Genomic DNA, 115664 nt, shown 5'->3' with positions numbered 1-115664 from the left:
TAAACTTCAGATTTAAGAGGACACTCTAAACCTCAAACATTAGGTTTAAGAATCATAGATAGCAATGTAGTGCTCTTCCTTACCAGACATTTAACTTCACACTGCATGCACAAACTTATCCAGTGAGGGTGTCAGACTTTGTTCATCTGTGTGTTATCCTGATTTCAACATCAGCTCACTCTGCATTTCCTAAGCAGTCTTTACCTTGGAAAAGTTGCACTGCAGCACCATTTCATGGCTTCTCTTGCATGTTAACTCTCTGCTGTTGCTTCCAAACAACTTACTGAATCAAATGTGCTAGTGACTCACCAGAGGAAGGAGCAGGATGAATATTGGATGGGGAGAACAGACTTGAATGCACACTGCTGGATCATGCAATTAAATCTTCTGCAACTGGAGGCCGAAAGTTTGCAGAATTATGAATTGCTTCTAAAAACTAATGAGGCTGTCCACTTCTGCATCATCCTGCCTGCTTTAAGTAAAAGTTACACTGTATTGAGGGCTTGGAATAAAGCTTGGAGTGCAGGGGTAAATATGTGAGAGAGGCATGAGCATGAGAACCAGACTAACTTATATTTTACTGATTATGTGAAAAATTTAAAGCTGATTCTGCTTGTGGTCCTATACAGTTTTTCTCTGGTTGGATAGTATAATACCATGCTATTTGGTTGTTTTCTGTGCTTGAATCTGTTTAATGCAACTTGTGAACAACAGCAAAGCATGGGATATCTGTAGAGGCTTGGGATATCACTGATGTTAGTCCAGGGAAACAAAGCAGATGGGCCAAGGAGAGGAGCTGATTGGAGCTGGACTCAGCTCAGGGAAACATTTGAACGGTGTCAGGGAGAATGGGTTGGATATAATGCAATCACATGTGGGATCAGGCTTATCATGTATTAGGACCAGTTACTCATTGGGAAAGAAGGGTAAAACAAAGGAGCAGAACACCAAGTAGGCTTTACTAGCTAGTAGGCTTTTGAGAGGTATTCAAGCCTGGTTTAACTCCACATTTTTAACGATCAACCTCATTTTCAATTCTAGATCCAGATCCTGGTTTGCCTCTCTCCTGCTCTATAACCCCTGACTCCCTGGCTACAAACAGCATCTGCTCACCAATCTCTGCTTCCTTCCCATCAGATATTATGACACAGTTGGTCTTTTCCTTACTCCAGTGCAAAATTGCTTTTCTGCTGAGCCCTGCCCTCTCCAGCATCTTTGATACCTTCCCCATTTTCCTGTATTTCCCATTTCCACTGAGGTAGTCAGTGGGTTACTGTGCTATGGTGCACATCTGGTGGTAAAAGTCTAAGAAAAGAAACTGTGTAAGTGGGTAAGTGCATTTGTTTCTGCTGCATGGAGAGGTTTGAAAGGCTGTGAGTCTTAACTGAGTTTGTAAAACTCATCAATAAACACAATGTGTTAGAGATTTAAATCAGATTAGATTTTCCTACTGGTTTTCAAAACCAAAGAAGCTAAATGTGGTACCCAAAGGTTTGTTACCACAAGTCTAGGAGAGTTTGGGAAAATCTCCATGCATCAGGTCAGCAAACTCTTTTGCAATCTTTCCTCATGTTAAAAGTCTATATATACTCCTTCACAATATGCCTAGCTGTTGCCAGTTCTAGGCTTGGCTCTGATTCTTCTCTCAATCTCATTGTCTCAAGTCTGATTAAAATGGACCTACATTGGTGTGAGTGCTCTGAAGAAAGCAAAGAACACTCATTGCCATTTCATTCAATGCAGATTTGAAGAAATCTTATTAATCTCTGTCTAAATTAATCTGATCCTGGAAAACTGGACTTGAGGATACTGTTAGCAATTGCTCCTGGTACAAAAACAGCCATTCTGTATGTTTTGCACAAGAAAATGACAAAACAGAGGTGTCTTTTATCTGCCACACTGGCATTCCTCACTGTTGTCTTGTGACAAGGATGTGACTTGTCAAGGCATTATGTTTGACAGGATCCTTGTAAACTGCTGATTTATCCTTTTGTGTCTTTCCTTCTTTCCTCTTTCCCCTCATAGATTCACACAGTATCTAAATCTCTCTCCAGTTCTAATCTTGTGGTGTTTGTTCTCATTTATTTGATCACTGTGAGGATCACCCATAGGTGGAAGTTTATCAGATCTTATTTCAGAGTCAGGGTACACTGGTTAGCACAATGGTTAAAATATAAACAGTAGGAGGCTTTTTAAATAGAAGTTGACCCTTGAAATTGGGTTTACTGTAAGTTCAGAAAAATACCCCCCAAAAGTAATTGCAAAAAATGTCAGAACACAGAGCACATTTTTAAAAAATAAATTCCCTTAAACATAAATTCTCTAGATTTCAAAATCAGGAAACGTCAGAAAACAGACACTGAGATATCACTTACTTGCTAGGAGGAAAGAATCAAAGGAAAAATTTCATTATCTTTAAATATCTTCAAAGGAAGGGAAAATTTCAAAAGGCATCTCTAAGGTACTGCACATCCACAAGACTGGGATGAACATGAAGTAAAGGAGTTCATGTAATTGCTCCAAATAGTAAAGCCATGGCATAGAGCCATGAGCAGCTGGGAAATAAGGAAGGTACTTCTACTTTCTTTTCAAATGCCAACAGAAAAAGTAACAAAAGTAAGACTTATATAGCCCAGATCCACAGAGCCAGAGGGGTCTTCGGGCAGCAACCCCAGATGGATAATGTGGATGGCTTCTAACAGCAGGTGCTGCTGAACGTAAGGTAGGGAGGGGTTCTAGAGGAGGAAAGGTAGCCAAGTTAAAAATAAATTCTGTACTTGCTCTGCCCATGAAAGAACACAGAGGGTAGAACATCTGGTAGATAAACTCATTTCTGGCCACAGATGCTAATGGATCTAAGGTAAGGAAAATGACAACAAGGAGATACAGAGAAGATGTTTCTCCACTAGTGAAAGCTTCTGTCTCTAAAACATTAATTTGTTCTGGCTGCTGCCAAACGTAAGAAACCAGAAGAATAAAGTCAGACAAATGAGAAGCAAGAAGTGAGCCGAGTGTCACCTTTATAGCAGAAAGATCTAAAAAATTAATTAGTACAATTTCTGTATTGCTGAAAAAGTATCTGGAAATACAGGGACTGTGCATTTACCTTCAACAGAGGTGTGCAGAGCATTAAAGCCATAGAGAATCTAACAGCCAGAACTTAGCACACAGTGTGCTCTAAGTCTTTGCACGTGAGGGACAACTGCATCATACTGCTGCTAGACAAGAGAGTAAAATCATTCTTCATTTCCTAGACAGAGAACATCAGAGAAACCACAGCTAAGCTAAAGAATTACGGACAGCAGAGGGATTGTGCAGCTTTGAGTCCTGCTTGATTATCCCAGCCCATAACATCCAGCACTAGCACTGCTTTGGAAAGTGGTTCAGCAAAAATGCTATGGTGATCTGCTGTAGCCTGCTACATGTTTCTGTCAGGGGGAGCACATGTCCTGCACCCAAACTTGTCCTTCCTTGATTTTGTTATTCTCCTGCTGTACTGCTGTCACCACCCTGCCTAAAGAGTGCTACCCACTCTTTACACGTGGAGCTGCAAAACACAAACAGAGAAGCAGCACGTAATAGGGCCTGAAATGCAATACATATGTCTGATTTTCTTTTTAGTTCTGCTCTTCTTGGGACAGTCTGTAAGAAAGTGAGAATCCTTTTGTATTCAGGCTCCTCAAAGACTGGGGCACACCGGGTCATTGCTGCAGTTCCTTGTGATTAGCAGGCAAGCAGTTCCTGTCCCTGCTGTTCCAAGTCACAGGACTCAGCTGTGAGCTGTGCTCTGGAGCCCATGCAGAGGGAGGGTTGTTGAACTCTTATCAGTCCTTCCTCTGACACCTAATGGTGCAACTTAACTCTTTCACCACTCTGCTCAAAATGTTTAGAGTCACTGGGGAATCCTTGGATGAGGGTAAGGACAATTTGGCAGCAGAATGTGGAAGAGAAAATGAAGAAAAGAAGCATAACTATCATTCCATTTCTGGTTAGAAAAGCAGACAACAGACTGTGTGGAGAAATTTTGCATTTTACCCAACAGTTGTTCAAGCGCTTCCAAAGACCCCTGCAAATACCTACTATTTTCAAGGTGCTATTCTGGTCTTTTTCTACACACTTGGGCAGTTTTATACAATGATCAATGCTGCAGTGTTTTGCTAACTGATGATTCCAGTTAGTGATGAAATCAGCTGTCTAGAAACATCACTGAAATAAGATGAATGTTTATAGTTCTTTACTTTTCTGACAGTTTCAGAAAAGAGGGACAAGCCACCTCCAATTTCCACACAAAGTGTATAATGAAATTTCCAAGTGCATTTTCTGCTTGTCACTTACATATAGGTTTATTTCCATGCTTATTCTTAGGTCATTAACTTGCATAAAGGAAGGATGTTCGAACCAATTTAATCTTATTTAAAGTAAGTGTTAAAAGGGTACGGCAAAAAATGATGTTAGTGCTCCATTCAGGGCTGTTTGGAACAGGATCAGTTCAAGACACTTGAGACACAGAGATTTTCAACAATATGTCAGCAAGGTGAGAATATTACCTTCAGTTTTAGTTTAATATTTTACAAATTGCATGTGTGTGTGTGGGCATGCATATGTGTGAGTGTATTTATGTGTGTGAATATAACCTACTATAACATCTTTGTTTACAACCAGTTAATAAAAATGTTAATACAAGTTCTAGCTTAATAGATTTTGTATAAAATTCCTCTATTCTTTAATGATTTTTATGTTCCTATGCAAAAAGACCTTGTCATTATTTTCCACTGCCTGCATTTGCTGAAGACAACATTAGAAAAATTGATTGGTTCTTTTTTTCTGACTCCTATGTAAACTCCCAAGTTGAAATTTTGTATTAGAAATAATGGAAATTTGCTGATCAGCTTTATTATTTGCTCCTGTTATATTTTAATTCAAAGCAAACTACTGAAAGATATGCCATTTACATGTGCTGTGTGTCCCAAAGACTGTAGCATAACATGTTCTATTTTTGGCATAGAAAATGCAGAAATATGAATCATCACAAACAGTGGGGTGGAAGGTGGATGAAAGTGGGGTAAAAATTTAAACAGCTGCTGTCACCAACTGGATTATCTTAATAAATTTTTCCAAGCTTGTTTTTCAAACTCCACAAGACCTTCCCTAGTTGCAGAGTATCCATTAGTCTTCTGATATTTTTTTAAGGTACCTTCTTGAAAAAAAAAAGCTTTTCTAGCACTCAGAAAGCTCTGAAGTGTTGCAGTTAGTTGTCTACAGGGTTAAGATACAGGAAAACAAAGAAATCTAGTGGAACTACATTTGAAAATGTGACAGAATAAGGACATACAGATCACCAAAGCAGACCCAGACAGATGAAATGAGAAGGACAGTACCTGTGTGCCAAGGATTCAGAGTCCCAGCTGATGACAAAGTGCTGTATGGTCCAAATTCCTACATTCTATGACAATATATTGACACAGTCCTAGTATTAAACTGTAAATATGATAAAAAGACTTATTCTTTAGGCACATCAAAGACTGAAAAATGCAGGAAATCTTGCCAGAAGTATCACCTGAATAGGTGCCTGAATTAGGACATATGACTGACAGTAAATCAAGAATTCCCAGACTGCTAGAGAACAGATAAAACTGCAACTATTTTCTCAGATGGAGAAAATAATGCAAGATATCCAGACTGTATTCTTACAAAAGCCAAAAAAAATATCCCAAGTCACAAAACGACACACAGAAAAGACTTAGATAACTGTGGAATCAAGTCAAAGAAGATTCACAGAATATTGCAAAGTGAAGGCCTGACAGTCTTTAGCTCCTGAGAACATCCTATAGCAAGAGTATGGGCTGTTAATGGGTCACACAGATTTCTAGGCAAGAAAACTAATTTCCAAATATGACGCCTAATAACATGAAAATTGTTATTCTGACAGTAACCCCAAAGTGCACTGAGGTACAGTGACAAAAGTGTCTGAAAAAAGTAGCCTGTTTTAAACTACAAAATCAATAGCCTTTGGTTTACATGAAACAGCAGCAGCATTTCAGTGACACAATGCTGTTCTGTCCATGGGGAGCTCACTGCACATCTGTCCTGCTGTGAGCTCTGCCCTACAGGCAGACTGTGCAAGGCCTCTGCAGGCAACAGCATCATCCGGGGGGGTAGATCCCCAGCAGGCACAGTTCAGCATCTGCTGGCAAAAGACAGTATCCAAAACAGAAATTTCCATCAGACTGTGCCTACAGGACCTGCAGAATGTCTCACAGGAACCAAAAGAAATAGGAACAATTTTTGGGCCTGGCCAGTTATTCCAGAGCATTGGTGCCAATGTTTTTTTAAAGAAGAGCACTTCTGGCAGAACTTTCAAAGACAACAGTGCAGAAAGCAGTAGGGGATAGAAAGCAAGTGCCAGATGGCAACAAGCCTTGTGTGTGCTCTGGGAAATGGTGTGCCCAACAGGTTATGAAAGCACCCAAATTTACTGAGCATGAAGCTTAAGAAAAGCCCTTGGGGCTGTAGTAGAACAGGAGGACTAGGCAGAGACAAACTAGTACTGTACCTGAGCAAGGGGAGCTGGTTTTGAATACACATTTCAGGCTTTTCTCTGACCTTGTCCCACTGTACAGTGAGAAACTCCACACTAAGGGCCACATGCTTGGAAAAGGTAGCCTGTTCTTATGGCCGTGGTGGGGATACAGAACTAAGGGGAGACTGAATGGGAGAGCAGGAGCTTGGAGAGTGGAACAATATTCAGGACTTGGAAAAAATCCAAGGAAAAGGTGCTGTCAAGGAAGACTGTTACAGAAGAGCTATTCAAAAGAAATTGATGAATGGGTCAGAATGGAAGGCATAAATAATTGATGAAGATTATTAAGGAGTAAGCAGAGAGTCTGCACATATTTTTTTTTAGCTGTAGCTTTTTAAAAAATCCCAAAATGAGTTTTCACAGAGCCTGATCTCCATAGGATTCTTTATAACAATAATAAAATACCTAAATACTAGATATAGATTTATAATATACTTTATATCAGGTGTTCAACAAGAAGACTTAAAAAATATAGATATCCTTGTTCAGACTTAGAGGTCCATTTCTATTGGGCAGGTGTAAACCTTTTTCATATGTAAGTCAATACATATTCTGTTTGGAAGTGGTATGTTTTTAAATTATACAGAGAAAACTAGAACAACAGTTAAACATTCTGGAATTAGCTTTGGTTACTGACTGGTAGTCTATGGGTCAGGTGTGTTTCTTTTGATTTTTGTTGCTGGTGGAACATGCCTCACTCAATTTCCTTTGGTCACCACAGTACTGCCTGAAATATGCTGGACTTTCCTGACACTTCCAGTGGTAATTATTTTCCATTGCTCTGGGCACCATCCAGGCCCGATTCCATGGCTCTGGGAGGCTTGACTAACCTTTGGTTGCTTCTTTCTCCATTTCCCTGCAGGTGAGTTAGCCTAGATTTGCATCGATTTGAACTCTTTCAAACTTAAGGTGTTTTCCAGACAAGCAAGATTTTGTGAAACCAAGGTTGAATTTTCCCAAAATATAGTTTATTTAGATGTAGGATTCTGTTTCTGCTCCCCCTCCATGCTAATTTTGTGACCAAGCTGCATGACATAGCAGGACTCTCCTTCCCACTGTTTAAATGCAAAAATGGTGTGTTGATTTTCCCATCCTAATAAACTTCAGAAGAAATCAAGCCTGTAGCATTTTTTTTGCTGTGATCATCAGAAGATAGGGAGTAGCTGCCACTATGTGGCAAGCTGAACAAAAAAGAGAAAAAAAGGAAAAAGTGCAATAAGAGAGAAGAAAAAGGTGAGATTTTATTTATAATTACTGTCTATGCTAGAGAAAAACACTTCTTAATAATGCTGATGATTTACACTAATATTCTTATATTTATTTTATAACATCAATTTTGTCACTAATGACATGAGAAGGGGAAGAAAGTACAGCAACAGTAAGATTTATGGTGAAACTCAGAAATAGGAAGAGGTTTTGTTCTTTTTTTTTTTTTTTCATATTCTATGGACGCACATACAAAGAAGAATCTTTGGCTTTGCCAAGAATATTCCAATGTGGAATATTAAAAAGGTGGGTAAGGCAAATGGGGTGGGAAGGGCATCCCTTGCATATAGCTCAGCAAAGCCAAGTGTGCTTGTGGGAGTTGGGACTGAATGAGGAGAGATAGAGTTATCTCCCTGGAAGCTGCAGGGATGAGGAATTGCCTCCTGCTGCAGCAAAGGCCAGTCAAAGACAACTGGGTATTCTCAACCCTCAGCACAGGTGGAGTGAGAGCTGGGCACCAGGACACCACTGGGTTGATTTTAAATGCTAGACTGTGAACAAGATTTGTGAGCAACAGAGCTATTAAATTATTTCCCAAGTTAAAAAATGGCCACTGTTTGCTGACAATAGTGATTCTCACTCAATATGTCAGTGGAAGCAGGGAAATAAATGAACCTTAATAAAATACTGGAGAATAAAATATCCCAGTGAGATAAACAGTAATGTTTAAAAAGATAGGCTTGAAGACTTTAAAAAAAAAAGAGTTATAAGAACATGTTGAAGGACTACAAACTAAAGTCTCCAAACAGACTTGATTAAAAAACCAAGCCTTTAGAAGAAAGAAAAGATATCTGATGAACCTCATCAACAATTACATTCTGAAACAAAACAAGTACATTTCAAAGAATAAATACCTTTCTGAAAAAAAGAGATTTTGGAAATTAGTCTACAAATAAATATTGTTAAACACAGGATATGATAGGTATATTCAGGGGATCTGTTGCTGTTTATTAAAGCTTATTGCATAGTTAATAAACAACACGAAAGGAAAATAATTAAAACATATGCAAAGATGCACTAACCGTACAAGGGGAACAATTGTATTTTGAAAAGTTAAAAAAGCAACAATGCTACACTTAGTTACAGACAAATTCTAGCTCCAATATCCAATGCTTTCAGAACACTTCACAAAAACTAGACTTAATGCCATGTGCTGTTACACTACCACCCTGTGGAAAAGTACCTGAAGTGTCCTGAGAGCACAAAGGTTTTCCAAATGATAAAATGCTTTCAAAAAGACTTAGAATTCTTGTTCTGACGACAGAAAAACTGAGATTTATAGAGATAATAGATACTTAGCTATACCTCAGGAGACGCTGTTCAAGAAACACTCATAGAGAAGACAATGAAATTTGTCTTCCGAGGGTTTGTGACCTCATTGTCTGGACACACAATTTGAACCTATGGCTTCTGAAACCTAGTTTTCTGTCAGTGAAATAAAATGAGGTTACCTTCTTTTCCTCCTGTTGCAAAGTAAATAGACATTCTAGTACGTTAAACATATTGAAATATGAGGGACTGTTCACGTGACACTCCTAATAACTTCAGCCAATTTAAAATGGAAAATAAAATTAGTTTTTAAAAATTTAGGAGTGTTACATTCCCTGTTAATACCAGATCCCTAGGATTGTGCCACTTCATAATTCCAGCCTTGCTTCAAGTCTCTGCACTAATATGATGACTAAGACTTGATTTCCTTAAAACATTTTAAAGTCTTAAACTGAAAACATGATCAAAAAAGGAAGAAGAAACCAGGTTTCTTTAAATGTTTTGCTGAATTTTAATGTAAGATTTTTTTTGCTTTGGGCCTATAAATAAAAACTGTAGTAGGCTGTGAAAAAACTTTTCTGTATTACAGAATTATAGCTTTGGGAGAACTGCCACTCACAAGAAGTTGATAATACACAACCAAAATAAAATCCGTGGTCACAATTGGTTTTGTATCTACCCTGGAGAGAACTTTGTGAAGGTAAATGTGGCTCAACAAAGTCAGTGAGGATAAAGAACATTCTTCTGAGAACTCTTTTCTGAGAAAGGACTGCTTACTTGCCCCCATGAACTAAGGGCACCCACTTCAGGACTAGGAGACAAGTCAAGGACAGAACTAAGAACTAACAGGGAAAGCTTTTCAGTTCAAAGACTTGCAGATCTCTGAGAAGCAGCCACAGAAATTTAGACTGCCAAATAAACACCTACAGGCATTTCTACTGCCAGTATTGAGGCACACCAACTTTCCAGCATAGTTATTTCTTATGACTTGCATTTAAACCACTAGAAATTTAGCATGCAAAATGCAATCATCTCAGGATGCAGAACATATTGCAGAATTGTTTTCTATTAAAGAAATTGATTATTGGCTTTAAAGTTTTGACCCTTCTTTTTTTTTACCAATGTAATATATGTAAATTTCTTCTTTCTGTTGTCCCAACTCAAGCTTCACCTTATGTCAAATTAGATTGTTTGCTCAGAATACCAAATAGCAGAAACCCTATTATGTTTTGCTATCAAGAGAAAATAACCCACTGATGAGTTAAACAATTAACTTCTGCCAACATATCACTGCACAGTTAGCATTCTCTGAGTTATCCAGCCCCAGATCGTTTCCATTTTGTACACTCGAGTGACACCTCGAGGCTGTCCCTGCATGTGACAGATTTTACCTTTTGCTGAAAGGTGGGCTCTGACAAGAACCTTGATCCATTCTTCATCGTCCTGGAATTCCTGCGAGAGTTTCAGAATGCATCTGGTATCTTCAAACTGTTCACCTGTAACCCACAATGTCACTTTAGTTCGTGTCCCTTTCTACTTCCCACACATCCCAAATGTAAGATAATGGAAAGCTTTCTCTGTACAAGCCCCTGCAACTGAAATACCAGGTGAACACAGGGAACACATGCTTTTGAAGCCATTGAAAAACTCCATGCACACATGTTCAATTTTTTTCAAAAGTCTTGGTTTTCTGCTTCTAGCAGCATAGGAATTGCACACTTGTCTCTGCTTATGAACAGGATATGTTGTGTTTGGAGTATGCTTTCTTTCCTTTGGTGTCTGTTCCACAGGCCATCGAAGTACAGACAAAACTCATCCTGTTATTTTAGGGGCTGTACAGGTTCCCCTGCATTCTTTAGGTGCTCCTGACTTGCATTGCTTTTGCAATAATGAGCAAAGTCCAAATATTTTTTTTAAATTTCACAGTCAGGAAATGGAAAAAAAATATTTGTGACACTGACACAGGAATACACATTGCAACATCTTTAGCTGTAATGAAAGTGTGATCAGCAGCCTCAGGAACTGCTTAGCATCAGCAGGTCATGTTTTGCACTATGCAAAGTACATCAGAAGAACTGTAAGACATAGGACATTGTAAGAAGTAACATGAGGTGAAAAAGTCTTCTTTACATCAGCATGTCAATCCTTGGCTTACAGTAGCTTTCTATATGGAACATTCTTAACTCCAGAATAGTAATTTTTAACTAGTCCAGGATGAAAGGAACAAATTTAACATAGACTTGTTCTATCTATTATTTATGAGTAAGAACTGCAGCATTGTCATCTGCCTCTACCCCCCAAAAACCCAACTAAAAAAGTCAGCTAAAGAGGTTAGATTTATTCTCCCCTGGCACGGAAACTGGCCTTGACCACTACTTGCTTATAGATCTCAGATGGCACAAATACCTCATGTTTGTCAAAGGTGTAATGATCACAGAAATCTTAAAGACATTCTTTTGAAGCAACTGCTCCTGGAAACTTGGCACAAACTTTTGGTAGTAATAGAAAACCTGTGGATGTCTCCTGCCAGGCTTACTTAGAAGGCTTTATAGCTTTATTACTGCTGGTCAAATTAGACAATATCAAATCCGCTTTCCATGTCAATGATTAAAAATGACTGGTTTTGAGTTTGCCACAACTGAGCCTCTCAGATGCCAGGAAGTTAGTTAGAAAGGAAACATCTATCTGGATTTCTGATCCAATCTCTTGTTCAATGCAAGGCCAACCTGAAAGCGAGTCCAGGTTGTTCAAGGCCATTATTTCATGGACTTTGGGGCACTACGAAGGACAGGGAGATAAAGAATGGAGATTCACTAAGGATAAAGGGAAGCACACGAATGCTGAGGAGTTGGTTTATGTTTGTTATGCCAAGGCAACCCAGGAGACCTGCCTAACAAAACCAGAAATATCCCTACCTATCAGTTGAGTGCACGTAAGCTTTTGAGAAAGCAGAGGACAGGTAAGTACAAAAAGAGACATTAGTGACTGTCAATAACAACACATAAGGAAAGAACAGGCAAGCCAGGTTTCAGAAGGTCATTCTTTAGGAAGCCAGTGTAATTCATTGACAGAATTTGAGGGATGCAATGCTTGGGAACTATGTCACAAACTCAGCATCACAAGCATTTGCTCACCTCTAGTTTCTGAAAATTGCTATCAAACGAAGGCTAATTTTATTCAACTTTACTTCTGAAAAAAAACTAACCATGTTCATGGAAAACCTTGCACTGATTTCTCAAATCTTCCAGTGCAGGAGGAACCTTTGACATCTATAGTTTTAATCATTTTTTACACAGAATAATTGAATATACAGGCTTTCAATGACAAAAATGCTCAAGTTTATTAGGTAATTATCCCTGAGAGGGAAGAAAAATATCCCCCAAAGAACTGCTTAAATCAACTATTAAATCAGGCAACAAACAGAAGTTCTCCAGTATCTGCATAGCTGGAGGACATAAATTTGTGCTACTATTTGCAGAAAGCTTATGTGCATTCCAAACGCTTGTCACTCGCCCTCCTGAGCCCAACAGAGCCCATTACCCAGGGACTTTATTCTTCGCCAAGCTACTTTTGTTAGTCTGAACTCCGAGAGCTAATACGTAGTTTCGACAGTTTTGTTTTTTTTTTAATGGACGATGAAATACCCGTGCGAGGGCTCCCGTTTCTAATGCTTTTCATAGCTGTTTGTTTGTTTTTGGTTTGGTTTGTTTTTCCCCGTTCCCCGCGCCCCCAGCGCGCCGTTTCCCTGGCAGCCGGGATTGTTTTGGGCGGAACCACCCGCGCGGCGCTGCGGAGGGGGAGCGGGGCCAAGGAAGAGCGCACTGGCGGAGGGAAGGGGGAGGCGGGGCGGCCGCCGCCGGGCCACGTCGCGGCCGCGGCGGGAGCGGACGGGGCCGGGTGAGTGCTGCCCTCGGCGGGCAGCGGGGCCGCGCCCCGGGCCGGGCCCCGCCGCTCGTCGCAGCGCACGGCCCCGGGGGCGGGTAGCGCTGGGTAACGCCTCCCCGCCGCTGCTCCCTCCCCCGGCTCCCCTGCCCGCCCCGGGGCGGGGGGCTCAGCCTGGGGCTGGGCACGGCCGCGGCCGTTGGCGCGCGCGGGCGGGGAGCGGGAGCGGGATCGGGATCTGGGCCGGGGCCGGGCTGGGAGCGGGATAGGGGCGGGATCGGGATCGGGGCTGGGCTGGGAGCGGGAGCAGGGGCGGGAGCGGGATCGGGCTGGGAGCGGGATAGGGGCGGGAGCGGGATCGGGCTGGGAGCGGGATCGGGGCTGGGAGCGGGATCGGGCCGGGCGGCGGCCAGCGCGGGCCGGGTGCGCGGGCGCGCTGCGGGAGGGAGCGGGAGCGGCTGGCGCAGCCGGCGAGCGTGCCCGGAGCGGCCCCGCAGTGCCGCTGTCGCCGGGCGGCACCGGCGGCCTAGAGCCGCCTCAGTGCTGTCGCTGTCCGCTCCCGGCGCGGAGGCACGGGCAGTGCCGCGGGATGCCCTAAGCCCGGATGGGTGTTCTTTCGCCTCCGCCACCCCACCCCCGCCTTTCCCGGGCTCTGTGGTTCACTGGGGTGACGTCCGTGGGCAGCTGCAGTGAACATACACAGTGCTTCTCCATGCCTGACACCCGGCTCCGAGGCGGGGATGCCTCCCTCGCATGCGGGGCGCGCATCTGGATGCGCATCACATCCTCGTTAAATAATTCCGTCGGTTAGTCCAGTTGTGGTGTGGGGCCGGAAAGTCCCTTTATATCTTTTAAATCTTCTTTCAGGCAAAGCAGAATGTCACATTGGAAATTCAAATACTTAATGCGGTCTCTTGTTAAGAACAGTTTTTAATAATTAGCATCTAAGATAAAGCAGAAAGTTAGCAAACAATAAAAGTCGTCTGTATTTCCTTACATAGAACTGAAGTCAGTAATTTTGCCATCAGAGTCTATTTGCAACTTTCTCTGCACCGAAGGTGCCAAATTTCTGGGGTAAAAACCGCAACCTAACAGTTCCTACGAAGCAAAAACTTTCTGGTATGTTACTATTAAAAAACTGAGGGCTGCACCAGCTTTTTAAAACATCTTTTCTTATTAGTATAAGGTTTTTACAGGCACATCTAAACTGGTAGAAAACTACTGCACTTTTACTAGGTTTTACATAGGTGTTTATTTCGTCTGTTGGTTTTCTGGACTTAAACACTGAATTTTCATTAATAAAACTAGATTGGTTTTTGATGTCAGATTTTTTCAATAGTGAGCAGGAACACATTCATCTCTGTAATTTTGCTGTATAATTCTGAGCTGAAGTTCTTTCACATCTCAGGAGTAATGGTCACTGCATGTTGCTTAATTAGATGCCTACTAGTAAAACCCAAGATTTCCCTCTGTGATATAAAAGATGAGAAATAAACAAGACCTGATGTTCTACTTGTTTACAGACACTGAAGTTTATGCTCACTTACTGCGACAAAAGAAAAACAAGGAATTTAGTTCAGGAAAATCCTAAGTGTGCAATTATATTTTGTCAGCTCAGTTTACTAAATAGTTATAATTGGGTAGGAAATTTTTTCACTTCCCATTGTTTAGTGCAAATTCTGTATGTGCTGCTCATAGTAATGTGAGTTTGATTTATATCTTTTATTAGTGGTCAGTAAAAGTGGGTTTTGTGTATGGTGACTATCGTGGCATGTTTAGCATAAAATCCCTGTATTACAGATGTAGAGTATAGCAACTCAATGAATATTGTAAAATACTGTGAAAAGAGCAAGAGGTTAATGTAGAATCACTTTATAAATAGAATATTGGAGAAGAACAAGCTAGGTTATTTTCAGGAAAGTATAGTAATTGTAAGTTTAGACTTTATGAATTTGTTTTGCTATTTTGTCATGCTGGCTGGAATGTCACTTTCCAGGTATGTGTTTTTGTCAGTCTTGGATTGTCTTATATTTACTAACATGGAAAAGATCCAATTTGATCAGGCAAAAATGCATTTTACAAAATTAATGATGGCTGAGCTTACTCAGACTGGGGCACAGTGGTTGCTGAACTTTGATATACAATTAAATCTCTCCTAAGGTGAGATTACACTAAGTAAACAGCCTTGTTCTTATCCTTGTTGATTAATGATCTATATTTACACAAGCCTGATAGTTGCTTTAAAGAAGCATGTCAAAGACTATGAAGCACTAAATTGGAAATGCCTATTAAACAATAGCACTGTCATGAGAGGACTTTATCGCTTAGTTTTATTGCCACAACAGGGTAGACACTGATTAAGTAAACAAACAGTTATGCATTCATTGGTGAATTTTGATAATTCTTCATTTTACAGGGCATGCTTGTAAACATGAGGCGACCCTAGCCTTTGGTAAGATGTTTGTTCCATTATAATAAAAAAATATGTAAGACTAGTATTTTAACCAACCTATGGGTTATTTAACCTTTGACCAGAAACTTATTACTTAGACTACTTAAATAGAATAGTACTATTCTAGAATAGAATAGTACTTAGACTAGATATGCACTTATTCCATTTTGCTTTTGTGTACTATATTGTCTCATATTTTTTGCTTTAAGAGCCCTTCAGTATTTAATTTCTTATTTCTAATTAGTTTTAGAGGGCTTGTTGAAATTATTCAGCTAATTATAAGATACTTTTCCATGTTTCTGTGGTCTTTAGTCAGTGATTAAAGTGATAGAATCTGTTGTATTTTTTAAATTTATTTAGTTTTCTGCTCTTCTAAATTATGTGCTTTCTAGCCAATTGTGAATTGACTATTTGGAAAGCAGCACTTAGTAACTGTAGTACTTTTGAAATGGCCATTAAATTTAACCAGGTATAAATTGCAAAAGCAGTTTTGTTTTTCAATGGTATTTTCTCTTTTAATTTATTGTAAGAAGTGTTATTTTTAACAGTTACTGGTTTAGGTGAGACAGTAGAGCTTTGCTGTCAGGAGTCAGAACATGTTTTAGATAGTGAAAATATTGCAACCTCATCATTGTCATTTCAGACATAGTTTGGGTGAGCGTTAAGTGGCTTGGACCAAAATGGTGTGAGAATAATGCAACCACACATCGTGACAGTGTTTAATGCTGTGTGCAGTTTGCTGGGATCAGTGCAGTCTGGGTGTGTGGTGAATGTGAGTTACTGGTGCCTAACAAAGGCTGTACCTAAGGAGAACTTGGAGCTGTTACCTGGTGGGCTGTGGGGGACATAGGTACCAGAGTTCCCTGCATGGAAGGCTAAGGGGAGCATCACACCTTCATGGGAACCGACTCTTCATTAGTTCTGCTGTTTACAAAACAGCTCTTTGTATTAAAGTTTTTTGTAGAACAGTCTGAATTTTCTTGATGAAAAGATAAACCTGTGTGATATTTTTATTTGCCTTCAAGCTTTGTTTGGATTGCATTTGCAGGCTTTTTTCCACAACCAGGAGGGCCTAACATTTTTTTTTTTCTTTAGAGAAGTGAGTTTCATGTAGTTGCTTGTCTGTTTTATAAAAGTACAAATGCTTTATATAAACATAAATATGTAGGGATTTGTAATAAAGTTAGATTTGCTAGCAGATACTAACCTTTGTATTGAAAACTATCAGCCAGCTTCCTCAGTGATGCTGTCAGGAGAGGAATCTGATTAGAATGGCTTCAACATAAATGGTTTCATGGGTCATTATTATTTAAATAAACTGTTGGGTTTTTTAGAAGGCTGGAGGACTGAAGTCCTGAATAATTTGGCTACCACCCAGAAATAGCCAAATAGCTAATTAAATTACTGTAATGTTGTTTCTTACTTACCCTCAAGTAATAAGTATCAGAGCTGGGATTTGATAGCAGAAAATTTCTAATAATTTAGACAATAGGGAAATACTTTTTTCTAAATAAAATGTAGTCATCCCTAATACTAATTAGCACAAATTTAATTATTAACTTGAAGTCTATGGACCACTTATGTTAATGACAGTTGTTAAATACTTTAAATAGAATGGTGAATTCTGAGGAAGAAACATCTGTTGTCTTGAGCCACTTCTAACTGAAGACTGAAAATGCGAGCAGGTAAGGATGCTTTGTGTTTGATTTTTTTGTACATATTTTATAGTTAGAACTAGGTGCAAATGATAGAAGTTATTTCTGTCCTATATAAATCCTTAATGCTCCATTGTCACCTTTTTGAATTCATGATTATGGCTAATTTTCAAAGTGGTTGTTTTTTTTATTTTAAATTCAAGGACTTTTACAAAGTTGTTATGGACAGTGGTAAATATGCTGTAGCTGAAGATGCAACAGCCTTTTTCAGTGGTGTTCCAGGTTGCATTTTGAATTCTTAGCTACAAATTAAGCATTACCTAAGGGGATCTAGATCATCTACTGCTTCAAGGGTTGAAATGCTGGTGGTGGCACTATCATGATTCACAGAAAGGCAAGAGTGCCAGCTCCTAGCTCTTACAGGTTTGTCTCAGGGTGGTGCTGCTCTGGTTTCCAGGCCCAATAAAAACCCTGAGCTTCTGCTTCTCCTGGAAGATAGTGTGTCACCTCTGCTCATAAACAGGGAGGGCAGTAATCTGTTCTCTGTTTTGGCCAGCCCAAGTTTTGTGTTGATCCTGATGCATGTGCTCTTCAAAATGTGTTTTCTTCAGGAGACAGGTTAGATGGTACTGACTTCTGCAACAAGTGAAAGACTGGTGTGTGTGTCTATGCAAAGCTGCTGAGTTATCCTTATATAGATTATGGTGCCAGTGGAAATCCTTACCAAGAATTTCACTTTGTATTCAGTTAAAATTTTCCCAGTAAATAATTCTCATCCTTTGCAATTTTAAAGCATGATTATCCACTTTTTTTAGCAATGGTGATTAATGAGATGGCGAATCATACTCTCAATTTCTTTTTGCAGTTGAAAGTGAGGCGAAGGCAAAAACCAAAGTCCGCTTTGAGGAGATCTTCAGACGCCATGCTGGCCTAGCAGATGCAAAGAAATCAAGGAAAAAGAAGTTTGACTCTCAAGAGAGTATTGTGGTGAGTTACAAAGCATGCAGTCTTTGTTTGGTTGCCTTCCTTAACAGAAGAAAGATCAGGAAAACGTACTGCAGAAAGGAGATGTAATCATTAAAAAAAATGAAGTGTGAAGTATGTTTCTGCATGTCCCCCTTGGTTTTGGTGTGGCTTTTATTTTCTTCTTTGTGTAACAGCAAAGTGTCCTTGTAAATTGAGGGTATGCCAAAATGATGTAGACTATAATGGTGGTGAAAAGAAAGTGTCACATGCAGGCGTGCACTTGCTTAATGTCCACCAGTACTTGTTTTTCCATACCCGTTTTTCATAAAATTTTTCAAATTCAGTACTGACTTTACTGGGAGTTAATGAGATGTTTGATAGCTAGTAGAATTACATCTGTGAAAGTATTTAATTTTGAGAGTACTACACCTGTGTAATACAGGCATATCTGTCTAATACAGCTGTGAATTGAAAATTGATAATATAATATTAGAGATAGTAATTGGTGGTTCTATTTTATACTTTTTTAAAATCTCAGTAATCAGTGAATTTCTGCATATTCTGAGCTTTGTGTCTTGAGTGGTTCCTTGTTCACAAGTCAACTTTTTTTAAAAGATTTTGACCTTAGCTTGTGACTTGCAGGTTAGGAAGGATTCTATCACCCCAACTTTATAGTTAGATGACATTTTTGTTTGTGGCATATCTGTCTCTAAACGAGCCTCAGAAATCCCTTTGAGTTATGGTTCATACTGTAGTCTTTTTCCTGAAGAGGAGAATAAAAGTTCAGTGTGAACTTGTTCTATATATACCTGATTATTGACTTAGAAGATTCGGAATTTGGAAAGAAAGTAAATGGTTTAGAAGACAAATGTTCTGTTTTTTTATTTTGCTCCTGATAGGTTTTATATTTTTAGTAATTTTTCTTACAATTGTGTCCATATCAGATTCTGGAAATTAATGTTCCTTCATTAATACTCATTTAAGACAAATGAGTGGTATTTCATGTATTATAATAAATGTTACATGTAGTTATATATATTAAATATATTCAGAATAGATACATTAAACTTAGTATTGCTAAATATTTGGTCTTAGTTTGACAATTTGAAGTTGAATTTTGTATGGATTTCAAAAAAATTTATATTCCTTGATGTATATGTTATTTAGTCAATAGTCTATACAAAGAATCAACTTGATGTTTAAAAATAGAAGGTGGGTTTTTTTCCCTTATTTACTAGTATGTATGTAAATAAAATACTAAGTTCTCCCTCAGTTAAGTTTACTTTTTTATGAAATGTGAATTTTTAATTCTGTAATATGTAAGTCTTTTTGAACACATATGTTCATATGCAGCTACATATTACTGGTAAATATTTTAAACTCTCTTTGGTTTTAGAATTGGTTTCCATTCTAGAAGTCTCTGATGTGAAACACTAGTGTTTTGGAGTTACGTAGAAACACTTAAAATCACGGTGACCTGAATCACAACTCAGTGGTATGCAAGAAAATTAAGAAGCATTTCTAGGATCAGTGTAGAAATTCAAATTTCTGGCTTTGTTGAAGCTATAAATGTTACAAATGAAAACGCTTAAAAATTAAGGATATGAGGAAAGCTTGTATTGAAACCCATTACTGACCGTTTGGAGTATTTCCTTAAAGTGTGACAAAGTTGCGGGAGCTCAGGCTGGTATTTTCCGTGCTGGTTACATTCAAGTAGAAATTTCTGTAAAAGCTTCAGCAAATAAACAGTAATTTCTCTGTGAAAAATAAATGTGTGTGGGAGTGGAAGAGTAGGTAGATGGACGAGGTTGGCTGGTTTTGTTCCCATTTTCTTCAGTTCATATGATTTAACTGTACAGAGTTTCACATATCTTGAAATAATGTGAAATTTGTCAGTGATGGTTGGCTTCATGTCATGCACTTGCCATAAATGGTCTCCCAGCTTTGATCAAAACCAGGTCACTGTTCAGAGCCTATTTCCACTTGAAATGTTCCAGTCTGTTTCCTTCGTTTGTCTTTGCTCTAGCCTCTCTTAGAGATTAATAAGACTTTTCCCCTTATCATCCACTGTTTCTTTGAAACCTGAGTTCTGGAGCTGCAGGGGGTTGCTCTGGTTTTAAATGACAGAAGTGAGGATAAGGAGAGTGCCTGCCTGCTTGCCGGATTTGCTTTGTGTGCCTGTTGCCTGGAGAGCCTGTCTGGACAACAGGGAAGAAGTCTGCTTGGAAGAGGAAAGATTGATGTCTGTAGGGCAGGATGAGTTTGAAGCCACAGCTGATAGGACTGAAGAGCTTGTAATGGAGATGGAAATATTCATCAGCTGTGGCCAATGAAAGTTCTGCTTTGCTGTTCAGTAAATAGCTGCTAGAGCAGTGGGTGTGAAGTCTGAAGGCACTGTGGAAAAAAACAAGCAATTGAGTCACAGTCAGAATGTGAATTTGCTAATATCTCTTCTAGGGCAGCAACCATATTTATTTTTTACCATTTCTGCCTCCTATTACAACTTGTTAGAATGAGGCAAGCCACAGATCAGACAAAGTCCAGGTACATTAATCTGTCTAAAGTCATCACGAAAATGAATGAATTTATTTTGTTCAATCTAAATTCTGTGGTTTAAAAGAGGATGTTTAAGAACTTTCTACCAGATGAAAAGGTTAGATCACTGTATGGAGGCAAAAATTTCTTTCTTAGACTGTAATCTGATCAGGTTATAATATTGGAAGGGACAGGCATTGGTAACTTGGGTTTTGTGTTCAAGGCAGGGCTGCAGTAGATTTATCTGGCTCATAGGCTGAAAGACACTGAATAATTGTCGAGATTTCCACTGGATTTTACACCTTTGTTTCTTCTGCATAAAATAGGAGAACTGATAGTAGTTGAATATATAATTGATCCATACATTTTCTCAATGTTTTCTGTTAAAATTTGGTGGAAAAATTCCAAGCCCATCATCTTATCTGTAAATTAAAGCTCTTCTAGGTTTGAGTGTCTATATTTTATAGCCTTACACAAGCAATGGCAGTAAAACTGGTTTCCTAGTACATTAAAATTTTCTTAAACATCCCACCCAACAAGCCATCATCACAAGAACATTCAGTAACAATTCAACTGTAAGTTAAAGGTCTTTTACAACCAGTGGGCTGGCAGTGTGTGTCCATCCCCAGTTTTTCAAGGTGTGCCTGTGTTATTATGGGTGGAAATTCAGGTACCTCTGTAAATCAGGTTACACAAGTTTCCAAATACCTGTGACAAACTCACTCTATACAATGCCAGTTTCCACTCAAGAGTGTTTGAGAAGTCCTTCTGAAAAGGTATAAGTCCTTTGAAAAGGCGTTGTCCCTGACAGCTCTGGGGCACCTAAGTGGCTCTATGAATCTATGATTTTTTGTTTGTAGGCAATAATAGATACCAAGTTCTAGTAAGTATTTCAAGCCAATTTTTGCATCAGGTAGATTTCTTTAAGGAGATTATTCTTGAGTATCAGAGTTATTTTAGAAACGCTTGACCAGGTCATAGATGAGGGCTTTTTTGTTTAGGATTTCTCAAATAATTCTACTACTTGCACTTAGTGGATGAGTGTCTTATCAAAGACAAAAATCAACAAGACCTTAGTTATTGGCCACAGTTGGGTTTTAATTGTCAGTGTGTTTTAATCTTCATTTCTCCTACTTTACAGTTAAAGTTATTCACAGAAATAAAGGTAAGGAAGTGAACGGTCTATTAGGAACTTTATTCTGTTTTGGAGGTTTTTCTTAGTTTACACAAAGCTTGCTCTTTAATACTTTTATTTTGCTTATTCTGTTCTGTATTTCAAGTTATTTCTATTAAATTTTCCACATCCTCTTGAATCATTGACTTACAAATAAATGTGATGTTAGTAGTTTCTTTAAGCATGTATAAGATGAAAAATGAAAGGACAATTTTTTCACACTTATTACACATATTGTTCCTGTTTACAAATGTTTGAGACAAACATGGTTCTGTGACTGGGAGTTGTATCCTGACTAGAAGGGAATAATGTCTTTGTTTATTGAGGAAGAAGGTCTTGGCAAATAAAACTTTGTAGGCAGATACATATATTTTCTCCAAACTCTTAAATTTGCTTTTGTTGTGTTTTAAAGCCCCTTCTAATTTTTCATGTTGAAGCTCTAAGAGAGTTTTCTGTAAGACAACAGCATAAATGAACCTCCGTGTCTTTGTCGAAGTTACATCAAAGAACAGAGATCTCTGTGTTGACCTTACAGAACTAGACCTCAGTTACTTGCTACATTCTCTGGCATTATCATAGAATCATAGTTTGGATTGAAAGGAATTTTGAAGGTGATCTAACCCAAGCGCCTTGCCATGATCAGGAACATCTTGACCTAGATCAGGATGCTCAGAGCCCCTTCCAACCTGGCCTAGAACATATCCAAGGAGGCAAGGAAGTGGCATTATAACCTTTTGTATCCAGAAATAGAAACTTGAAGGAGAGAGGAAAGTTTACAGTGAGTTTTCTATAAAACCATCAAGAAGTGCTTAAACAAACACATTAGCTGAAATTTAGTTCTGACAAGCAGCTTTCAGTGGAAGAGACTGCAAACAGTCGAGCTCGAAATCTCTAACTTGGAAATCTCTGAACTCTCTAACTTGGATTTTCAGTGGATGAAAGTATTTGTTCTTGTGGTGCATTTAGTCTTATCCTCCACAATGTAAAACACTGGCATCTGTTTATGGAGTAGACTTGTTTGTTTCCTTTTTTAACTGGGTATGTGTAAAAGTCATGTGAAAATTTACTGTAAGATTGAGGATGAGGTGCCCAAATACCAAATGGTTTTTTTCAGTGTGAATTTTCTGTTGACTTTCAATCTGTTGCTTGTCAAATTGAAACAAGAAAATAACTAGATCTTTGATTTAATTTTACTTTGAGTAATGTTGCTGAAGGAATAATGAAGTGCAGTGTTTATCCTTGGAATATGATTTTTAGTACAAATGTTTTATGTTCTTTTCATTTATAGCTTGATACCTTTAGAAATAATATTGATCTATCTAAGGAATGTGTGAATGATGAAGCAATTATAAACAACACATATAATCCTGAAGAAGAGAGCCCAAGATTTACAAAAAATAAATTGAGAGAGAAAGCATCAATTGCAAAGAAAATAAACAATGATGTTGTTAGTGGAGAAGAGAACAAGCAGCCAAAGTTAAACAGGAAGAAAAAGAAATCACTGTTACAAGAACAATTTAATGAGGAGGAAGATTTATATGAAGCTAAATTGGAGAGTTTTGAAGAAAAGACTAATGATTTTCCAAAGAAGAAAACAAAAAGTAAATCACAAACAGATGTACCTGATCAAGAAGGTGATAGAAAGATCAAAAATTTCTTGACTGAAGTGAGAAATGTAACTGGATTAGAAGAGGAAGAGCAGCTTATTCAAGCCTATCAGCTGCATGTGGCTGAGGAAGAGGCAAATGCAATTAAAACGAAAATGAGAAAGAAACTTAAAGAACAGATGTCTGAATCTACCTCCACTGTTCAAAGGCATGAAGTTGCATTGAATAATGAAGTGGGCAAAAAGAAGAAAAAGAAGAAAGAGCGAGCAATTGTAACTGAAGCTGAAACAAGGTAATGTGGCAAACCGTACGTGTTGTCTGTGAATCTTACACAAAATGTTTCATTTTAAGATAGGCAGCAGCTTTCTGATAAATTGTTCATATTTTCTAAGTGATTCACTGGGTGATTCTGTTACAAAGAAGCAGTACTAAATCTTTTCTCAAAAGGTTGTCATGATTATTATTTAGCTCATAGGTTCTTTTTAATTTTTTAAAAATATTCTTCATTGGTATTTCATGTTTGTTTACTGTGGAATTCACTCTTAACTAAATTAAGATAGTTTTGTGCATGATTTTTTTTTTAGTGATAAGTGATGGCCCTGATCCAGCAAAAAAAGTATTTGTTTACCTCTTCACATAAATGGTTCTGCAGTTCTCTGGAAATTAGGGGAAAAGGAAGAGGGGAGAACACTGAAAAAGGCAAGACAGTAATGGGGCTTGGGGTTGTTATGTTTTCAAGATACACAGATGATGAGTTGGAGAATTTCAAGCAGATTAGAAATGGCAATGAGTAATTGTATCAATATATGCAGTGGACTGCAGTTGCTGACGGTGATCCATTACCTTGCAGTGCAATGTCCCTTTCTGAGCTGCAGCATCATCATCCAGAAGCAAGTGGCAATGAAAGTCACTCACCTGAAAGGCTGTTTACATCAGAAGGACAGAAACTGGAGACAAGCATGGAAAAGCAGAAAGCTAAAACCAAGAAGGTTAAGAAGAAAAGCAGAAAAGGTCTGCCAACGAAATGTTATAATACTGTACTACTTAGCTGCAATTTTTTTGTGCTGCTACAGAAATACTTGTCCATAGGAGTAGCACAGAAGTGATTGAGCTGTTTGAGTTACTTATATTTAAGTTAATTAGTTGTACCTCTGTTCTTCCAATTCTGATGCTCATTTGTGAGTATATTTATTTGATAAATCAATCTAGATTCTTGAAAATTGGTTTACTATAAGTAGTTTTGAGTTGAGAGAGAAGTTACCATGTTCCACTAGTGACAGTTTGTTTACTTTGCTCCAATTTCTAGAAGAAACCACGGACATTGCTCCAGAAAATGATGAGGAAATGAAGAATTCAGAAATTTTAACTCAGTCTAAATTTGGTTTTGGCGATGATCTTGTTTTGGGAGTTTATATCCATCGATCGGATCAACTTAAACTTGATCACTTTGTATCTCATCCTGTGGTCAAAATCCATATTGTTGATCAGAGAACTGGCTTATATGTGAAGAAGGATTATAGGTAACATTTAATAAACTCTTTCTATTATTACTGATTACAATTACCAGGTATACTCTTCCCTACAAATTAAATATGAAAATGAAAACAAGGGGGTATTTTAAGCTTGTGTAGTTGTTCATTAGTTTCTGCATCTATGATAATGTGTATATATGCATACCATAAATGAGGGTGATATTTTACTTTTCCTTTTGGCACTTCTAAATGCTCTGCACTGCTGTATTGCTCTTGAGGATCCCAGGGCAGTGGTCACAGCACCAGCCTGACAGAGTTCAAGAAGCATTTGGACAATGCTCTCAGTCACATGGTGCGACTCTTGGGGATGGGGCTGTGCAGGGCGAGGAGTTGGACTTGATGATCAGCCTATTCTGTGAATCTGTGATATTTCCAACATAGTCCATTCTGTATTCTTCCCAGAGGCAAAATTTCTTAAGTGTCAAAAACATGTAAAAGCCAAGAACATGTAATCAAAATTCTTGTAGTATAAATAGCATCTGCCTTTTATATTAAGAACTTTAACAATCTTTAAATGAAGTCTAGTTCTTTATATTTTTAATTACTTCAGTTGCTTATTTCCACTGTCATTATCCATAATTTTCCTGAAACCAGGTTTTTCTGGGGCTTAAACAGTAGACTCCACCATGATCATTATGCATTAATTTGCTAACAGTAACTTAATTGTTTGGATTTTCAACTTCAGCCTGTAATTTTTCTATATACATTGCAAATTGTCTTAAATTGTCAGTGGGTTTAGAAAATTTTTCTAGAATTAGGCAAATAGTATCTTATATGTTTCTTAGCTTTCAGTAGTTGAAAATATTGTTTTGTTCAAGATTGCTTTTTAAATGCTCTAACAATTGTAATTCTTTGGAAATCTTCTAACAGCATGAAGGAAGATTCTTCTTATGAACAAGGAGAAATAGAGCACATTCTTCCTGTAATGACACAACCCTGTGATTTTAGAAAGTCTAAATCAACAATTCCAGAGTGGGAAGAGCAAGTAATATTTAATGAACGTTTTACGTATTTTATTCAAAAAACTGAGGAAAACCCTCAGGTTATCATGTTTTTTGAGGTAAGATGAAATATTTTGCACCCAATTTATTCACATTCTGCTTTTTTGTTTGTTTCTTCATCAGTATCTATTTGACTTAACTGGGTATTTTATTTCAGTTAAATTGGGTTAATACCATAGCTTTAAGGTACAAAGTCAAGTCAAGATACCAGAAGTGGTGTTTTTTATAGGCAAGGATCCTGTTTTAATTGTAAGAAGGAGCACAAAGCTTTCTTATAAAACCAACTTTCAAACTTCTGGAGAAGGCTGGTAAGATATGGTGGATATCACTCTTTTCACATTCTTTAAATCTGAAAAGGGTTTTAAGTACAAGAAACTCAAAGGTAGAATTGTCTGCATGTAGTGGCACCTCATTAACAATGATCAAACCCTTGCATTATTTCCATTACCATTTTACACATCCACCTCTCCTGTCCCAGTTTTCATAAAGTAATTATTAATTTGTCCTCCAATACAATTATGTTACAGGAAAAATTTTAGGTTATGTATTCAACATAATTTTTAGCTTAGGCATTTCAATATTTGTACAGAGAGATTCTGTGCAATTAACATAAAAATGGAAACCTCATGCAATAAATATTTTTTGTTCCTTGTTTTTTGTCCTCTTTTAAATAGGTTTGACTATCATTTATTGCCATATTGAATTATAATTAATTGAATATAATTTATTGCCATATGTTTCTTAACGTTTTGTGATGCTTGTAAATGAACATGTTTATAGAATTAAGAATCCCTAATTGCTTAACACAAAACTAATTACATTTGTATGTGAAGATTCTTCATGGAAATAATACTGGAACCAAAAGTATGATTCCACTGAAAAAAGGATGTTTGACTTTAGTGTGGTTTATGCAATACAAGTTTTAAAAAAGTATTATTCTAAGGTTTTTTTGCATACCACATAAACTTCCAGGAGTAGCAAAATATGAGAAAATTCAGTCCCTGACAGAAAAATGAAGACTCATAGGCATCCCTGTAAGTGTTCAAAGCCAGGTTGGATGGGGCTTTGACCAACCTCATCTAGTGAAAGATGTCCAAGCCTATGGCTCAGAACTCTGTGATCTTTGAAGGCTTCTTCCAATTGTTCTATGACTGATTCAATGACAAAACTGATAAAGCTAGGAAAGAAAAATTAACTTTTTTACTACCATTTTACATCTAGATTAATATGCAGCTGTTTGTTGCTGTCAGATTTGTGATCTAAATGATTTCTGAATTACTAAGAACATATTCTTAATTAACACAACACATTATTTTTTCTCTTATTGAGATATAAGGAGAACAAGAATAAGTTTTTTTAAGATTAGACTTCTTTTTTAATGGAGGTTATAGTCATCATGCATAAGGACCTGTTATTTCTAATTTTATACTTATGTGGAAGAAACACTGTTTTTATAATTTCTTAAAATTTAAATCTGTTTAATTTAGTGAATTGATCAAGCATGTTTTCAGTAGGTTGTTTTTTTTTTTTTTTACCATAATGTATACATTCATTAGAAATACATTTATATTCCTGCTGATACTTCTAGGTCCTTGATTCTCCAAGTATGCATGAAGTGAGAGCCAGCTCTGATGTAAAAATTCAGGAAGGTCATTACCGAAAAATTTGTTGGGCATTTCTAAAGGTACTGAAATATTTAAATGAAGAAAAAAGTTCATAAATCCTTTTATCTGAAAATCTCTAACAGTATTAAGGAAGAAAACATTTAAAAATATTTTCAGCAACAGAGATGGAAGAAAAAAAATCCTTGTTTGCTTGGCTGTTCTTTTCCTCTTTTTCCACTCCATGAGGTCAACACAGTAACAGGCTTGACACTAATGTATATGTACAATGTCTAAATTTTTTTTGTTTGTTCATAAAGTACAGAAGGTTGTTTTCTTTGCGTTTATGTGATTATGAAGAAAATGGCAAATCGACTGATTTTTGTACCTCAGCTGTTCTGTATTCTAGTGACATTTTCATTTGTCCGGTCTTTGAAAAGACTCCCTTAATTATAGAATGCTTTTCATTTTCAGTTGCAGAGTTTGAAATGCTGTGGCAATTGAGATACAAATGTGCCAAATGTGAGATATGCGTAATTCAGCCAGCACCTGTACCTTTCTACCCTTTTAAGAGAAACTTGATTGTGTCAGTTCTTTGAGAGCTGACAAACTTCAATTTCCCTGAGGATTGTTTATTAACACCTACCCCTGTGTGTGGTAGTCATTGACAATCATTGAGCAGTCCACAACATAGAGGAAATGTGAGAAATACAGGAAAAGATAATGGACTGCAAGTATAGGTCAAGGGATAGGGGCCTCCATGGCAAGTCTACACAGAGATTCTTCTGAGCTCTGCCCAAGATAAATCTACTGGAATCAGGGATCTGCTATCCCATGTCTGTTGGCAGAGCTCTGGTAGGAGCTATACATCCAGGCATTCAATACCGCCTACTCCTGAACAGAGGGAAGAGCAAATTTTCAGCTCATAAATATGAATGAAATTGTTGCCCATTCCTCATTCTTTCTGCATCTGCCTGCATTATTCTTTTATCTGTATAAGTCAAAGTCGAAATGTCTCAATTCAACATTGATCAGTGTTAATGGCAGTAGGTACTTCTGCTATTCTCCAGTTCAGTAGAGATGACTCTGTCCCCTCTAAAGTTGGAGAGGTTACTACATTGCTATATCTTCTGCTCTGAACCAAACCTTACCCAATGCCCTTCATTGCAGCATTCAAAGAAGACAGATTTGGAAAAAGTTGGTTTTGGATTGGCATTCCTTAGAGATTTGGTTGATTTTAGCAAGTAGTAGTTTAAAAAAAAGGAAAACAGATACTGCAGAGGTCTTCCCACTTTGCAGATGTTACTGCTGTGAAGCATCTTTTGAAACTAGGCTGCCATCTAAGATTCAGTCTTCATTATTTGATTCTGAGGGGATTAAATCCATGCTTAGTTCATCATCACTTTTAGAGTTAACATATTCGTGCAATAGGATGTGTATTTCAAGAGTTTATACTGTTAGGTAAGATATTAGCAATTATCAATTACTTTTGTGTTCATCTTTCTTCCTCTTTCCTCTTTTTATCATCCTTCCAGCTCGTAGGTGCAAATGGAGTTCTAAATGTTGGTGGAAAACTTCGTCTGCAATTGTATTACCCACCTTCAAGGACCAAATCACATTCAAATGTAGTTGAGGTTTATGACTGGTGGGCAAAATGTCCTAGAAATCGTTACCCATCAACTTTATATGTATCTGTAAAAGGCCTGAAGCTGCCAGATCATGTAAGTCAAATATATAATACATAAATATGTTTACAAATATGCAGACTATTCTGTAGGAACTAATACCTAGGTAGAGCATGTGAGTCTGTGTTTGTAGGCATGTATATAAAAGCTGTGCTTACATGCAGTATATAAAATACATAATAAGAATGTTACATCTCAAGATAGGTGTTTGAAACTCAGCCCTTCATAGGTATCTTTGAAAAATAGGCATACTTTTCTACCTACAACTTTGAATATTTTGCCACTGGCAGTCTTAAAACTTTCAGAGTACTTTCTTGAAGATTGATGTTCCTTCTTATTAGCAGAAATGCCATTTTTAAGTCACTGAACTCATGCAGGTAGAAAAATTCTTTGAGAAAAGATGCAAGTTACTTAACTTTGCTTCCCTGCACCCTCTAGCTGTAGTGAGCTGTATTTTTTTTCACAAATGAAACCTACTTTAAAAATAGGCTTACACTGGTTTGTGCTGAGATGGGCATTTAAGATAAACATGGCATTTTTTCTGATGCAAGTACAGTATTGTTCTATTATATAATTTCCCATTTGTATTTAGAGCTGTAATAATACTTTCTTCTGCTCATGTTTGTACTATGAGGGGTGGTCTGTGGAAGCCTGGTGAGATGTGCACCCTCTCAGTAATACAATACAGTACAATAGTGGAATAATTCTAATTTTCGCTGACCTTAAGAGTTACTAAAAATAGGAGATAATTGAGTATTTGAAAAAACTGTGATACCATGGATTGACAAAACTTTGGAAGTTTGAATTACTTTCTGACTCCTGGTTACTTTAAATGACATTTTGCAATGCAGTTTTCATGTATCAAGCTTTTCCAGTCTCTGTGTTCCAGATATAAAAATGCAAGACATTGAAATTAAAAGTACCTTTTAACCTTTTTAGAAATTACATTGTTCACTTTAAAACTATTTTTTCTCTGATACTTAGTTTTGTTTGCCTTAAGGTTGGTCCTTCTTTTCACTCTATGGCAGTTGTTCAACAGGAACAAAATGCAGCACTGTCTGAGCTGCAGAGAGAAGGATGTGAACTTCCTTTAGAGGAGAAAAAGGAGCCATTTAAATGGTCAAGATTGCCTGGACAGGTGAAGCATTTTATTTTGAATTTTAATTGAAAATAATTTAAATATTTACTATATTTTTGTATTATGAAACAAGTAATTAATTTAAAAAATTAACAAATGTATTAAAAAAAACATAAACTCTTATAGATAGTAGAGGAGGCTTAACCTTAGCAAATATGGTTGATTTTACCATTTTTTTTACCAGAAGAGTCAGATATTTCTATCTGTAGAATTTGCTAAGAAATTGAATTAGTAAGAAGAAAGACAGGAAGCCAGTTCTCAGACTTCAACTTGATTAGAAATATATTTTCTTGACTTTTCTTTTTGTTTCTTGAAGACGTTTTTAAGCTATGAAAAAAGAAAGAGCTTACATTGAAGAACCACATGGCTGCTGTGAATATTGCCCTTTACCTTAAACTTTGATTTAGTTTTGGAGAAAAAGCCATTGGGTCAAAAAGAGGTAATAAGCTGGGAGAAAGGAAAGGGGCCTAAAATACCAGTTAAATTTTTTGAGATTTTTCATCTCTAGTTCTGTCTTTAAAAGTCAGATATTTAAGTACAGATGAGGAATGTTAAAATTATTTGGCAGAAGACCAAAGGTTTGAGTGCCTGTGGTTGGGTTTCTGAGTTCACACCGCAGTCAGTAGGTTACTAAAGGGTATGCTTAGGCTCCTTAAGCAACCTTGATTTACAGTCTAACTCCACAGCTTACATCACTGATGCATTATTAAGCATTTCTTAAGATTAAGGAGTTTATTTCAGGTTAAATTTTTTTTTAGTTTTTTTTTAAATGTGCTAGTTGTTTGCAATAATGGGGCAGAAAGAGATACACATTCATGGAGCCTAGGCCTGCAAAGCTGTCTCTGTTTATAATACATTGAATTTTACTTTGGAATGCCATTAAGATATTACTAGCCTTTTAGAGCTTCTGCATGTCAGGAGCTAAGAGTATGTTCCACGCTTTGGATAGTTAACATTCCTACCAATTGTTCCCTGAAAAGCCAGGCTTGCCGCCTACCCAACAAGCACCTGCTTTCCCTGCGAGGTGGAGATATGGGCTGCTTCTGCATCCGCTTCTCTCACGACGGGAGAACGCTGGCAGCAGCATGTGCAGGAAGGAATGGCTACCCCATTGCTTGTAAGTTTAAATACATTTTGGCTTTTTGCTTATAATCCATGCATTTGGAAATTGAAGATTAAGGGAAGTTAATTTTTAAGTTGTGCTTTTTTAGAGTTTCTCGTCTGTAGTTGTGATTAGATGATTGTTCTGTGCATTAAAGAGCATTGAGGAAAATGCTCTTTCTGTGTTGATAGGGTTGGAACTGGCTTTTCTTACATGGTTACATATACACAGTTTAATGGTGTGAAATGGCACCATTTCTGCCCAGAGGCCTAATCAAAATACTAAATCAGTTTGCAGAAGGAACATGGTTTCTGATGGTAACTTTTTAAGGCAAATAACATTTTAAGCCTCCATCTCACACACTTTTCATGTAAGTTTTTCTTCTAACCTGTCTTGAAAGTTAGATACTGGAATGTTACGATCTCCAGACAGAGTACTGGCAGCTGCTCTCTTCCATAGTTCAGTTCAGTCGAAATACAGATCCTTGTAACTCAAATTTTTGACTGCTTCATCACAGTAGCTTCAACTGCATAATTAAATCTTGCATAAAAGTTTTGAGATTTAGAGAGAGCAGTATTTTAAATATACACAAAGTAGCAAGGAACAGTAAATCTAGATTCCTTTATTACACAGCCCCATAAAATTATCTCAAGGTTAAAATATTTCTAAGGCTGGTCAATTAGTTTTCAAAATTTAAGGAAACCAAACATCCTAATCTGGTTCTAATAATTTCATGCAATAAGGTGTTTCTTAAGGGGTAAAACATTTGTGACATCCATGAACCACTAGATGGAGGTAAATGCTTGCTGTCTGTTCCTGTCTAGTAATTATTTCATCTTGTTGCTTCAAAATGGAAAGATAAAGAAAGTGAGTTGATTTATGCTAGCAGAAAATCAGCCTAAGGTTAGACTAAACTTTGGCTCTAGTAGGTACATCTGTTTGACTGCAAATACTTACAAAACTTTTATTTTTCTATTTTTACTTCCCTAGTGTATGAAATTCCTTCTGGACAGTTCCTGAGAGAATTTTATGGTCATCTTAACATAGTGTATGATCTTTGTTGGTCAAAAGACAATCAATACCTTCTTACTGCTTCCTCTGATGGCACCGTCAGGTCAGTATGGTGAGATGTTCTGGCAGATACTATCAGAAGTTGAAAAGAAAGTGGTCTAATTCAGTGTTATACTACTATTACTATGCTATATAATGTTTTAATTAAAAATTTGGTTACTGTGTGACTAAAATAATATAAAAATTGTGATTGGGTTAATCACTTACGCTGTATTTATTATTTCTAATATACAATATTTCTAATGTATCTGTATTTGAAACCAAGGTTTTTCCAAAAGCCCTAGTGTCTAAATCTACAGTGGAGTAAAAAACTAAAGAGATTTTATTTCAAGAAGACTCTGAGACAGTTTCAATATTCTGTTCCTGGAGAAATTGCCATACTATGAATGCGATATTAAGTTTGCAGGAAATTGAAAGTTTAAGATTCAAGTTATGGTGTAAATTTTCCACACTGCATATATCTATATTGGTGGTGTTCTTTTGGTTTTTTACACTTAGTAAATTCAGCTTAAATTGCTGTAAATTTTGAAACTGCTATTTCTTAAATTGAATCCTCTTCAATTACAGTGTGCTTCCCTACAATGTTAATGTTAAAATATTGATCTGCTAATATTTAAAAGCCAAAACCCTCAAAGCTGTGGGAATGGAAATAAACACATGCAAATATCACTGGAACACTGTACAGTTTTATTGTCAGTAACTTAGTTGGTTTTCATAGAGCTTTTTGGGTTTTTTTAACTCTTTGCATCTCTATTTCTGTTATGCAGCTCAGTAATGGTAGAGACAGTTGCATAAATGAAACACCAGAAGAATTGTTAAATGATATGTTGTACGTGTGGGACTGTTTCAGGGTTTTTTTGCTGCTTGTATGTGAGCATAAAAAGAGTGTGTTGAGAGTTCAGCACTTCTTTTTTTTTAATTTGAGAGTGGATTAAGTATATTTTTTATATTGAGGTAAATATCGATTTCAGTAATTTATATTGCCTATGAATTTGTGGCAGCAAGTTGAAACTGTAGTGGTCTGCCTCCTTTTCTGTGTTCTGTGTGCAGTCACTGTATGAGTTATTAGTTCCTGTATTTGTTGTGAGTTGCCTTCAGCTGCTTAAAATGTCTCAGCACCCCACTGCTTTAAAGTCACTACTAAATAAACTAAAGTTTATTATTTGGGTTATCTCATACTGAGTTCTAAGGTAACATAAGGGTAACTTCATGAACTTCTGTGAATTCTTCTTTATATAGTGTTCAGTGTTATCCTTCCCAAGGATATGTAAGCCTTCCCAAGGTTTAGTCCCAGACTATTTGTGAGCAGTAAATTAATTTTTATTTTGTTAGATTAAAACCATTCTAAAAGATAGGTCACAAGGAATTTACCTTTCTGCATAAAATTGCAGATTAATTGTTGTATTCTAAAGGGTTGCAATTTTTTAATTAATTCACCTCTGAGTAAGTTTAGAATTCTTCAATAGCTACCAGATGTGGTTGCCTCAGCAGAAGTGGGTGCCACTAAAGCAATTCAATAGCATTTTGTAACTGAATACTGTGTGTAATGTGCTGCTTACCTGTATTTAGTGATCCGGGTACTGTTTTATTCTTTGTAGACTCATCTTTGGGGAAGGCTCACTAATAAAATGCATACCATCAAATGGAAAACACTAACAAAAGTCTGATCTTACAGCTATGGTTGGCAAAGGATAGGAAATAGATTAATAGTAAGAAGTGAATTTATGTGATGTAAACATCCTCGAGATAGTGATCACTGTGTGGCTGGTAATCATTATTCTAAATTTTTCTGGAATTTTATTTATATTTATTTGCCCTAAGTGTTTCTTTATGGCTTTTCTTGTTCTAATATTATTTTAAGTGAATGATAGCCCAGAAGAGGTTTGGTTATATAATTGTTTATAACTCCTGAAGGAAAGAAACCAGTTCATTTCATGGAATTCTTTATGAGTATTTTAAAATGAGAAATATATCCATTAAGTGAGTAAATAGTCATTAATTTGCTTTGAAGACCAAATACTGTATAAAGTTGTACATTTTTCTTAATTTTTGTTAGAAAGTACCATAATAAAGGATTAAATAGAGGTGGAACAATTTGGTGGGAACAAACAGGTATTGCTAAGTGTTTGCAAGTGGTTGCCTCTAGAACCAGTAGTCCAAAATATGGGCATGAGTTATACCTGTGTGTGACTGCTTTATACAGTAGAAGTTCTAACTTTGCTTCCTTTTAGAATGTGGAAAATAGAGATGAAGGCAGCATCTGCAGTGAGAGTTTTCCCTCATCCTTCATTTGTCTACACTGCCAAGTACCACCCAGTTGCTGACTCGTTGGTCGTGACAGGATGTTACGACTCAGTGATTAGAATCTGGGATGCAAATGTGAGAGAAATCCATGGGCAACTGCTACAGGAGCTTGATGGCCATAAAAGTTTCATCAACACACTTTGTTTTGATGCAGAAGGTATGTAGTTAATATTGCTTTTACGAATAGTTGTTTTTCCAATTGAAGACCAGCTTGAGTGTTAATAGTTTTCTTTACTTCATGGAGGCAGTGTATTCTTCTTAGGAAGAAATAATTTACTGGGAGAGTGCTGAGACACTGGGACAGGAGAAATTGTGGATGCCCCATTGATGAAGGTGTTCAAGGCCATATTGGTCTGGGCTTTGTTCTAGTAGAAGGTGTCCTTCCCCATTTCAGAGAGGTCAGAACTAGATGATTTTTAAGGTCCCTTTCAACCCAGAGCGATCTATGACTCTTTGATAAAGAAAATGAGGAGATAGCTCTAGACTGAAGAAGTGGAAAGGTGATGAATTTTCAATATTGCCAGAGAATAGGAAACATGGAGAGAAAAGGACAGAGGTTTGACCATTGTGAGTCATGTTAACTGGTAGGTTGACAGCTGAAAGTGAATGTTGTACTGACATGTACTAGTGGAGGAAGAGTTGAAGATGGGTTATAGTTAGGTGGTTCATTTTAGTCACTGGAGTAGGTATCACGAAGAGGAAGACTGTAATTTTATAAAGAATAAATATTGGAAAACACTATTTGTTCTAGTTCAAAATTGTTTTAGTGAATGTATAAGCATTGAGCTATTATGTGAAGCTCATTGAGCTGTAAATGCTCACTTTTTGGTGGTTTTAGAATGTGAATAAAAATTAAAAAATTAAAAAATATGTTCCACATCTCAGTATTTAATGTATGTTCTACATCTAGATTTATGGTATCAGCTTATGTCATGCAATATGAGCAAAATGCATTTGCAATGATTATATTATAGCAAAAGAGATGGAAGAATTGGTATTTGCCTATTCACAAAAATGAGAGAACAAAAGGTTGTTTCTTGTTTTGTGTATTATTGTTTGGTGGGTGGTCTTTTACTTATAAGACATTATTTCTCAGGACACCACATGTTCTCAGGAGATAGTTCAGGACTGATAATAGTTTGGGATACACCTGTCAAAGGAAGTTCTCCACACCTTTTTCAACACTGGAAGGTCAATAAGGTAAACAGGATTCTTAACTAGTATTGCTTTTATGTGAATTGTTCCAAATCTAGTAATCTGATTTGAATTGAGTTTTTTTAATACATAACCTTTTGTTTAACTGCAGAGGATTTTCTTTAAAAACTGATGTAGAAGAACTGATACAATGTGCAGTGATTCACTGACTTTTTAAAAATTATTTTGTGATTTAATTGGGCTGGGCACTGGAACAGGCTGCCCAGGCAAGTGATCACACCACCAAGCTTGAGAAAATTCAAGAAATATTTGGACTCTCAAGGCACATGGTGTAATTCATGGGGCTGTCCTGTGCAGGGCCAGGAGTTCATCTTTGATGTTCATAGTGGGGCCCTTGCAACTAAGGATATTCTAGGATTCTATGGTTCTGTCATTTTTTTTCTATATAAAACATGAAAATACTTGAGGTTTGAAAATACTTGAGGTTTGATAGCATTGTTTTAACAGGTAAATGCTTTGCTCTCTAGAGACAAAAATAAAATAGACCACAGGCTTTAAAAAACACATTTGTTCATATCTTAGAGCCCTAATGTTCAGTCAGAATTTTTGCCATCAGCTTATTTTTTTTAGAAATTCAGAAATTTAAAAATTCAGTCCCAACAGAATCTGCCTCATGGTTATAAAAAGTTGATGTCTAGGATGTAATGCCGTAATATAGGAGCAAACTTTTTAACCAAATAAAATGAATTGAGGAGAAAAGTAGTAATGCAAGAGAAAAATGGACAATACTGTGTAAAAACATGAGTTTTAAAACACAAAGTTACATAATTTTCTTTATTTTTCTATCCTTCTGTAGGAAATAAAAGAAAATGATATTAAAGGAACACCAGTAAATCATTTGGAAGTGCATCCAAATGGAAGGCATTTATTAATCCATGCCAAAGACAGTACTCTGAGAATTATGGATCTCAGAATGTTGGTATTTTTGGTGACAAATGTTTATTTCCTTTATGTTTTAAAATTTACATGGAGAAATAAAATACCATAATGGTATTAGTTGTGTAGCTGGGGAGAAAAAAGACGTCCTAATAATCAAGGATAGAAATGTTATGGTTAGGAAATTATTTCGATATGCTGCTTTGTTACAGACCTTTTGGGTGATATTTAGTAAGTCTTTTAGAGTAGAATATCTAAAATATCCTAGATCACTTGGGAGCCTAAAGTGCCATGAAGAATACAATGTTAGTCTTCTAAAGAGTGAATTCACTTTTGAAATGCAATCTGGGCATGAAAAGAACTTGGAAGTGGTAATATTTTTGTGTTAGTTTTGCATTTTAAAGACTCTGGGAAGGATATTTTGATGATGAAATGGAAATTATCATCATAAATAATAAAAAATGCAGTGATGTACCTATTATGGTTTATTAATCAGGCTGTGAGGTAGTTTTGCAGTTTCTGATGATTTTTTCCTTCTTAATTGGTTTAAGCATGATTTTTTTAATGACAAAAATAACAAGCAAGGAGATTATCAACTCACTTGAGGTTGATGTTGGAGAATGACCAGTTCAACCCAATAGTCAAATCACAACAGCATGCTACTCAGAGCTTTATCCAATTGGACTTTTTATATATTGCAGGGTGAAAATTTTGCAACTTCTGTGAGCAACATGTTCTAGTGTTCATTCACCCTCAAGATAAAAGACATTTCTTATTTTTAAACAGAATTAGCTATATTTCAATTTATGTCCATCCCCTCTTTGTATTTTCATTGGGTGGGAGTGTTTCATTGGGTGGGAGTGAGCAGAGTCTCTCACCAATCACTTACATGTGTTGATAAGATGCACTTGAACATTCTCTTCTGGAAAATCACATTGAAGACATGTACAACTTTTCTAAGATGTTTCATCCTTAATTTTATAGGTTTCTTTCCATTCCTTACCACACAGAAAATCCCTGGAGCTATTTAAAAGATGTGTAGAGGTGGCCCTTAGGTATATGGATTAGCAGTGGATGGGACAGTGCTGTGTTAACAGTTGGACTTAATGATCTTGAAGGTTATTTTGAAACTAAGCAATTCTGTTTCTGTACTGGATTGAATGCTTGAACTAGCTGAGGACTCTTCTGTATTATGGTGCATGTTTCTCTTTTTCTGTAAATTATAAAATATGCTAGAAGCTGAACTCAATTGAAGCATGAAATTGCTGGATTAAGAGAGGGAACCTGTAGTTTTTTAAGAAGTGTTCTTCTGTTGCTTCTCTTTCTAACACATGCAGAGAGTTTTAGTTTGAGAGGGAAAGATGGGCATGCATATTAATCTTTCAGAAAGGGTTTAATATGGGGTGCATTTTCACAATTATTTTAAGCAAATTTATCCATAGGTCATACCATCTCCTGCAATCTCCCACACCTTTGGCCGTGTATTCATAGCATTTCTTTTTTATCATTTCTAGAGATCTTTTGATGTAGGGTAAGTCAGATCAGTGAGCTGATCCAACTAAAAATTAGCCTACAAATACAAATGATTAATTTTCATTTTAATCAGCTCTCTGGTCAAATTTATCTGATAGCTGCCCAAACACTAGAGAAGAAATGAGGGAGAGCCTGGGAAAATAAGGGTGGAGAGAACACCACCAGGACTGCTACTTTGACCACAGCCCGCAGTTACATTGACTTTTAAGTCTATCAATAAACCACAGGGTCAGATACCCAGCAGTGATAATTTTACACGTCAGCATTAACTGTTCATTCCCTGCATGAGAAAAGAGGGGGTGGAGGTCACAGATGAGCACAGTTCACTTTGATTGACAGCTGGTTGCTCTTAACTTTCTTCTTTGAACTTGCTTTTTTTGTTCTTTTTGGATAATACTGGTGTCCTGTCACTTAGGTATGTAATCAGGGATTTGGTTTTAGTTCAGCCCTCTCCTTAGGGTTTCACATGAAGGTTAGTTTTACATCTTGCAGGGCTCTTCTAATGACATCTTGGAGATACTATCTATCTTATTCATGCAGCTAAAACTCTTATTTGGGCTAATATAGACTTGCTGTGGGATCATCTAGGGTATATTTATTTGGAATATTGTTTAAAATAATTTTCCTGTAATATTAAATGCACTGCACTTCTCCCAGCATACCTCCACTGTTTTTGCAGTAACAAATGTGAAATAATACTGTCTTCTGTCCTTGAGGGCTATGGTGGCCTACTGCTGTTCTTGCCGTAAAGTCTGCATTGTAGTGCTGCTGCTGGGTTAGTCTCCATGTTGAACTTTTGATGTTGTTTTCCAAGCTATGCCTCATGTTTAAAATAGCCTTTTACAAGCTGATTTATTCCTCTTTCCATTCTTTCGTGGATACTCTTCTATTTGATGCCAACAGATTATTTGATCATTCTTACTGTGCTGACCAATAATGTTTCACTGAAAAAAGATTAGAATACCTAAGTTGCAAAATAATATCAAACATATTAATAGTAAATCAACATTTATTTCTGAATTTTTTTGATTCTGTTGCTGGTAGACAAGTAGACGTTAGTCTGAAGAGATGAAGAGAGCTGCTGCGTAGGTTTAATCATTCAAGCTCAAGAAGCATAATGAAAACTTTTCTAACAGAGCTTGGTGTAATAGTGCTAATTTTCCTGTTTTGTGCAAAACCCAGGATCAAGATAGAGATCCAGTAATTTGCACTATCTGTTGTCTAGATCTGAGGGTTTCCTTTTTCTGCTGAAAGACAAGGATGTACATTTTCATCTATACTGTCAGGTGCATTATGAAGGTTAGGGAAAATAAAGGGTAAATAAATACTTCACTCTGCAAATAGTGTGTGCTTGCATATCTATTTGGGTTGCAAGATGTACTTATTTTTCTGAAGAATAGAAGGGGAACTGACACTTAAAAAGTTACATTTTATATTCTGACTGTATCTTCTATATTTGCAAACTTTCTTTAGCTTGGCAACAAAGAAATATGTAGGTGCTACAAATTACAGAGAAAAGATTCACAGCACCTTAACACCTTGCGGTACCTTCCTGTTTTCAGGAAGTGAAGATGGAAGAGCTTATGTTTGGAATCCAGAAACAGGTAACTAATTATTTTATGGGCTTAAGCCAAATTGTCAAAGCTGAAGGGTAAAAGATTTTTTAAAGTTTATTGGAACACTTTTGATACGGAATAAAACTTCAGTGAGACGTTCTTAAATCCTGAAGCTTTAGCTCCACCTTTTAAATAGCTGTTATTAATCTCTGAGATTTAATTCTGTAGAGGAAATTAATATAGGCAACATTTGTAATATCCAGCATGACTTAAGCACCTGAGGCTCAGCTTTTTGTATACTGCAACTCTTTACATGTGGTGAGGATCTTAAGATGGAGTGCACAAAAATGTTTTAGGTCAGGTAAGGTTTTATGTTGTGTTGTTTAGATTTGAGAATCAGGTTCTTGTGCAGAACCACTTAATCTCTGTGGTGGGTGGCCAGAGACTGATTTTTTTTTGGTGTGTGGTATATAAAGTTTAACTGTGAATTAGTCCCCAAGCCAAGGAGTTTCAAAATAGCTACCAGAATCTTCTGAAAAATGTGATGAAAATGTGGGGTAGTTTCTTGTACAGGAGGTAAAAGAGATGAAAATAAGAGCAGAAAGTCAGAATACCATTTTGAATTTGAGGACATTATATTCTGTCTGTAATTGTAGTTTATATAATATTTTAAAGTAACAAAGGTATGTACTTTGTAACTGGCAGATAACTAACAGTTCTGTTTTGAAATTTTTTCCATGTTTCCAACTGTGTTAGCTTGCATCTTTGCTGCTACATAATTTGCCTGAAAACTTTTAAAAAATAATAAAAAGTAAAAGAAAGGAGGAACTTTGTTATTAGTGTGTTTTTATTGGATTTTGACTTTTGTATACACAGTGTATTTGCATTTATAATGCCATCAGCTGAAGAGCTAATTTTATTTATATTTTTAAATAATGTTCTCCTCAACTTTCACTCCTGTTATCAGTATTATATAGCTGAAATCCACAAGTAAGATGGCTATCTTTGCACAATGCAAGAACAAACAAATACTGTGGAACGCCACCTTTCAAGAATGTGTTTATCAGAATGAGAGAACTCATCTAACCTGGTGTATGCTCCTCTGGCATTTCCTGCAGCTATTGCAACAGCACTAACTTCTGACTTACAGAATAACTTATAAGCATACAAAATTTCATTTGTCTTATGCCAAAATACAACTTTTCAATCAGGAAATTGACTGAAGAACATTTATTAGCAGTGGCAAACACTGCAGTAATACAAGATTTAACCAACTGTTATTTGGCTGTTTCAAATGTTTTTCCATGGCATTAATAAACTTAATTCATTTCTGCAGGAGATCAGGTGGCGACATATTCTGATCTCTCCTTCACATCTCCACTTCGTGATGTTGCCTTTCATCCACATGAACACATGGTGTCTTTTTGTGCCTTTGGTCAAAACCATCCAATACTTATATACATTTATGATTATAAAGGTACAGTACAAATTTTCTTGATACTCGCCTTTAAGTATTTTATTTTTAGAAGTGATTTATTACTATCTGTACTTCTTTTGAGAGAAAAAGAAAACAGTCATTTGATGATACTGCATATCTTTTTCCTGTGAGATACCAAAACTGGATTGAACATGATCCTGCTCAGCCTGTTCTATGTGATGCTGCTTTAAGCAAGGGTTTTGGCCTAGCCAGAAACACCATAGGTCCCTCAATTTTTTTGTGTTTCATACTGTGTGATTTTTGTAACACTTTATCATATATAGGCAGCATTATACAAAAGCCCTTTTTGCAATATCAAGGTAGATTATTGATCCAGAAAAAAACAATTATTTGGAAAACTAATTAGTAGCTTAATTGGAATCTGAGTAGTTTGTGGCAGCTATGTTGCAAAATAATGTTGAAGAGCCATATAGAAATGAATGAGAGTGTATAGACTTCTGAGAAATAGCTGTTATAGCTGTGATGTCATTGTGTCAGTGACGTGTATTCCCCATGTCATATTGAAGAGAAGATAGTAAAAAATAAATTGGAAGTTTTGGTATACAGAATAAAATTCAGATTGTCCTTCACAGGCCTTTTTGATAGTTGTGTTCAATTAAAGACATTTGCATCTAGAGAGTTAATGTGTTCATATTTTAAAAACATGCAGAAATTTTTTTGCAGCAATTAATATGCAGTAATTTTTTGTATGAATTATGTTTGCAGAGGACGTAGATCTGTAAAGCTAATCCTATCTTTATACACTGGCTTTTTAAGTAACATGTAGTAGAAGGATTACTCATATAAATTCTCAGTGTAGGTTATTTGTTGAATTGGTTGACTTTTACAGGAACATTAAGTGGAGTGACATTGCAATCAATATTCAGTGCTATACTTCAATTAAATAGGATATTGGTATTTTAAAAAACAAAGACTTTTTTTGGGCGAAGGGTTTGTTCAGAATTTTCTGATAAGCAGACAGTGAGCCTTAAACTTAACATAGTAGTTTGAAATATATATATTTGTGCATGCACATTTAGAGATCACACAGCAAAGTAATAGTTATTTGTGTCTTCTGACACAAGCAACTGCTGACAATAAGGCTTTGCATAGGTTGTGGTCTTTTTTTGTATTGTTGGTTATTATTTTTATGTGCCTTTTTTGGTTAAATGCAACCTTTTTGCTTTCAGAAAATAGTCATTGACACAGCGTTGAAAGATTTAAACATACAGTAATACTAATTTTAGTCTCTGACTAAAATACTGATTTTTAAGACTCTGACAGCATTTGTTTTAGATACACAAGCAGTTTTATTAATATCATGGGCAGAACTTCCACAAAGAATTATTTTAACCTTTGTTGGCTTGAGACCATAGTACAAAAAATTGCAAAAGTCAACTTGTCAGGCAGTGTGTCCTATGCCTGTATGTCTGTCAACGTATGAAATATTGCTCAGATATCACAAACTCACTTGAACTAAGCTAGAAAAAATGTGCAACGTCACCAACCTGAACTCAGTGCAGGCTTTATAACTTTATTGCCTTTGAAAAATTCCTTTCTCTTCCCACTCTTTCCCCCTACCTAATGCCAATATTTCTGCATGAGGAACACTATTGTTTATAAGTAATACAAAAATACCAGTTCTGTATGAGGGATTACTAAACACAAATAACTGGAGTGAGATATTGTGATCAGAAGAGCTAGGGGGAAAATCAGGTGGTAAGGGGAAAATTTCATGTTGCTTTCAGGTTTTCCCTGTAGGACTGTAGTTTCTGATGGTATTTGACTGGAGACATAGACTGGCAAAATGACCGTGCTCCTTCAATTTTTTTCCCATGGCATTATAAGGCTTCACCTGAGACATTAATGTTGGTTATTTCTACAGTTGCTCAACAGGAAGCTGAACTTGTAAGAGATCTCAGTTCCTCACTTACCACAGCTGCACCAAGAGGGCCACACTTCTTTAGCAGTTTTTCTGAAATTCCTATACAAAAAAACTCAGTGATGTCTCCAGCAGATCAGTTTCTCAATGTTGCAAGAGCATCAATGAGAGTGCAGAAGGTGAAACAAAAACTTGATTCTGTTGTGGTAAGTCAAACTTAATTTCAGAAGTATATAGTCTTTCCATATTCTGGAACTGCTATACTTAAAAAGCCAGATGTGTTGTCATGGCATCTCTCACTTATACTAATGCAGGTATAAGTAGCTCTTAAGAAAAGAGCAATCTTAAAAAAATTTGTTTTTCATGTACCGATGACAAGGGATTTTTTTGTGCTAGTATCCATTGCTGTTTGTCCATTTATGTAAAATCAGGGATCCATAGATCATTATGGATACCTTAAAAATTGTATGTGGCGTAAATAGTAGGGGTTTCAGGGAGATGCAGGGCTGCGGGGAGAGCATGCCCTGTGCTGGGCACAGATGTTTCAGGCCAGCTCAGTGAAGGACAATATGGACCCACTGCACAACTGAAACGAACTGAACAGAATATGGCACCTCTGAGAAAACAGATTTAAGATAGGTCAGAACCTACTAGAGACAGGAAATACCATAACAGAGGAAAAATGCAAAGGAAAACGTGTCAGGGGGCACAAGCGAAGATAGAGGAGAAGAGATGTGCTAAGTCATGTGAAATGAGGAGATATGCAAGACACAGAAGGAGGCAGGAAGGTGGTGCAAGAGACAAAAGACAATGCAGAAATGGTAATACTGGGGATATAACAGAATAGGCTTGAAGGGAAAGACAAGAGATACACGAGGACATGCAAAAGAAAATACAGATGAAGGTACCCCTCCAAACAGGTTGCAACAATGGAAGTATCCATGCTGAAAATGTGCAGCCCCAAGGGGATGTTGTCTGGTGGAGGATCCATACTAAAGCAGTTGAAAAGAGCAAGAAAAAAAGAAGATTCAAAAAGAGCAAGTGCACTAGCCTCACTCTACTGCACCACCCTTCCATTTCCTTTCCAAAGGGACTGAGTCTAATGTAATTTTGAAATCAAGGAGACTGGGGATTAGAAAGGAGCAAAAAGGTGCCTGAAGTGGAGACAAAGAGGGATGAAAAGTGTTTGGTTGTGTGTTTTACTATTTGTCTTGTTTCTCTATACTCAAATCAGTAATTATAGCTTTTGTAATTGGCAATAAATTTAATTCAGTTGATTTCCCCAACTTGAGACAATTTTGCATGCAACAAGGATGCAAAATGTAGCTGAGGAGCACTGTAAATAATTACTTTTCACAATGACATGAACTTGCATTTGGGTTTGCATTTGCTGTTTTTAATTTTGAAGTACTTTTGAGTACATGTAGATTTTTTTTGGTAGCTTTAGGTTTTGTCTGCATTAATAACCAGTGAATCACAAAAGAAGCAGACGAGTAGATGAAAATTGTTGCTGAGGTTGCTGTAACTACTATCATCATGCTGTAGGGGTTTTACTTTGGATTAGATTTAGTCTGGTTTAGGCTTTGGCATCCCCACTAGGCCTGTACTTTGAAACTGTCTGGAAGAAAACTATCCCACAGACCTTCACACAGACCGCAGATTTCTGGACTGTGAACGCCCAGTGAACCCCTTCATGAAACAGCACACGGTAGCTCTCATGGATAACAGTAGTCTGCTGCTTCTACCTTTCAATTACATGTGGCCTGACACAAGGAAGCAAACCTTGTTTCTACTTCCTTCTCATTCTTCCCCTCACCTACAAAGTGAGAGATATCAAGTTGTTTATCAGAAAAAGGCACAACATGGAGAGAATGGAACATGTAGCCTTGTGTCTGGGACAAGTGCTGCAGGATAAATTTTTACTGTTCTGGATGTCGGTCATATGAAGAAAAAGATTAGGTTAGAGAATTTATGAGAGTCTTTATTATTGCAGCTGTTTACTCCCAGATTAACCAGCAGTCTGGATTGTGAAAGACAAATCTGGTTTAGCAGAAGTATCCAGAAGTTCCATGTTACTGTGTGACTAGACGAAATAGATAAGCCTACAACTGTGTTTGAAAGAATAACTTTCAGCCACTGGAGTTCTGTAATCCTAGATTTCCATTGATTAGTTTGGGATGAGTGAGTCCACTGTGAGCAGAGTAATGATCAGTGGTTTTGACTCCAAGCATACTCCAAGCCCTCTATCCATGTGGGAGATGTCCAAAAGTTCATCCGAGTCTTCTTACTGTGGGAGTTTCCAAACAGCACAGGATGGTAGCTGAAAGAATGCACATTGTTCGGTATCTGTCACATGGCAATAGTGACTATAAACACTGAGAGTGCTTCCTTGCAGGAATTTATGAACCACTGAGATATGGGGGAGGAGATTTCCTTAAAAGGAGTCTTGCAGCTAATCTTTTCAGTGATGCAACATGACACTCAGGGGACAGTGGTAGATACTTTTCAAGCAGGGATAAGCTCATTTTTTGCATGTGGCTGCAGTATTGCCTGCCTGATTTATCACATTATGGACAGCCTCAGAGTAAATTATACAACATTAAAACTTAAAACTTGTACTGATTGTAATTGGGAATTAGTTTTTAATGTGTGTGCAATTCCCTTTATCATATGAAAAATTATGCGTGTATGTAAGTGCAGGCTGTGCTGGAAGGCTTATTAGAATGCACACTCACATTAATGGTTTGCTGAAGTGTTTGTCAAAGTAGAACTCTTGAAAGTTGCCACTCAGCCACATGTGTGAGAATGTGCTAATATTTATGGGAACAGACAAGTGCAAATGGAAAAAGATGACTTTAGGAAACCACACATAGGTTGGCTTGCTACCCTGTGGTCAAGTTGGAACATTAAAAATCCAGATGAGAACACAGGTGTTACCTTGTATATATTTCACAGAATCATAGATATGTTGAATTGGAAGGATCCCCAGAGATCAAGTCCAACTCCTGGCACTGCACAGCACCATCCCCAAGAGCCACACCATGTGCCCAAGAGCAGTGTTCAAACACTCCTGGAACTCTGTCAGTCTGGTGCTGTGACTGCTTCCCTGGGGAGCCTGTTCCAGTGCCCAGCCACCCTCTGGGTGAAAAAACTTTTCCTGATATTCAACCTAAACTTCCCCTAACACAACTTCAGGCCATTCCCTTGGGCCCTGTCGCTGGTTACCACAGAGGAGAGATCAGTGTCTGCACCTTCTCTTCCCCACACAGGGAAGTTGTAACTGCAGTGAGGTCTGTCCTCAGTTTCCTCAGGCTGAGCAGATCAAGTGACCTCAGCCACTCCTCTTACAGCTTCTCGTCCCTGCCCTTCACCACTTCACCATCTTTGTTTCTGTCCTTTGGACACTCTGTTTAATGTCTGTCTTATGTTGTGGCACCCGAAACTGCACACAGCACTCAAGGTGAGGCAGCCCCAGTGCAAAGTAATCCTGATCTTTGGATCATGTTTGCATGCCCTTGTTACAGATACAGAGGAAATACCATGTTGGGACAAGCATGGTGGCAGCATGCCTCGTAGACCTGGCCTAAGGTCACACCTGGGGTCATGTCCAGCACAAAGGTGCTGGAACACACAAATGACAGATCTGCCTACATGGGGGTCTCTGGTTTTAACATGTGTCAACAGCATAGCTACTGGATTTAAAACTAACTTTAAAGGGTAGAGTTTAGAGTTCTGTGACTTAGATATAGGACTAGAAAATGTGATATCAATACATTCAAGCTTAGAGAATACTCTGATTCTATATAAGCTTGGGTTCTTTGTCTTATGACCCGTGCCCCCTTTCCAGGTCCCATTAGAACCAATAGTTTTTTTTGTTTTTTTTTCTTTTTACCTAAACATGAACCTTAAGAAATGATAGTTTCTTTTCTTCTCTTCTGCAGCATTGCCATTCTTAGCCCATAAATTAGAACCAGGAGTTGACTATTGTGTTAAAGCTTTAGCAATTTGCAAAAGCGAAAACCTTTTTATACAAAAGGTAAAAGTTAATTTCTGTATGAAACCAGAATGCAGAATTAGCTTCTGTAGCTCATCAAGAAATTACAGAGTAGTGAATCTTGGCAGCAGTTATTTATCTCTACCTCAAGAAGCTAATACTAATACATGATTCTATTAATGGAGGTTTTTGATAGGAAAAATTTAACTCACCTCTGGCTCTTGGAAGTACTCATAAGTGTTTTTCATTCAATGTTGCTATTAATGTTTTTTTAATTTCACTTCCAACTAGCAGTTAAAAACAGTTTATAACTATCCATAACAAGGGGATGACATATGTTGTGTAGGTGTAGAGAGAAGGGCTTTCTTTGAAAACGTAGTATTCTAGCTCTAAAATTCGGCTTTTAGATGTCTGGCATCTTTGTAGCACTTAGGAATAGCATCTGTATATACTCTGGAGTATTAGTCTCAGAATCAATTACATGTTGGCTGCTTTATCTCTCAATATATGCTTTTGCCACATTGTCAAGTCTTAGAGCGTTCTAATTTTTATCTTATGCAATTCACTTTTAATGTGAAAACTAGTTTCACTGAAAGTGTGTATTTGCATTATTTGCATAGAGCTGCCCTAACACAAAAAAGAAAATGCAAATCTTTGTTTAAACCTGGCAAAAAATGTGAAGGTATCTTTATTGTGATGGAAACAATAAGAGTGTTTTAACTCTTAGTCTTAGTAAATTCACAATAGTAATAAACTGTATCTTTGATAAAGTTGTGGTTTATGCATGAAGAAATCAGCAAAAATGAGTAAATTCATGGTTGGCTATCTTAGCCAACTTTGCTCATTGTTGTAAAGGTATTTAGCAATGATTTCCCACATCATGCATTTCAAAAATAATGTCTTTTTGTACTGTGGCTAGTCTTATGTCTGCCTGCTGTAGGAGAATTAATTAGTTTTCATAGAATAGCATACTTCACCTGGAAGCAGTTGTGCTTGATTCACTATTCCTCACTTATTGCTGAGTGCTTCCCATTTCTGTTACAATGTTGTGGCTTTTTTTCCTCCTTGGACCTCTTAGAGATTTAAATAATTCTTAAGAGCTAGTGGCAGAAAGGTCATTGAAATTCTGTTTTTGTCTCTAATTTGGATGGACAGTCTTTTATAGTTCACCTGAATTCAGCTTCACTGCCATCAAGAGGAGGAATGAATCACTTCCTGTAAGACTACTTAGATATAAAACTTCATTTTTCATATCTCTTTCATTAAAAAGGTTTTAATCTTGTTTTTAAGGCCTTGGACAAGAAGAAAGTATTCTAAGAGAACTTGTGCTGCATTTTAGAACAGGTGATTTTCTTAAATCCTCAGGACTGTACATTGTCATCTCTTTTATGTGTTTTGTTGCATCTGATTTCAAAGCATGCTATTTGGCATGTATTGTGAGAGCGTTTGCATAATACAGCAGGAAAATAAAGAGAAGTGAATTAAGTGTTGTACAGGAATAATTTACATAGAGTTCCAAATCTCTTACATAATTTGTTCAAGGACTAGAATCAAGAAAGCTTAGCTTCATAATTCTTCCTTCCAGGATGAACTGCAGAGACATCTATTAAGTGTTAGTTTTCAATAGTTTGCTCTGTCCTGTCCTTGTATTATCTGAAATCTCATTTTTGATAGCAAATTTGAAGGAGACTTTCATTAAAGTATTTGACTGGAAAGCCACTGTTTGTCTTGTAGTGTAGTGTGTGCTTCACAAGAAAGTCATGCAAAGGGGAGACCTTCTCATTTATCTAGAGAGAAAGGCCCTCCCTAGAGTTTACAGTGGGTCAAAGAAGATGAAACACTGGGAAGCTGAGCTCAAAACATTTGCAGAACAGATTATTTTTATTGTGTTTGAGTAAATAGGTAAGTTAATGGCTTTCCACCATTTTTTGTATCAGAAAAGACTTCATATTAATGAAGCTTACTTGCTTGCATATGTAAGTGTAAGAAAAGCAGATTGATATTGTTGTTGCAGTTGTTGAGAGAGACAGGCCTCCATTCTGATAATGTTTCCCAGCTACTGTTTATTAGCATTCATTTAAATTTGTACCCTGTAGTAAAATCTAGCAGGTTTAATGCTTTTTTAAAATCGTGCTCAATGATTAATTTGATTTTCTGTCTGGATTTTCTTTCTGTCAGTTTTGGAGTATAGTCATTACAATTGTGCACTTTTGCTACAAGATTCCTTGTTAGTCAAAGATAGTTTTTACTATAAACTTTGCACATTAGAATTTAATCCATATTCCTGCCCAAAAAACCAGACATCTTAAGATGAAGGTCAGGCGTAGTGGTGCAAAGCAGTTGGTGGCAGATACCCTCTGGCCCAGTCAAGTAACTCATTACACATTTTTACTGCTATATTACCTGCATTCTAGTACACCTGCCAATACTTATGCATTATTGAATTGAAAAATATTTATTGAATTACAGAAATTATAGTTATATAAAATGTCATTTTTGAGATAGTCAAACGAAAGTGAATCAGTGATTGTTTTCTTTCTTTAAACAGAATTTAAAGCAAGTAATTTGAAAATTTGGAAAATATCACTGGCCCACAGCTGAAGTTTAAGATTCTGATCTAGAGTTTACTGAGGCCAAAGGTAGTGCTCTACTGATTGGGAGGTTTTAGTTGGATTAAGTGACCATATGCTTTTATTCTATATGATGAAATAGGCTTAACTTTTAAAAGGGTCAAGGATTATGTTATCTTATGTAAATAATTCTCATGAATTTTAGTATATTAATATCTTGCTTGAGGGAAGTTACAAATATTTTATTCAAGGCCTGTTTTTCTTCTGCCTTGGCTTTGGTGTATTAAAGCAGTCAAAATATATTTAACAAACACTAAAATTTTCAATGGGATCAACCAAAAAGTTGAGATCATTAGATTTTTTTTCATAGACTCTATTGCATAATATGACAAGAGTAAAGTTTGGGACAGGCCTTTGTTTTGTAATTGTTGTATATATGTATATAAAGAAACTCCAGAGGAAAACAGATTTTAACTACATTATCTTTGTTGCTATGGAGAGTAAGACTGGAATTATATTATATATAATTTGCATATAGGAAGTGCCTGGGATTTTGGTGTTTATTCCTTTACAGAAATCAGTTCTGTGCTAGGACTGGTTTAAGATTTTTTTTTCCTATAGTGGTGAGTATCTCTTCATAGATGTAGTATAGTTTGAGTACTCAAAAAAGAGTAATTATTTTATATGTATAAGTTTATGAGCTTATGTAGGTCTTGTAATTTTCATACAAGAAGATGCAACAAAATGCTGGTTTGAACAATTCTGCTCCATTGCACTGCTTGAGAGTTAGTGTCCATTTATAAACATACAATTCAGTTTATTGCTGTGCCAGTAATACTTCCAAGTCTGTATCTCCAAATGCTAAGAAAAAATAAATATTGAAGTTGTTAACCATCATTAACTTGAGTTTTGATTTTTTTTCCTGGAATTTAATCGTTATTTACAGTAAACAAATATTTATCTTCTAGCTATTACATCAGTAAGTGACCCAGGAAATGATACTTCACTTTCTGATTTGTCTTCCTATTTCAGGCAAACTCAAATCTCTTGCTTCCTGCACCATCATCTCTCTCACCACACTCCAAGCTAAGACTGCCAGGCGCTCTGAGTATTCCACTGAATCCTCTGTATTCTTTCACTGCTGAAAGTGGTAAGTTTCTTTATTTCTTCACTCTTTTTAGGGAAGAGGTGATAACTTCTATGAAGACTTTTTTATTTTCTGCCTTTTAAAATTTTGCTGTGCAGCTCTTTTGGGGACTAACCCAGTTTGGTTATATGTGATACTGTTTATTAAGCGCAGTGTGATACAGTCCAATGCTGATGCGTGTTTCTTTGTAATACTATTTTTTTTCTTTAAGCTGTATATCTATTTATTAGTGTAAGTTTGTAGAAGAGGATGAGATTGCCAGCTTTTCTTAATTTAATATTTTGATAATATTTTAATGCTTACTAAAGTATCTTAAACATGGGCACTCAAAAAGAATATAATTTAAAAACATATATACTAATACATGATCATACTGCCTGATAGTCTATTTGCAGTTGTTTTAAATCTATTTTTAGATTTTTTTTCCCCTAAAGATATTTTATATTGAAAGATTTTGAGAAAAAGGTAAGCAATGCAATTATGTACATTCGTGATGTTTATTTTGCTAATAATATGTTTCATTGATAATCACAGTATTTAATAATAAAATTTATAATTTCATGCCATTTTTTCTGGGCACCTGTAAAATAAGACAAAAAATTGGCACCTTAATTTCAAAGTGTTTTTGTTTTGTATCCTTGAGAAGAGTAAAAAGAATTCCAGAGGGAGGGTGGAATATATAATGAAATAAAAACACGTAATAGAGATTTCAAATGTAGATAGTAAAGATAGGAATAATGTCTATAATTATATAGAATTATCTCCTAAAGGCAGACAATTTTTTTCGCAAATGAAGTTATGATTACTTTTTCTGAGCAGCTGGGGAAATGGTTCTTAGCATGGTCTAAAAGATAGACCACTGGTCTCAGGATCACTCTTACTCACTAATTCACAATGCAAATGGCCATACAGCAATTAACTTCAGTATTTTTATTTTCTACCTAAACAAAAGAGCTTGGAGCCATACTAATACTCATCTGTTGCTCAAAGGATGCATATTATTTCCACAGTAGAAGGCATATGCTTACATATTGTGAATACTTAAAGTGGACTAACCCTTTAAAGAACATTAACGTACACTTTTAAGTTGTTCTACATGGCTATTCCTAGTATTGCTCAAACCAAGGAATTTTATTTTCTTGAATTTTACTTTATGCAAAAGCACAGATAAAAGTGTTGATGGAGACTTCCTAAATAGCATGAGCGAACATAGGTGTATGTTACAGCTGTTCATGAGCACTCACAGTGTTTTTTGTTTCCAAAGCTGACCAATACTTCCAAGATGATCCATGGGTACAGGAAAGTATTTCTAGAAGGGAAGTGTAGTAAAAAAAGGAAATATAATAAAAGAAGAAGCCATGAGAACAGGAAGATTTTTAAGGGAAGGCAACCATAAAAATACTAATGGAACACAACTGAAATAGATTTTTCTGTAAGAAAATGTTTTGTGGGCCTCCAAGTTGTTCTTCTGTGGTAGACTTGTTTTCAGTGAAACATGAAAAAGATTTACTTATCTATTTCATCATTCCCCATTGGTTATAAGCTGTGAAGATAAGTGCTGGTGTTCATAGTGCCTAACTACCAGTTAAATTTTGCTTTTGAGTAATAGAAAATCTGTACTTAAATGCATCTATTGATTTATTGCTTGTGCTGGAAAGATAGAACCTTTATTTTCTGTGTTGATTTTATATACAAAATATATTTTCATTTTGTACTTACGTTAATTGGGATGTTACACTGATCACAATTGCTTGTTCTAGAGATCCAGCAGATGGTTACACATTCCTGAAGCTTATGTTGAGAGTTCAGTTCTGTCACCTTTTACTGGGCATTTAGTGCTTCTTAAAGCAAAATGGAGAATTCCCATTTACATCTGTAAACCTCTGTTAGCAATATATTTAACCACGTAACTGGTGTATGTGCATGCTCTAATAGTTCGGTAAGGTGATAGCTGTTATCTTGTAGTACAGGTAGTGTAGTAGCCTGAATATATGCAGTCCTTTATTTTTAAAAAACAGTTTAATTGCCTTGGTCTTGCCTGAGGTAGGAAACAATGAGAAAACAGTGTTTCCATCTATGTGTTATATGGACAGTAGCAGTAAAACAGCACATCTTTCTTGACGTTTAAATCTTTTCATATCCAGATACTTTTGCAGAATTAGCTGTTTGTGACTTTTATATTAAAATACTTCAAATAAAAGTAATATTCACTGTTATCACTTTTAAATATGTGTGTTCATTTTGACAAATGGGTTCTGTATACCCTGACATATTGTGTGTTTTGGCTTTTCTTCAAGTGCATAATTTCAGAGATTTATAGGCTTTAATGAAGCCCCAGTTTTATTCTGCTATTTCCCCACTTCCCTCAAGAGCAGTTAGCTCATGGATGCCAAGGGAGGACTGCCTTTGTTTCCAACCAGCTCTAAATTAAGTAATTAATTGTTTAATCATCTGATAGAGAGCTTCAGTATCTTTCTCAATGACAGAATATTCTTTATGTGAGATGAATAAAGACAAGACCATGATATTATTGACCATGGAGCCAAACCCTCCTCCTTAAAATGGATTCGCTCAGAGCTCAGGACTGTATCCATTTGGATTTTGAATATTTCCAAGGATGGAGGCTCCAAAACATCTCTGGACAACCTATTGCAATAGTGGACTGTTTTCACGGGAAAGGATTTTTAATGATCTTTAAATTATATTTAGTGCATTCCAGTCTGCTTTGGTGCATATTTCTCCTGTAGTTCAGGAGTTGGGATTTTCCCTTGAACTTCAAGAGGTTCTTGTTGGTCCATTTGTGTGCCTTGTCAGGGTGCCTCTGAATGGCAGCATGTTCCTCTGCTGTATCAGCTCCTCCTCCCAGATTTTTATTACTGCAAATTCACTGAGGATGCACTCAGTGCTATCATCCAGGTCATTAATGGAGAAGTTCAAGTGTGGACACCAGTATCAACCTGTGGAGTGCACCACTGGTCTAAAGTCTCCAGTTAGATTTCATGAGTGGTTACAAACCTGTAAATCTCCAGTTCAGCCAACTTACCAGTCTGCTGCACTGTCTGTTTTAACTTGAGCCATTCGTCTGTGGGAATGGGGGACAGTGTTGAAAGTCTTGCCAAATTCAAGGTTAACAACATCTACTTGATTCTTTGCAGTGCTGTATGAGAGTTTTGTCAAGAGCATTGGTAGAATTACTAGAAAAACATAATGAATTTTGTCAAATAGTAATTAGCAAACAAGTGCCACAAAGCAGGTACAATACATGGATCAACTTATTTTTATGTGTTATGTATAAAGCATTTCATTAGAGACATTTAATCAGATTTAACAGAGTTAATTACAGAAAATGTGTGTTGTGTGCCTTCCTCTCACAAAGATTGTTTTAAATTTGAGGGAAAGGCATGGAACTTAGGTTTTCTTGCCATCTGTCATGATAGCCTGTTTGCCGAAATTTTTCATCAAGAGTGTGACTCATTTTACCACATCAGGATAATTTTTGTGTCTGCCTCAGTATAGTTGTAGCTGTGCTCATAGCTATGTCAGTAATTTGGAAAGTTTGCTAGATGTTTGTCTTTAGAGAAAGTCATCCTCTTTGAGTTTTACATTTATAATTTAGGTTCACTAAGTCTTATGAGTGTTTAGTACTTGTAAGGAATCGGTCCCTAAAGGTATGTAATATTTAAGGTTGCTGAACTTCTTTTTTTCTTCCTTTGCTTTCCTTTTTTTCTTGTTTTTCCTTCAGTGGTAACAGCATTTGATTAAGATCTGTCTTTGATAGTCAGAATTGAGGTTTTACTTTGCCTGTGCTGTAAGCTCTGGCTATGTTCATGCTTAGTGCTAGTTTTATCATACCTGGCCTGTAGTGCTGTTCTGCAGCACAGCAGTATAGCATTATCCAGGGATTTGTCTTAAACATTCCTGTCTCTTTCTTCTCATATGCTCCTCTTTCATAAATTTTTCCAGGATGACCATTTCCTAGTTGTTATTTTTTTAGCAAATAGGGAAGTAGCAAAAACTCCAGATTCTCAATTGCTCATCTGGCTGACAGACCTTAAAATCCCCTCTGGTTTTGTTTGCTTTTCCTCCTTAAGACTGTGAGCATCTTTGGACAGTGAAATCACCTTCCTATGAGGCACTGTTCTGGAGGTCTGTGGTATGCCATGAAAGAAATATCTGGCATCTTTGGGCTTTATTCAACAGTGACTCTTCAGTAACTACCATTATGTTCAGGACATGCTTTCTAAAATAAGTTTTAGGTTTCAAGTCATTGTAATTAACGGTGACCCTAATTGTTAATTATGTGGGAGATTGAAGCTTGACTATAAATACTACACAGATCTGTTCACAGAAATTTGGACTTCAATAAAATCAGTTAATTAAACTTGCTCTTAAAAATTAATTACGTATGTGCTAGAAACGTGATGGTTCTTGTATCATTAAAGAAAGTCTCAGAAACAAAAAAAATACAACATTTTGGCAGGGTTGAGAACAATTAGAAATTTTCTCTCCATTAACACAACTGACAGTCAAAGGTGTTTTCCACCTATATAAAGAGAAAGCTTCAAAGTACTCTATTGCTTTCTAAAAAATAAACAAAACTGACTTCACATTTTTTAAGTCCTCTTCTGCATTTGATATTGAAGACTGCTTCTTTCAGTCTCAAGCAAATGGTGAAATAGATTTCTACATGAAAGATATCAGAAATATTCATGCATCAGTTAAATGTTCTTAAAATACCATTTATATTCTTGGGGTTTTTTTTAAGAATCAGAAAAAGGAGGTACAATTTTGCTACACCAGGTAGCAAAATTCACATTGTGCAGAGATGCTGCAGAAATACATGTCAAAAGTTGCAGTCTCATGTATGTTAAGTCATTGATTGATTCCCCCCCCAGTATTTCATGCTTTCTCCACAACTCTGTAACATCCATCATTCAGTACTGCAATGGCTGTGGAGGAATTGGATGGGTTTGTTTGGGTTTTTTGGCAGGTATATGCCACTCGCATAGCTTTGTGCCATTCAAGGAAGAACGTCTGCAGAAAGCTTGTTCAGTGTGGCCTTATTCTTTTTAGTCTCTCGCTAAGAAACTCTTAGGGGAAAGAAGACTTAGACACACTGTAATTGAACATGTATCAAATGAACAATTTAATTCAATTTGTTATTCTAATAACTTATTTTTTTCTATTTGAGAATAATCGTCAACAAAATATTCCAAAGAGATACTAAAAACAACAGAGTTTGTATTAATTGAGGAGTGCATGTAAGTGTACTATATAGTCCAAGTATAAGATGAAATACAGTATTTGTAATATCTCTTGAAAGAAGTGATTGAAAGGCATAAGATGACTAAAAGAAGCCATGTGGCACAGGTGGTGGCATTGCCATCTTCCCTGCACTACTGTGCTGAAAATATCTAATTTTGATCTTGGGTGGGGGAATATTTTTGTTTAGAGGAAGTGGCAGTGGCAGTGCCCATTGGAGAAATCTGTTACTGGGATCCAATCCATGCAGGCAAATTGAATGACACATAAATCACTGGATACATACTTTTTTTTTTAATCCTAGCATATCAGTGTTAATACTGTATTTTAACAAATCATATTTTAACATAGAAGTGAAATATCTTTATATCCACTTCTTAAGAAAAATATCTTGAGTATGTGTAAAAGACTTCTTGCAATAAACATAAGGAAATAATTCAATTTTGTTTTGAAAGAATATTGGGTGTATCTGTTCCCTGTTGAATTGTAATGTATGCTGCCTCATTAGCTCACCCAGCAGCTTCATTTAGATTTACTGTAATGGTGAAAGCAATTAAGCCTGCAGGGCTGCACAGATCAGAGCTATGGAAATGGTGTAGCAATTTGCCATAATGTCTAAGTTCCATTGACAGTTTTCTTTTTATCCCCACATCTTAAAATTCGGGCAGAAGCATGTTATGGTGAAGAGAACCAAAGATACACCTAAAAGTAGTTCGGAACCCATACTGTTAATTGAAAGTGGTTTGAGTGTAGTACAATCTGCTATAGGTAATGATAGGAAACTAATTTTACTTTATTTATGAAAAAACTTACAAAAGGGAAATAGGTAATATATAATAATTTCACAGAGTTTCTCAATTTCATTAGCATTGGTGAGTCTGCTGGCCTTTTTTTTCTTGTGGTATTGATTGAGAAAATAATCAAGTGATGTTATGAGGACTGTAAAACATAGTTTAGTAGTCTTTTCATTGTTTGACTGATCTTGTTTATCTTTTCTGTTTATTCTTACTATACTACTACTGCTCCCTCCTCCTTCTACAGAGGGAGAAATGCAAGTTCCCCCTGCACTAAGGGATATTCCTAATGGCCTTGATGTGATCAGGCAGTCCAATGGGTAAAATATGTTTCCATTAGCAGTCTGCTACCCATAAAGTCTGAAGCTGGACAGAAATGCAGAACACTTTCAGTATGTGCTGTAGAGGTGCTGCCAACATAGGAAGTGATACATGAGAATAAATGCTTGTGGAGTGGTTTGCTTCCTGCAAGCTGCAGTCTGCTGCTAGTAGATTATGTCATGTGTTTGAAAAAGGGGAATGTGCATCAAGATGGAAGAAATAAGTGCCTAGTACTTGTCTCTCACTTTACAGTTATTTTTCTATGTTCTTACACAGTTTGCTGTCTTCCTGCTCTGTCACATATCTGAAGACCTAATTCTGCCTGACATACTTTTAAGAAATTGATACTTTGAAAAATTCTCAAGAGAACTGTTCTTACATTTTTATGGGGATGATTTTTTTTAAATGTGACCCTTTTCATTTTATTATAGTGGGATGCTGATGCTAAAAAATTAAGAATTTTGCCTAGTATTTTCTTATACATTCCTAAATGTAGAAATGTGAGTTGCTTTCTGGTATTGCAAGAAATATCTTATTGCTACTTTGAAGAATTCTCATGTTCTCTGTAATTTGTAGGATGTAACTGATTTTAACTCTGTGGCTGGATCAACTATGTATGTTTTCTTTCTTTTGGAAACTGAATTACTTAAACATCCCCACCACCACTTGGTCTGCAATAATAGATAGCAATAGTGATAACAGTAGTGCAGAATACTAGCACTTCCTAAGTGAGTAAACGACTTATTTTAGTCCCTTGGTTTTTGAATATATTTTTCTGTTGTGGGATTTTTACCTCCTATTAACCAAAGATAAACATACCTTTGCAGTCATTAGAAGCCTTTGTTTTAACTAAAGATTACTGCTTAGTCACTGAGAATTTATTATAATGAATTAAGATTTAGATCCAGTTAGCAGATTTTCTCTTTATTTTTTAAAAGGTAGTAGGAGAACTCAATAGAGAGGAATCAGCAACTCAACACCACAGATCAGCTCTCAGCAAGTGTCAACTGATGTAAATACACTGATATTTGCTTAAAGTATTTTTACCATGAGCAGAAGAGCTTTAAGTCTAAAGTGCTTTTTTATATATGTCTTAATTTGAATGGGAACTCCCCTGGGGAAAATGATCATTCATTTTAAGATATTCATATCTCTCACTTTGACTTAAGGGAAATGTGTAAGAGAAGGGAGAAAATAAAAAAAAAATTATTTTTTTCGGTTCGCTTATAATGCTATGGAAGAATTGGAAAAACAGCTTACAGATATCTTTCTCAAAGTTAGTTTTCTTTTAAAACAACAGGAATATCTTATCACAAGATGTTTTTGTTATTTTTTATATCTCCTTCTTTTATAACCTATTTGGCTATACCATTTACATTTTGAAGTAGCTGTGACTCAGTTTCTTCAGTGCAAATAGATTACAAAGGCTCATGATGTTCCAGCTTGCAGGTGACTTTGGCAGTAAATAAAAATCAAGAGTATCAGGCCACACCTGTGCCTTCATCATGGCTTACAGGCAGCTCAGGCCATTCTGCAAGGGAAAGAACTTTCTTAGAGCTCTGTGACATGCTGTGCTGCCCACATCATTGGACAATGTCAGAGTTCTGGCTCAAGGCACAAATACAGGACCTTGTTTTAAGGTAGAGGAGCTGGGTGTTTACATTTATAAAATGAATAGTAAAAATTATTTTTAATTCGAAAACATAAGTTGTATAAATAGATTCATCTAACCACAAAAATGTTCTAATAGAATAGTAAAGACACAGAGACATAACCATTAACATTAATGACAGTCTAGTTCTCGTATTGTAAAAGGTTGCTTATCCAGTTTTTTCTATCTGATTGATAAGATGTTATAAATGTCAGAAGAGTTTGTATTTTCTAGTTAAACTTGCTAGAATTGTTTATACTGAGATCAAAGATACACATGTTCCTTTTTTATATGTTCTTTCTCATGTTTCTTCTAGGTAAGTTAATTAAAATATTTCTGTAAAAATTACATTAAATACAGAGCACAATAACAGCAATCTTTGAAGATTCCAAAAACTTTATCTAAAGAACACCATTTATATTTACTCGAAATTGGTGTATGTTAGGGTAATTACTGCTGAACCTTCAGGCTAAAGGAAGTTCTCTCAGCCAAATTATACAAGGGTGTGGATTAAATGAAGCATTACTCTCTCCTTGGCAGCAATGGGTATAGATTGCAAAATCAGGGTGTGACGTTGCACTCTGGTGAGTCGCTGCCAAAATATATTTGGCCTAAGTGTGCCCTTACTTTTCTCAGTTATGTGGATCCTAAAACAACTGATTAATTAATTCCTAAGTAGAGAGGTCCTGTTAACTGTTTTCATTCTGAGCTTGTCTGTAATTTTGGGCTATTGAGCCACAAAACAACAACATGCTTGAATGAAATTTCAGCTGGTCACAGAGGGAGAAACAGTCCTTCTCCCAAGGACTGTGCAGTAAAGTACAGCAGAAATGTACTGTGAATAAAATGAGGAAATTGATCCTTGCCTGTATTCCTCCATTTCTTTTGTTCCTGTAATTTCCAGAGGAGCTGGGAGGACTATGCAAAAACCCTGGTAGCAGCTGTGATGCACAGGAGGGAGGCATCTCCATCTACCAAGAGGAAACCAAAGTACTTTGACTTCATCACTGCTTTTGACAAATTAGTAAATTCTAAGTGCATTAAAAGAAAAAAAAATCTTATGTTTTAAACATACATTGTCCATTCCATTTTGGTACGCATGCATACTTTTTTAACTGCTTTAAAAAGCCTTTGCTAATTTTGTTGATAGATTTTTATGTGTGAAACAATTAAACTTCCATGGATTCAAATGCACCTTGTTATTCTTGTTGTTGAACCACCAATTTCAGTGAGAGCAAACCTCCATGACGTGATTAATTCTATTCATATAACACCTTTTAAGTTAACTTTGGGTGTATGTGGTCTGTAGTATGCTTTGCAGTAGGTTGGGGTACTGATGCAGTTTGGTCATTGTAGTTTGATACGGATCATGTTGGACCTATAGAAACTAATGATAGAGGATTGTGGCTTGGGAAAGCATTAAGAAAGCAGGTACAGAGAAGTGAGGGCTTCCATAGGTGTGTAATTCAGATATTGCTGTTGTCACATAGTAGTTTGCTGTTACATACAGTACTGGCCTCAATGTGCTGCCTTGATCCAGATGAAATGAGAGCTTCACTGGAGCCTGCATGCTCATCATTAGCTTGCTTTCTTGCTTGCTGGAAGTTGTAAGGAACAATGATTCATTGCTTGTTGGCCTCAATGAAGCACTAGAATTCTCTTAAAACTCTGCTTCTGAAAACCTTTATTTGGGTGATTTCTGCAACCTTATGGCATGCAGTGAAGGATTGCAGAGGTTCCTTTCTCATGTTTTCCTCCCATAATTAGGGCTCCGTTTCTTCAGTTTTTACTTCATCAGGGAAAGAAAAAAGATTCAAGTGGCAAAAAGGCAAATTAAAAAAAAACTCTCCCTTGCTCACTTGACCCTGGGCTTTGTTCTGGCTTGCTGGACAGTCCCTTTGCAGAAGGCTCTTGACCATGTAACAGATAGTACTTGACACTCTGAATCTTATCTAAAGATTGACTCCAGCATACTGCATCTCCATATGATTCTAGATACTACATCCCCTTTTCCTGTCCTGTCGATCTCTACTCCAGCTGTCTATCTATGCTGGCTTCTGGTGCCTCATTGATTGGAGTGTTCTACAGATTAGCTGAAGGGAGTTGCAGTGGCATATGTTGATACAGGGCTTTCTGGAATCCATTCAGATCCTGACTGGTCAAAGGAAGCAGACTGCTACAGCCAATATGCCAAATTAAAACATACAGAAAATTAGAGCTTCTTTCAAAATACGTGTTGAGTATCTTTTGGTGTGACAAATTGCCTAGTAGCAATTTGAAGTGTTGTGAGAATTCATTTGCCAAACTTCTGGTTGTCACTATGCACCTACAGAGCGTAATAAAGATTCCCTTTGTGAGGCATTGTATTTTCACGTGAAGACCTTTTCCTACTCCTTGCATCTTTGAGTTTTCATTAATGGATAATCACATTTAAGCAGAGTTCACCTCTATAGTAAAAAGAGATGAGCTTATGCTTAAAGTCGGGGGGAGGGTGGGACATGACTGTCTCAATACAGAAAAGGTATCCATGAGGTACATCACCTCTTCTGCTTGTTCAGGAGAATGTTGTAACAGAGTTATGCCTGCTGCTAGTTGAAGAATGTCTATTGTGAGCCAGGCCTTAGCTAAAACCAAGCAGGTGTTTCTTTCCTGTAAGGACTCCAAGCATGTTCTTGGAATTTTTCATTTTTGAAATAATTTAAAACACAAGTTCTGAATATATATATTGATTAAATGGCAACTTTTCACCTTTTGTGTCCAGCAGTTCAATCTAATATAATGTGTGTTCTGCCAGATTATATTTGCTTTTGATTTGGCAGCTTCTGCATAAAAAACAGCAACAAGGGGAGAAGAAACATAGTTGTTCTACTGTTAGTGTAATGCCCACCTAATGCACATCTGTAACATACCATATCATGTGTACCTTGATAACAGTACTTCATTAGAAATTTGCTTTCCTTCTGGTACAGAACATAAACTTCCATATTTGTTTACTACTCACACATGTAAAGGATCTGCAGCAGTTGAAACTGTGGTTTCAATTAAGACTCTTCCTGCAAATCAGCTTTTCTTACCAGAACAATTTTCAGAGTAAGTTCCAGTAATCACTCAAAGAGAAAAAGGTGTGTCCAGGGTTGTCTGTATCACCAGTTCTTGAGTTAATAATTGGCACATAAATGTGAGCAAAAACCATCTAGGAAGGTTTACTGAATAAGGCTATTAAAACATTTACTTTGAGATTTCCAAACTTAAGAGTGTTACTAGACAATTTTCTGTGGTTTTCAGTTGTTTGGTCCTTTTGAAGAAGCAAATGTTTGTAGCAGCTGGCGATGAAGTCAGTTTTAAAGAAACTCAATATCATTCGTAATGCATAGAAATGGGTGGTTCCTTTTAGAAAAGGTTATGGAGAAGAATTTCCTGTCCTTGAATATTCAGCCCTTAATCACCTTCCTCTTACTGATGATTATGAAAATTTAGCACTTGCTGCTTTTGTCTGGGTTTTGGCTTATTGGAGATGCTATATGAGCATAATCAGTAGGGATTTTAGCTGCAGCTGGTAATCAGCTAGAGAGGATGGGTCATATAATTAGGCTTACATGTTAAAGTATTGTAGTTTTTAACAGTTTGGCGCTACCTATGTGATGATATGAAAAAAACTAATATGGTATTGTATTAAGCACTTAGACCGTATTTATGAAACAGTAAAAAATATTTAGTCAAACAGTATTTCTTCATTCAGAATTTAATTTTTATTATTATTTGTGTTTGCATCTTTAGATTTGCTGTGCAAATAGTCTTGCTTGCAAAATTCCTATAGTAACAAGATACTAACTCACTGGATAGGACTGTTACTTCTACTTTCTCACTTGCCACCGAGATAGTGAAAAATCTTACTGTCTTCTAATCCCAGTTGTAGTGTTTTGTGTTCCTGATTGAACCTTTTAGATAATTCTGTTCCCTCCAGGATAATCCAGAGTTTTAGAAATGTGGTCTTAGCCTAAAGCTGGGCACAGCTACTCTTTATTAACCTGCCTGTCTTGATTTGCCTTCTTTTACCTCTCCTCAGATCAGGTACTGCTGTTGTAAATTAAAGAGTATTGCTGCCTAATTATGTTCAATGCAAATATTTTCCATGCTTGTTGTTTTTTTGCATATCCCCCATCTAAGACCCAAACATTCTAAAAAGCTACTGCTGTAAAAGCAGTAACAAGTTACTCTTGCATTCTGAAAAGCTTTGCAGACCTTGTAGGTAAAGGAAACTGAAAAATCAGTATAATAATCTGTGCCCAGCTGGATCTCCAATGCGTTACTTTAATGTTGGACATAACATTTCAGTATATTTTCCTCTGTAACAGATGATACCAATAGTAGTCTCATGTGCTTTTTCACATGTTGTTTACAAGGAAGTTTATTCAGATTTTTGTTACCAAAGTGGATGCAGGCCATTATTTTATTTTTCCTATACAGTTGGATGCTAATTAGAAAGCACTTACTTATTCATACATGTTCTTTTCACTGATATGTAGAAAAACTTTCTAAAAGTAGTTTATTCATCAATTTTCTGAAAACTCAAAAAGTGTACACGTGGGAAAACTCTCATGGAGTAGTTTGGTTTCACCACATGCATATATTTCCATGAACTATCTGACCAGTCTAATTTATGAACTACAAAATGGAAAGTAAACTTAGGAGTGTATTTTAAAGACATGATCTTCTATTTCTCAATATAGAAGTATTTTTGCTTTGAACTTTTTTCCTTACTCTTTTGATTTGAGGCCAAATTAAGAATCTTACATAATGGTTTCCTGATATAGTGTCTGCCAATGGTCCTGCATTTTTCAGATTTGATAATGTATGACTTGTTTGGCTATTTCATGGAATTTTCTGGTAATACTTTGTCAAAATTAGTAGTCAGTAATGGCTGAAAGTGGTAATGTCATAGAGAAAGTAGTGGCTATTCTGGTCATGGTAAAGACCTGAAATATCAAGCTGACTTATTTTTTCCAGCATATTGCACATGATACTATTTTACCTTGAATATAAATGTTAGGAAAATGCTACATAAGCAGTTACAAGATCTGAAATATTTTTTAGATTTTTTTTCCAATTAAGATGTGATTTGACATTGTGAGTCTTACTGGGCAATACAGAAATGACAGACACTTGTGGTATTCTAAGCATATTTTCTTACAACTTTCCACTTGTAGAATGGCAAGCTAATTTGATTTAAGTAACTCTGAGTAACTAGCCATTGCTGAATTCCTGTTGTGGGAAGAACCATGAGAAAAAAATTACTTTGTTTTCCTTCCTTGCATAATTTTCATTCTTTGTCTTTTATCTGTAGTTAAGTATGTTTTTTTAAAAAACACGAGTAGAGTTATGTGGTCATAAGATACTTGACTTTGAGAGCTGCAGATATTTAAATTCTATTTAACTGTATTACACAGGAATTACTTGTTTTAATAAATAAATAATAAATAAAATCTAACTGTTCTACATATTTTTAGAAAGTAGATAATAATAAATCCTGCTTAAGAGCTCCATTTCCTCTGATTCAGAGAAAGTTAAAGTAGAGGCAAAAATATTATTAAAGCCAAAAGTGAAGGTTGCTACTTCAGTACTGGGCATCTACAGCTCCAAGGGACTGCAATTTTTATATTTTGTGAAGTATTTTTTCATAAGAAACACCATAAACTACATGTAATAAAATACAAAATAAGTTTCTTTTCTGTTATGTTTTAGTTTGTTTGTGAGGTGATAGTCCAGGTGAGCCTAGCAAAACTAATGATGACTTTCTCAGGATATCTGCAGCATGAGAAGAAAAATAACTCTTACTAATAAAAAGAATGCGTCATAGTCTGCATTTTCCTTACATCTTTATCTGCTGTCTAAAACTTGTAAATAATGCTGCCAATCTGATTTCGGAAAGCTGATGGTATCTGTGCAGGCTTATTGATGTTTGCTGTAGAATCACCTTCTGTTCTCCAAGTTGTAGAAAGAAACAACTGGATACTATAACCTGTGCTCATTTTCAGTGATATCTACTGCCATTGTGATGTAATGTTAGAAGTTGTCGTAAATTAGCACGTTCCTGATTAGCATGAATTCAATAAACGTTCTTTACTTCAAAAGAATGCTTGGGACACGTGCTACTACTTGCATTGTTTATATATGGTACTGTAGAAACTTAACATTTGCAAGAAAAATGTAAGATGATGGTTTGATAAGATTACTCAGAAATAATTAGCTGGGTGTGTAGGCTGCTAAATGTATTTGATTTTAATCTCTAATTAAAAAGTTGGATTTTTAATTGTTTTTGTGATGCAATAGGTTTTACTTCATTATGCTTTTTGTAAATAGGGGCCAAATTCTGCCTCTTCATTGTGCCTAAGCACAGAATAAATGTTTTCAGATGAAACCCAAAGCCAGTGACAGGCATTTTCTCTCTATAGTCCTCCTCGAGGAGGATTATTCTCAAACACATGTATGTGCTCTTGTATACCTTGAACCAGGAATGAAAATGATGGCTAACCTTGAATGAATATCTCTATACATTCTTTTGGCTGATGGGAGATATAATTACGTTGTGGGATCTGGCACTGCCAGAAGCACAGTGTTTTCATGTTAGTGCTGTCTGATTCTGAGGTCTCTTATATGAGGATTGGAATTGATGTTACAGCAAAGGTATCTCTCTGTGGATCTACAGGTGTGAATTTAAGCCTTGCTCTGTTCCACTGCTCCAGTGTTTACTTAACTCTGCTGCAAGGACAAACTACCTGGTCACTTGAGCTGTGGAATCAGACAACCAGATGCATTAGCCAGAGATAACTGCATGAATCCATAGATAAGGAAGTTACTGTGCCAAAGCACACTAGAGCAGTTGTGTCTCTCACTTCAGGAAATCTGACTTGTTCATGGTTTGTGAACCCAGGGTTCTCCTAGTAGCTGCAGCTGAGACATCCACTGGGAAATCACATGCTGTGTTTAAGAAGCTGCAGCACGATGTATGAAACTGCATGGTCCTGAATTGTGTAACTCCCTAGAGGTTTTTCCCTAGATAACTCCTTTTCATATCAGTGTTTAGTAAACAACTGGTTGAAAAGGTAAACATTACTTACTTTTTCATTGAAAGCTTATCCTTCTGTACAGACTTCTCTATATAGTGTAGTATTTTGAATGGCAAACTAAGCCTGATCTATTGACATAATTTCCCAAGATTATTTTGTTAGTTTACAAGTTTTCATTGTATCGATAATGATGGGGAAGGGAAACAAAAATAAGTTATGCTTTTCCACCTATCAGCACAGCTGTTTCAGCTGAACTTGGAGAGTATAAGGTGGGATGGTTGGGGTTTTTTTATGCTTGCCATCTAGATCAATCTCCAGTAACTGGAGGAGTGATGTCTGGCAGCAGTAGAGCTGCCAGAGCTTTTTTTGTTTCTCATTTTACTCAAGTGTATATAGCATGTAAACAGCTCTCATATCCAATGAACAAAATAAATAAACAGGTATTTCTCTATATAATTTAGAAAAAGTGAGACAGTAAACAGAGAGGGATTCTATTTGTCCTTTAGATTTTGGGTTTTGGTTCTAAGAGGATAGATTTAGATTAATAAATTGGAACCTCACTTAGAAAATGAGAATGACATTGAGGAGAGAGTTCAATGTTTTCAGATGCTTTGATAGAAGAAAAAGGTGGAGAAGAGACAAGGAGAGTGCTAGTAATGGCAAGATCTGACACTGAGGTGACTTCTGTCAGTGCAGAATACACTGAAAGAATCTTATGGGTGTTCATAGAAAACCTTTGAATGCAGAAGTGTTGCCATCACCTTTGTGTATATGCAGCACCTTTGTATTTGCCAGCACCTTTGTATATATAGCATGTGGGAACTGCCCATTTTAAGCACATGCATTTTAAGTGGTTTGCAAGATCAGAGAATCACAGCATTGTTTAGGTTGGAAAAGGCCTACAAGATCACTGAGTTCAAGCTTTACCAAGTCACCCTCTCAACTAGACCATGGCACTAAGTGTCACATCCAGTCATTTCTTGAACACTTCCAGGGATGCTGGCTCCATCACCTCCCTCAACAGCACATTCCAATGCTTAACAACCCCTTCCATGAACAAATTCTTCCTGATGTCTACCCTGAGTCTCCCTTAATGCAGTTGAGACCATTTTTTCTTGTCCTGTCACTATCATACAGATTAAACTTCACTGAAACAGTTTTCAATACACTTTGGTCCTATCAATTCTGCTGTTCAGTCTGAAATATCTTCAAAATCATAGGTGCTACACTAAGTTATGTAGAACAGAGTTGGAAGTGGGTTTTCACCTAAAGCAATGGATTTTAGTGAAACATCTGCTTTGCTGGTAAAATGGAAAGGTATGCTTGTGTTAAGTATCCACTCCTTTCATTTTGTGTGAACTGCATCTGAAAATGTTTGTTGTGGGTTTTAAATGTATTTGTGATCATGTGTTTAAATAAAGGAAAACAGGTTCTTACCCAATATATAAACAGTCTTTTTATATAATGAATTCTCTTTTATTTATTAGAGCATAATTGGTTTACATTCTAATAAGCATAAGAGGATAAAGTCTTTGAAGGAAGATTAATATATATTTAGATCATTACAAAATTATCTTGATTCTCTTACATTATACACTTTTTGAAAAGTGAAATTTCAGAAATAGCTGAAAGCTTTTACTTTAAAAACTTCAAAACTTTCCCTTGGAACCTAAAGTAAGTAGAGATTATATTGCATACTAAAAGATTATTCGGTCACACTACACTAGGTGACTGTGCTGAAAATATATTCTCATTACTGGAAACAGTTTCAAAGCCACAGAAGATGAGTAGGAAGAGGAATGAGCTGATCTACACATGTTCATCTCATGTCTAGCTTGACTTTTTTTTTCCAGTGTTTGTTATTTAGTTGGGTGTATTTTAACTACATGTGTTGCAAGAGACCATGAGACCATGATATAATTCGTAAGAATGCCTGCAATAAGAAATACTATTTCCTAGAGGCATTGTTTGTTTTCATGTCTTCCAGGATTTTTTGTGGGTTTTGAGACATTAGCAATTAGTATAAACCTGAAGTAAAACTCTGTTAAAAACAGAATAGTGTGTGGCTAGAGTAGGTAAGATTTTTTTTCTCTCTCTACATGCTTTAGAGGTTTTTGTCACAGAAATGTCTGAATATTATCATATTTCAGTTTTCTTAGATATATCTTTGCTCTGTGATTTTCTAGGGATTTTCCAGGATGAACTTTTGGATGATTCCATTAGTTGTAGATCTGTGTGACTAGAAGCCTTAGAGATTTATTATATTCAAATACCTTTATTAATTACAAAATTAATTTATCAAGAACATTTCAGAAAGTAAGAAAAAGCCTTTTTTTGAAAAGTTCATTAAAACAGGAGTTATTCTGTAATGAATGTTCTTTTGGCCTTTTTTAAAACAGCATTTTTTTGCATAAACATTTCACACTGGGTGGTTATAGACAGTCCAGTAGGATAATAGTGGAATATGTGACTGCCTAGGAAGACTTTCTTCTCTATTCTGCCTCTTATGCTATTAGTTTAAAACAAAATCACTAAAGATGTTATTTAAAAGGAAGTGTTCTTAATTATTACAAGTACTATTCTGGGGCACTGCTGCTGCTATGTAAGTCAAGTCTATTTGGTAGTGGACTCATCTACTTTGTGCATTTCAGTTCAACTGCTTGGAATTTGAGCAGAGGGTAGCTTTTCAGTGAAAGCATGCAGTAAGACTGGGGACTTGGTATTACAGACACATTTTGGGCAGGACAACTGCCTAGCTTCTCCCTTCTTTTCTCTTAGGCTGCAGTTATACTGGCAAAGAATAAATTGCCAGAAGTGACCAAGGGGGCCTGAGGGTACACTTTCAGTTCTCTGTTCAAATTGTACAGGAAGCTACCAGAGTTTGACTCCTCTCGAGGCAGACAGATATGCTGTTTTTCAAACCAGTTCTTTGACAGGCTCATGATATAATTCTAACAATAGAGTTACGTGAACCCTAAAGATGACCTGTCCTGTTGTTAAATTGTGTCGATGTGAAAATTCTGATCATTTGAGGTAAAAGATTAACATCTATTGTTTTGAGATGCCTGATTTGCAGCTAGACATTAGCAGTAAGTTCTCATATAAGTAGTATGTTCTTCTCATGTAAAATTCCATGTAAAGGAAACCACTGAAGAATCAATGCAGAGAAATAGGAAATGCAGTAAGTCAAATATTAATACTTTCATTGGAAAGATTAGCTTCTCGGGATATGATTTTGAATGTGAAGACAGCAGACAAGAAAAAAGATCGTTGGAGAGTACCTGTAAAACATCTGCATCAATAAAAATGCTTCTCCATTAGTGATTCTGAGGCAACCTTAAGATAGAACAATCCAGATTACCCTGGGTGTTGGGGCTGTTTTGGACTTGACCTTACAAGGGATTTAATGACCTTTCTATAAGCTCAGACTAAGTGAGAGTCCCAGCAGGTCACGGTGTCCTGTAAACTTAATTTTTAGATCAAGTGGAAATGTCCTTCTGGAATGCAGACCTCAGTTTCAATATAGTACTTTAGAAGCATGTACAGCCTGGATGAGGGAGAAGTAAAGCAAGCACTGCTGAGGCTGTTAGTCACACCTGCTTGATGTCATTTACTTGCTTCATCAAGCATGGAACCATATCAAGCCCATAGCTGTGGAACATTGCTTTAAAATTCTACTGCTTTATTTGGGGAAGAAAGGATGGATATTCCCTTGCCTGCTGAATGGAGCTTGTTTTGTGAATGAGGAAGATTTGAACAGGTTTTTTTGTTGGTGTGGGTTTGTTTTGTTTGCTTGGCAGTTTCTAATATGACTGTTTTGAATGTAGGGGCTACAAAAAGGGATGCTTGATAATTAAAAACAAGTAACAGATAACAGTAAAGTCTACTTTGGGGTAACCAATAGGCATGATCGTAGAATATTTGTGCCCAGGTGTGCTGTGGTCTATTTATACCTCAAGCAAAGTAGTAAGAATTTTCTGTTTGTTTTTTCTCTAGTCATGGAAAACACTGAGTCTGAACCAGTGCCAGCTTCTAGAATTCCATACAGTGCTCCTTATATCTTTGAGTAGCACATCTGCTGTCCTACACTTGCAGCATAGCAGGTCTGCGTTGCCCTTTATTGGGGTGTAATTGGGAATATCAGTCTAACCATTGAGTTTTTGCCTGATAAGCAGCTGAATATAGAGGCTGCACAGGAATACTGACGTGCATAAACATACAGTCCAGGAGCACTTGGAAGTAATGCATGTTTTCCTTAGAAAAATATGAAGATCAATGATGTTACAGATAAAAATGTAGATTAATGTTGTTTTTAATTAAAACTTGAATATTTTTCCAGACAAACAATTGTTTTTATCAAATATTTTATGTGTCTTTTATCTTAGCATGGGTTTGAATGTTGTGAGTTGGAACAACACTCCCATGCTCAAATTGGCTGTCTAAAAAAAAATTTTTTTATCATGCAGACATTTTGTTGGTTTTTAGTTTGTTTGTTTTTTTCTTCAAAGACTTGATACAACATGTGTATGTGATAGTATATCCACATGTAATATAATCTCTGTAGCATCTGGTTTTCTGACTTTGTGAGTGTGTAGATAACAATATTAATAGGAGTAATATCCCCACTGACTTGTGGTATGTGCTGAAAAAATGTTTTAGCAAATAGCTTATTTGACAAAAGTTTGCCTTCAGGACTACTGTCTTTAAGTATGGATTAAATTCAGAAAATGGTTCACGTGCTCATCTCTTCTTCTTAAAAGAGGTGGCAAAAAGTAATAAAAGCAAAGTAAGCCTTTCAAAATAAAGTATTCCTGAATTGATACAAGATTTTTCTAGATTATAAAGATCAAAATGTTTTTAATTCATATATGAAGTCGAATAATCCATTATTGCATGTATTTAGGATTTCTCACAAGTAGATTAGTCACATGCAGATTTTCAGGAGCATGGTTTAACTACAGTTACTTGAGCTTGCAGCTTTTATTCTAGTTAGAAATATCTAAATATCTTAATGATTAAACATTTATGAGTAAATCTTCTGTGAAAGTCAAAACCACTAGGCTTTAGAAAATATACTGTAGGTGGAGTTGTGCAAGTTTCCTTGTGGAGCTCTGCCAGTACATGGGAATCTGAATCTGAAAAGTCCTCTTTATTCAGATACTGGACTCCACAAAAGCAGGTTTTTGGTGTGGCAAATGAAAATGAGTTTTCACAACTTACTTTTCTTTAAAAACAAAATTTGCTTCAAAGCTAGTGTCTCACAGAGAAAATCTAGTGAGCTTAACTCTGTGTTGCCTGGCATTTCTGTACTTGAGAAACTGTTCTCCAGTGAAGCAGTAGCATTTTTCACTGTCATGTTCAACGATTTTCCGATTTTTTTGTATCTTTTCTTTTTAAGATGTTTTCTTAAGTATACAGCTGAGGAGACCAATAACAAAAAGATAAATCCATAGATGATGAAAGGGTTTTACTGAGCTTAGTAGTTAACATAATAGTCTGAAAAGAAAAGAATTTACAAGTACTTGTTCAAGTGTGCTGTGTAGAGAGTGAATAAAATAAACAGCAAGATGTGTTGTGATAGGAACTCAGATGATCAAAGGGAACCTCTGAATAGGAATAGTTATTCTTTCAGATAAAATAAGGAAGTAATTCCTTTGTGAGTTTTTGTGATCATTTCTGTTGGAAAACTTTGTATGCATTACTTGGAATTTCAATGAAGAGAAAAGCAATACAGCCTAGATAATAGTGTCAGCTTTGAGCACGAGGTGGCATGTGGACATAGCTTGAGCTACTTCTCCAAATCATTTGAATGGAAATATTGGATTAGTTAACCTTGTGTCAGGTCTGTTAGTTAAATAAACCCTCCAACTGTTCCTGACTAAAGGATGCATAGTTGTGACTGAAAGATGCTGCTGCTTTTCATTAGAATTTTGTCAAACATACCCTGCTAACATAATGATTTTAAAATAAAATGGTTTATTCGATGGAAAAGGATAACAAGCAGAAAATTCACAGCCTTTTCTTTTCACAGGGTGCTTCAGCCCAGTAGGAAATCCTCTTAGTCGAACACTATTGGATAGACTACAGAAGGTAAGGAATTCTCTCTTTGCATTTTTTTTTTAAATTGATGTTTAACTATAAAATGTCACTGTTCACAAGTTCTCATTGTAGAGAGGTGTTTTTTATCCTTTCTTTATTCAAAAAAGAGGTATCTTCAAACCAATTGGCTACATGGCCAAATTAGCTTATGCTGTGACCAGCTGGTAGTGAGATCAGATATCTGCAAATCAAAAGCTTTATATTTTTTCATTACTTAATTTTTGTTGTTTAGAAATAAATAAATAAAATCACACTTGTGTGTTTTTTGTTTTTACTAAAAAGACAGGCATTGATGAGTAGCTGAGAGAAAAGCAAAGACAATAACTTGGAATGAAATTCTCATTGTAGCACCATGTTTTCATTGTTTAGTCATACTTCATCTTTTTGTAACAAGTTAAATCACAGCTATCCTCTGTTTACTTAATTGCTTATCTCTTAAATATTGATTGTAAGTTTCTCCTAATTATATTTGTTATTTCATTTATTTCTGGTTTCCTGATCGTCATAATAAAAATCCAACAGTATCTGTCATTAATCTGCCATTAATTGCAACTATACATTTGATGATGTAGTAGTAAATACAAAATGTATGGAGAAACTAGTGAAGAAAGAAGCTGTGGTGCTTCTGAATACTGAGTACATTTGTGGGCCTGTTGTACTGGAGATGTTAATCCTTCTGCTCCCATGGACAGAATGGCATGGTTTAATATTCTGTTGTAATTGCACTAATTTTAATTCTTGAGAAAAATGTGATAAATGGACATAAATTAACTTGGGTCATTTATATCTGTTTTACAGTTTCAGTTTGGGGTTTTGTTTGGATTGCTTTAGGATTTTTGGACCTACATTTTTTAGCAGAACCTGTTAAAACAATTGTGGCAAGCTTGTAAGATACATAGGATTCACCAAGAAATGTTGAAAGCGTGGTTTTACGTTGGTGTTACGTTAGTTGCTAAATGATTTCTGTTTTCATGTTTTCAAATTTTTAGCCATTAATATGTAATTTTTTAGGGAAAAATATATATTGTTCAACCAGCTCTGTAGTGTTCTCCACCACAGCAAGCTTGATAAACATTTGCAGGATCAACTGTTTTGTGAAATGCTAGGTAGCAGCTAATTTAAATATTTTTTTTTGAGAAGGCTAAATTAGGGTCTTGAATATATTTTTTACTACTTTTATTGTAAATGCATTAATATATATAAATGCAGGTTAACCAAATAATATCAAAACCTAGCATTTTTAGAAATGGTGAAATAGTGGAAGAGGTTTTGAATCATTTTCAGAGTTGGGGTATTTCACGTGTTTTTGAATCGGTCTTTTTCTGTTTTTTTCTTTTCTCTCTCTCTCTCTCTTTTTTTTTTTTTTTTAATCCTTGTAGGTTTTAACTGCAGCAGCTATGTTTGCATTTCTGATTTCTGTTTGTACATTGCAGGTTTCAATAAAGTGCAGCCTGGTGCAGTTTTGGTCCTTTCTTCCTCTAGGCAAATTATAGATTCCCATGCTTATTAAATATTGAAGGGCTGTAATCAAATCATGATTGTAGTAATCTGAAGCCTAAGGAAGTAATTTTACAGTGTCTACAGACAGATTAATTATGACTGAAGAAGAGTTTATCATTCTTACGGTTGATACTTTTTAATTTTAATTGAGCTATTAATACTAGTATTGGTATTTCTGTTTCCCATAGACTTAAATTTGTAGTTAGTTGTCCTGAGCTAGGACCAGAGAATGAGAACAAAATGCAGAAGTGCTAACAGTATCCAGCTGTTTCTTCTAAGTCTCATCTTACATAGCATTTAATTTAAAACTTCACTTAGTAAAGAGTAAATAGACTACATAGCGTTCTTAGGGGAAGAGACAAGTAAATCTCTAACCTTTTGGATATTAAGGAAAAAGACAATGGAGCAACAGTGAAATCTCAGATTAATTCTGTAGAATTTTTAGATGTTTTGCATATTGACTTTTAAGCCAATCAAGGGTTTTCAATCAGGCTCTAGAAGTTAATTTTTTATTCTTTCTCTTTAAAAAAAACCCAAACTAATCAAGAAACCACCAAAAACCAAAAGCAGCAACAAAAGAAATCCGCTAAAGGTAACAGCCTCAGAATGTTGGCTTTTACACACTGAGGCTCAGATTTACTGGACAGACAAGAGAAGTTGTAACACAAATTCCTTGTGTCTTTTCTGGGGTGTTTGCATTAGCAATATTCCCAGTTTCTCTTACACTATGTGTGCAGGTATGGGGGGGGTGTTAGTGGAGGGAAGCAGTGCTACTGAGGAGCATCCAGGAAATAGATGTTTGTCCTTCTTAATGTCCCTGTGTCTGTCACTGATGGGAAAAGGAGGAAGCATGACTCTGGCCATGTATGCATACACACTGAAATTCACCCTGCTATGTGTAGGGTCTGCCTAAAATTAATCTTAGAACAGCTTATTTTCGAAGTGTTGTTATTAAGAAGAGTTAATGGCTAATTAGAAGTGGGATTTAGTCTGTATGTTTATTGTCTCACAATGAATATGTTTACATATAAGGAAGAAGCGTATAAAACTATATTAATATTTTTTTCTTTAAATTTTGTTATCGTGGTAATTGAAGTATAATGGTTCAGTAGTAGAAACGGAATCCTGAAATTCTTGCAGAAAAGGCAGAAATAAGATATCATTTGTTCTTTCTCAGTGCTCTTTCTCCTAAGGGAATGAGATGCCCAAATCTATCTGATGCCCAAATCTATCTAATGCCCAAATCCTGTATACATGCCACTATACATCTGCATCAAAAACACAAAACCTCCATTTAAGCAGTCACTGAGACTGACCCATTAAAAAGAAGCCATAAACATTTTAATTTGGGCTATTATCAGGAATTGATAAAACTTGATGTGACAATGTATCAGGTTACTCTCACATGCAGTGTTCTCTTTTGTATCAGCATATTGAAACATTTTTGTTTGGTTTTGAGTTAGAAATGTCAAGGGTATGTATCTAAGTAAGTGGGTTAGTCATGGATAACCAGTGTGATACTCCATGGTGTAGAACTCTGCATCAACTGATGGATCTATTTATCTTCCTCTGAGGATGTTCCTTAATGCTGAAAGCTGCTAACAGCTTTGTTCAGCCACAATCAGTGTGACATGGCACACTTTTTCAGCAAGCATTTTGTTTCTGTTTCTCACAGAGGGTCTGCCTCCCAAAAAGACCAACTCCTCAGGACAAAGCTATAGCCCCACATCTGTTCCAGTGCAGGAAAAGGATAAGATAGTTTCCATCCTGCATGAAAAAAGGGAGATATTAATATTGTATTAAGAAACATGTATTCATACCCTTCAATATGCCTGTTGCTTTTTTCAAAATCCTGAAAACATGCCTTAATCTTGTGACACAGCATTTAAAAAATGATACTTCTAAGCTGAAAGGCTGCTAGTTTTTGTTGGATGTTTCTTGTGGTGTAACTGGTACTTGGCACTGTTGAGGAATGGCTTGGCACTACTCGAGGGATGGCAGGGCACAGCAGAGTGGATGTGTGGTAGGCAGCCATGTCAATTGCCCTTAACAGCTGGAGGTAGAGGTGTGTGCAGCTGGTGACATACTCGGAGCACCTCTTCAAGAGGTCTTTTTGGATTGTTGTTGCATTAAAAGTTTAAGGCAGTGTCTGAGAACATTCGGCATAGTCTCAGGGTGACTCATAGATGTTAGCTTGTTAATTTCCACACAGCTTGCTCTACTCGAGCTGTTCCCGAGTGTTTGAGAGCCACATAAATACTTTATTAAAAAATGAGAGAGAGACAGATTGAGACACAATAATGGGGCAATATGAGTACCTGAACTAGATACCTAAGTAATGCTGCTAATAATTCTGATGAATCATTTTTGAGCAACAGGAGGCACTCCCATCCCACAGGCTAAGCACTTTGCCTGCACAGTTCTCTTAAACTTGAGAATGGAAAATGAGAATTAGCTAAAACCTGTACAGCAGTGCTGACTACCAATAGACCACTGAACAAGCAGTGTACTCTGAACTGCAGTTCCACCAGTCTTTGTTCAAAATTTGTTTATCAAATCAGGCAGTTGCACTTCATTTTTTTTTCCTTCTCTGCATGTACATAATTATTCAGAACTCTTTAGGTGGTAGGCTTAGATGTTCTTGTAGATGATAAGAACTGAGTGCAACTGTTCACTTTTGTACTGAGTTCATCTGTAATTGCTGTGTGTGTAACTACTGTGACAGTACCAAAACAATCTGGAGGCTGGATGGAGTTCAGGATAGTCAGTGATTTCTTTCCCATATGGGATAAGCCCAGCTAAGTTATGGAAACCGCACCGAGGGCAAGAGTGCCTGTTCTCAAGAATGGCATTTATTCTACTGAGGATTTGCAAGGATTTTTGCTGTAATTTGTAATGATGTTCTTTGGACCACCATAATAAAAAAAATTAAAAATTGCAAACACTGAAAATAAAAAGAACAATACATTTTAGATAGATTTTTTTAAAAGCAGAAGAAGAGAAAGAAGTTTGTGAAAAAGATATATAAAGGAGTGGCTGTAAAATATTAAATAGGTAAAGTATGTTGGATTAAAATTTTCAGGTTTAAATGGTTATAATGCAGTATATCTGTTAGAGGTGGAAATGTTTACTTCACAAAACACACATTTAATGCTTCTAAAATATTTTAATTGCTGTGTAATATTTCTGTTCTGTATAATAGTGTGTATCCTTTGATGCACACAAAATTGAGGGGAAATTGTTTCCCCTTTGTGAAGATAGACCATTGAAAAAAAAATTAAGTAACACCAGCAAAGGACTTCAACCTCTTCCCTTTTTTTTTCCCCTAGTCTGTTGTTCCTCTACTAATTTTCATAATTTTTCTATTCTAAATCCTCTTTAGGATTTAGATTATTTGATTATTTAACAGAAATAATTTTTTTTAAGGTACAGGCTTCTCCTGATTATTGCAATATATATCTACTATTCTTTTGAATTAATTGAAAGTCTGAACTGCAAGGGGTAAGGAAAGAACAATTAGAATTAAAGTACTGGTTATTAAGAGCAACCTAAAATTCTCCATTATATGGAAGTGACATTTTTGCATACTGGTTCAGAGCTAAAGTTCACTGCAACAACTTCTTAAAAATCTGCTGTAGTGTTCTCAGTGCAGACAAGCTTGGACTGCACAGTCTTAAGTCCAGTTGTCTCTTTAGAGTGGTGTACATACTTGAAAAATTTAATATAATTTTTTAAACATCTACCAGCCAATAGCCAATATTACTCAGTGTTGCTTAACATCACTTCTGCTTTTTCTTTTTCAAAAAAGCATTTTGTTGCAGATAATTCTTACTGTCTTACAGGAGAAATGAAAATACAATCATAGTTTAGCAAAATACTTCATATTAAAATGAAAACAACTTATTCTTCTAGAATGATGACAGCCTGACTGCACTGGGAGTGGGAGGAGGAAACAGTTGTCCACCCGGGCAAGAGACTGTAAGTATTATGTAATTTTTTGCAATATCTTCTGTACCTGTTATATTGTATCTGCTTTTGAAAGCATGCCTTTTTTTTTAGCATGATCCCAAGGACATTTTTTTTTTCTACCATAGATTTTGTAATTCTTACAAAGATGTTCATAACTGTGTAAATACATTACTTCTGGGTTTACATCAGTCTTGAAAAACAATATTGTAAAATTTTGTTGAATGTAGATTTTTTTTATTTTTTACTTGGACATTAACCCAAGTAGAACATGACAAATTTTTAAATTTTACACCAGCAGAAAGACCACTGTTTTGGGTGTAATTGTGAGTGGTTTACATTCTTCTTTGTTTCTGAAATGCATTTCTTATATCCTGTTATGGTCATTCTTCTGATCATATGTTGACAGAGAATATAATGGCAATTTCCACATTTTATTTAAATTGTCATTATTTAAATTGGCGTACTAAACCAGTTGTATTATAGAACACATTGGTATATTAATTTCTTATTTCTGAGAGATAGTGGGATTTGTTTGATTGGTTTGAACTGTTTGTGGCAGTTTCCATGTGACTAAATTTTTGTAATTTTTTTTATAAAACACAACATTTGTACCAGAAGTATAGTGCAAAACACACTGCGAAACAAAGTAATTTTTGCTCTGCCTTTCATTGTTTTTCATGCTGCCAAATAATTAATGTTGCATTCCTACATTCCTTTTTGGGTTTTGGGTTTTTTTACCTTAAGTGACCTCATGGTTTTCATGAGAATGCCACTTAACTGAAGTGGGCACTGTTAGAGCACCTCTTACTGGACATGGGCATGGTGTTCATTAGTGTGGTTTAGTTTGGTTCAGTTCTATAGTTCATATTTCTGTACTGCCAACATCACCTGTAATTACTGTTGGCTTTCCTAATGCAGGAAGGAGAGTTTATGATAAAACACATTTCATGGTTTAGCTTCTTTATATAAAAGCTTCAGGGCTACTGAGTGCATATTTAGGTAAATTTCCTGTCTGCTGTAAACTATGCTGATACTAATTCTTTGGTGCTGACCAGCTTACAAAGCGACCGCGTAAAATTTACAATGGTAGAATCACTTCCATCTTTTCCCATTCATAACTGATTTAATCTATTTAATTGGTGACATGGAATTATGAAAATACAAGTGATATTGGCTACATTTTTACACACGCAACTTGCAGGTGACCTTGCTCAAAGCAGAAACACAAATATAAAAAGCACTGTGGAAGTCAGCAGTCTTAAAATTTAAATGCATGCATGAGTAATAAAAAAGAAGGATTTTTTCCTATCCGTATCATTATAACTTTGCTGTCTCCTTCAATCCTGTTACCCTTCCTATTGCTCCTAATGATCCCTGTTTCTGACCTCTACTTACAATTTAGTAGAGGAATATGAGGTGAAGATTGTAGGTATGGAAGCAGCATTCTGTTTGTAAAATAGGTCATAATTTTGCTCTTCACTTATGATGAGGGAAGTGAGCAATTCATTATTCTTTCAGTTAATTTGTTTTCCTTTCATGCTTCTCTGCTCAGAGTTCACTAGGACAGATTTTTATTCATCGGGCATAGGAAATAAATAAGAAACTGTACTTGATATTTTCATATTCAGGTAGAAAGCAGGCTTCCAATAGTTTATTATATGTAGTATCCATGGTCCTGATGACTGTTAGTACTTTTTTTCATAAAACTATAGCTGCGCTGAATTTCACTGTCAAATAGTTTTATTATGTGAAATGGAATATAAATATATTTTTGCAGATATTTATAAAATTGTATATCCAAATGCTTATTGCTAAACAAAACAAATGAAAAATAGAAAAGAAAAAAGAAAAAATGGAGTGATCAAAGCAAAACTTCGCAATGTCTTTTTGTATTAAATTTTTCCTTGGATAAAGCTGTCATACTGTTGAAGTATTTATTCAAACACATATGCTTCATGAGCACACAGAGAATGGGATCTGAAGGTGGTGTAACAATTCTGAGAAAGTGACTCTGTGAAGTTTTTTTTTCCCTTTGCTTCACAAGCAAATTGCTTATAAAACTAACAGCTGCTGTTTTGAAGCTAATCTTAGTGAATTGAATGTTCTTAACCATTTCTGCAATCCCACAGTCCTTTATCTTGCCTCTCCTGCTGCTTTCCCACCACCCCTGATCCCATTAGCAAAACTTAAGGCAGCCTCAGCTTTTACCAAAGTGCAGCTTTGGTTTCAGCTGCTTTTCTGCAAGAGGAAGTGAATGTTGCGCTTTTTTCTCTGTGGCATGGTTGTGATAAAGCTGTGGTGTTCTTATCTCTCTTTTAGGTAGTGGCTCTTTATGACTACACAGCGCATCGATCAGATGAGCTAACCATCCATCGCAGTGACATTATCCAAGTGTTATACAAAGATAATGATAACTGGTGGTTTGGCAGCCTAGCAAATGGACAGCAAGGCTATTTTCCAGCTAATTATGTGGCTGGTGAAAGTAAGTTTACTGCTGTCTTCCTGGTATACCGGTGTGGGTTTAACTGATGCTCCAAGATTTTACCGTGCTGTTCTGCTTATTGTTCTGAAGATAGGAATTTATGTAGTACACACGTGGCATAATGATGACTTATTGTGGTGCAAAAATTGTATTAAGTTAGCTAACCATTGCACTTTCAGCTTATGGAATAAGTCAGCTTATTACTGACTTAATTATCTGTCAGCTGGATTGATCCCTTGTCTCTTTTAAAACAGAGCCACCTAGTTCAGGCCCCAGCTTGGCAATGTTTTAGGGCACAACAGAGCATTTCGCAAATGTCTTGGGCTTTTTTGTTAGGCAATTTCCATTAAATCTAGCTTTTGTACAAACCTTTAATTTTCCCCCTGCTATAATGGAGAATGTTCAGTTCCCAAATATCTGGATTTCAGTATGAAGTTTTAAAAGAACAATAATGGTTAAATCTCACATCTGAGCATTGAAGTTGCTACCAGGTCCTTTTCATAAAAATATTTTTGATTAAACTGATACAGACAAACCTAGATGAATTTGAACAAATAATATAGGAAGCATCCTACGTAGTCCACTGCTGTAAAGATGCTCAGTGTGCTGGTGTAAATATTCAGCTTGTGAACATGGCATGTGGTTGAACACTACAAGAAATTCATTTGCCTTCCTAAACTATCAAACTATCAGTTATACTGGTATTTAGAAATCTTTTAAACCAACATTTCTCAAGATGGTTCCCACATTTTTTAGTTCCTCCCTATATCTTTAAAGTGAAATCTAGTATTTAAGCCTCTTTCCTAAAAAACACTTGCACATAACACTGTGCTCACTTCATGGGGTCAATTAAAGTTAGATTTACTATGCCCTTCCCTATTGTCCTCTCCTTGTACATCTTGTGCATTTTTCCCTGCCTTTCCTCCTCGTAAGATAACCTGGAGAGAAGTCTGAAAGAAGAGTCTTCTGTGAGGGCCTTAAAAAAATGTTCAGAAAAACAAACAAAGACAAAACCTAAATTAAATTTTTGAGGCATTTGTCCAATTGTGAAAAAAAAAAAAAAATCTCTGGTAAATAATTTGCTATTGCAGTTGATGATCATCTTAGTGAATCAAAAAAATATGTAAGTTACATTTGTTAAGTATCCACTACTTCCTAACAGTATGGACTTCGTTCTTAGGTAAATGTTTGAATGCTTTTATACAGTAATCAATATATAAATCACATTTAAATCTTAACTTGCTAGTATAAATAAAGGTTTATGGGAGAAGTTTTCATAAATTCTCATACAACATTTACCTTTAAACATTTTTTACCTGCTTTTCTTCACATCCTCGTTTTGGAATGTAATGTCATGGTGGTTCACAAATTCTTTCATAGCTCTAATCATGGCGAATTATGGTTCCTCTTTTCAGAAGAATATGAAGAACAGCCTTCAGGATTAATACCAGATTCTGCTCCTCTCCTACCAGAAGGACCAACAGAAGCAGGGGAAGGTTTTCTGACACTACATAAGGTAATAATTTGAGAAGGAAGGATTCTGTAAGTATAGGTAGGTGTCCTTTGTATGCCACATGGACTGTATTAATTTTTGATCTTTTATGTAAAAAATTATTATGTGTAGATCTCATTCCAGGCAAGCAGGTATATTTTCAGCAGAAGTTTAATATTTATCTTGTGTGGAATCAGCTGTTCCATTATGTGGCAATTAAATATCCTGCTTGCTTCCACCATACTAATGGATGGCAAATCTCCCATTGACTCCAAGTTTTCAGGAGTTATGTGTGTGTAAGCATTCCTGTTTCTGTGATTTTTGTTACTCAGAATATACAGAAGAAAAATAAACAGGACCCACTTTTTAGTCCAGGAAAAAAAAAAAATTAGACATTTGATTTTTATGGATTGGGTTTGGTTTTTTTTCCCTGGATTTTAAAGATTCCACTATATGCAAAGCAGGACAGTTGACTCTCAGTTCTTCAGGGGATTGGAAATTTTGCATGCTTATGCTTCCCTTCTGTGAAATAAGATGAAGGTTGTCTTAAAACATGGGATACCTTCTAGGACAAAAAAGTACTTAAAAATTAGTTCAACAACTGTTAGAATTTAAGAAATTTTTATTTCAAAATGTTTCTATCCTTAATAAGTGTACTTTCCACAACTGTTCATTTTCATTTACCGAAATGGTACTAACACAACTACTTTAAAAGTGTTGTTCAGATTTCTTTCAAATTATTTGACTTTTCCATGTGCTTTACTAAAATTGCATCTAATATTTTTTGTCTGATTTGTAAGAATGTAACAAGTATTCTTATCATTTGAGAAGTCCTCAGAAGATGCATTTAATCTTTGCTCCATAGTGTATACAATCAGAATTATTTAGGCTGGAAAAGACATTGCAGTGTCCAAGGCTGAAACACTCAATACTGTTTCAATTGACCTTTTTGGTGCAGCTTCTGTTTTTAGTAGGTGATTATAGAGAGGTAGCATTTAATAAATTATTGAGAACAGATTACTCACCTGGCAATCTTGTTGAAGCCAGCTGTCTTTTGAAGCCAACTGTATAAATCGAATTACTAAGTGTTTTGTTCCTTGAAAAATGGAATTAATCACTACACTGAGTAGTAGTAATTAATCTGAACTATCCTTTACCTCTTTGTAGCTGAGAAATTCCTAGGCAAACCATTGTCCAGGAAATACAAGGGTGTACTACTTAGAGATGCTTATGTAAAGGCAGACTGGAATAAATATAGGAAAAATACTTTACTGAAGATTTCTTTAGTATATTGTCTAATGGCTAGAGGCAAGGAAGATATCCCAGAGGATGTTTTTGAAATCACCCAGTTTCACCCATACCTGGATTAAAAGAGAGAGAAGTGCTGGTATATTTATTTTTATTAGACTTGGTCATTGTTATCCATATGGTTTTTTTGTGTTTTAGTCTGGTAGGAATTTAGTCAATTTACTGTATTACAGTACTTTTATGTACACCAGCTACTGTTACTAATATTTGCAACCCATATTTGTCGTTCAGCTTCGTGAGAAGCAACATTTGATTAGTTTTGATTGCTTAGAATTTCTCAAGTGTCCAGGGCTGACATATTTTTTTAACACTACTTTTTAATTACTGGTAGTACTTGTTTTAGTAACACTGAGTTTTAATATTATTTAATTAAAATGCTCTTAAATTGAATTCTGCTTGTACCTTGAGTTAAATTAACTGCATATTTAATAATTAATCAGAATTTTGTAGTAGTCTACATAGTCTACAACAAAGACATAATGAATCAAGTGTACAATATCAGTCTAAAACCAAGCAAATACATTGCTTTTCATCTTACACATCAGCCAAGGGTAGTACAAAATCATAGAGTCTAGAGGGAAATTGTGAAACAGATCCTGGAAAAACTATATAAGGGGATATACATATGAGATTAAACTAGTAAAGAATGAGCAGTGGAGAGAGCATACAAAGTAGTACCTGATGTGAAGTCAATGCACTCTTCTTTCTTTACTTTTCTTTCCTTCTGCTGTTAAACAAGAGCAGGGAGCATTAATCTGGAATGGAACACATCTACTATTGGTAGAAGGAAATTTTTGTTTATGCCATGCTTAGTTACCCTGGTGAACTCAACTACTACAAGACACTCTTATATATAAGAGTGTGTATATATATATATATATATATATATATATACACTCTTATATATATATATATATATACACTCTTATATATATATATATATAAGTATATGTACTTCACTTAGGAATTAATTGCTTTAATAAAACTTTTTAGTCTGCGGAAAAGACTGAGATTTCAAAACAATTTGAATGACTGGGAAACACAATTTGGAGGATTTTTTTTTAATTTCAAGTCAAATCAGCGCCCTATAAACCATCAAGAAGATAGTGAGTTTATCCAGATGATGAATCAAATCTCTGTAGGACTTATGATGCCTTGAAATGTAATAGATTTACAAAAGCTGCAGAGTTCTGCATTGAAGAAACAACTTGTCATTCAGCTGTTTGCCAGAATGAATGAAGGTTGTACAGGGCTTTAGCTTTAGGCAATACCAGAGACTTCAGAGACAAAACTGCTAAGATGACCACTGAGGGGGCTCATCGGTTATGGCAGTTCCTGTCTTGCAGCAGTGACACAGCAACTTTTCTTCCTATTCCTTTCACTTTTTTCAGTATAAGACCTGATGAAGGGAACTGCCAATTTCCTTTATATGGGAGATAAGAAAAACTTAGTAAAACCCTGTGTTTTATTAGAGTTTTTTTGGGGTTTGTTTTTTGGTTGGTGTTTTTTTTTTTTTTTTTTCATTGGCTTTAGCAGAAAAGCTTTTATCTTTTTAATCCAAAAATATTTATTGAGTAATTAGGTTGTTGCTTAATACTTAGCTATACCTAGGTCTGCTATATCTAGTGTTCTTTCTGGGTTTTCTTGAAGATTACTCAAATGTTTAGCACTGTTAAGACTGCAAAACAGTTACTGTGAAAATCATCCTAGCAATTACTTGTGAGATTTTGGTACTGTTCAAGACTAAATAAGGCACTTAAAATGTTGACTATAACTATGGTTTTAATTACTGAAAATACCATATAGTCTAATTAAGAATAGTTTTCCAACTGCAGATATTACACACACATACCTAGGTAATCGTCAGAACTTTATGAGTGAATAAAGTGGAATTATTAACATTAGAAGAGGGTGTAATACTTAAGATCCAATATTAAGCTTTGCAAATAATTTCTAAAAAAGGTTTAGTTCAAAGAACTTTCTTTCAAAATACTTTCTACCATCAGTTTTGCATTCATAACAATAATTTTATGCAAACCTTGTTTTCCTGCCTTAGGAGTTACTTAACTCCTGAGCCACAAAATTAGGTCATAATCATCTTTAATTACAACATGCATGTAAACTGCCAATTGAAATTTCATGGAGTGAAGTTCTCGCTGCACTGAGGAAGAATTTCAAGAAATAGAGATGGACTTAACAGCTGGCTGCTCCAGTTAATATGTTGTTTTCAGGTTCCTTAAGATGAAGGTGGAAAGGACAGGAATTCAGTTAGGGTTCTATTAGAAACCATAGTGTGGGTTTTGCAAAATTTTGGCCAATCAGAAACATTTCAAAGTCGATAGTGTGTCTTTTTTTGTTTTGTTTTCTTTTTTTCCAGAAATTTTCTGCTGGCTATAAGATCTTGTGAACATGTTCTATAATTCAATAGCCTCGCACTCACTACATGAAATACATATAACTGGATTCTGAATATTAAGTATGCAATGCTATGTTTCATAAGAATAGTAGGAATTAGTAATAGACAAAACAGTAAATTTTAAACTTCCATTAAAAGTGTAAGGAAGTATTCTTTCTGGTATATTTATATTTAGAAAATGATGTCAAGATGTAAACAGAAAAAAAAGAAAAGGCTTACTGGCAAGAACCACATTATTATTGCACAATTTGAATAATCTACCCAAAGGTCATCAAAACTTGATTCCATGTATATTTAAACAAAGTTGGGGATTATCACTGTTCACATAAATAATTCATGTAGAGGAGGTCCTTGTCAGACTTTGTGAATACTTAGCCCAGTGTGTCTTAAACTAACCTGCCAAGCAATTGATGCTTTTCCCCTGAGGTTGGGCTGTTTACATGTGGGTGATTTTGTGGGCTTCAAATTTATTTATTGAATCTAAAAATTTAAAAAGCATGTAAAGCTTGTTCCATATTTCAAAAACAATAGCTGGAATTTTTTTCTATTAGTTTCATCAAACACTTTTATTTTATAGTTTGTACTGTTTCTGTTCTCTCCAGTAATGTTACCTTTCTTCAGGTTACTGAGGAGCACTTCAGAGACTGATTATCTTTTAGGAAGAGGAGGAGGAAATAGGAAGATGTGATTATGCTAATGAGGGAAATACTAAGGAATTAATACAATGAAACTTGAAATAAATAGTGCTGAAGACTTTTGGCACATCATGAAATCTGTTAATTTTCAAAGGTTCAGGGAGATAGCAGAAAAAAAGTCGTTTTCAATTGAATTAGAATGTATTGTAGTGAAGTTCATAATTCTGGGCTTCATTCCTAGCTAATATGATTACAGATCTCTCTTTCTGAAGGTATTGATATCTGAAGGTATTGACATGCTTTTCTAGAATCAATCTACAAAGCTACTATGTAGTCTTCCACATATATTGTTTAATAGCATTATAAAATACATATTTCTTTAGAATTCCTACTTTTGAAGTAGTAATTACTTTGTTCTTTAAGAAATCATTCATCTGAAGGAAATGTTATATTGGCACCATGTATGAGGAATAGGTCATTTTTCTTAATCTTTACACAATATTAACATAATTTAGCTTTTGAGTTCTTTAGTTTCCTATTTCTTGGTACTCTGTTTTTTCCTTTAAAATGCAGTTTGTACTATTTGAGACATGTGAATGAATGTGAAGGGGTTGGAATGGACCTTAAAGATCATCTAGTCCCAACCCACTCTGTCATAGGCAGGGACACCTTCCACTAGACCAAGTTGCTCAAGGCTTTATCTGACCTGGCTTTGACTACTCACGGGTTGGTGTATCTACAACTTTCTTGGACAACCTGTTTCAGTCTATTTCCACCCTCACAGTAAAAAATTTCTTCCTAATATGTAACCTGAATTTCCTCTCTCTCAATTTGTACCCGTTATTCCTTGTCCTGTCATTACAGGCTGTTCTGGGAACAGCACACCTCAGTTCAGTGCCCCCACCGAGGCTCTCCCAATCCACACACCACTCACTCTCTTGCTCCCGCTTGCTCCTCCTTTTCCACTGCACCAGAATGAAGTTGAGAATTGGAGGCACAAAAGGTGAAGATCATGAGTTGTGATAAGAGAAATTTACTGTAAACAGCAATGAGATAAGAAAATTAACAGTAACGTCAGCAATGTTAATAACAAAAATGTACAAAAGAGAGAGTGATTCACATCCAAATATGCTCTTTGTGGAGCCTGCTACAATAAATGAGTGCCAGATGGCTTCTCACCAAGTTTCGGACTGGAAGGAACATCCTTCTCCAACAGAGTCCTTTTTCCCCTAACCTGGCAATGATGTGAGGTCCTATCACATCTGGGTCCTGGCTGTACCCCTCCCAGCTATTGCACAAATTTAACCCTGCCTTGGCTGAAGTCAGGACACAGGAAAAAAAAGTCCCTCTTCAGCTTCTCTGTAGGCTCCCTTCAGATATTGAAAGGTTGTGAGATCTCCACACAACCTTCTCTTCTCCAGGTTGAACAGCCCAAATTTTCTCAGCCTGCCTTCACAGGGATGGTGCTCCAGTCCTCTAATTAACTTTGTGACCTTCCTCTGGACTTGCTCCACCAGTTCCGTGTCCAGAACTGGGCACGGCACTGCAGGTGGGGTCTCACAAGAGCAGGGTAGAGGGGCTGAATCACTTCCTATGACCTGCTGGCCACACTCCATTGGATACAGCCCAGGATTTGTTTGGCCTTCTGGGCTGTGAGCACACATGGCTGGGTCATGTTGAGCTTGTCATCAGCCATCACCCCCAAATCCTTCTCCACAAGGCTGCACTCAGTCACTTCTCTGCCCAGCTGTAGATGTGTCTGGGATTGCCACAACCCAGGTATAGGGCTTTGTACTTAGCTTTGTTGAACTTCATGAGGTTTGCATAGACCCAGCTCTCAAGCTTCTCGAAGTGCCTCTGGATGGCATCCCTTCCCTCCAGTGTGTCAGCTGCATGTGCAAGTTGAATTACTCTTTCTTAAGCATGTGTGGTGCTACTTTATTTGTGTTCTGTCTCAAGAAATATTTACACCTGTGTCTATTGTATTACTTGAGTCATTGAAAGAGAAGGTATCTGGTTTATAAGCAAATTAATACCTGTTGGGGGAAAAAAGAAAAGGTGACATTTCATGCATAGGTGTTTACTGTAGGTGACCTGTCTGTTTAAAGATAGGAAGAATGAGGCTGAGCCACTGAGTTGGTCAAGCAGAACCAAAAATTTTGTTATGTGACATATTATCTCAGGAGCAAGCTAACCTCTCCCTTCTCCATTTTTCTCCTTGGTTCCCCATGGCCTCTTTCTGAATAAAATTGAACTTTTTTATGCAAATGTTAATGCAAAGCTGTGATCCTGTATAAATTCCCAGAGGCCAAATTGTTAAGACTGAAAACAGGTGTTCTAAACCATACTGCTTCCATCTGAAGTATCTTGTCTCCACTCTTCCTCCTCCTCCTCCTTCTTTTATTATCCCTCAGAAACTCACATAGTGGATTTGATTTCTGAGATGCAGTATTTGCTGATGTTAAGCCATTACTACAGTTTTCACCCAACAGAATTTTCCTTTTATGCAAAAGAGACAAATCCATGCCAATGTCTGTCTTGTATACAGAGTTATGTTCTTCTAGATTCTCTCATCTAAGCTAATACCTTTAGATATAAGGGCCAGAATATGGTCAGTCTGATTTACATAGGCTTGTTCTTTAAAAACACTGAAGAGGGGGAAAAGCAATTGTAAGTTAATTGCATTTTAAATAGGAAGGTCATGGTAAAATAAGTACATGTAATTCTGCTAGCAGATTCTGCCAGTTGTTGATTTAATGGGGAAATGTGTGGACGGGTGCAGAATAGCAGGGAAGAAAATGATGAGTGAGGTGTGGTGTCACATTTCTCCTGAACTTGACTTGTTAGAACAGTTTTGACAGCAGGCATTGGCATAGTTCTGGGTAGTTAAATATGTGGCTGTGAATCTTTTATCCATGGACTGCATAATAGAAAACAAGATACAGACTTAGTACTGAGTGTAGTGTCCTAAGCACAAGCACAGAGACATGTTCATTCTTGCTATCTGTGATCCAATGAGTTTTTAATTAGATGAAGTTCTGTAGAAACAGCTTTTATAGGAGAGTTCCTCTGTAGGCTATAGAGCAAACTCATTTACTATCATGGCTTGAATCATCTGAATAGATTTCCTGCACCACTCTATTCTGTTCATCCACCTCCTAATCTGCCAGAGAATCTCTGCAGACCAGTCTAAGGGACAACTCTGCACAGCCTAGAGGAAAGCACCACCAAAAACATAGATTTGGGATGGTACTATGTCCTTAGTGTTTCCTTTAGATGCCCTCTGCTTCAGGTTCTTTTAGGAAGTGTGTTCTGAAATACCTGATTGCTCCCACAAGTTGTGGAGGTTTAGTGCACAGGTTTAGTGCTTGATTTACTGCTGTGGATTCTATAGCAGGGATCAGGAACTTGATATGCTTTTGTGTATTTTGCCTTTATTTATATTGCTTTGGTTGCTCCTTATGTGGTAGCAAGAGAGAATGTTAAGTATGAAATGAAAGAGCTGTAAAGCAAGCAAGCCCTTTAGAAAAGGAAAATATGTACTTTATTACAATTTTCATTTCTATGATCGTAAGGCAAAAAAGACCTTTAGAAAATCCAAGCTTCTACAGTTGACATGAACTAATGTTCTCTTCTTCTGGTGGGTTATATCTCTCAAACAGGGGGAGAATTAGAAGATGGCAACAAAATTGAACACCATTGGTGGCACTGTACAAATGAGCTAATTTTTGTACTGTGTTCAGTATTTGTTCTTGTGAATAGAAAAATATTCAGAAGTGTCCGAAACCTTAGGGTGTTTTTCTTTAAAACAAACACTGCCCTAATAATGCGATATTAACAATGTGATCTGGAGAGTGTCATGGCTCACACCATGCCTGTTCCAGTGCCAGCTTTACTGCATCTTAGTACAGAGGCAGTGAGGATAGTGCAGAGCTGTTTGGACCTTCCTGAAAGATCTGCCCATGATAACAGGTGGTTGAGAGGTTTAGAAATGGACAAAGATGAGATCAACAGCCTCCTCAACTCCTCCATATTCCAGCCTTCCCTGGCTTACTCCTTACATTGACATGTCCTTAGTGAGTTCCCAGTGTGTGTTACCACACCTCCTTTGCCAAAGATCTCCTGCATGTTTTCCCAGGCTCCACTTCTTCCTCCGGATGCTTCGTTCCCTTGTTTCACCAGCTCCTGCACTGTCTCCTTGCATCTGCCACTGATCCCCTCATTTCTTCAGTACTGCTTTTTTGTACATCACTAGGATGGGAAAAGAAGGTCAAGGAGTAGGCTGAAAGGGACACAAAGGTGTGTGGGACAGACAAAAGGAGATAGTGGCAGCGAGATCTGATTCATAAAGATCTAGTGTCTAGTTCCTCCTTTGTTACATGCTTGAAAGTTTGTAGGAATGAAATAAGAAAGTTGTCAGAAACAGTACTGTGGAATGTTGGGAGTCTTGTTTCCAGATCTAAGAATTCTCATGAGTTGCCACGTGAGATGAACAGCTATTCAAATCTCTCCAATTGTATGCTGCTCTTTCCTGGGTACTCATACTAAAAACCTGTGTTTTAGTATATGAAAGGCTATGTGATGAGTTCTTTTTACAACAGATCATAAGAATTTTCAATTATGTAGCTTAATTTAGTAGATACTTTAAGCTTCTAAGTTTAAAACAAGGATAATTTTCTATGTTTAGGTGTCTGAAAATATTAAAAATCTTAGTCTGTTTTTTGTAAGAGGTCAGTCTTCTGTAGCAGAACACTAGGGAATTCTACTCTACTGTTCTTTGGAATGGTTCATATTTGATTATAGTATTAGTATTGTGAGAAGATTCTGTAATATATATTCAAAAATGTGGGTAAAAATGGTTCAACACCATTCACAAAGGATTTTCTGAAAAAATACTTTGTTTTGACTGTAAGCAGAATGAATTCATGATTGTCTATGGCAAGGAACCACAAGGTTATAAATGCTGAAGGAAGTATTAATTACTTGGAGTCATTCCCTTTACAACACTCCCTTGTATTTTTCATATCAGTGGCATTATACTTCCTTCTTTTGTGTTTACTTTTACCATTGACTTAGTCTCAAGTTTATTACTGTATTAACAAGGATTTTGTGTGTGAAGTAGATGATTTTTCTTCCCAGCCCTGCCAATGCTACATTATTGTATTCTAATAGACTGACTTTTGTCTAAACTAATCCAGCAATCTGTGTTTTTACAGCAGACTAATTCTAATGACTAATGTTTGAACATGGTTGTTGTGCACAGTGTAAACGTGTGTATTCAGTAAGTCATTGGGAGCTTGATCCTGTTTATTCTAAGTCAGTAGAAAAATAATATTAAACTGATAAAATAACCTGTCCCTGAAGACTCAGGAAGGGCATTCACATTTCCTTGTGGGAATTCTTTCATTAAGTTTGAGACCCTTTAGAATTAGGTTTGTTTGTAGAGGGAGCAAGTGGTATAGAGACCCTCTAATTACTTTGGAAGTGAGAGAATCTACCTTTCCAGATTCGGGGAATCTTTTTAGCCCTGAACTACAAAGTAACCTGGAGTGATTTGAACTGCTTTTGAATGAAATGTGCAGACTTAAAAAAGACAGATTTTTCTTGTGAAAACTTTTCAATAAGAAGGCTTTATAGCATTCTGCTTTTGTACTTCTAGAAGCACAAATAACAATTCTTTTAAAACAATATGTGTTTTAAGCTGTCTTCAAGCAGATTCACAACCTCTTGTTTCTACACTTACCTGAAAACTGACTTTTATTTGCAAATAGCTTTTTTTTTTTTTTTTTTTTTTTTTTTTTTTTTTAGCAGGGCGCTGTTTCCTTGTTTGTAACCACATAGGAGTTAACATTTTATGGCTGATAGACATTCTTTTTCAAATGAGGTATATTCTCTCCTTATTCAGGAAGCTGGTGGGTTTTCTATGCACATGTGTTGGCTCCGTTTTCTGTTGTCTTTTTACCTTCCTGCTTTTATTGTCTCTTTTACAGATGTCAGCAGTCACCAGTAAGTCAGGGGACCTGAAGTTTATCTCCAGACATGACACAGATAGAGACTCACCTGCAACACAGTAAGCAAGAAATGCTTAAATCAATTTTCAGTGTTATACCTACAACTGTTGTTTGAAAACTGTGAAAAATGTTGGAAGGGTTGATTTTTTTTTCAAGCAAAACAAGAAATTACCCTTAGGGTGATCAGTGGGAGGGTGTTTCACACCCAAAATGTGAATGAAATAACAGTTCAAATACAAATGCACATCCCCAGAAGAGCAAGGACTATAATGTACATGGCAATCTAAATTCAGGGATATGTGGTTGCTCACTAGCATCCCTTAGCTATGTATTAAGATTTATTGTTGCAGACTAAAAGCTATTTTTGCACCTTCTAAAAGTTAATTTATGTAAATTCCAAAAGATTTCACATTCTAAAAAGATTACAGCAGCACCTTTAATAATGACACTTGCATTTCTTAAAAATCGTAGCTCTCTGTTGTGTGAAAGCTGTAAGCAGATAAGATCTCAGCATTTTGAACAGGAGCTTCCACAATATCTTTAGCTTTTTCAACCATTTTTGCTTAAAAAATTGATATCTAAAAATACTTCCCACATTTGCCATTGTTATCTGTCACCTAAGCAAAGTTATTTCACTGATCATTTGCCAGACTGGTTCCCTCCTCATATAAATAATATGCATTATGCTGTAGATGCAGATACATACCTCATTTGAACCTGCCTTTAAATCTGAATTTTGTATCTCCAGCTGTATCTAGAATTGAAAATAAACTGTGAGTGGAAAGTTTAACCCTCAAGCATGATGAGGAGTGGGCTTTACAACTACACATTGACAGAATTCAGTGTTGAATTTTGGACACAACTATTCTAGTAGTATATACATTAAGGAAGGAAATGCCTTAAAAGCACAGTTACTGTGACGGTTGACACAGTCTGTTAGAAGTCAGTATAAAAAATTTGGGATAACTCAACTCCATTGATAGAACTTCAGGAAACAATTACTTTGAGTGACCTTTCCAGGGCATCCACTGAAAAATGTGGAACCACAGAATTAAAATGTGGAATCACAAATTATTTAAGAAAATTCAAGAATTTTGAGTCATTGCAAATACAAATTTTCATTTTCATTTAAACTAGAGCTATCCTGACAAGATCTCACACTTAAGGAGTAGAGTCCTATAATCACTTCAGTTACATTTCAAAAAGGTGAGAGAAGGCACCTATATGCTCAAATCACTGGAATGTGCTCCCTCATCCTAAACTGTAGGGAGCAGGAGCATCATGGAGATTCCAGTCTGAAATCATGCATGCTCCATGTCATAGCACTTCAAAGCAGTGACCACATGAACCAGTTTTTTTCCAGAAAAGACCCCAAGCTGTTGCCTTATTTTGAGAGCTAGGGAAAAGATCCTCTGACACTGCTGATGCTACTAGTGTGAAGAACTATCAATATTTTTGTTTATAGGTATTTATACAGCACACATCAGATAATAAAACAGCTCAGAAACAGGGCTATTTTTCATGAAAACTCTCACTTTACTGTTACCAAAAACATGACCTGCCAGGACTCTAGTTTTCTCGCTCACTGCAGTCAACGTGTCTTGAAATATCCTTAAACATTTACATACATGCAAGTGTTGCCATCTTAACTGGAAGAGGTTTTTATTTCAGCATCTAACAGCAATATCAACATGACTTGAGATGTAGTCCAATCTGTACTTAAATAGTTGTTCCACCTAAAACATGCTATTACTTTCCTGTTTTCTGTGAAAATACACTTAGCAGTCATGTCACATTGACATATATTATACAAAATTTATTTACTGCATAACTCCTAAGAATCAAGTGGTTCCCAAGTACAAACTTGCAGTATGGAGAAGTGAAACTTTAATGCCTGCACAACGTGCTAAGCCAAATGAATGATTACTGGTTTGCTTATTAGAACAGTATTGTTCACTACAGCCACAATACCTGCTGTGAAAGAACATGAATGAGAAGTCCTTATGAAATGTCTATTTTTTTAGAATTTCTGGGTGAAAAATATGCTTTTGCAATAGGAGAAAAGAAATTCTGTACAAAATACCAGTGGACTTTTATCTTAGCCAAGCAGTTGATGTGTCTTCTGCAGACTAGAAGAAATAGAGAAATTATGCTAAGTGATTTTAATCTAAGTTTTGATACATCACCACATCTGATGTTCAAATAATAAAACAATGAAAACTGCTTCTCAAAATTAGAGTAGCTTTATATTGGAAGTAACATAGTAACCTTACCCTTTGAATAGTAATGGTTGGTGCTACTTGTCAGCACAGCCAGGATGTCCTTAGGTGTGTTCCCATTGTATGGTTTTCTTGAGCTGCACTAGGTAGTGCTCTGCATAGGTGTACACGAGACCCAGCTGAACCCTGGGTTTGGTACTTTGGTACTTACAACACTAATTATGACTCTGTACCCTCATTTCTTCATGCAGCAGTACTCCTCAAATTGTTGTAGGAATCCTAACACAGAGGTTCTTGGACTCCCAAACCTTTTCCTTTGGATGTTCCAGTACCAGAGCTGCAGCAATCCACATATTCATAAGTATACAGTTTAGCTCTAAAATAAGTTCCAACTACAGGCAGATATTCATCAGTTCATTAGCAAGGCTGATGTGTAAACATTTTAATCTATAAAATCTACATTAGGACAGTGCAGCATTTGTAACACCATTTTTGTGGAAAAGACACACGTCACATTCTTCAGTCTTGGTTCATCCATTTGTTTATGTGTTTCAGCAGCATTAAACAGTTTGGGTCATAAACCAGGACCCTTTTGTGCTAGGCTCAATACAAATTTTGAGCAAACACAGTGCCTTCCTTTGAAAGGTTAGAGTCAAAGTATTGTTATGTATTTGTATTTATAGTTAAGTAAAGTTACAGCTTCTGCTAAGAGTGGAAATTCATGGTAGAAGTGGTGTAACATCTATATAATCCCTGCCATCATGTGCAAGACCAGTTAGAGGCATCAACTGTAACACAGGAGCTTGACTGATCCTTTTGGCACTGCATGAAGGCTGATAAGCATAAATAGACATTAAAGTGATTTCTGATTCTGTCTTTGTTCAGGTATATTAAAATAGAAAAATTGATCTTAGGCACTTTGACTGCATGTCTTACTCTTATTGTATAAATAAACCAGGAATCTCTACTTAATTGTAAGTATTTTGGTATCTAAGCTTAGGAAAGTGAAAAAAGACAAGTGCAATTGCTTTTATGAGAGGAGGAGACTAGTAATTTGTATTTTTTAATTACATCTGTTATGTGTTGATCAAGACAAGCTGATTTTTAAGATCATGAGCAGTTCTTTTCAAAGCAATGCTATGATAAAAAGTAGACTAGTGGAGTGGTCTCATATTTTGTCTTCATGGTTTTTCTGTCTTTGTTCTGCTGTGGAACAGTAGTTTTTGTAGTTGTTTCAGTATTGTGCTCAAGAGGACGGGCAGACAATTGCTCTAACACATCAGCTGTAGGTGGAAAAAGCTCTAAATTTGGGCTAACTTTGTGTTTCTTTTACTCTTTTTATATCCACCTTCCTCTAGAGGTACAAAGAAAAAGAAGAAAAGGATACAAAGGAATGAGAGAGAAAATCAGCACAACTTAATGAGCGTCGATACTCCTCTGTCATCAGTTGCAACTAATGGTGTTGAAAACGAACCTACATCCCGTGGGGTGGAATTGAAGAAGAAAAAGGCAGTGAGAGGCTCAAACTTAAGCACAAATGGAAGGACAAATATTGCCTTTGAGCTCGAACGCCATGACGCAGAGGCATAATTTATTTCTGAATACTGGGGGGGTGTTCATTACACGCATTGAAGGCTGCAATTATGATCTCTCTTCTAGGATTAACAACAAGCAAATAGATTAAAATACCTAAATATGCAAAATGGTACCAGTTGTGACTTACCAACAGTGCAAGCCTGTTTTGGATGACTTGCCCTGGCTTCCTTGAAATCAACAGAACTTGGAGGTTCAGCTCCTCACTGGACTGGAAAAGAACTGAAACTGTCAAATACAGTGTTTCCTAATTTGATATCTGATTAAACTATCACTTAGGCGTTTGTGTAGACTTTAGATCAATCCATTGCAAGCAAAGAATCGAATGAAAAAGTGTGATCTAGAGCAAAACATGCCCAACCATTACATAAGTTAAAGTAGCATTTTAAAGTGTGCTGTAAGTTAAATAAAAGAGTATTCAGAATGTTAAAATACCAAAGGAGTGCTGACATCAAGGTGTACCTGAAAACATAAGTTTTCAGAAATATTTTCCTGACATCAAATGTGTGTTTGGACTGCATTTTGCAGCTCTGAAGGGACTTGTGGAGTAACTACCTATGCAACTACACTGTGTTCAGTAGGACTACTTGTTCTTATCAAAATAAATTAGTGTTGCAAATTCCAGACAGTTGTATTTTTCAACTGAGGTGTGCTGCACATAGTAATGATTCATTGGAGTTTTGTCAGAGTTCCTGGCTGTTTTGGCAGCAGTCTTGCCAAATATACTTCATTTGTCTGAACAAAATATTTCATATCCAACTCTGCTGTTTGTTTTACTTGCAGTCCTTATTCACTTGTAAGCATCATTACTCTATTTTTCTACTTGAGTATTATTTTGTGAACCTTTACTAATGACTTCACTAGTTATCTATGGTGTTAAATAATTTATGTTTTATATTAAACAAAACACTTTCTATCAGTTAGTGTTGGTATTTTTTCTGGCTGATGATGTCCAGTTTATTTTTACTCTGCTAGGAAATTATTTCTCCTCCCCCTCTGAAGCAATAAATAACATAAAATTAGAAAGCCCTTATTTAGTAGACAGGGCACTTGATTCCATTAAAAAAAGAAGTGAAAATAACAATGCTGGGCACTGATGTGTGAAATGCACCCAGATGCAGAGGACTGGTTGCTGTATATTGTAATATCTTCCTTGCACATGTTTTGAAGCGAGAAAAATCTGTAAACTTTTTTTTTTTTTTCAAGTAAAGCACAGCAGCAAATCCTCTCTTTTTACCCCACTGGGAGTTGTTATTTGCCAGCCGTCCTAACTTTGCTCTGCCTAGAGTGTGTGCGTGGAGCCTTGCCCTAAATGGGGCTTGCATGTGTGTGCTGGAAACTTAGTAATGTCTCTTTCCCCAGTCAGAGGTGGTGTAAAATTGCCTCAGTCCTGGGGCTGCCTGATTCTGTCCAGGCTCCCCACCTCTTATGTCCCTGCAGTGTGTTCCAGCTCATCATCCTGTGTGACTTGTGGCACTTAGAGATTTTATAATGGGGAAAAATCTCGACATCTTACATTTCTTAAAATGTCCTGGGTCACGTTTAAAACAAGGGCAGAGCGTGACATCAGGCTCCACATCAGGGAGAGCTGAACAGTAGCCAAGATCTGGGAGCTCATTGGAAAGCACTGTAAAATGTTAATTTGCCATTGTCGACACAGAAGACAGAAATAACACTTCAGATAAACACCACAGAGAGATGGTAGTTCTAATCAAAGACACAGCACCTCCTTTCATGCTTGCGAACTAGGGCTCCAATTATGTTCACTGCTCTGAAGCTGAATAGAGCTGCTTTGCCACACTTTCCAAATTGAGAGGAGAGGCAGCAGTAGTGTCTTCCAAGGCACAGTTCCAAATAACAATTAAGCAGAAGGAATCAGATAAGAGCCAAACATGAAAATGCAGGAGTTGAAAATACTTTTCATAATGTTTTCTTGTAATTGCAATAGCTTTTGTTTTGCTTCTATAATTTTTTTCTTCCCTACCTCATGGTTGGTTAGAGACTTCTCTTTATACACAGTGTCACTGTGGTGCTAGCTTTCTGCATTCATTTCACAGGAAAGGAACAAAAATATCTAAAATTTAGAAAGGTTTATGATCCTTCAGTATTAAAATTAGAGCCTTCACCCTAAAATCTCTTCAGCAAATTATGAGTGTGGCACAATGGCAAAGACAGTTTTTACCTTTTGTTCAAAAATACGGTTGATACATTTATTTTTAGAAGAGCTGCTTTTTGGTATTAGAGTTTTTATTCTTCAGACATTGCTGTTGGTATTTTACATTTACAAAGAAAGGATAAAACTTGTAAATGCTTTAATGGTTTAAAAGGAAGTTTTTAATTTAAAAACTATGCAATTCCTCTTGTTTCTGTGTTAATGAAATCTGCATATTTTCTAAAATCACTTTGCAGTGAATATCATGTATGTTTGCAGAATATTGCATAAGTACTTAGAGGACTTAAATTTCAGTGCAAGAAAAGAATTCCAGAAGGACTCAGATTGTCTACTGAAAATTTTCCTTTTTTATTAGATGAAGCATTACGGTGTCCTGCAAAATTGGTCCCTGAGCCACGATGTGTGAATTAAAATGAAAGAGTTATAAAAGTCTCTGTGAAACTTCCTTAGAGGGTGACACAAATTCATTGCTGGAACAAACCAGATAAAATGTTGCTTTTAAAAGTGTGAATATTAGATATTTATAGCTGCCTGTAAATAGCAGCATCATGGATCTTTCATTGTTCTGGTGTTTGTAGGTTTTGTGTGTTAGAGTTGCTATTATGTTTTTATGATAGGGCAGAGATATCAAGAACTGTGTGTAAATGAGCAACACAGAAGAAAGAAAATGTGCGGCTGTGTTTTTCCTGTGTTTCCCAATAACCATCAAATTGCATTTACTTTTTTCCTTAAAATAATTTGAGGAACAGACATCATAAAACACAATAAGTGTATGTGTAGCATCACTTAATTCAGAAGGCAGTAGGGGATGGATCACAGTCAAACAAGGGCTAATGAGAACACAGAGGAACATGACAACCGAAAGTCTCTGTTGACTAGTGAACTAAATCTGCCGGCTGGACGCAATTGTCTGACGGAGAATTGAATGTCAGGATCATTTAGGGTTAACAATGGCCCATTACAAGCAAAAGCAGACAGCTATGAAAAATAGCCGGCATGGTAGTCGTTCTGCAGGGACCATGGATGCAAACTTGATAATGAGGCACTTCATTCACTACATCCTTCTGCTCTAATTACTCAGGTGAATAGGAAATACTTCGTTTAAGGCGGGAACAGACTAGAGCAAAAACACTTGTTTGGTAAACACGAAGAGTGATGGGGATTTTTAATGATCATTTTCCAGCACGTATGAAATTAGTATGTATGCAGTGCAACCTATTTTATGGATGTGGAAATTGGGAGGGGATAGAAATATTTTCTGATTAGTGGAGGGAGGCCAGGAAGATTCATACAAAGATTTGTAGTCTAGGGTTTTTTCCCCCTTAGCATTCTGTCCGGTGTCCATATTGAATATTGCAAACAAGTTACTTTAAGTACACCTGCACTTGAAAAAATATACTGTGTCAGTTCAGTCAAGGGGGTTTATTGCTTGGAGTTTAGCATACATGCTTTAGGAACAAAACTGCTGCATGTAGGGAATAGAAACAAGAGGAGGTCTGAGAGAGGGAAATAAGAAACTTGAGAAGAAAGCTGCTGCTTGGGGGAGACTTGCAAAAATGTGGCAATTAGAAATTGGAACTTAAGAAGAAGGAACAGAAGATAACATGTAGGTGTGTTATAGCAGAGCTTTGGTTGCTTCAGTCATGTTTTTTAGACTTTAGAAATTCAGATATTTAACCACTTCACTTTTTAAAGCATTTGTTTTGTGCCATTTACAGAAGCTTTCTGGATGAACTCTCAGGACCCATGAACAACATTCTGTGTCTCTCCAGTAACTCTTCGCTCTCTGGTGTTCTAACTCTGAGCTATAGCTTATGGAGTTCCATGTTGTCTATGACTTGCACAGCTGCTAGGAGAGAAAGCTTTCATTCCCTGACTTCTGGTACAGGTTTTCAGGAGGCACCTTAATAGTTGTTGTCTGTTGCAACAGGCACCTCTGCCTTGATTCAGTCCTCTCCAGCCTCTTCATCTGGTGCAAAACAGCTGCAGCAGAGATTGGAACTTCAAGAATCAAGCTGCTTTCAAACATTTAATGTCATAGGATCCCTTTCTTATGTGTAGATGTGTTCTGCTCACAGTGGTTTTGACAAGAGGTTTGTCTTTTGTTTATCTGTTGTGTGCAGGTTGCTTGCTGCCCTCCCCTTTGGAAGGGTTTGTTTACCAGCACTAGGATGTTTATGTAGAGTCCCAGTCCTGCAAGCTGCTTGGAGTAGATGGAACCCTGTACTCAAAGTTCCAGCAAAATCAGCAAGGCTTTGAGCCACAACACCATGGCTGCAATTAGTGTATACTGACTTTAAAGGCTGGGAAAACCTTTTCTCTCTTTCAGTCGTAGATGAAGATTTCAGCTCTGCATTTCATACAAAACTTCATCCACCTGATTATTTGTGAGGACTTTGGCCAAGCCAAATGAATTTTCACAGTGTTTGGCTGTGACAAGCAAGTTTACAAGTCCTGTGTAATGCTCAAATGCAAACAATCAGTAGAAACTGCAGATGCCACTTTTAGCGGAAAAAATGTTTCCACACCGGTAAAGCAATATCAGTAAAATCTATGCTCTGAGCAGACTTCAAATTTTTGTTGCATTTATATCGCCTGCAAAGGCAGGGAATATAATAAACTAGTCTGTAGCAGCTGTAAATTTTCTGAGGATTTATCTAACCACAAATACATCGAAATGGGGAAATAGGTCTATATTAAACTGTGCAAGATGCTGCTGGAACTCAGCCACTTCTGCAACATCCTGTAATTAATTTATTATGACAGGTCTGGCAAACTGAAACACCCAATACGCTTGCGACAGACTGTTATGATATAGCTGTTTGAAAACTCTGTAGTCACATAAAATGCAGGTATTAAAGGAAAAAGAAAAGTAGCCCGGTGTTACCATTATTTTTCTGTTATGTAGAAATTTTTCACCAGACTCACAATCACCAGCATCCTGGAGTGCACATGGCAGACTCAATACCTCTGCCTGCACTAGCTAGGAAGGAAATTGTTGCAGAATATATTGGCTTAGATCCTACTGTTCTGGGATCAGAAGGAGAGTTAATGAAGTTCTGTGGACATGTTCGACTGAGGGACCTCTTTTCACACATTTTCTGAGTCAGCACAGGCCTAGCCATGTCTTTTGGTGATAAAGTTAATAAGAGGAGCTGAAACAGTGCTGATTTAACTTTCTTCTTGGTCAGTTCATATTTGTTTTTCTGCCTATGTTTAAGAGTCTTGGTTTCGTTAAATAATAGTGAAAGAGTTCCAATGAAATTGTCTGGGAGTTGCAAAGAGAATTATTGCAGATTTCTCAGAAATCAGTTTTTAAATGTCTCTAGTTCTTACAGAAGTGACTAGAGCAGGTTTTTCTTGCATTTAGCTCCTTATCCTAAGTTCATTGCCTCAGTTCTCAGGTAAAATAAATACTGAATTTCATCTTTTTCTGGATGTTATCTTAAGTGTTAAACATCCTGCTATTAATCTATAGCTAAACATAGCTAATTCAACACTGCACAACTGTATAATTTGAAGAAAATCCTCTTTCTCCCCCCCAAATTTTTAGAAAGTAGAATAGGCTGGTCTGCTCCCTTGCTTGCACTGCATGTTTTAAAGTGCACAAGTTAAACCTTTGTATATCCATTGCTGCAGGTGAGCCGTGCAGAGTACATGCAAGTAGTTATCATCACCAAGTGTTACTCACTTGGCAGTGCTGGTTTTTTATGGACCATAATTATTCCTTTAGTTTCACCTCAACATTTTTATTTTGCCATTGCATCATCAGCCCACTTTTATTTCAGTGTGTGTCATCAGGATTTTGACACTTTTGTATAGACACTGTATAAAGCAACTTTGTGTTATGTTCTGCATTCATTTTAGAGCTTGATGGGGATACACAATCATGGGTGCAATAGTGACGTCAGCCCGAGGTTCATTAAAATAAATGCCATCCAAAGCCAAGCTTCAGCAGGCTGTATAAGCCTATAATAAGCTTATACGGGGTTTGTTAATCCCCATTGTTGTTTAGTATAATGTCATAATAAAAAAGTGACATCAGGGAAAGGGCAGAAGGGGCAGCTCTCCAGTGTGGCCAAGTGCTCCTGACATCCCTCCTCCTTAAGCAACAGCATGAGCAGAACTGAGCAGGTCCAGGTTGCAATGGAGGGTGAATTCAGAGCTACTGAAAGTGGCTCTTCTGTTAACTGAGACAGAGCTACAGAGCCATGAACATCCCAGGGTGGCTTTCCTTGGTGATGCACTGTGGGTGTGTGCAGGCACACAGAAGGTGTGGAGCAACACATGGCCCTGCACTGGCATGCTTCCCAAGGATACTTTTTCATTGGACATTGCAGGTCCTGTTCTCCATGGGAAACATCCTGGAATCAGGACTCCCACTTTAGACCCCAAAGGTTCTAATTTGTTGCCTGTATCCAAAGGCTTGTATGAGAAGGAGGTAAACAAGGGCACCCTCACTCCTCAGAGCAGGGCACCCAGAGCACCCTGGGGCTGGTACTGAGCAGGGCCAGGGTTCAGGCTTCCTGCTCCCCAGGGATGGGTGCCAGTCACCAAGCCAGCACTGGGAAGGAGGGTGAAGGCTCTAGGCAGCACTTTTGCCTCACACTCAGTTGAAGTGGTAGCTGCAATTGTCTTTCCTTGCTGTTCTTTCAGTCAGGGTTCTCTGAAAGCAGAAAAAGTCCTCAAAGGCAGCTCTCTGAGTTTGGTGCCTCTGGCATTTTGCCCTTTGTACTCTTTGCCAACACAGTAGTATGGGTTTTCAGGTTTGGGACCCTGGGCACTTGGCTCTTGCTGAGACTTACTTGAGGCAGTGTTTTTGATATCAGGTTTGTGGGACAAGTTAGAGACTTGGCTGCCTCCAGTTAGATTCCTGAGTAGCCGGAATTCACAAGGAAAGAAATTGTTGGATAATTCTGAGGTTCTGATTGTTGGTCAGGTTTTGTGTTAAGAGAAAGACACTTGTGTAGACATGGTCTAAGATACAATTTCCTGATGGATTGTGCTATCATTTAGCAACAGCTGGATTCAGTTTGCTTCATCAGGAGAGTTAATGTTTTTAACAATGCTTAGCATTGATTGCTTTTTCATGCCAGTGAAACAGAAGGCGATACAGAACAAGTAATGCTGACGGCCATTACCAGACATTACCAACACTATCAACAAGGATTTCTCCTGAGCCATGATAACTAGGAGAAGAAAGCCGTAAGACTCAAATATCTTCCAGCCTAAATGTACATACAAAGCCTGCCACCAAATGTGATAAACCTAATATTTAGCTCAGGTTGCTTGTTCAGGTTGCAAGGAGAGGAAAGAGTGACTAGTTCAGCACATTGGAACTGACATTGGTCAAACACTGTCAAGGTCTGGTCTTTTTGTAGTTGCTTCATTGAATTGTTTAACTCCACCAGTTTCCCACACTGAGATCAGTGCTGTAACATCTGTGAATGTTTTGGGTTATCTTTTTTTTTTTCTTAGTGGTTTTGTTCCTTTTTTCTTTTTTCTTTTTTCTTTTTTTTTGTTTTTTTTTTTTTTTTTTTTTTTGTTTTGAATGTGTGGTAAATCATATTGGAAAATTGTATAACTGAAGAAATCTATTCCTAGTTAATTTGAACTGTTTGTATGTTTTTCCAGAGCATTGCCATATTTTTCTAGAGCTAGAATTAACTAAATATAGATACTTGCCTTCTTAGGAGCCAGCAATAGACCAGCACAGCTTCCAAATTGAAGATGCATGTGTTTGCACCTGCAACAGTAGCTGAGTGCTGGTGAACCTCACTTGCAGAGTTCTGGTGTGAATTGGAGTTTCTTGTCATGAATATGTCTCCCAGGGTCAGACTGAATCCTGTAAATTGAGTAAGAGCTCAGCCAGAGAGGGGAAAAGTGAATTTGCTGCCATTTGAACCTGTGCAATACCAAGAGAGAAGTGCTCGAGCAGGCCACTGGCAGTCTCTCTGCACAGTGCAGCAGTGTGGAAAACAGGCCTGGCTCTCCGCAGATTTGTAAGCAGTGGCACATGTCACATGGGATTAAGGACTCCTGGAAGGACATGCAATTTGTGGTGCTGCTCCCATTCTCCCTCCCAGCCACCCTCAGCTCCCTGCTGGCCTCCTGCCTCCTGTGTAAACTCCAGCTGAAATGGAGAAATGGGATGGGTGGCAGTGTGCCAGCTGCCCGGGCATCCGGTGCTGCTTATCTCTCTGACGGACACCCTGCCGTCCATCCCCAGCGTGACTCACTTCTGCAGGCACTTGTGCCTCCTGTAGCTCAAAGAACTTACTCACTCCTGCAAAAATCTCTGTAAATACTGATATAGCTGCCTTGTTTCACATCGGCCCTTTTGAAGGTTGGCTTTTTTGTGTAGGCAGGTTGGCCACTGATTTGCCACTATCATTACAACTTTTTTTGACTAGAAAGGTGTGAGTAGAATTAGCTTTTGCTTCCTCTGTTCTAAGGATGTAAAGTATCTGCTTTAGGAAGAAAGTAAATGGGAAATGCTTTGGAAAGTTAAATTAAAAGCTGTGGTCTGGGTTCTTAGTGCTGTTTGAAAACCAAGAAAACACTCTGTCAAAAGATGTTGAAATGATGATTTATTTCCACTTTGCTATGTTTAATTTACTGCTGGTTTTGTGAGTTTCAACTGAAATCAGATTAGTTAACTTTAATCTGAAACTTGTGTCTAAATACTCAAAGACCTAATTCATTAGCTATATTTTATCACTATTTACTAAAAAATACCAGCAGTGATTTTACAAATTTTGAAAAGAATAGGATTACATTGTCACAGGAAATATTGAAAATGTTGACAGTTTTTCCAAAAGAAATTCTGTGCTTATTTAAAGACCATTTTGGGGAAAAATCTTTGTATGAAAAATACTGATGTTGGATGTTCAAATCCACTCACTTATTTGGCAGTAGAACTGGTCAAAGTGAATAAGAGTGCATAAAAAGTGACATGACTTTTGATTTCAGCAAGATTTTTGATACTGTCTTTTATAATGTTTTTTATTACCAAACAGGGAGAAATATGATCAACTATCACAATGATTTGATGCATAACTAATTAAAAAATAAAAGCTGCATTCAAAAAAGAGCTATCCAAGTTTAATTATCATACCGGGGAGATATTGCAAGTGAGGTCCCTGAGGTCAGTTCTCTGTCACTTCTATTCACTATTTCCATTAATGTGCTGGATGATGTAGTTGTATTTATAAAATGCATGCGTGACACCAGGAGTTTGCAGGCTGTTTGTAGAACATGATCAGAATTAAAAATTATGTTGGAAAATGGAAGTAATGGTGGAAATCAGTAAAATAGGTGCCAGTAAGATTTGTGCTAGAGGAAGAGGGAACCGAAGACAAAAATACAAAGTGGCTTTCCAGTTTCATTGACGAAAAATGTGAAAGGTGGCAGGTTCAAAGGCAAACTAAGTGAATCATCAACACACTATGTCTATTTGGAAAAAAAGGGTCACCTGAGTGATATTAGCAGAGGTGAAGTGTGTAAGATCAGATTATTACTTCTTCCCAAGTTACACTTCAGCAGGCATACTTTGCTTTGGGCACTGCATACTGGAGCTGGCAGACAAGCTGAATATGGTTTGGGGAACAGCAGTGAGCATGACAAGAGATTTAGAAACTGACAAAAACTGTGCAAGGGATTGGAATTTTTAATGTAGAAGAGGTAAGGGAGACACACTAGGGATGCTTAAGGCTTTTACAGAAAGCAAGAAATGAGGTAGCTCTGTTTGGTACAATCTCTGCCCATGTGATTTCATTAGAAAGATCATCTATTATTTTTTCCCTCACATGGAAAAGTTTAGTTTTATCTTACAGCAGTGTGATGGAGCAAAAAAAAATTATTTTTGGGTCCATTTAAATTATATGATCATATATTTCCTCTTTTTCACTTTGTTATGAATACTATTATCAGTTGTCTTTTTCTTCCTCTAAAATAGCATCTGTAACTTATATCAACCATTGTTTGAGAAGAAAATTGCAGTGAAAAAATTTATTCATTATCTCCTCTGTCATAAATCTCTAGCTGGAGCAAAAATCCTGACCCTGAATCTTTCTCCAGAACTTCTGAGCCCATGGCTATTTAGTTTTAATTGTGCTTCTGCAGTGATTTATGGCATGACCTTGGGTAAATTGAACCTCTACCTCAATTTCCCTGTCTTTAGCTGAAGCTACTAATATTTCTCCCATGGACAGCCTGAGAGTTAATCTGTGTAAGACTGTCTTGACAATGTCCAGTCCTCAAGCAGAACCTTAAAAGTTTAGTTGTCACATACCTATGACTCAGTAGTTGAAAGGTAGTCTGCATTTATAGTGGGACTAAGTTTAGAGGGTTTGGGGATTTTTTAAGTACTTCTGTAAAATCATGTGTTTCAGTCTTATTGCTTGGAGAGGGAATTTTGATTATTTTATTTTTGGGGCTGTCACTATCAGGCATGAGAGTAAAAAGCTCTGGAAAAGGCCTGTTTGTAAAGGTGGATTACTCAGCTGTAGTTGGACGCTATAACTTATTACAATACACTCTGCTGGCAGCTATAATAGTAGAGCAAGCTCCACTGGAACTCCAAAAATCTGGGATGGGAGTCTGGCCAGAAAAACTGAAAGCCTTGAAGTATGTTCCATGGCAAGGAAAGAGAGGTTACATCTCCCCTCAGGTTTCTTTCAATCAAAAGTGATAATTACTATCAAAACAGAGAGAAAAGATAAATGCTGGATTAGCTGGCAAAAGAAGGACCCAAGTTTCTGTCCGCTGCAAATAGGAATGCCTGCCCAACACATATGATGCTGTCTCGATTTAATAACAAAACAGAAATGTATTAAAAAGTAGTTGAGGAGACCCTGATTATTTTACAGAACATGTGATAATAGTTAGATAGGAGGGTCATGATGTAAATCCAGTATTTATCTCAATTGCAAACATTCATTAAGGAATAGAAGTGTCTTTAGTTTGAAACAGGACTAATAAAAGGTGTGAGCACTTAGGCTTTTGAAAAAATAAACTTATATGATGACAGCAGGTAGAGGTATTTCTGGTGGGTCCTGACCTCTGTGCCTTCATTTCATTAATTCACTGAGCCATAATTTTAAACTAAAATAAATATTTTGGTACAGCCGGAAATGTCTCTCAGTTGAAGAACTTGGCCTTTTCCCTGTCCATTTCTCTCCTTTTGTGATCTCAGTTAGTTTATGGTCTGTAATGTCCTCACATTTTTTTCTTCATGGAGGTATCTTTCTCCACAACACAGAATTAACAAGATTTCTGTTCAGGAAATTAGGTATTCTGTGAATCCAACCATTTAGTGAACAGGAGAGAAATAATACCCAAGAAATTAACTATACCATGTGTCATATGTTAACATGTTTTGGTATTTTTCCTATCCTTTCCTATTCCCACAAACTCTCTGAAAGCACCAAATCTACACCAAGTATTAGTCTGAGAAATCACTTTTTGCTTGCTACTAAAATGTATTTTCTCCAGCAGTGTTTTAGTTTCATGCTATATAGAGTACATGTGGATTTTATGGCACATGCATTGAATAATCCCACCAGCCATTAAAATAATTTGGAGTTTGGTATCAAATGACGGAAGCTGGACAGTCTTTCTAAAGGGGTTGCTGATGCACAGCTGAGTGCACACAATCAGTGCATTTAACTGTCCACAGTGTGCTGCATGCTTGTCCCTCAGAAGGCTCCAAAGTGCTGGAGCAGATTTAGGGGCAACTTTCATCTCACACCCCTTACCTAGACTGAGCCCCTGTCAACTTCAAAATGTGGAAGTTCTGCAGAGAGGTTTTTGAGCTTCACTGCTGGGCAAGTCTTGCTGGAGTCCATGGGAGCTGCTGGGCTTCCCTGCTCTGGAATACCCTGATGAGGACTCTGATTTACCTCTTCCTGAGTTCTGGCAGCTGGATTTCTGAGGGTCTAAACCAGCAGGAGCCCCAAAAGGCTGGGTCTGAGCAGCGCTGGCCCTTGCCCAGCTCAGGGCAGGCACAGCCCTTCCAGGGCGCCCCTGGGGCGCTGCCCTTGTGCTGCCACGGCCGCAGAGTTAAAGTGCAACTGCAGAGTCTGGCTCCTCAGCCGCTGCTGCCTCGTGTGGGTCATGCTGGCAGCACCTATTGTTCTGGAGCATTTGAAGGGCATCCAAGGTTTGGCATCATTAGATTATTGCCATGGTGCTCAGGCTGCAGATCCTGTACAATAAAAGAGGTTTTACTTTATGTTCAATCACTATTACCTGTTATCTGCAGCTTTCATCTAGTCTCCATTAATGAAAGAACAAATAATTCCAGGGACTAAATAGATGTTTGACCATTCAAATATATGCAAAGTGATACCATTTATAAATGAGAGGAAGTTGTTTTGCAAGCCTCGAATTCCATTTGCTGTGGAATTTCCATTTAACAGTGTGAATCCAGTTAAATCCTGAAATACTACACTTAAAGAGAGAAGGTCTCATCATACTTCATTTCCCTTTCAACTGAAGGCTCCTAATGGCTGAAATTTCTAAATCCCATTCTATTTCATTAGAGGGCAATTACCTGTTAATAAGTACTATTAACATTGCTGCAAAGAGGAAAACATCAAGCTATTCTCCATGATTTTGCTGACTGAAAAAGAAGGAATAGGCTTGAACTGCAGTGAGGAAGATCCAGGTAAGACTTTGAGAAAACATCGTGTGAGGAACTGAGAGGTCTGAAGAAACTGGGCATGTCCCTCACCAAACAGTGTTTTCTATTTTTACGGCTAACAGAGTATCCAAGAGTTGCTGTTGCAGTCTCCTAGCAAGGGGCATGTGTTCCCTTTCACTGACTCTGCACATGGCATTCTTCAAAGTGAGGGATATAGAAGGCACAGCTGGCACAGACAGGCCAAGGATTGCATCACAGCCCGCCTTTCCAGCAGTTCCAGCCCCGTGGCAGGCCTGGAGCTCTTGGGTCTGCAGGCATCGCTTTCCCTGGCGCTGCTCCTCAGGGTCAGAGTGGGCGGCTTCGCCGAGGGCCAGGAATGTGACTGCAGCTCAAGAATCCCCAGCTCCTGGTGAGGTGTTTTGAACTGGCCTGTGAATCAGGGAGGGCTCAGTAGCTCTGACACCACTGCTGAACTCCTGCTGTACCAGCACAACTGAGCATTTGTCACCCATTTTCCCCTCTTTCCTCCCAAACCTATGGATTTTTCTCTGTTTACCAAAACTACCTTATTTACAGCTACAGAGGCTTTGGCAGAGCTGAGTCTGGGTTTTGTCACAGCTGAAGAGCAGCTGCAGAGCATCCTTATGAATTCTCCACCCTGAAAGCTGAGGCACCAAAGACTGAAGGTAAAAACAAGCCCAGATGTTGCCTGAGTGTTTGACTTCTCTGTCCTGCCATCACTCAGCTTTCAGTGGTGGGTAGGCAGCTGTCAGAATTTGTGACAAATCAGAGGGACAGTTAGTTCTAATTCAAGTTGCTATGGAAAAACTGATGTTGGGGGAAAAAATAACCTGGACCAAATAAACTTTCTGCGAGGCAAGAAACTGCACTGTTAGTGAGGTTAGACATGCACTCAGCATGATTGGAGAAGGGGGAAAAAAGCCCAGTGCATTTCAAGAGGGGCATTTTGAGGTATCAGGTGATGGAAGGAAGAAATAAGGACCTTTCCCTCTCTGCAGCCACTGTGGTGGGCCTGGAGGGCTGGAGGGACCCTTCACTGACAGGTGGATTCCGCAGAGGCTTTCAGAGAAGGAAATACACCCTTGTTAATGACAGCTGCAGAGTGAAAAGGAGGCCAATATGTATAATACTCAAATGGTAATGGTGGACATTTTCTTTTTAATGGAAGGAGGCATAAGTAGCAGGAATGAGATGAAAATGAGAAGCAAAACTTGGGCTACATGTAAAAGGAAAAATCTTAGCATTGGGATTATGGAATCATTGCCTCAGGGTAGTAATGGAAGCCTGTAGTTTAGGACTTGAACAACCAGCCAGAGAAGGAGCACGAGGCACCACATTGCAGGGTAGAGTCCTGCCTTTTGCACTTGAATTTGCTCATAAGGCTCCTTTGCCACTTCTCCTTGAGGATCTGAAGGAATGTTTAATGTGGACGGCTCAGCCAAACTGCAGCTTTGGGAATTCTTATCTATCCTCAAAGTCTTATCTTTTATTTCAGTTGTTTAGATTTGCTGACTTCCCGTCTACAGTGCTTATCCAAGTTTATTGTTCAGTTTTACTATTCCTTGCTTAACAAGTGCTCCTTTACTCTTGACGGTGCTTCTTGAGTGGTTTCTCTGTTTATCTTTACCACCTTGTTCAGGTGTCAGAAGTAACATGCTAACCTTGGAGCTGTCTCACAATCCAAAGATGCAAATTTTCCCCACAGATTTGCTGGAGCTTTTTTACTTGCATAGCAACCTTTTTATTTGTAGCATAGTTCCGAACTAGATATGATTCTTGCATTTCTCTACTCACGTAATTTTGTTCTAGTTCGGATAGCTTTTGGGGTTTTTTGATTGGTTGTTTTCTTTCTCTGATGCTTTCTAGGCAAAAAAGGGTTAATTAACCTCAGTAAAACATTGACAGTCACTGGGGACTGCTGCAGCTGAGATGAAAAACAAGACTGCACCTGTATGCTGGCAATTTCAGATAGATTCTGGTCAACTATTTTTCTCTCCTGCTTTGTTCTGCCAGCTGCCTCAGTGCTTTGGATGCAGGTGGAAGGATGGACTTTGCTATCTATAAAAAAATTAAATGGTGAAGACCAACTTCCGTCTCACCTCCCCAGGGATCAAAGTGATTGCCACAGAACATGGTAAAGCAGGAAGCAGGCTGCACATGGTCTCCATGTGAAAGAAATAGGCTGAGCAGTTTTCCCTTTTTTTGCCTCCCTCCTTTCTTTCTCACCCCATTTTTTTTTTTTTTAATTTGGAAGAGACAGTGAAAACATGGAAGGAATCCCAAAATGACTGATTGTAACTGGTGGAACAAGCCATCACTGTATAATACACACCCTGCAATATCACTACTGCAGTTCCTCGATAGAGGAGCTATTGCAGCTCCTCCAATAAGCAAAAGAAAGGCAAAAGATTGCTTGAGAGCTCTGGCTGTATGTCTTGATGTGTGCCTATGAAAGAAGTTCTCACAAAAACTGTGTAGATTTATGTCATAATATGCCATTGTATATGAAAATGAGTAGTCCCACCTGCATGTGAAGGTGCCTTCACTGCCTGTTGTGAGCAGCAGAAAACACATGGACACTTTGAATGTGCAAGATCTATTCTTTATTCTTATGACAATATTTTACTATTAAATAGTATTGCTTGACAATAGGAACTTTATGGAGTTGCGCTACTCTGTGTCTTACAGTCAGGCTCTTCTTGACATTTCTGACTGGTGCTGTGATAGAAACTAACGATAGGTAAAGAGCAGTAGTAAGATCTGAGATATCTAAATGTGAGTGGAACATAAGACTTGCAGGATTACAGTCTCCATGAAAGGGCTTTGTGCAGGGGGAAAAACCCCAAAATATCCATTGGAAAAGTTAGAGTTATGCTGTTTGTGTGGGTTTTGAAAGTATTATCAGAAGGAAAAGACATCTCATTTTCCCCCTCTTTTTTCAGTGATATGAACAGATGCTTAATTTAGGTTGTTTTCTTGGGTTGTTGTTTTACATCACTTCTCTACAAGCCCACGCCTCCAAAGTGCCATTAAAAAAAAAAAAAAGAAAGAAAGAAAGAAAAAAACCCAGAAGTTGCTAAATGGAGATCAGTGAGTTACAGCAGCTGAAATTAACCCACATGCATATTGCAATGAAGTGTATGGGGACTTTGGAGGAGGTAGCTGGGTTGGGTTTGTGTAATTTTATTTTGAGCTGCCTATGACCTTCTAATGCTAATCTGTTTTTAAACAGTGTATATTTATGTGTATAACATGGGTAACTGGCTACAAAATAACACTTGGTATTAAGAAAGATTAACTAAATCTCACATGTCAGGGCATGCACTACCCCAAAAATAACATCTTGGCCTCTTCTCCACCAGTGCAGAAAATACTAACCTGGTTTGCAGGTAGTTCTCGCCTGTCCCTACAGCAACAGGTACCACCACCTGTGGCGTGTGAGAGGCACAATAGGATAATAGCTGGATGGAGGATCTCACCTGCTTTGGTACACACACCTTGTGCTGTTTGGCCCCTCTGACGTGTGGTGTCAGTGCCACCCTTGTCTTTGCGTGGGAGGTCTTGCCGGAGCTGCTTTTGCACCACCACTTCCATACGCAGTCACGGCACAACGCTTCATCCCACGTGTGTCATGCAATTAGTGAATGCTCCTGTACCTGTGCTTGCCCAAGGGTGCAAGTGAGGTTATGCTTTCTGCTGCAGAGAAAATCAAAGTCTGTAGTATCTTTGCATTTGCTCAACCATTGATCTAAGAAGCTGTATCAGGTAGTCTAATAAAAATATTGCTCTCCTTGTAAACCTTGTCTGACTCTGTAGTAAATGAGTTACTTTTCCTGATAGCTGATGAGAATTTGCTTGGTGGTTAAATGAGTTTCTGAACTTTCTATCCACACTGTGAAGTTTTATCTTCTTGTGTGTGGCAGAATATTGGCATCATTAAGATAAATTATTCACTGTTTCTCTTTTGTAGGGAGAGTTACATAAAGCAGTTATGATCCTATTCCTCATTTTACATCCAGATGCATTAGTAAGAGTTAATTTTGTCTTACAGAGGATGACTTTAAGGTTATATTTAGAGTCTGAACTTTTTACCAGGAGTGCTATTTGTAAATAGACAATTTTATGCTGTTGTGAGCTAATATTTGACATAATTTTCAAGTTATTTCAAATTGTTCTCCAATGCAGACATGTTCGGTATAAGTGCTGTAGTCTGTGCAAAATGGTGGAGCTGAAACCTGAAATGCTGTAATCTGTCATCAAATAGTGGTAACAGGAAAGTTAGTTCAGCTCATTGCTGAAAAAAAAGAATGCATTTTTACCTCAAATATAAATGAGCCTGAAAAGGCAAGTGTGATTTCCTTAAGAGAACTTCTTTCTTCCTTTTTGGATGCACAAACTTTGGATGGTCCCAGTTAGTGGAGAGGGCCTGATTTGGATGCTATATTGATTTGCTGTTAGCTTTCCCCTTGGCAAAGCTTTAGATTTAGCCAAGGCTGACTGGGCTTGTATATGGAACAGGGCTGGGAATGGTATCTAGAGGCACGTGTTTTGTAGTGTGAATGCAGATATGTTCTTGGAAGGCAGGTGGTACTGGACATGTCTGATGAGGAGGAAGGTTTTGATACTCCACCTACTGAGCACATTAATGGATTCCCTAGTTCAGTCCCTTGTGCATTTTAGCCTCTTCTATGAAATATTAAGATTTTTTCTAGGCAGAAATCCTGGAGCTACTAATGTCATCCTTGCCACTCAGAAAAATGAAACTTGATCATTCAGTCTTGGATTCCTGCAGAAACATACACAAGACTGTTTGTGTAATGAAATACCTAGTTACATACTGCAAAAACACCTGTGTTCAAGTAATAACCAAATCCATAGGAATGTACAAATGCCACAATGGTGATTTACAAAAGTAGAAATTACATCATGAATCTTGACATTGATTTAACATAAAGGGACTGCCTTAGCTCTCTGAATCCTATAAAAATAAGACCAAATTAAGGTGTCATATCACTTTCCCTGCCAAAGGTTTATTTTGACTGTCAGAGGACAGTAGGGCACAACCATTACTTTTTTTTCTTTAACAGTATTCACCTCTGAGGCTTCCCTTCATGTGGAAAAGGCATGTGTGTCTAAGTGATATGAAGCTGTATTTTCTTTCAGTCCCAAAGTACACAAGTTTCTGAAGTACTGAAACAGTACAGAAGGGCTGAAACAGCATAAGTGTTTCTGAAGAGGTTTCAGAGATCTCATCCCTATTTATACTCTAGCTGCAGTTCTCTTGTAATGCTATTGAACTATTCCAGTAGCCTTAATATGATCAGATATGAATATGAGGAATAAATGCTGATCTTAATGATGAAGTAATTGCCTAAAATATAAATAAGTGTGGTTAGTAAAGCTTTGCCTATATTAATATGCTTATTCACTTTACCTGTGCTTAACACAGAAGGGCATTCTGCATATCTGTTCAGTGAAGGCATTTGCATCTTTTCAATTACTTTTCTTAAATGTAAACTATTGGTGTCAAATGTTGCCCATCTTTTGAATAATCAGAAGGTAAAAATTATAATTTAAAATATAAATTAAAAGATCATTAAGGCTTGGGAGTGCAATACTTCAAAGCTAGTGGAGTCAGAACTGAGGTTTGACATGCAATTAATTCACCCTCCTCTCACTCCCCACTTTTCTGTATATTCATTACAATACTAATCTTAATTACACAGTCACATTTATGTGTGTGCACACACTCATGCACATATTTACATCTGGCTCCTAGCCAGTAATTCCCATTGCTCCCAGCTTGCCTTTACACCCACCTTGCCCCGCGCCCCTCTGCGTTGGTGTTGGGCAGCCTCGTCCTTCCCATGCAGCAGGCTTGGTGTGGAGCAGCAGGAGGGACCAAGGCAGCCCAGCTGAGCCTGGTGTGACATTGCATCTGCCCCTTCAGCACCAGAGCAGCGTGGTAGATGACCAAGTGCAGCCCCTTACCCTCAGAGAGGTGGTGTGTCCTGCCCAGGAGGGGAACTGCCAAATGGAGGTGAGCCCCCGGTGCTCCTGTGCTGAATGAAATGCTCAGAAGGCAAGTCTATATGGTCAAGTTTATATGAATCCTCATAGGAATAAGCGTCACAAATTACACTCCTGCCTAAAATTTTGAGTCCCTGATCCACAGCATAAAGCCAGGAGAGCTTCTTAATTGAAACCAATATAAGAATATTTAAACTGGTTATTATGGTTTGAGACCAAATGACAGTGGGGAGCCTAAATGGGTTTTTAATCACAGTATATGCAATGCAAAGCAAAAAGTCAGTTAAAGTTCACAGACTCATGCTATGCTAACTAGGCCTACCAGGGCAAGGAAAAACGAGTTTTCCTCAACCTCATTCTCAGAAAGGGCTGAACTGTTTTTGCTACAACTTTTTTTTTTCTTCGACATTTCCCTTTATTTGTTTTCCATTCTAGAATGTGTGCTCTAGTCATTCTCCTACCTGTGGTTAGTGTTATTCAAAGAAGACACACTGTAACTGAAACTCTGAGCTCTCTCCAGCTAGTCCGGTACCACCTCCATTGTCTGAGAATCCTGAAAATAATTAAAAATAAACATGTTTTTCAAAGTGGACAAGGCTGCCTTTCTAAAATCAGAGCAAAAAAATCTTAGCTAAGAAGAGTATGGGTTTTCATAAGAGCCATGTACCTGACCAGCTACCCTGAAATGTGGTGATAATGTATGTAAATATTTTTCTACTGAAGAACATTCACCAGGTACACTTTTGGCTGAATATCAGCAATTTTGTGGTGGGGAATGATTGTACAAGGTGTATGAAGGTGTAAATTGTTCAGTCTTCCCTGTGTGTAGAAGAAACATCTGACTGAAGTGTCTTATCTGAAGTACAAGTTCTGATTTTTCAATAATCTTAAGCAGTAACTTGCTCA

The 115664-nt window shown here is 36.9% G+C and overlaps 1 protein-coding gene across 10 annotated transcripts; it reads left to right on the top strand.

The window, feature by feature from the left end:
• Positions 1-12923: 12923 nt before the first annotated feature.
• AHI1 (Abelson helper integration site 1) lies at positions 12924-96808 on the top strand. Of its 10 annotated transcripts, none has more exons than XM_021540648.3 (26): positions 12924-13012; positions 15414-15449; positions 17063-17134; positions 17970-18091; positions 23068-23678; positions 24237-24397; positions 24693-24906; positions 25789-25978; positions 27508-27603; positions 29056-29241; positions 30206-30343; positions 31328-31460; positions 32436-32559; positions 34748-34977; positions 35917-36020; positions 36832-36950; positions 39918-40048; positions 41337-41477; positions 43363-43565; positions 50956-51073; positions 72197-72255; positions 77677-77742; positions 80053-80215; positions 81631-81731; positions 92057-92136; positions 95655-96808. In XM_021540648.3, the coding sequence occupies exons 3-26, from the start codon at positions 17125-17127 to the stop codon at positions 95884-95886; spliced, it is 3732 nt and encodes a 1243-aa protein (XP_021396323.2). In that variant the 5' UTR covers positions 12924-13012; positions 15414-15449; positions 17063-17124; the 3' UTR covers positions 95887-96808. The 10 variants fall into 10 exon arrangements, with proteins under 10 accessions (XP_021396323.2, XP_031360230.2, XP_021396327.2 ...); XM_031504370.3 differs by lacking the exon at positions 95655-96808 and adding an exon at positions 91875-91950; XM_085575238.1 differs by lacking the exon at positions 12924-13012 and adding an exon at positions 13567-13803.
• Positions 96809-115664: the final 18856 nt, after the last annotated feature.

Source organism: Lonchura striata, chromosome 3 (assembly GCF_050655825.1).
Source record: "Lonchura striata isolate lonStrDom1 chromosome 3, ASM5065582v1, whole genome shotgun sequence".
Classification (NCBI taxonomy): Eukaryota; Metazoa; Chordata; class Aves; order Passeriformes; family Estrildidae; genus Lonchura; species Lonchura striata.
The sequence above is the reverse complement of the archived record's forward strand: the minus strand, read 5'-3'. Positions and strand labels throughout refer to the sequence as shown.

What these genes read in the sequence shown, in the direction of transcription:
- AHI1 (XM_021540648.3), top strand. An exon ending in TCCTCTGATGGCACCGTCAG is followed by an intron (nt 32,560 to 34,747) that starts GTCAGTATGGTG and finishes GCTTCCTTTTAG; the next exon opens with AATGTGGAAAATAGAGATGA. An exon ending in GTCCACCCGGGCAAGAGACT is followed by an intron (nt 77,743 to 80,052) that starts GTAAGTATTATG and finishes TCTCTCTTTTAG; the next exon opens with GTAGTGGCTCTTTATGACTA.